Source organism: Myotis nattereri (genome assembly GCF_964212035.1).
Source record: "Myotis nattereri genome assembly, chromosome: 4".
Taxonomy (NCBI): Eukaryota; Metazoa; Chordata; class Mammalia; order Chiroptera; family Vespertilionidae; genus Myotis; species Myotis nattereri.
In genome coordinates, this window is record NC_138079.1 from 102,519,076 (window position 1) to 102,657,763 (window position 138,688).

At 59.9% G+C, this 138,688-nt stretch overlaps 4 protein-coding genes across 5 annotated transcripts in view; 2 read left to right on the top strand and 2 right to left on the bottom strand.

Annotated features, from left to right (window-relative positions):
• Window positions 1–22,173: 22,173 nt before the first annotated feature.
• Window positions 22,174–24,763, bottom strand: LOC308518647 (tryptase beta-2-like). The gene is made up of 6 exons (XM_081090370.1): window positions 24,650–24,763; window positions 24,292–24,352; window positions 23,963–24,134; window positions 23,584–23,849; window positions 22,573–22,736; window positions 22,174–22,498 (listed from the first exon to the last, which is right to left on the bottom strand). Exons 2-6 carry the CDS (start codon window positions 24,350–24,352, stop codon window positions 22,334–22,336), a joined length of 828 nt encoding a protein of 275 aa, XP_080946496.1. The 5' UTR covers window positions 24,650–24,763; the 3' UTR covers window positions 22,174–22,333.
• Window positions 24,764–32,450: 7,687 nt separating this feature from the next.
• LOC308518734 (tryptase beta-2-like) lies at window positions 32,451–33,931 on the top strand (the record flags this gene model as incomplete). The annotated part of the gene is made up of 5 exons (XM_081090487.1): window positions 32,451–32,511; window positions 32,669–32,840; window positions 32,950–33,215; window positions 33,370–33,533; window positions 33,608–33,931. 5 exons carry the CDS (start codon window positions 32,451–32,453, stop codon window positions 33,770–33,772), a joined length of 828 nt encoding a protein of 275 aa, XP_080946613.1. The 3' UTR covers window positions 33,773–33,931.
• A 3,258-nt stretch (window positions 33,932–37,189) lies between these two features.
• CACNA1H (calcium voltage-gated channel subunit alpha1 H) lies at window positions 37,190–101,202 on the bottom strand (the record flags this gene model as incomplete). Of its 2 annotated transcripts, XM_081090068.1 has the most annotated exons (34): window positions 37,190–38,875; window positions 39,458–39,618; window positions 39,741–40,167; window positions 40,240–40,361; window positions 41,781–41,859; window positions 43,017–43,087; window positions 43,244–43,377; window positions 43,699–43,808; window positions 44,721–44,872; window positions 46,090–46,107; window positions 46,690–46,882; window positions 47,102–47,191; window positions 47,438–47,563; window positions 47,751–47,877; window positions 48,046–48,230; window positions 48,372–48,440; window positions 48,537–48,660; window positions 48,807–48,907; window positions 49,408–49,818; window positions 51,054–51,262; window positions 51,406–51,496; window positions 51,689–51,844; window positions 52,166–52,283; window positions 52,890–53,075; window positions 53,800–53,951; window positions 55,458–55,900; window positions 57,084–57,873; window positions 59,078–59,170; window positions 59,376–59,694; window positions 60,052–60,211; window positions 61,544–61,641; window positions 62,026–62,159; window positions 62,277–62,401; window positions 100,911–101,202. In XM_081090068.1, 34 exons carry the CDS (start codon window positions 101,200–101,202, stop codon window positions 37,904–37,906), a joined length of 7,038 nt encoding a protein of 2,345 aa, XP_080946194.1. In that variant the 3' UTR covers window positions 37,190–37,903. The 2 variants fall into 2 exon arrangements, with proteins under 2 accessions (XP_080946194.1, XP_080946193.1); XM_081090067.1 differs by lacking the exon at window positions 46,090–46,107.
• A 33,259-nt stretch (window positions 101,203–134,461) lies between these two features.
• TEKT4 (tektin 4) overlaps window positions 134,462–138,688 on the top strand; it is a 5,880-nt gene continuing 1,653 nt past the window's right edge. The window contains exons 1-4 of the mRNA XM_081090099.1: window positions 134,462–135,075; window positions 136,990–137,060; window positions 137,454–137,597; window positions 138,203–138,425. Of these exons, the coding sequence (XP_080946225.1) occupies window positions 134,542–135,075; window positions 136,990–137,060; window positions 137,454–137,597; window positions 138,203–138,425 (972 nt within the window). The 5' untranslated portion in view covers window positions 134,462–134,541. The remainder of the gene's footprint in view (window positions 135,076–136,989; window positions 137,061–137,453; window positions 137,598–138,202; window positions 138,426–138,688) is intronic.

Below are 138,688 nucleotides of genomic sequence, written 5' to 3' on the forward strand. Positions count from 1 at the left end.
AAACAGAAACAGACCCAGAGGTACAGAGAACAAGTGGGTGGTGGCCCAAGGGGAGGGGGTGGAAGGGTGGGGATAAAATTAATAAGGAAAAAAACAAAGCTCTCATGATCTCTGTATTTATGACGTGGTGTGGATCTGCAAATAAATTTAAAAAGAAGAAGAGGGGGCCCTGGCTGGTTTGGCTCAGTGGTTGAGGTGTCGGACCGCAGAGCGAAGAGGCCTGGGTTTGATTCCCAGGCAAGGGCATGTGCTTGGGTTGCAGGTTTGATCCCCAGCCCCGAGTTGGGGTGCCTGCAGGAGGTAACCAATATATATGCCTCTCACACTGATGCTTTTCTCTCTCCTCTCTCTCCACTTCCCTTCCACTCTCTCTAAAAATCAATGGAAAAAATACCCTCTGGTGAGGATTAACAAAAAGGATAAGAAGAGGGGATGCTGAGATAAGGTGCATGTGGGCATTCAGGCCAGCAGCTGTGTGTGGGAGGGAGTGGGGCAGTGCCCTGCACTGCTGCTCTGAGCAGGAGTCCTTCTGTCCTCAGGCCGCCATTGGGGGTCCCAGGGTGGGGGGTCTGAGTGACAGGAACGGATGCACAGAGTGAGGGTGGGGCTGCGTGGGCATCAGGCTCAGGATCAAAGCCGGGGCTGTGATGAGGATGTCTGAGCCCTGATAGGGGAGGGCTGAGGGCAGGTGGGCAAAGGGCACAGCTTCTGTTACCTAACAGCCCCATTTTGCAACACTGCAGTGGAGGCTGGGCCAGCGAGGGCGGGTTGGGTGCTGAGGGGGCAGCAATGTGCCAGCGTCCACGGGTCCTCACGGGTCACAATGGAGGTGTTGGACCCGGGGCAGGGATGGCTCCTGGAGGCCCTCATTCATGGCACTGGCTGTCCCATTCGGGCCCCACCAACCACGGGACACCTGTGACCACACTGACAATGACACTGACCTCACTCACTCTGCCCGATGGCTCAGAGGGACACAGGCCAGAGCGCAGCTTTGTGTCCATAGGACGGCCTTGCTCCTCACCGAGGGCAGCGCCTGTAACCGGCTTCCAGGCAGCACCCAGCTCTGCAGTTTCTGCCGGGGCTCTGACGGAGGCCCCCGAGTTCTGTGCGCCGCTCCTGGCACCTCTCCTGGTGGCTGTCCTCCCACAGCCAGGCCCTCTTCCTAGACCCAGGGTGCCAGCCTGTGACACTCAGGCTGTCGGGGCTCCACCTGCACCGTCCCCTCCTGCCTCCTGCTTGCTCTCCACTGTCCACACTCCCTCCCCCAGGAGACACAGGCCCCCTGGTCCCCACCGTGTTCTAATGGGTAGGCATCTTGACTGGCACCACCTGGGCTCCCTAGGCTTTGCCTGCTGGGCTCCTACTGCACAAGCCCCGCAGGTGGAGGTGCAGCCGCCTCCCTGTGGGACATTCCCAGCGTCCTGGTTGGTAGTTGGATTGTTCTCCCCTGAGGAGATCAGTTTTGCCAGGAGCAGCGCCAGGTGTGTCGCCTTGCTTCTCCCCCTGGCTCCACGGCAGGCTGGTGAAGAAGCTGGAAGCCCAGGGTCCCGCAGGCACACTGCCTCCCAGGACTGAGTTTTCAGCCCCAGGCTGGTCTCCCGGCCCCGTAGCCTCCTAGGGCCTCCCTCCATGGGTGCCCATGCATCATCTTCTGCGTGTGTGTGTGTGTGTGTGTGTGTGTGTGTGTGTGTTCTGTTGCATGGATTGGGAAGGGCCGAATACTTGCAGTTACATGGTCACAATTGACTTTGATAGACGTTGAACAGGAGCAGGTCACAGCTGAACACCATGCGACAAGGCCACTTGCCCACAAGTTCACTGTCTGAGTTTATGAGGGGCGTCCTGTGAACCATCTTTTGTTACTGACGCTGGACGTTTTATTTCTCTGCCTTTGTTTACATCCTCGGTAAATACTGAGCCTTAATTTCTGTTCTCAGAGGTCTCTTACGGTTGCCTGGTATTAGAAAACAACAGGCTACATTGTTATTTTAACCTTTCCCACACTTATATCAAAAATGGGCAGAAGCCCTCCTACATTTGGAAAGAATGCAAATTAAATGTATATATAACTCACAATGGTGAAAATCCCACCTACTACTATTCACAGGGAGATGGGGACTTGTACCTGGAGGGAAATGACCAGTCCTTTCTGGATTTAGTACAAATAGGACAGAGAATGTTAAGTTTAAGTCAAGAAGTGAGAAAAATTATGTCAGAGGAGACCGAACAAGAGCATAAAGAATAGAATAAAAGACAGGCTAACCAACGGAAGAAAGTCAGGGGTAATTTAAAACAAATATAAGAAGCCCCTGGACTAGATAATAAAGAAATTACAGGGTTGCAAAGTCAAAAGTCAGTTCCTTAAATCTAATGAAATTGGCAAACCTGTGGCAAGATCCATCAGGCAGGAAACATGATGCACAAATAACATTAGTAATAAAGAGGAGACCAGACACATGGGCAGGGCAGAGATTTTTAACACTCGGAAGAGGTTCGTATGAACAACCACATTAAACAAAGTTGCCATCAGGTGAAATGGACCATTTTTAGGCGAGTATCACTCCTGGGAACTGACTTTAGGAGAAAGGGAAGCGGGACCAGATTTATAATCATGAAAGGCCGGCTTCTGGGAGGGGAACATCCACCCAGAACTAACATATAAAGTACAACCCGGGGAGTTACCCACAGCCTGGCTTCCTGGAGAATCACACTCAGACTTCAAGGCCCAGCGATCTTCCAGGGACAGCAAGTGAGGCAGCTCCCGGGCACACTTTCTGGGGAAAAAAACTAGGCCCATAGAATAAAGGACAATTTCAGGCCAATTTCCATTATGAACATAGATTGAAAAAACCCAAAGTAAAACATTATCAACCCAACTCCCATTGTGTAAAATAATCACCAAATAACCCAGGAAGGTCAAAACCACCGTGGTTGAACACCAATTAGTGCAATTTACCACATTAACGGAGCAGAAATAGATGATAAAAACCATGTGATAATCTCAATAGATATGGAAAAATACTCTTTTTTTTTTGGTTGATAAATTCAACTATAGTTTGTGATAAAACTCTTAGCAAACTTGGGCCAAAGGCGACTTCCTAATTCGATAAGGGTGGCTTTCCCAGAAGCCACAGCAAACGTCCCGCTTACCTGGGGCACAGTGGCAGCCCCGCCCCTGAATGAGGGATGATGGACAGGGAGGCCCAGACAGGGCAGGTGACTCCAGGCAGCACACAGCCATCAGAAATACACAAAAGGTGTGAGGACCAGGGAGGAGGAGAGGAGACCACCAGGAGTAACACGGCGCTCTTCATGGAACACCCAAGCCATCTGCTCTCAATGTTAGAACTAGTCTGAGTGGGGCGAGGCAGCTTTGCCCACCATCTACGCAGGTCCCGCGCTGAAATCCCACAGGCCTTCTAGACACGGCCCATGGCCACTGAGCAGAGGAATCAGGAAGATGGCATTTCCAGTGACTACTACAAACCACCTGGGAAGAAATCTAACAAAATATGTGCAAGATTTCAGAGAGGACATTGTCCAGTTGAGCTGAAGGACATAAGGTCCAAATAACATGGACAGATATGTGCTGACCATGGGTGGGAGACGCAGCTTCCTCAAGCTGTAAGCTCTTATCAGTGTACAGCCCTTCCCCCAGAGTCCCCCTCACCGGATTTCTCAGGGCACATGGCAAGCCAACTTTCAGGTTTTGATGACAGGTTTGTGGGATTAAAAAGTTATCATTAAACTCTTTTGCTTTGATTGAAAAGAGAACTAACCTTGGATTACAAGGCACAATTTTATTTGACAAGAAAATTCTTGAGTGAAATTTCTTTTTTCTTTTGTTAATCCTCATCCAGGATTCTTTTTTTTAGCTTTTTAAAAATATATATATTTTATTGATTTTTTAAAGAGAGGAAGGGAGAGGGATCGAGAGTCAGAAACATCGATGAGAGAGAAACATCGATCAGCTGCCTCCCGCACACTCCCCACTGGGGATGTGCCCGCAACCAAGGTACATGCCCTAGACCGGAATCGAACCCAGGACCCTTGAGTTCGCAGGCCGAAGCTCCATCCTCTGAGCCAAACCGGTTAGGGCTAGCTTTTTTTTTTTTTTTTTTTGCCTTTTTTTTTTATTGTCTAAAGTTTGACATATGTCTCCTTTTTCCCCGATTGACCCCTCCCTCCCCACCCCCCCACCTCCAGCCATTCCTACCCTGGGCATGCACTCACTGCCCAGTGTCCGTGTCCATTGGTTATGCTGATATGCATGCGTACAAGCCCTTTGGTTGCTCTCTAACCCCCACCTTCCCTGCCATTTGTCTCTGGTTCTATTTTTGTTCATCAGTTTATGTATTTCCGCCCCCCGCCCCCCCCCCCCAATTGATTTTTAGAGAGAGTGGAAGGGAGGGGGAGAGACAGAGAGAAACATGGCGGTGAGAGCGACACATTGATTGGTTGCCTCTCCCACACGCCCCCACCAGGGCCAGGGATCCAGCCTGCAACCGAGGTAGGTGCCCTTGACTGGAATCCAACCTGAGACCCTTCGGTCTGAGGGCTGACACTCTAACCATTGAAGAAACCAGCCCCTAGCCTCTCTCCCAGCTTCTGAGGCTGCTGGAACCCCTGGGGTTCCTTGGCTTCATGGCTGACTAATGCTCCATTGCATGGATGGACTACATTCTACCTCCCTACTCATCTGTCATGGACACTTGAGTTGTTTCTGCCTTTTGACTGTGAGGGATAATGCTGCTGTAGACAGCAGTGCACACAAAAGCAGAAAAGAGAAGAGCAAAATGCCCTTTGACGATAGAGTGCAACCTCGGTTCTCCAGCTTAATTCATTGTGGAAGGCGGTTCGAGAAGTGACTGTTCAAAAACCCAATCATTTTCCCATTAGAAAGAACGTGAATGGCCCCTGGCCAGGGTTTCTTAGTGGTTAGAGTGTTGGTCCCTGCACCAGAGTCATGGGTTTGATTCCTGGTCAAGGGCATGTCCCTGGGCTGTAGGTTTGTTCCTCAGCCCTGGTCAGGATGCCTGCGGGAGCCATCAATCGCTGTGTCTCTCACACATGGATGTTTCTCTCTCTCTATCCTCTTCCCCTCCCTTGCACTCTCTCTAAAAAACCAGTAAAAAAAAAAAATAAAAAAAAAAAATCCTTGGGTGAGGATTAACAACAACAAAAATACTACATTGTAAACTGAATCGATTCATTCCAGACCCCCAACTGATTTCGTGTTAACCTTTCTTATATTCAGTCCATGTCTACTGTACGGTTTAATCTATAAACAAACACTTCTTTTCTTAAATTTATCGAACCACCCCCACCAGCCTTAAAGGAGTCTCTGTTAGCACTCATTCCAGGGCGTCTTCAGGAAGTCAGTGTGCAGCTGCTTTGCTTTCTCACCTATCACTGCCTCTGAAATGCTGTCACCGGTAAGTGCTTTGCGTTTATCCAAATCAATCCATTTTTGTTCCTCTTCAATTGTCTCTGATCAGAGCTTCTTTCACACCCTCAGCAACATTAGCACGCTTTGATAGCTTCTTTATTTTTACTTCATCAGCACCCAATAGATTCTTTAAAATTGTGTTCATTGTCCATTTCACCTGCAACCAAAGGGAAAAAAAACAGACCACAAAAATATTCGCAGCAGTTTCCTGAGATGTTAACAAAGTAAGGTTTGGTGGTAAATGAACTCTTACTCTCTCCTTTGTTTGTGGCCTGGGAGATGCTTTTTGTCTTGCTGGGGGGTCAGCACGAAAGGGTTGTCCAGTTGAAAACTTAAGTTTTGTTTGACAACCGATAGACTTTTTTCTGTGAACAACTTGGTTGAGAACTAAATTGCTCCAGATGGGAGACATTCGAGAACTGAGGTTTGACTGTATTTGAGAATTAAAAACAAAACAAAACCATCATCAAGCCATAAGGTGGTGAATTCCACACAAATTCTGTCAAGGACGGTCACGCTCAAAGCTGAACTACATGCAGTGTCAGCTTGCCTTGTAGGTGCAATAATCACTATACAGTGAGTGGCCAGATTATTATGACCACCCCCATCAGTGCAATGAAGTGAATTAGTTATGCAAATAATAATAATAATAATAAAACCTTGAGCATATTTGCTTAGGAAGTTTTCAATATTCAGTATTTTTGGAAGTGTTAATGAAGTACTGATGGGGTGGTCATAATAATCTGGCCGGTCAAATCTGGCCACTCAGTGTATAACCAGCCGGTCCCAAGTGTCAGCTGGGGTAAATAGCTTTCCCTGATTTGGTTGGTGCCAGAACCCCGTCTGGAATGGTCTGGGTGGACTAAGTTCTGGAAATAATGGTGAACAGTTGCTGGGGCCTCCTACAGGCATGTATTGTTCCAAACACACTCTGCGGGTCATATTTTGCTCATGACGACCTCCTGCTGTAGGTTGGTACTATCACTCCCACTTTCCCGATGGGGAAACCGAGGCATAGAGAGCTGAGTAAGTTGCCTCAGGCTGTATAATGAGCAAGTGGCAGATGTGGGATGTGCACCCAGGTAGTGTGGGTCCCTCCGCTGCCCAGGGAGCCTAGCCCTAAGAGCAGGGGCATCAGAATAGGAACAGTCGGCTGGAGCCCTGGGTCACCGCAACAAAGGCAAAGCACAGGGCGTTCGGCAGAGACCCGCTTCCGGAGGGACTCAGAAAACTCTGGGACCACGAATCTCCTGACTCAGCCATGCTTTCGCGCACTTCCTCTCTCTGCAGGGGACACCTTTCTGTCTCCGCTCCCAGGTCGCTTTCCTATACTGTGGAGAGGGCTTCCCGATGTGCTCCAGGTACCCCACAGCTCCCCATACCCAGCTTCCTGGCTGACACCCCTCCACCCCCCATCTTCATAGAGGCCGCCCTGTCCACCCTAGTTACCCACCTCTCCAGCGCAGGCCCCACTTGGCTGCCCACCGCTGGCCTTGCCCTTTCAATCTTGGCACTGTCTCCCTGGCTGTCCATCTGGCCAGAAAGAGTAGGGCCGAGTCCACTCCAACCCCCACCCGCACAGGCCCTGCTGCTGGAAGGCGCCTAGTGAAACTGAGACAGGCAGCTGAACAAACTGGCAGCAATTGACAGCAGATGCAGAAGGCCTCCTCCCCAGAAATGGCACCTAGGCCTCAACTGTAGTCCAGCTCCAGACCCAGGAAAGCGGCAGAACCGGGTGGGCGACACCAGGACCAGCTGTGATGACTGACCAATCGGTGGAGACCACAGGCCTGGAGGAGCACCCCTAGACACTGATGAATATTCTGCTAAAACCTCCCCTGTGACCTCCCCTACGATTCCCGCCTGAGAAAGAGATAAAGCCTCAGACCAAGGCCCCCGCTCCTGCTCTCCCTCTGGGAGCAGCCCCCACCATTCCCTTTCCCTTCTTCTTCCCCCACTTCTTCTCCCCACCCCCCAGGCATGCATCTCCCAAATCCTAAGGACCCCATCAGGCTTGCAACCAGGGGAGCAATGGGCAGCAGCAGCTTGTCCTGAACCTGATCCCCGCGCCCCATTTCCTCTGACTTCCCACGAGCGAGGCAGCCCAGCCTGGGCTCTCCTGTTGCTTCTACGCTAAGCCCTGTGTCTCACTGTCCCCACTTTAATAAGTGTCCCCCACAGTCACCTAGACTCGTGTTGTGAAATGTTTCCTGCACGAAGTCAGGAACCCACATGCTACCAGCCGTCCTGGGCAGACTCGCCAACTGCCAAGGTCCCCTTCCCAGTAACGAAAGGATGAAGCATCTTATCACAAAGAGCTGGATATTTAAAAAAATATATTTATATTGATTTCAGAGAGTAAGGGAGAGGGAGAGAGAGATAGAAACATCAATGATGAGAGGGAATCACTGATTGGGTGCCTGCTGTACGCCCCCCACTGGGGACCAAGCCCACAACCCAGGCATGTGCCCTTGACTGGAATCGAACCTTCAGTCCGCAGGCCGACACTTTATTCACCGAGCCAAACCAGCTAGGGCCAGAGCTGGATTTTTACACTCAATCGGGCCGGGGAGGAAGTGTAAAAAGTGTGAAAATGCCTGGGTCTGACTAGTGGGCCAGGGCTGAGCAGAGGGTCCTTGTGGGACTGAATGAAGCACCCAATCCCACTGCCCTTCTCCCAAGAGCCCACACCACCAGCCTCACTGTCCTCACAGCCTGTCATGTCCCCTCCTGCTTCTTGCACAGCTCCGTGTCCATCCTGCACACCAATCCCTGGGACCCCCTCGCTGTGGCCGTGGCAGGCGTCAGCCGGCACCCTCCTCCAATGGAATGCACTGCAGGGTGGAGACGTGGCCCTGCTGAAGCTGGCACGCCCCGCGCCTGTCTCCTGCACCGTCAGGCTGCCCCTCTGGCCTGGCTCAGCTCCTGCTCCCCTGAGGGCAGCCTCTGCTGGGTGACTGGCTACAGGGACATCAGGCCGAATGGTGGGTGAGTCACTGGGGTCTAGAGCTAGAGGCAGCTGCCCAAGGAGGAGCAGAAGGCACTGCAGGGTGCATGAGGCACCCCTTTTCTCTGCCTCTGACCCATCCCCGCAGGCCTGGTCCAGGCCTCATCCTGCCCACCCTGGCCTGCTTTGGACAGGCATCTGCCTTGTTGCCCACACAGATGAGCTGCCCTGCCCGGGGGCCGGAACCGGTCAGGCCCTGCGGCTCCTGGCTGTTTCCCAGAGAACGGGCACGGCCGCACCTGCTGCCTAGCGGCCTCTGAGGGCCCCAAAGCCACCTTCCCTTCTCCCACCCTCGCCGTCCACTCTGCCTGCAGTGGCCCTGCCTGAGCCACAAAGGCTGTCACAGGCTCTAGGACCCGGAGCCCATCACCGAGGAGACTCTGTGCGCTGGGTACTTCCAGGGCCAAACGGGCTTCTGCAACGTCAGTCTCCCCTGGCCCGCGCTCGGGCCCCGATGCCCTGGGGGAGCTGGGAGAGTCACCAGACTGACTCCTCTGGGCCTCAGTTCCCCATTCAGTATGTGGGTGAGGAAGCAGCGCCCCCATTCACAGGGGATCTGTGGTGTGCCTCCTCCGTGCTTAGCAAAAGGCCCCCTAAGTCACCCCTCTAATCCTAAGTGACCCCATTAGGAAGGCTGGGTCCTGGGCTGGGAGCACCTCATGGTCCAGCTCCATGAGGCTGGGGACTCGGTCTCATCCCAGGCAACACCATGTGCACAGTGAGTGGCTCAGGGCTGGCTGTCCCAGGGGTGTGAGCAGGTCCACAGGGGCAGCGGGACAGGGTCCAGGTGCAGAAATGCATGTGGGTTATAAGGGAGGCAGCAGGGCTCAGAGGAAGCACTCAGACTTGGAATAATAATAAAGTGATTGGATCTGAGCTCTGCGCTGTAGGAGGCTCCGCCCCATGCCTCCCTGGGTGGGGCCAAGCTCCTGGCCCCAAGTTCCGCAGCCACAGAGACACGGAGCTGGGCGCCGCAGGAGGGCGCTGTGCTCTGTCCCCAGCCCCGCCGTGGGCGCGGGGAGTGCCCAGGACCCCAGACACACACAGCCCGTTGACCCCACAGGCCAGGCTGCCAAAGGCGGGGGAGTCTGGACTCCGTGCATCTGGGGGTGCAGGCACCCTTCCTCTGGGGATCCCGCTGCGGTGGCCCAAGGGTCCCGCTGGCGCTCCGTCGCCTCTCCCCTTCTTCCCTCTCCTCCGCCAGGCGCGGACTAGGAGGAGTCGGAGGAGCCGGTCACTGGGCCGGCTCAGGGCTGGGGCCGGCCCTGCCCCGGAAGCGGCTGGGGCCTCAGACCTTAGCCGCAGGCCGGGAAGAATTCAAGAAACAGTCCGAGTGAGAGGGAGGCGGGTTTTGTTCAGGAGGAGACAGGCTGGGACGCGGCTCCTGGGGATGGTCCGGGGCTGGGCGCGGCTGGCCTCGGGGCTGGCTCTGCGGGAAAGCAGCGAAGGGAGTGCGCACAGGCCCAGCTCCAGGCTGCGACCAGTCCGCGCCTGGGGTTTTCCGAGTTCCCAGTCTTTGAACTTGAGGTGCCAAGAGTGTGTGTGTGTGTGTGTGTGTGTGGGGGGGGGGGGGTGTTGGGGGTTGGGAGGGGCTCTGATGGGAGGACCTGGGGGCTTATTGGCCTGCGATGTCTGCTCCTATGTCCCCATTCCACTTGTAGGGAGTTTTCCGAACTATCCTCATTCCCTCCTGACACTTCCATCCCTGGATGCTTTCAGGGGTGCTGAGGGAGGAGGGGCTGAGAAGGGGCCACGTACTAAACCTACAAGCTCAGGGGAGGCCTGTGTGGCAGCCCCGCAGACTCAGAGACCTAAAGTAACCGCCTAGGATGGTCTGAAATGAAAACTTTTTTTTTGGTTAATTCTCACCTGAGGATATTTTTTCCATCATTTTTCTTAGAGAGAGTGGAAGGGAAGGGGGAGGGGGGGCGGGGAGAAACTTTGATATGAGAAAGACACATCCATAGGATGCCTCCCGCATGAGCCCCCAGTCGGGGCAGGGATCCTGCAACCCCGGAATCAAACCCGTGACTCCTTGGTCCATGGGCCGATATGCTAACCACTGAGCGTCCGGCAAGGGCTGAAATGAAAGCTTGTTAATTAAAAGCAGTCCGTGGTGGGTAGTCACTTTCTAATGTTATGGCCATAACTCGCTAATATCGGAATTGTATCCTAGAAGTGACAGATCTGACAGGAGGGTTAAAAAGGCATGGACCCAAAATGAGAATGGTGGCAACTAAAGATCTGAGGCGAGGCAAGGACCAGCTGGTAGAGGAAAGGACCAACCTTACGGCGTCTCAGATTAAGTTGGCGGAGGGTTTCCCTGGGCGAAGGGGTGTAGCCATGTTGCCTGATCATAAATCTTTCTCATCCTCTTCAGCCGCTCCAGGGGTGATACTGTAGGTGCAACAGGTTTCATCAATGACAGCACAGACCCCCTCTGGTGGCCGCTGGGGGTACTGCTGCTACCTCCCCGCAGTGTTAGGGCGCCCAGGAGTCCCCAAATCTCCTCATGGGGTGTTACGGAGGAATGTTTAGCTGTTCAGAGCTCTCTTGTTCCCGTGGATCTAAGGGGACCCTAAGATCTCCTTCCCGAAGCAGGTCTCTCTGGCTTTCTTAGGCAGGAAGGGGAAAGGGTCAAAGGTTCCCTCTGAGTCTTATTTCCTAATAAACAGTCCCAATCAGTATCCCCAGAAAGCAGCTTCAGGGTGGCAGAAGTTTGGTCCCTTCCGTCCCACCTTGGAGACTTTAAATAATAATAAAGTTTCACATTCTAGAAGGTAAACTAGTAGATTGCTACATGTTTCATTGACTCAATCATTCCGTTCGAATAAGTCATTTCAGTTCAATTGATGAATCTCATGTCAGGAGGCGGTGATGCAGCTGGGCTCCCCACGTGAGGCCTGTATTGTGTAAGCAAGCAATCGGGCATTAATAAGGGGCGTGTCTATGAAAACAGAAGGAAAAGGGGTTAATGATGAGAGCAAATTATAAACCAGTTTCTGAGTCTGGAAGGCTGCCAGTCAGGAAGATTTCTAGATGTACTAGTAAGGCTCCAAGTTTATTTTCTGGAATGAAGGCAGGCAGTGACCACCCGATAGCCTGTCCTGGTTGCAGTTTAAATGTCTCTAGTGATGTCCTCGGGTGCTCAGGACGATTCTGCACGGCTTGCACAGCAGCAGCCACTGAGACTGTTTAAGTGTGAGCTGCAGTGGTGATTTCTCAGGGTTACGCCGTGTCCTTTAGCTTAGTCTGCGATTGCAAGGCTCAAGTTTTAGTTCTCAGTAATTTCAAGTCAAAGGATGGGAGGAAAAAATAAAACAATTCTTGTTTATCCTGGTTATTTGCAAGTATTTCATGGATCCAGTTAAATTCCTTAGAGTTCTATAAGTCTTCATCCAGTTCAAAGGTATGATATGAAAATTTATTCTCAGAAACCTATATTTTAGAATAAGTCTGTTAAAATGTAAATCCTTTCCAGGGATCTTCTGATGAGATAACATTTGCAAAAGCATCAGAGTAAAACCATGACAAAAACAAACAAAACAACAACTTAAAATGTCATGGCTATAGATCTGATTGTAATGCAACTGAAAAAGGAAATCGCTTCTCTGTAACATTTTAAAATAACAATTAGACTTACAAATGCAGTTATATCAGAACTTGGTAGGCTTTTGGAGATTTTAATATAATCTCTAGAATATCCACTTTAATAATAAAAACATATGTATAATGGCCCTGGCCAGGTAGCTCCGTTGGCTAGAGCATTGTCCCAATACACCAAGGTTGCGGGTTTGATCTCTGGTCAGGGTACATGCAAGAAGCAACCAATGATGCATAAATAAGTGGAACAACAAGTCGATGTCTGTTTCTCTCTCTCTCAAAAGCAATAAATAAAAATTCAAAAATATATGTATACAAATAGAGCATAGTTATTAGTTATGTATTTAAAGCTTCCCATGAACTTTAAGCATATCAAACAGACCTAATAAGTTTTAAATTTCTTTTTTATAAGGAGAGAGAACAAATCCTTGAGGTATTCCACGGGCCCATAGGAATCATCCAAAGCCATTTCTAGGTAAAGAAAAAGTCTCTTAAAATTTAAACCCTGGAAAGGTTATCAAACATACTTGACCAAAAGATCATGTTTCATTATGAAATATTATTCAATTATTTATTCCCCCAAAGTGACAATAAAAGAGATCAAACATAAATACAGGCTAGCAAAACTTTAGTTCTTAGGATTGAAAGGATGAATTTCTTAAGTAATCAAATAGCTGATTAACACAATAGAACTCTTTTAATAAAACAGAATCTTTCTTTCTAGGCAGATACAGGAAAAACTTTTTCCCCTTAAAAGACTGAAAAAGAACTAAACCAATTCTGTATTAGCTTACTTTTTATATTTAAACTAGAGGCCCAGTGCACAAATTCATGCACCATTGGGGTCCCTTGGCCTGGCCTGTGGGATCAGGCTGAAACCAGCTCTCCGACATCCCCCAAGAGGTCCCAGATTGTGAGAGGGAGCAGGCCAGGCCGAGGGACGCCACTGGTGCACGATCAGGGCTGGGGAGGGACATGGGAGATTGGCCAGCTGGGGAGGGACTCGGGGAGGTCTCCAGGGCATGTCCAGCTCCTCTTGCTCAGTCCCGATTGGCTGGACCCCAGCAGCAAGCTAACCTACTGGTTGGAGCATCTGCCCCCCTGGTGGTCAGTGCATGTCATAGCAAGCAGTTGAGCAGCCTTAGCATATCATTAGCATATTACGCTTTGATTGATTGAACAGACGACCAGACACTTATCATATTAAGCTTTTATTATATAGGATTCATTTACTTAGTTAAATTTATTCCAATATTATTTAGTTTAACCATATACAATTTCCTTTCAAGATTTCTCTTCACAAACCTACAACTTTCCTAGTCCCTTTTCGTTTGCCTTTTCTCAACTTATTCAGAAATAACCAACTTTAGAACAAGCCATTTTCTTCCTAGTTCCTTAAAAGGTACCTTTTATTACCAAAACCATACATTTTCTTTCCAATTTAATGCGAATTCTTAACTCTTAGAAACCTTAATCTCTAGCGACAACTAAATAGTAAGTATTCTTTAGATTGGCAACTTTATGAATACATTTCATAACTTATAGAAAGAAACAGGTTCTTTTATTGGCAAATACATTCACATTTTCAAGAGACATACTTTTTTTTTTTTATATTTTATTGATTTTTTTACAGAGAGGAAGGGAGAGAGATAGAGAGAGTTAGAAACATCGATGAGAGAGAAACACCGATCAGCTGCCTCCTGCACATCTCCCACTGGGGATGTGCCCGCAACCCAGGCACATGCCCCTGACCGGAATCAAACCCGGGACCCTTCAGTCCGCAGGCCAACGCTCTATCCACTGAGCCAAACCGGTTTTGGCATCAAGAGACATACTTTAAACAAATTATAATACATTCATTAACATCCAAATCCATTTTCTAGTTTCTGTGTAATAAGAAGCCCACAGTAGGTAAACATAGATCAATCAATGTTTTAGTATCCCATGTTATCTCAAAATGTCCAGATATTCATTAATTTTTGTCATTTAACTTAACTTAGTAAAACTCTAAAGTTTCAAGTTACCAAAGACTGGAAAACTGCGCTTAGTAATATATAATTATTACTGAACAGCTTTATAAAAAAACTCTTTACTTTAGTTATAACTATTTATTAGTTCTTAGCAATTCTATGATATTTCAAAGTCAATTATTACCCAAGACATTTTCTTGACAAATTTGTAACAGAGATAAATAACATGAACTTAGTTTTGTAAACCCAGGAAAAGCAAACAATTATTTCATGTTAATAACTCTAAAAGAATTAGACTTAAGCCAGCTTTAATATAAAATATTTTCCCAGATCATATGATCCTGAAAAACATTTGGGATCGTTTCTATTTCTTTCTTTCTTTCTTTTTTTTAAAATATATTTTATTGAGTTTTTACAGAGAGGAAGGGAGAGGGATAGAGAGTTAGAAACATCGATGAGAGAGAAACATCGACCAGCTGCCTCCTGCACACTCCCTACTGGGGATGTGCCCGCAACCAAGGTACATGCCCTTGACCGGAATCGAACCTGGGACCCTTGAGTCCCCAGGCTGATGCTCTATTCACTGAGCCAAACTGGTTAGGGCTCGTTTCTATTTCTTAATTTATAAAAGCATTTAATTCATTTAATCCAATAAAATATTACAATCTAGTGATTGCAATCCAGAGGCAGAAAACACATCAGACACAATATACGAACACAGACATCACAAATTAAGACATAAAGAGAATCAATCCCTAATAAGTAGAGAAGACACAGATTTTTCGTTTGCCCTTGACAACTTTTAGGGCAGCTGAAGAAGAGGGAGGGAAGATCTCAGGAGGGGCAACTTTAGCTGTTCCTGCTTTTTATTTTATTTTATTTTTAAACAATTGCCTTTTTCTTTTTTAAAAATATATTTCTATTTATTTTAGAGAGGAAGAGAGAGAGAGAGAGAGAGAGATCAATGAAAGAGAATTAATGATCAGCTGCTTCCTGTACTGGGGATTGAGCCCACAACTCGGGCATGTGCCCAACTGGGAATTGAACAATGACCTCCTGGTTTCTAGGTGGACACTCAACCACTGAGCCACACCGGCTGGACTGCTCGTGGTTTTTTGTTTTTTAATATATTTTTATTGATTTCAGAGGAAGAGAGAGGAGAGAGAGATAGAAACATCAATGATGAGAGAAAATCATCGATCGGCTGCCTCCTGCACCCCCACCCCCTCCTGGGGTCTGAGCCTGCAACTCAGGCATGTCCCCTTGACAGGAATCGAACCCAGGACCCTTCAGCCCACAGGCCAATGCTCTATCCACTGAGGCAAACCTGCTAGGGTTGCTCATACTTTTTAATAGAGCCAGTTATTGCCCTAACCGGTTTGGCTCAGTGGATAGAGCGTCGGCCAGAGGACCGAAGGGTCCCAGGTTCGTTTCCGGTCAAGGGCACGTACCTCGGTTGCAGGCTCCTCCCCAGCCCGGGCCCTGGTCAGGGCATGTACTGGAGGCAACCAATCGATGTGTTTCTCTCACATCGATATTTCTCTCTGCCTTTCCTTCTCTCTTCCTCTCTCTGTAAAAATCAATGGGAAAATATCCTCTGGTGAGGTTTAAAAATAAATAAAAGTGCCAGTTGTTTTCTTCAATTATTTCAGCCTCATAGAACATTGGGCTGCGAGAGAGTGATCAGTTGGTGACCAGGTAAGACTGAGATGCCGGGGTCCTCCGAGGGTCAGGAAGACACAAACGCAGTGACAAGAGGCAAGATGTGGAAAATGAGAATGAAAATTTCGAAGGCTGTGAATGAGGGGTGGAAACAAAGAAAGTCTCTGCGACAACTCAAGGAATTACACACGCAACATCCCCAAGAGTTGTTCAAACAGGAGGCCAAGCGCTGAACACGGTCAAGAAGATCCAGTCCCCAAAAGAAGAGAGCGAAGCCAAAACAGAAGGTGTGCTGTAGAAAGCAGAAGCGAACGGTGGGTCCATTTGGTGGCTAGGGGCTCAGTCCCAGCTCCCGTGGAACCCTGTCACCTGGGAGCCACCCGGGGACGGTCATGTGGATGCGCTTACCCCACGGCCTGAGGGCAGACCTACCAGGCTGTGGCAGTGGCTAGCTGCTCCGATGGACTTACTCTCTCAGGCAGGAGACTTACTCTCACCAACAAAAGTGACAGGAAAAGGGACCAACACAGAAAAAAGCGAAGGCTTCCTGGCTGGCTTGCCATGGAAGAATATCATCGAACTGGTTCAGGGCTGGGGGCTGGCCCTGGCCTGGCCTGGTCCCCCACCTCCAGGCTCTTGACTTGTGCAGGAAAGAATTCAGGAAGCAGTCTGAGTGAGAGCGAAAGCCAGTTTTATTCAGGTAGAGAAAAAAGGCGAGAACAGGGTTCCTGGAGACAGGCTCAGGGCTTGAGCGGCTGGATGCCACCCCTGGCTGCAGTTCTCACAGACAGCCACTGTGAAGGAAGTGAAAGCACACATCCTTGTGGGCGTGGGCTGACTCGCAAGTGAGTGGTTGCCGCGGTCAGTCAGTTCCCGGGATTTTACATGACCCCAGTTTTTGAACTTCGTAGCACCAGATTCTGTCTCTGACTTCAGGTTGGGTAGGAGTCTTGTTCCTAATATGGTCCCTTCCAGAAGTGTCATGGCATTTGTCCCCCCTTCTACACGTGGTGCATTTTCATGATTATGGTTTAACTAGAGGCCCGGTGCACAAATTCGTGCACGGGTGGGGTCCCTCGGCCTGGCTGATGATTGGGGCCGATTGATTGATCGATTGATCGGGATGGCTGGAGAGGGGGAGGGACTGAGGGAGGTTGGCTGTGGGAGTGCATTGGCCACCAGGGGGCAGAGGCTCAACGCAGGCTCTGAAGGGAGGGACTGTATGGATCCTGAGAACCCCCCACCCCCTGCTTCCCCCGTCATCTGTGTGGCCTCAGGAAGGTACCTTCCCCCCACCTCCACCCCAGCGCCCATTCATTTCCCATTAATGCAAACCACAGGGGCTCATCATGGGGTGTTCTCCTCAAGAAGGAGGCGTGGTTGAAGTTAGGTAGTTTTATTTGTTTGTAACAAGTAAAGGAGACAGGATTCACATTCACAGGCCCGCCTTCCCAAAGGGAGGCTTAGCCCTTGCTTATATACAATATGTGGTTAACTATACCTTGATTCCAACTTTGCAGTTGGCTACCCTTACCTAAGCATTACCTGGTTGGGTTCCTGTCAAGCTCATCCTTTTTATAGCAGGTAGGTCACCCCTCTCTACTGGGGTTCAGGGTAGGCACTGAATGGAGCCTTGGGGCACATGCGTTGTCTCCCGGGGTCTTAGCCACATCCTCCTTGGGAGCAAACTGCTATTATGAGCTGGGCAAGGGCCGGAAGGAAGGGGAGATGAGAAGGGCTGGTGGGGGTGGGGGTGGGGCTGGGAGAGACCCAGGAACAATCCAGAGGGAACAGGGACGATAGGGATGGCTTAGGCCCCTGGAGGATTTCTCCTGGGTGCAGCCACGGTTGCAGAAGGCCAGCCCAGGAGTAAAGGTCCAGAAATGAGGAAGGAGGAAGGGACACCCACCATGTGAAGGAGTCGCACCCCTCAGGCCCTATGTATGCAGACAGCCATCGGCCACACTCCCGAGGAGCAACCGTGTATAGATGCCACCTGCTGTGAGGTTTCGGGAGATTTCGCTCTCGGGCCTGGGATCGCTCAGCTGGGAATAATAACCGCAGGCTTCGTTAATACTCATTAGCTAAAGAGCTGTGTGCGCCAAAGCTTGGCCACAGTGAATTACTGTTTTTCTGGCAGGAAAATGAGTTGATGCTCAGATCTTTCAAGACAAGTGTCTTTAAGGAAAGACTTCTCGCCCTGGCCAGTGTGGCTCAGTTGGTTGGAGCATTGTCCAGTGTACCGAGAGGTTGCGGGTTCAATTCCTGTGCATGTACAGAAGGCAACCGATGTTCTCTCTCACATCGATGTCTCTCTCTTCCTCCCCCTCTCTCTAAAATCAACAAGCATTTCAATGGGTGAGGATTAAAAACAAAAAGGAAAAGACTCCCATGATGAAACATTTTAAATTCGCTTTATCTTGCATGCGCACATAATTAAATTGAGCCCGTTTTAAGCCCACAATTTGAGTTGGACCAATGCATACAGTCACATAACCACCACCATAGTCCAATGATACAACATTCCAGCATCCTTTGCAATCAGTCCCCACACGCCAGCTGGGGAGGGGGCAGGAAAGACCCAGGAGTGAGGGAGGATGGAGGAGGAGCTGAGGTCAGGCCCCAACTGCTCCTTGTTGCACACCCTGAAGTGAGGGCTTATCACCTCCACTTGCCCCACATGGACCCTACAGTCCAGGCAGCGAGTGGCTGTCTCAGGGGCTCACAGTCAGGCTGAAACCGGACACAATGGGTCCGAGGCCGCCTGTCACTACTTGAGCCAAATTCAGCAGAGACACGGTTGAATCATATATGAGTGTTTATTCCAATAATGCCGGCAGTGTGGGGAGAGCAGTCAGTCACCCTGGAAATTCTGCTCTGACGCCCTCGCCCGTTGGCTGGTTATATACACACGAGGGAGAAGCTAGCTACGTGCAGCTGCACGTGTAACAGGGAGAGGGGAGGGTCTGCAGTCCATCCTCCGGGAGCTCAAAGTCCCATAACAAGGAGGCCAACCTTCTATGATGTTACACACAGCTCAGCCCGTTCCTGGGACCGGAGGACGGTCAGCGTTCCTGAAGCAAACTCCGGAGGGGGTCAGGGTCCAGGCACAGCTACCAAATCAAAGCGTGTCCTGTCCATGGTCTGTTCTCAAAATGTATTTCTTTTCTGATTAACTGACCCACCGAGACATCTTATCTTTTTACAGCCTTGTTTCACCCTCCAGTTTCCCTGGTCTGTAAGGAAACTTCTTACCTATAGTAGGTGAATAATCACTAAAGAACTGTGGCTCTATTCTTCTTATGTACCATCGAGACCACAGCAGGCCTGGCTGGCGTGGCTCAAGGGTTGAGGGTCGACCTATGAACGAAGAGATCAGGGTTCAATTCCCTGTCAGGGCACATGCCGGGGTTGTGGACTCGATCTCCAGTGGGGAGCATGCAGAAGGCAGCCAATCCATTATTCTCTCTCATCATTGATGTTTCTATCTCTCTCTCCCTTCCTCTTTGAAATCAATAAAAAAAATATTTTTGGGGTGGGGGGCGGGGGGTGGGGGGAGACCACAGCAGGACCAATCATCACCCCAGACATCCTGGCTGCAAACCTGAGCCTTTCCTCCTCACCTGGACAAAGGTAGTGGTCAGTGCTGCCCCCTCCTGGAAGGTCCCCACAGTTCCCGTGGGCACACTGGCTCCTCTGTCCTCCAGGAGCCTGGTCTTGGGGTTCCGCACAAGGGTCCCAGCTCAAGGCCCAGCTTGAACCCACAGAGACAGCTCAGGCCCTGTGTCCAGACTCTTCCCCCTCTCCCTACCCTTCCCAGAGTCCCCATCCCCATCCCCATCCCCATCCTCAGGTCCTGTGAAATCCACCAAGATCAGCCGGGCACAGCACCCGCTGCCCAGGTACGGGCAGCCCTCCCAAACGGTCCCCTGTCTGGCCAGGGCCTGATGACCGAGCTGATTAGGGGCCTCTGGGAAGGGCTATGACTTTCCGGTCCCAACCCCAGCTCCCCGCCTAGCTCCAAGTCACAGTCCCGATGGGAGAGTCCTCTCTGAGATGCGCGGAAACTGAGGCACGGGGACAGGCTGCCTGATGACCGGCCAGGACCGAGCTGCTCCGGGACAGACTGGTCTCCTTCCCGCCGGCACCCGCCCAGCGCCTCAGCTCAGAAGTGCGTGAGCCACGTCTGCTCTGATGGACACGGATGCGAGTGGCACCACCTCTGGGTGCAGGGCCTGCGTGAACCGGTGACAGCCACACACACAGGAGGTGACGCTCGGGAAAGGGGAAACGGCCCTTTCTGTCCAGCTCAGAGGAGTGGGGCTGGAGCCCGGGCCGGCCCTCCCAGGCCCCGGGGGTGGGGCAGGTCAGGAGGGACCCAGTCCTCTGCCTCCTGGACCCCCAGGCCCTTCCCTGGACCCCATATGATGGGCCTTCAGGCCTTCACCTGTTTTAGCTCATTTGCCTGCAGCATTGAGACGCCACTCATTCCACCGGCTCCGTATACACGGTTTCCTGCAGGACGCCCCCCCTTCGCCCCCCCCCCCCCCCGCCGCACCCCGCCAGGACTCCAATCACCATGGGTGTGGTCCCTTCGATGACTGACAGGACTGCTCTCTGTGCCCATTTTCCAGGAGGGGTGGTGTACCCCAGAGTGCCACCCTCGCCTGGACCTGGGGTGCGGGGCACCAGCAGCCAGTGAACGTGGCCCTGCACGGGGCCCCCTCAGGAGGACCCATGTGGACACACAGGAGGCGCTGTCCCCCCCGCAGCCCCCCTGGCCCAACGGACGGCCCACTGGGCCCTCCCTGATAAGCCAACACTCTTATCTGTCACTGCCGCTGGCTGAGCTCCTCCAGATCCCAGGGCCAGATAAGGGAGGCGGGTGCCCGGCCTCCTCCCTGCTCCCCAGTGTGGGGTCTCAGCCCCAGGCCCCGCCATGTGCCCTTCCTTCCTCGCCCCCCCCCCCCCACCGGAGGAGCCCCTGTCCCTCAGTGTCCCCAGCACAGCCCGCACCGAGAAAAGTGTAAATGTGCTTGTGCAAGGTGCGCGATCCAGGCAGCGGCAGCCCCAAGAATGTGGGGCGGAGGGAGGGAGGGAGGGGGTGGCGGCCGGCCCATCTCTGCCTTCACACCCAGGAAGGACAGGATCTGGCTGCAATAAGATGATGAAGGATGAAAGGAAATGAGGGGGTGAATGCTCCCCACCACGGTGTCCACAGCGGGGAGGCTCAGGGTGAGTGGGCAGAGGCCCTCCCACGCGGACCGGCCAAGTCTGCGCTGTGGGCAGGGAGCTGGTCATGGGAGGCTGTGCCCAGGAGACCAGCTGAACACACAGCAGCCGGATGCACAAAACCAGCGGCCCCGGGGCCTGAGCGGTGACAGGAAGCTCGCTCGGTGGCCCCACATCCCAGAGGTAGAAGCACTGGCCGTGGGCCTGGGCCCGTCAGTGTTGCAGGCGGACACCCGCCGCCTCTCCTGCCGAGGGCGCGCCAATGTGAAAGGGGTTCCCACACCAAAACCATAAAATGCTGATTAAAACTCAGTGAGATGCACCCCCCCTAGAATGGGGCGTTGGAGGGTGACAGGCCTGGCCCCATGGCTGTGGGGGGGCATCTGGCTCCCAGGAAATGGAGGTGCTCCCGGCTCCCTCGCTGGCACGGGCACAGACATGCGGGATGTGCGCACAGGGACAGCCGCCCTGGTCCTGAGACCCTGACCAGGCTCCTCTGTCCCCTGCAGCAGCCTGGACGCAGGCTCCCTGGGAGCCAACACGCTGACAGTGAGAAACGGTGTCCTCCCCACACGCAGCCGCGGGAGGACGGCCCCGCGTGTGTTGGGTGTGACGGAGGCTCCAGCCTCACTCCATCGCCTGCCCCTGTGACGCTCAGGCAGCCGCACAGCGTCCACATGAGCGAGCTCAGTGCGGCCTGGGAGCTGAGGGCGGTGCTGGGAGGGCGGGCAGGGCACTGCGTGGTCGGAGGCCCCAGGGTGTGGGGCCAGGGGTCTATTGTGACCCCGTTGCTGGGCACCTGGGTGCCCCCAGAATTTTCTTTTTAAAAATGTTTTTATTGATTTCAGGGAGGAGAGAGAGAGACATCCATGACGAGAGAGAATCACCCATCGCTGCCTCCTGCACGCCTCCTGGGGACTGAACCCGCAACCTGGGCATGTGCCCTGACCAGGAATCAAACCGTGACCTCCTGGTTCATCGGTCTACACTCAACCACTGAGCCGCGCTGGCTGGGCAAGAATTACCTTTTCAATGTTCTGTGTTGCTTTCTGTGACCTGAATACACATGACCGCTCCCCAAGGAGACACAACCCCAGGCACCAGGGGCTGGGGAGGGGGGGTCCCCACAGCAATGCCAGTGCTCAGGGCCAGGGGTCCCCACAGTGACACAGTGGCTGGGTGGCTGCCCCTGGAACCCTCCCTCCCCTCAGTGCCGCCCACAGCTGGACACACGGCCACAACCACATGTGCTCTTCACACACTTTAATGAGGGGCAGTGCCCACCACCCACTCCCTGGGCTGGGGGAGCTCAGGGCAGGGGGCAGGGGAGGCGGAGAGGGCAGACACCTGGGCAGGAAGCAGTGGTCGGGGTCAGGAGGGCGCTGGGTGGCAGCCCGAGGGACGGACTCAGGGCTCCTTGGGGACGTACTGGTGGATCCAGTCCAGGTAGTAGGTGACGCGGGTGTAGATGCCGGGCCTGTGGGGCTGGGCACAGCCGTCACCCCAGCTGACCACACCCGCCTGCATCCAGGTGCCGTTGACCTTGCAGACCAGGGGCCCTCCAGAGTCGCCCTGGGGAGGAGAGGGGTCAGCAAGTGGCTGGAGAGGCGGATGGGGTGGGGACTCGGGGGAGGACACGGACCCACCTGGCAGGCGTCACTGCTCTCGTTCCCGGCACAGATCACGTTGTCCTTGACAATCCGGACGTTGTCCCCCGTGTACAGGCCCGTGTGGTATTCCGAGTCACAAAGGCTGTTTTCCACGATGGGGACCTCCACCTCCTTCAGGGGGAACGGCGGCGGGAGGTGTACTGTGCGGTGAAAGGAGAAGGACGAAGCAGGCTGGGCTGGGCGGCTCAGCCAGCCTGCCATGGGATGGCGGCGGGGCGGGGGCTGGCAGCAGGGGGTGCCGCTGCCTCCTTGGTGCCAGGGCTGACCACCGCCTTCTCCCCCAAGGCTGGGCCTGCGTCCTTGACCTCACTCACGCCCCTGTTGGGAAGGGGTGGGAGCCAGGCCCGGGTTCCTCCCTGCTCGGCCTCCAGGCCGGCCCTCACCCCAGGACTCAGTTTTTGGGACTGAGGTTGTGTCTCCACAGGGGCTTGGGCGATGACACAATCCGGTGCCCAGAGGACGTGCCTCCCACAGGGCACCTGCTCATGCTCAGTGTCCCTAAGGCTTTGCCCTGAATTGTGGATCAAGGGAGACAAGACGATGGTGCTGGAGGGGTCAGACCGAGCTCATCCAACTGCACCCCGGCTCCTGCTGCGGGCTCCTTGCGGGGGGCGCAGGGAGAAGATGCAGGCCAGCCTGCGGGAGCGGGCACGGGTCGCTTTCCCTGATTAATAAGGGCACCTATGTGTGTGCTTTCTCTCTTCCTATATCCCGTCCGTGAAATGCCAACGGTGACTGTGCCCTTTCGTGCCAGGGGAAGCTGAGGCACGGAGGCCCTGAGTGACTTCCTTGCCCAGGCACCAAGTCCCTGCTCTTGGTACACCCTGCCTCTGCCAGCTCTCCCCTGCCAGACTCACCGAACTCCCACTCCCTGAGCTGGCCCATCAGAACCAGCCCCAAAAGGGAACCCCAGAGCTGAGTCATGGGTGTGACTGGTCCCCCCGCCACCACCACCACCTACGCCCTCCAACTGTGCCTGACCCTCACCTCCATTGTCCACGTCACCCCAGCCTGTCACCCAGCAGGGGGTCCCCGGGGGGAAGGTCTCCGAGGCAGGGGGCAGAGCGACCAGCTGGACGTCGCAGGAGGTGTTCACAGGGTCCCGCAGCTCCATCAGGGCGATGTCAAACCCCTCCTGGACGACATAGTACTTGGGGTGCACGATGATCCGGTTGACGGGCAGCAGCTTGTCCCGGTAATAGAGGTGCTGCTCCCGCAGCTGCACCCTCAGGTCTGCGGGATCTTTCTTTTCCCTGGAGGGAGGGGCACCTACTCAGGGGACTGAGCAGCCTCCTGTTCACCCAGGAGGGAGTGCGGACGAAGCCCAGGCCCCCCCCCGCCCCCCATCAGCCCCATGGACACTCACGGTCCCAGGCAGTGCGCGGCGGTCAGCACCCACTGGGGGTGGATGAGGGAGCCGCCGCAGAAGTGCATCCAGTACTGCTCTTTGGTTCTCAGGCTCACCTGCCAGGGCCACTTGCTCCCAGGGGCCTCCTGCCCCCCCACGATGCCCACTCTCTCCAGGTCCTGGCTTGGGGCTGGGGCAGGAAACACCCTCAGGGCAGGACAGGACACAGCCCAGCCCCTGCGCCCACACAAACCTGGGCTTCTGTGAGCCCACCACCCGTGGTGGAGCCTGTGGGGTGAGGGGCGGGGGCAGGGACAGGGACAGGGCTGAGCAGGGTCAGGACTCACCAGGGGCCGCGTGGCCCAGGCTCCGCAGGAGGGCCAGTGCCAGCACCAGCAGACTCAGCATCTGGAAGGAGCCAGGAGGGGCTGCCTGACCCAGGGGGGCTGAGCCAGGCGGGGTCTGCAGGGTGTGGGTGCAGATGGAGTCGAGGACCCCGGGATGAGGGGCCTGCAGGGTGTGGGTGCAGATGGAGTCGAGGACCCCGGGATGAGGGGCCTGCAGGGTGTGGGTGCAGATGGAGTCGAGGACCCCGGGATGAGGGGTCAGTTCAGACCTGGAGTCTGAGGTCCTGCTGCTCCAGATGTGAGGCTCAGCTACTCAGTGCATGAACCCCAGATGGTGGGGTCTGGTGGGGGTGCTTACCTTGACCGGTCCCTGCTGCTATTGCCCAGTCCGCTCTCTCCTCCTCATTTATCCTTCCAGATTGGGGGTGTGTGGGGGGGTGGTCCGAGGAGCGTTTGCTCCATCCTCCAATCCAGAGTGGAGGAAATGGATGATTCAGACCCAGAGCCCTGCTCTCGCGCCCAGGTTATCTTGGATGTTCGGCAACATCCGTGCCTGGGTGTTATCTGAGCAGTTCTGCTGATCACCACGGTACCTTGTTATCTTGGGATCTGAGTATCATCAGTGAGGGACAGGCAGATGGAAGTGACAGTGAGATGACAAGCAGCTAGTGCCAGTTCCCCTTGGCCACTCCCCAACCAGGCCCTACTACCCCTGGCCCCCGACCTCCACAACCAGGGCTGACCGCTATCCCTGCCTGTTCATCCACCCAGCTCCTCAGTCCCCTGGGCTTGCTGGTTACTGGAAGCTCCAGCCCACCTCACCCCCACCCCCACCCCATAGTGTTCTGATCCTTTTGTGTCACCCTCTGCCATCCAGATAGCCCCTCCTTTGGCCTAGGGGAGCCTCAGCCTGCCCCCTACCCTGACCAGACACCAGCCTGGCTCTGGGACCCATCTGTCCCTGGCTGGCTCCTGCAGCATCTGTCCCAGGTGGCCAAGTGCTGGGTCTTGCTCCTCTCCAGATTTGGGGTCAGCTCTTTGCCCTGTGACCTCAGTTCTTTGATCGGGTCCAGAAATGCATTGATTTGCATTTGTGAGTGATGTTCTTCCCAGCCGTCTGCAACCTGAGCTGACCCAGGCCTTGGATATGATGTGGGGTCGGGCCTAGGCTCTGATTTTCCCAAAGAGGTGTAAGTCATTCCTGGAATGCAAAGTTAGTTTAACATGTGAGAATCAATCCATGTACTTCATCATATTAGCAAACTATAAAATAATAGCTATTGTCTTAAGCTTAGAGGCAGAATTTTTTTTTATACAATTCAACACCCATTTCAATTCAACAGAAATTCTCAGCAAACTAATCGAGACAGTGTGCTATAGTTAATTGTGTAAAAAACTTGTTTTCTGCCTCTAAGCATAGGACGATAGCTATTCTTTTAGAGTTTGTCAACATGATGACTTGTGTGGATTGATTTTCACATGTTCAACCGACTTTGCATTCCTGGGATGAATTACACTTGACCAGGATGTGTCAGCCTTTCCATATTTTGAGGAATTCAATTTGCCAAAATTGGATTAAGGATTTTGGTGGCTTTCTCTAGGAGAGACACTGGTCTCTAGTTTGCTTTTCTTATAATATCTTTGGTTTTCTTATCCAAACTTCTCTGGGTCATGATGTATTATCTAGATCCCATATATATAGATCTAGACTCAATTTGCTAATATTGTGTTGAGGATTCTTGCGTCTACGCTGATGAGGGATTTTGGTCTGTAGTTACCTTGCTATGTAATGGTTTTGAGTAATTTTGGTACCAGGGTAATCCTGATCCTATAAAAAGGAGTTGGGGATGAGAAACCAAGATGGCGGCATAGGTAAACACCGGAAATTGTTGCCTCGCACAACCACTTCAAAAATACAACTAAAAGACAAAACGGACATCATCCAGAACCACAGGAAGGCTGGCTGAGTGGAAATTCTACAACTAGAAGGAAAGAGAAAAGCACACTGAGACTCAGAGGAGGTGCGGAAGTAAAGTGCAGAGGTACGGAGGCGCACGCGGAAAGGGCTGGCAACTGAGGACACGGTTGTCTTTTTCAATTAGGTGGGAGTCTCAAGCTCCTGACTGCTCTGAACTCCAGTTCCAGGCGAGTCTCTGGGGACCCAGACTCATATGGGGAGAAACTGGACTGTCTGGCATCAGGCGGAACTCGAGGGCGGCTTTCTCTCAGAGGTGCTTGCAGCAATTACCGTGGGACACTGAGACCCGGGGCCTCTTAGGGTAGGACTGAGGATCAGCCATAGCTGTTTGCTCCGTCCTGTTGATTCCCTGAGACCCCACCCCACCCAAGCTGTGTGCAGAGGCTTTTGCTTATGAATGCCCTGGCCCTTTGCAACCTGAAAATTACCTAACAAACTGCAGCTGGGTCAGAGAGACCCAGAACTTCCAAAAGAAGGCCCAAGACCCACAGCAGCTTGCATTGCTTCAACAGCTGGGCCTCATCTGGGCACCTCCAAACCCCAAACAAAGAAGAGGAATGTGCAGATCTCTCCATAGCTCCTGCTGGGTAGCCTCAGGCAGAGGCTAAATTAACACCTCCTTAGAGATCCAAGAGCCAGTGTACCCAGGGGTCAGAGTGGGACCATCCAGATTACAACTCCTCAGATCCATAAGGGACACACTCAGGAAGCAGACTCAGTGAGCACCAAAGCCCCATTGAAGCAAGTCTTGCCCCAGAAGGGTGTCTCCAGCACAGAAGTTCTCCCACTGTAGATACAGTTGATTCTCACAGCCAGTTGGCCTGGAGGTCAATTCCTCCCAGTGATACCTACAACAACCAAGGCTTAACTACAACAAGACTGTGACAAAGCCCACAAAGGGGTGCACCAAGAGTGTCCACCTCAGGTAATTGGGAAGGCTGAGCCATTGGGCCCTATAGGACACCTAGCACACAAAGCCACTCTATCAACACAGGGAAGCAGCCAAAATGCGGAGACAAAGAAACAGGTCACAAATGACAGAAATGGAGGAAAGCAAATGACTGGATATAGAGTTCAAAACCAAACTTATAAGGTTTTTTAAGAATTTTCTAGAAACTGCTGATAAAATTAGTGAGACCCTCAAGAAATCTAGTGAGACCCTTGAGGATATGAACAAGGACCAACTAGAAATTAAGCATACACTGTCTGAAATAAAGAATATTATACAGAGATCCAACAGCAGACCAGAGGATCACAAGAATCAAGTCAAAGATTTGAAATATGAAGAAGCAAAAATCACCCAACTGGAAAAACAAAAAGAAAAAAGAACCCCAAAAATATGAAGATAGGGTAAGGAGGCTCTAGGACAACTTCAAGTGTACCAACATTCAAATTATGGGGGTTCCAGAAGAAGAGAGAGAGCAAGATATTGAAAACCTATTTGAAGAAATAATGACAGAAAACTTCCCCTACCTGGTGAAAGAAATAGACTTACAAGTCCAGGAAGCACAGAGAACCCCAAACAAAAGGAATCCGAAGAGGACCACACCAAGACACATCATAATTAAAATGCCAAGAGCAAAAGACAAAGAGAGAATCTTAAAAGCAGCAAGAGAAAGTCAGTTACCTACAAGGGAATACCCATACGACTGTCAGCTGATTTCTCAACAGAAACTATGCAGGCCAGAAGGGAGTGGCAAGAAATATTCAAAGTGACGAATAGCAAGAACCTACAACCAAGATTACTTTATCCAGCAAAGCTATCATTCAGAGTTGAAGGTCAGATAAAGAGTTTCACAGATAAGAAAAAGCTAAAGGTCATGTCGGTTTGGTATTATTTCTCTCTTATATGCTGGATAACTTTCCCAGGGAAATCACCTGGGTTTGGAATTACCACAAACTCGGTGCTGTCATGACACATTTATTTTCTCATGATTCTTAGGTCTGAGGTATGACCTGGGTCTCACGGGGCTAACGTCCGGGTGTGGGCAGGAGGCTCCAGGGGAGCATCCGTTCCTGGCCTTTTCCAGCTTCTAGAGGCCCCCCAAGTTCTGCAGCTCCTGGCCTGTCCTCCATCTCCAAAGGCAGCCAGGAGCCTTTCTCCGACGTCCTCACGTCTCTGCCCACAGCTGGGAAGATTCGGTGATTGTAAGGACTCATCTGAGGACACTGGTCCATTCGGATGGCGTAGGAAACTCTCCTATCTCGAGGCCACCCCCTTAGTCATGTACACAAAAGCCTCTGCCCCATGAGCCACAGTCACAGGCCCAGAGGTGAGGACGAGGACATCTTGGAAGGGCTATCCTTCTGCCTCCCAAGCAGAATGGGCTGCCAGTGGGGAGAGAGGGTCCCAGTGCTGGAGGCTAGTTGGGGTGGGACAGGTGAGGGCCCCCATCTCCCTTCCTGTGGGGACCTGGAGATGGCACTGGGTGGTCCAGGAGGCGGATGACCTGTGTTCCTGCAGACCCACCCCCACCCCCACCCCCTAAACTGGGCCACATCAGGCCCCCAGAGGCCTGGACGGGTGGTGCCATTGCCACCCTTATTCATCACCAAGGCCAATGTGGAACACCCACTTTTGAGCCGAAGCTCTTGGCAGGTGTTGGTGGGAAGGAGACAGCTCTGCGCCCCGAGAAGACTGGTCCTGGATCATCAGGCAAACCCCTCCTCATGTCTCAGTTCTCCCAGGTCTAAGAGGAGATCACTGACCTAGAGGGACCTCCCACTCAGCCTGTGATTGGCAGCTAGGGGGGCAGGAAAGGCCTGGCCCCTCCCAGGGCCCCCTAATCAGCTCAGCGATCAGGTCCTGCCAGGACAGCCAACAGTTAGGAAGGGCTGCCCCAGGCTGGGCAGCTGGTGATGTGCCTGTCTGATCTGTGGTGGAGACCATGGACCCGGGGGCGGCTGAGGCCACACTCCGCACAGGGCTTGTGCTGCCTCTGCCAGGCTCAGTTGGGCCTGGAACTCTCTGTCTGTATTTCTTTTTTAGAAATATACCTTTAAATTTTAGAACAGGTTTAGATTTATACCTTGCACCCAATTTCCTCTATTATTAACATCTTATAATGGTATGATTTATGTGTTATAACTGATGACCCGATAGGATACACTATACTAACTGTAATCCCTGGCTTATTCGGATGCCCTTCCTTTCCCCCAATGGCCTCTTTCTGTCCCAGGATTCCATCCAGGCCCCACATGACATCTAATCGTCTCGTCTCCTTAGGGTCCTCTGGGCTGTGACAGCTTCTCAGACACCTGGCTCATCTTGAACATTGGCTGCCTCAGCTCTAGGATCAGACATTTCTCCAAGGACCCTGGCTCCTTGTTTGGGAGATGCTGTTAGACACCCGAGTCTGAGCCCTGCTGTGCTGGTTGCCAGGGCGGGGGTCCTTGCCTCTAGGTCAGCGGTTCTCAACCTGTGGGTCGTGACCCCTTTGGGGGTCGAATGACCCTTTCACAGGGGTCACCTAAGACCATCAGAAAACACATATATCATTACATATTGTTTTTGTGATTAATCACTATGCTTTAGTTATGTTCAATTTGTAACAAGGAAATTGGGGGTCACCACAACATGAGGAACTATATTAAAGGGTCATGGCATTAGGAAGGTTGAGAACCACTGTTCTAGGCCCTCAGCTGAGAGAACAAGGAAATGTGTGTGCACTGACTGGTGTATAGACACATATGCATAACTATCTTCTTATGGATCTTTATTAAGCTAATTAAGACCTCAAACTTGTGTCTCCAGTTCTAACCCATCACCACAGAGATCAGTCTTGCCTCCTCCATGCTTGTCCCAACTTCCCACCCAGCTCCAAGCACCCTCCATCCATGCGCTTCACTGCTCACTGCCAGCGTAGCAGTACCGGATTGTCACCCTGCCCCTGTGGGGATTAACTTGTCAACCAAAGCACCGTGCTGCAGGCAGTCCCTGTGCTTTGAGTCTTACAGTCGCCACTCGTTCCCAAGTGGCTCAGGTTGGCCACACGCCCCGCCCCCCCACCCCACACACACACACCCGGTGAGCTTGTCTCATGCATTGGCAATGCAGGTGGATGTTCTGTCACCTTCTGCATGTGTGTTCCTTGTTACCGCCAGGTGGTATCCCACTGCAGGAATGTACCGCAGTGTGTTTCTCCTTTCAGCTGTTGCTGACCGTCTGCTTGCTTCCTGTCCGGGCTGTTACCGATAAAGATGTGGGCACATCCCTGTTGAAGTGTGTTTGTGGAGGTCCCTCTCCGTCTCTCCTTGAGTAAGTCCTTGCACAGGGTATCCCTGGCCCCTCTACGTTCCACCTCCCGTCACCTGTCCGGGTGGCCAAGCTCCTCTCAGGGGCAAATGGTACTCAGATCCAAGATGCTGCTGGTTGCTCTGGCGCCGAGCCAGAGAATGTGTGTATGTGCACACGTGTACTCACCCACGTGCATGCTATGCACACACTCACACACGTGCACATGCATTCGGCAGACACGAGCGCACATACATGTGCACACACGTACATGCCCCCACACCTTTATAGTTCTATAACTATACTGAAATTCGAGCCTTCCCCAACCCCAAACCAGTTTATTCCAGTTGTTTCCTCTTCATATTGGCCTGCCTTCTCTGGCATGTGAGACCTGGTTTCTGCCCTTAATGCATTGCCTTTTTTGGTCAATTCCCCCCAGTGGACTCTGACCCCACTTGGGCCAGCGCAGTCCCCAGCACCAACCCAACCAGACGCCTACCTGCCCTGCTCTCTGCCAGGCTTTGGGCTGCTCCATTCACAAGGAAAGGGAGGGAGAGGGAGAAGAGTGGGGAGAGCCTGAAACATGCCAGCCATTGCGGGTGTGTGTGTGCGTGTGTGTGTGTGTGTGTGTGTGTGTGTGTGTAACGGCGACCATCTAGACTGCAGTTTCCTGATTAGTTAGCAGGATGAGCCTCCTGTCATGTGCTTCTGGGTCATTTGAACAGCTTCTTTGATAAGCTATCAGCGCAAGCCTGTGCCCCTTTTTTAATGGGGTTGGGTGTCTTCTTAGTGAGCTGTAGGAGTTCCTTTTCTTTTTCTTCTCTCCCTCCATTCCTCCCTTCCTTCCTTCATAAATTTGGATACAAGTTCTTTGCCAGATGCATGTATTACAAATCTTTTTCTCCCGGTGGTGGATTATATTTTTATTATCTTAACAGTGTTAAGTGGGTAAGTTTTAAATTTTGATGAAGTCCTATTTATCAATTTTTTCTTTTTTGAGTCCCCTCTGCCTTCCTCCAGCTTGTGAGGATTTTCTGCTACGGCTTCTCCTAGATGTTTTATAATTTTAACTAGAGGCCCTGTAAACAAAATTCGTGCAGGGGGTGGTGTTCCTCTGGCTGGCCTGCACCCTCTCCAATCTGGGATCCCTCAGGGTATGTCTGGGGATCGGGCCTAAACCGGCAGTCAGACATCCCTCTTGCAATCCAGGACCACTGGCTCCTAACCACTCACCTGCCTGCCTGCCTAATGCTCTCAACTGCCCTCCCCTGCCAGCCTGCTCGCCCCCAACAGCCCTCCCCTGCTGATCTGGTTGCCCACACCCCCAACCCGAATCAGGCTGAACTAGGCATCTCAGCTGCCAGAGTCCAGGAGTCAGGAACCACTGGGGGTGGAGTGGTGGTGGCTTGTCCTCTATTTGGCTGCATGCCCTACCCATGTGACCTGTGGGCTCCCAGATGGGTGCCTGGTGGTGGGGGTATATGTCACATGGAAGCCTTTGTCTGAATCATCCACTTCCTCCACTCTGGATTGGAGGATCCAGCAACCCCTCCTCTGACCTCTGACCTCTGACCCCCCCACCCCCTGATCTGGAAGGATAAATGGGAAAGAGAGAGTGGGCTGGGCAATAGCAGCAGGGACTGGTCAAGGTAAGCACCCCCACCAGACCCCACCAGCTGGGGTTCATGCACTGAGTAGCTGAGCCTCACATCTGGAGCAGCAGGACCTCAGACTCCAGGTCTGAACTGACCCCTCATCCCGGGGTCTTCGACTCCATCTGCACCCACACCCTGCAGGCCCCTCATCCCGGGGTCCTCAACTCCATCTGCACCCACACCCTGCAGGCCCCTCATCCCGGGGTCCTCGACTCCATCTGCACCCACACCCTGCAGACCCCCGCCTGGCTCAGCCCCCCTGGGTCAGGCAGCCCCTCCTGGCTCCTTCCAGATGCTGAGTCTGCTGGTGCTGGCACTGGCCCTCCTGCGGAGCCTGGGCCACGCGGCCCCTGGTGAGTCCTGACCCTGCTCAGCCCTGTCCCTGCCCCTGCCCCTGCCCCTCACCCCACAGGCTCCACCACGGGTGGTGGGCTCACAGAAGCCCAGGTTTGTGTGGGCGCAGGGGCTGGGCTGTGTCCTGTCCTGCCCTGAGGGTGTTTCCTGCCCCAGCCCCAAGCCAGGGACTGGAGAGAGTGGGCATCGTGGGGGGGCAGGAGGCCCCTGAAGGCAAGTGGCCCTGGCAGGTGAGCCTGAGACTCAGACACCAGTACTGGATGCACTTCTGCGGCGGCTCCCTCATCCACCCCCAGTGGGTGCTGACCGCCGCGCACTGCCTGGGACCGTGAGTGCCCATGGGGCTGATGGGGGGGGGGGGGCTGGGCTTCGTCCGCACTCCCTCCTGGGTGAACAGGAGGCTGCTCAGTCCCCTGAGTAGGTGCCCCTCCCTCCAGGGACATCACAGATCCCTCAATCCTGAGGGTGCAGCTGCGGGAGCAGCACCTCTATTACCGGGACAAGCTGCTGCCCATCAACCGGGTCATCGTGCACCCCAACTACTTCTCATTTGCGAACGGGGCAGACATCGCGCTGCTGGAGCTGGAGGACCCCGTGAGCACTAAGCACACTGCCCAGCTGATTGCTCTGCCCCCTGCCTCGGAGACCTTCCCCCCGGGGACCCCGTGCTGGGTGACAGGCTGGGGTAATGTGAACGATGAAGGTGAGTGTCAGGCACAGTTGGAGGGCTTGGGGAGTGGGGACCAGTCACACCACCCACCCAACTCTGGGGTTCCGCTGGGGGAGGGATCCCGACTGTAGGCTCGGGCTGTGATGGCCTCGCCACTGGTGTCGAATGCTCTCCTCTCACCGCACAGTACCCCTCCCACCGCCGTACCCCCTGAAGCAGGTGAAGGTCCCCATCGTGGAAAACAGCCTTTGTGACGCGGAATACCACACCGGCCTCTACACGGGGGACAACGTGCAGATCGTCCGTGACGACATGATCTGTGCCGGGGCCAAGAAGAAGGACTCCTGCCAGGTGGGCCCGTGTCCTCCCCCGAGTCCCCACCCCATCCGCCTCTCCAGCCACTTGCTGACCCCTCTCCTCCCCAGGGAGACTCTGGAGGGCCCCTGGTCTGCAAGGTCAACGGCACCTGGATGCAGGCGGGTGTGGTCAGCTGGGGTGAGGGCTGCGGCCAACCCAACAAGCCCGGCATCTACACCCGCGTCACCTACTACCTGGACTGGATCCACCAGTACGTCCCCGAGGAGCCTTGAGCCCGTCCCTCGGGCTGCCACCCAGCGCCCTCCTGACCCCGACCACTGCTTCCTGCCCAGGTGTCTGCCCTCTCCGCCTCCCCTGCCCCCTACCCTGAGCTCCCCCAGCCCAGGGAGTGGGTGGTGGGCACTGCCCCTCATTAAAGTGTGTGATGAGCACATGTGGTTGTGGCCGTGTGTCCAGCTGTGGGCGGCACTGAGGGGGAGGGAGGGTTCCAGGGGCAGCCACACAGCCACTGTGTCACTGTGGGGACCCCTGGCCCTGAGCACGGGGCATTGCTGTGGGGACACCCACTCCCCAGCCCCTGGTGCCTGGGGTTGTGTCTCCTTGGGGAGCGGTCATGTGTATTCAGGTCACAGAAAGCAACACAGAACATTGAAAAGGTAATTCTTGCCCAGCCAGCGCGGCTCAGTGGTTGAGTGTAGACCGATGAACCAGGAGGTCACGGTTTGATTCCTGGTCAGGGCACATGCCCAGGTAGCGGGTTCAGTCCCCAGGAGGCGTGCAGGAGGCAGCGATGGGTGATTCTCTCTCGTCATGGATGTCTCTCTCTCTCTCCTCCCTGAAATCAATAAAAACATTTTTAAAAAGAAAATTCTGGGGGCACCCAGGTGCCCAGCAACGGGGTCACAATAGACCCCTGACCCCGCACCCTGGGGCCTCCGACCACGCAGTGCCCTGCCCGCCCTCCCAGCACCGCCCTCAGCCTCAGGCCGCACTGAGCTCGCTCATGTGGACGCTGTGCGGCTGCCTGAGCGTCACAGGGGCAGGCGATGGAGTGAGGCAGGAGCCTCCGTCACACCCACCACCACGCGGGGCTGTCCTCCTGCGGCTGCGTGTGGGGAGGACACCGTTTCTCACTGTCAGCGTGTTGGCTCCCAGGGAGCCTGCGTCCAGGCTGCTCAGGGGACAGAGGAGCCCGGTCAGGGTCTCAGGACCAGGGCGGCTGTCTCTGTGCGCACATCCCGCATGTCTGTGCCCGTGCCAGCGAGGGAGCCGGGAGCACCTCCATTTCCTGGGAGCCAGATGCCCCCCCACAGCCATGGGGCCAGGCCTGTCACCCTCCGACGCCCCATTCTGGGGGGGGGGGCATCTCACTGAGTTTTAATCAGCATTTTATGGGTTTGGTGTGGGAACCCCTTTCACATTGGCGCGCCCTCAGCAGGAGAGGGGACGGGTGTCCGCCTGCAACACTGACGGGCCCAGGCCCACGGCCAGTGCTTCTACCTCTGGGATGTGCGGCCACCGAGCGAGCTTCCTGTCACCGCTCAGGCCCCGGGGCCGCTGGTTTTGTGCATCCGGCTGCTGTGCGTTTGGCTGGTCTCCTGGGCACAGCGTCCCATGTCCAGCTCCCTGCCCACGGCGCAGACTTGGCCGGTCCGCGTGGGAGGGCCTCTGCCCGCTCACCCTGAGCCTCCCCGCCGTGGACACTGTAGTGGGGAGCGCTCACCCCCTCATTTCATCCTTCATCTTTTTGCAGCCAGATACTGTCCTTCCTGGGTGTGAAGGCAGAGATGGGCCGGCCGCCACCCCCTCCCTCCCTCCCTCCGCCCCACACTCTTGGGGCTGCCGCTGCCTGGATCGCGCGCCTTGCACAAGCGCATTTACACTTTTCTCGGTGCGGGCTGTGCTGGGGACACTGAGGACAGGGGCTCCTCCGGTGGGCGGGGGGGGGGGGGGCGAGGAAGGAAGGGCACATGGCGGGGCCTGGGGCTGAGACCCCACACTGGGGAGCAGGGAGGAGGCCGGGCACCCGCCTCCCTTATCTGGCCCTGGGATCTGGAGGAGCTCAGCCAGCGGCAGTGACAGATAAGAGTGTTGGCTTATCAGGGAGGGCCCAGTGGGCCGTCCGTTGGGCCAGGGGGGCTGCGGGGGGACAGCGCCTCCTGTGTGTCCACATGGGTCCTCCTGAGGGGGCCCCGTGCAGGGCCACGTTCACTGGCTGCTGGTGCCCCGCACCCCAGGTCCAGGCGAGGGTGGCACTCTGGGGTACGCCACCCCTCCTGGAAAATGGGCACAGAGAGTCCTGTCAGTCATTGAGGGGACCACACCCATGGTGATTGGAATTTTTTGCTGGAGAGCAGGCCTGGAGTCCTGGGGTGTGGGTGCTGCAGGCAACCATGCATGAGGTGCTGGTGGAATGAGCGGGGTCTCAATGCTGGAGGCAAATGACCGAAAATAGATGAATGCCCTGAAGGCGCATCCTGTGGGGACCAGGGAAGTCACTGGGGGTCCAAGAAGCACAGAGAACCTGGGGTCTTCTAGACCCGGCCCCCAACCCACACACTGGGTGACATCAGGCCCTCAGAGGCTGGGCGTGCAGGCCAGAGGGCCGTTCCCCCTTCCTCAAGGGCACCCTTCCAGGTCCGTTCCTGTGATGGGTTCAATGCAGTCGTCACTCAGAGATGGTGCCACGACCGTCCCTGTCCATCATCAGGGCAATGTGGCACGGGCACTTTCGAGCCACATCTCCAGGCCGGGTGCTGGAAGGAGGCAAGTCTGTGCCCCGAGAAGCCACGTCCTCACTCTCACCCTCCATGTACCTTGGTCCCCTCCCCCCGCCCCCGGCACACACACACCTAAAAGTGTATCAGTGACACAGAGGCACCTACTACCCAGGCCTGTGACTTGGAGCTGGGAGTGGGAGACTGCAGTCCCTCCCAGAGGCCCCCATCAGCTCAGTCATCAGGCCCTGGCCAGACAAGATGGTTAGATATGGGTGCCCCCATGCTGTGTCCGTTAGATCTGTGGTGGAGATCATGGGACTGCAAGACGGATGTGGGACAGGGACAGAGGGGAGGGTGGGTTGGCGAGACTCCAGTCCTGGGGTTTCAGACGTTTCTGGCCTTGAGCTGCAACTGTCCTGAGAAGATCCCCAAGATCAGGCTTTGAGAACAAGGGACCATGGGGCTGCAGACAAGCCCTGGTCGGAGAGGCCAGCAGGACATGGGGCAAGGTCAAGGGTCAGGGCTAGGGGGTCAAAGACTTTAGCGCAGGGAGATAGCGAGAGTGGGTGCCTTCTGCAGCCCTAAGCCGACTGCCCAGCTGGAAAGCTCTCCCCGTGGGGACCCCCCACAGCACCCACCCCCGTCAGAAGCTCTGGCAACAACTTTTCCCTACATTGTCAGATGCAGCTTCTCCAGCGTGTGAATGCGTGTGCTCGGCTGCTATGATCTCAGCTTTTCCTGACGAACTGCCCGAGTGGGGGAACCATGGGCCACCAGCCGCAGGTGCTCGGGGGGGGGGGGGGGGGGGAACCCTGCCACTCTGCTGGGGTGGCGGTCACCGTCCAGCCGCCCACCCTCGCGCGGGACTGAGATTCTGCCGGTCGCCCTCTTGTTCCTTAAATAAGTTAACGTTTATTCTGTTTTGCTCTGCCCCCCATTCCCTCAACTTCAGAAGCTGAATTTTCTGCATCGGATTATTGCAACTTTAACCTGAATTTATAAGAGAAACAAAATGAAACAAAGGGGCATCCGTGGGCACGGCTCTGCTCAGACCCCAGGGCGGCCATTGGAGGTGCTGGTCTCGGGGTCTTGGCTCCCATTCCCTGGCGATCCGGCGTTTCAGAGACCAGTCCACGGGTGTTTTCTGGACAGAATGGTGGGAGGGGTCCAAGAGGGGCAGGTGGAGAGACAGCGATGGCAGCGGTCGGGACAAACGGACAGGAGCTCAGACTGTGAGTGATGGTGAGGCACGGGGGCGGGGGCCCCGGTGACAGCTCCACCCGCGAGGGCACAATGGCCCCAAGCGTGAGTTCCCTCTAAAGTAAGTGGATGTGAGGACGGGACTCTGCCGGGCAGCCTCTACCTTTTCCTTCGGGTTGCTTTCTGGTCCTTGTCCCTGGTCCTCTCTCGTGAAGGGACTGCTGTCCAGGCCGCCAGCAGTCTGACCACTGCGGCCAAACGCGTAAAAACCAAACCTGAACCGACAGGCTCCCAGTCTGAGGAGCTAACCTTACTCCTTTCACCCAGAACAGCGTCTGCCTCCCCCTCCCCGGGCCGATGTCCTCCCGGCTCCTCTGCCCAGCGTAGGGCCCGAGCTGGGGTCCATGCATGGCCCTGCCTGGGGCCACCCCACCGGATACACCCCAACCCCAGTGCCAAGCCTGTGTGGCATCGTGTCCCCAGCTACACAGGCTCATCCGCACTGTCACCAGGTGTGGGACTGGCTGGGGGGGACCCTGCTTTCTTTGGAGGGCTCTCGGGGACGTTGAGGTACAGCCCCCAGCCCTTCTCTGGGGGGTCGCTGGAGGGCATGGGAGACTCTGTTTTGTGGGGTTCGGCAGGTGCTGTGACCCCTGAGGAAGCTCTGGGTTCTGGGGCCACCCTGTGACCACTGTCCGAGAACAGGTCCCCGCTGGGGCACCCCGCGTCCAACGGCTCGAAGGCAAAGCTGGGGATGGTCAGGTGCTCTGCACGGCAGGGAACCTGGCCCCAGCGCTCCCCCTTGCTGGTAGGGTCCACCCCCAAGCCCTCCATAGGCTCGCAGGACGGCGTTCTCCGCCGCAGGGTGGTACTGCCACCCTCTGCTGCAGGGGGCCAAGCTGCACCCTCGTCCTCCACGGGGGGGTCTATGGAGATGCACGGGGGGCTCATCTTCTTCTTCCTGCGTGACCCCAGTGCCGGCTCAGCCTCCAGGGCCGGGGCCTTCACCTCTCCAGGCTCAGAGCGGCTGTCCCCTCCACCCTGCTCCACCGAGGGTCGCCGGTGCTGGTCTGCCCGGCCGGGCTGGTCCAGAAGGCCCTGGGCGTCCACACCATAGAGCCTGCACAGGTCCGGCTTGCCAGCCACCACCCTGTGGGCTTCGGGCGAGGGGCTTCGGGCTGAGCTGGTGATGTGGCTGACCTCCTCGTCGGCTGGGTCTGGGGCCTCCGCCACCTCCCCGGCTGGGGCCTGCAGCTGGCTGGAGATGCAGCTCTGTCCGAAAGTGTGCTTTCGGGCTCGGACGCTGGCGGGCCTTGGGGAGCGGGGCGGGGACCGCAGGGAGTCCCCCAGGGACGCCTGTCTGGTGGGGGTCTTCCCGTCAGGCTCCCCCGAGTCCAGGCTGCAGTCCGCAGGGCCGTCAGCCTGGGCTTCCAGGGAGTTGGTGTGCAGGGCCTCCTGCAAGGGCATGGGGTTGGGTGAGACCAGGCAGAGCGCCGCCAGCAGCCAGGGGCCCAGACTCCTCCCCACCTGGGCAGAGTAGGCTCCGACACCCCTGAGGTGGGGATCCAGGGTAAGATGGGCCCGAGAGCTCCTGGCGTGTGTGTCACTGTCCTCCAGCCTCACCCATGCCACCCCGGAGACCACTCTGTATGCGGGTGCCAACCACCCATGCCTGTCACGAGGGGAGGGGCCGTGAGGAGCAGAGGGCTGTAGCCCGTAGGGAGAGCCTGTCATGGGCCCTGGAAACCCTGCTGGGCACAGAGCTGGGCCGAGGCAACCTTGTGCACCACCAGCCCAGCGTGGCACGCTGAGGCTTGGAAAGGTGGTCTGTGGGTCCCTGAGGCCCACAGGGACCACTGCGGGGTGGGGGGGCACTCAGGCTGCTGTCCAAGGAGAGGATGTGGTCTTGGTGCCTGGGAACTCTGTCATCAGGAGCTCTAGGGATAAAGCACCCCCTTCCCAGTGCCTGTCACTCATCCTTCAATGGGGAGAGGGACCCCCTCAGGCTGTGCAGGAGTTGGGGCGGGGGGGTCCTACCTGTCTGCTGAGTAGGCGGCTAAAGCTGGGGGAGCGGGCCGTGCCCCGAGGGGGCAGGGTGAGGAGGGCGCTGTTGCCCCTGGCAGGGGAGGACGCAGTTGGCAAGGCCTGGAGGGAGGCGCAGGACTCCACAGGTGGCACGTGCTCCACGGAGGTCAAGCCTGGGGCGGGAGGGTGTCTAAAGCAGGCAGCTGTCACCAGCCCTGAGCCCCCCGCCCCGCCCGAGTCCTGCTGCCTATGCCTCCCCCTGCCCAATTTCTCCAGCTGTCTCTGGGGGTCCTACCAGAGGTGGTGCCCACGTAGGTCTCCATTTCCACCTCCTGCAGCGGGTGGGGCTGAGGGGCTGAGGCGGGCGCTACGGGCCGGAACATGTAGCTGTCATTGGGCAGAGAGAGCATCCTGGACACAGACACCTTCCGAGCAACCAGGGGGTTGGGGGCATCGGGGCCGGTGCCCGGGCTCTGCGGGGCTGCGGGCCTGGGACCCGCGGGCGGCCCCTGCGCCATCTCCCGCTCGAGCTCCGCGTCCAGCTCGGCGTCCTCGCGGGCCTCTTTGTTGCTCTCCTCCAGGTGCTTCATGAGCACGGCCACCACCACGTTGACCAGCACGAACTGGGCCACCAGCACGAAGGTGACGAAGTAGATGGGCGAGATGGCGGGCAGGTAGGTGAGGCAGTGCTTGTCTTCCCGGACGCACTCGCGCAGCGTGTCCTGTGGGCGAAGGGCAGCTGCAGGCGGGCGCAGGCCGACCCCCCTCACCGCCGGCCTGGCTCGGGCTGGTACCTTCATGATCCCGTTCCAGTTGTCCCCCGTGGACACGCGGAACAGCGTGAGGAAGGCCATGCCGAAGTTGGAGAAGGTGGCGTGCCGGCTCAGGCCCTCGCAGGGGTTGTCCTCAGTGCACTCTGCAGGGTGAGACCCCGGTCACCACACGCTGGGGTCAGCCACTCGCTGGGTCAGCCACACGCTGGGTCAGCCACTCGCTGGGGTCAGGCACACACGCTGGGTCAGGCACACACGCTGGGTCAGCCACTCGCTGGGGTCAGCCACACACTGGGTCAGCCACACGCTGGGTCACTCGCTGGGTCAGCCACACGCTGAGGTCAGCCACACACTGGGTCAGCCACACGCTGGGGTCAGCCACACACTGGGTCAGCCACACACTGGGTCAGGCACACATGCTGGGGTCAGCCACACGCTGGGGTCAGCCACACGCTGGGTCAGCCACTCGCTGGGGTCAGCCACACGCTGGGGTCAGCCACACACTGGGGTCAGGCACACGCTGGGTCAGGCACACGCTGGGTCAGGCACACATGCTGGGGTCAGGCACATACGCTGGGGTCAGCCACACGCTGGCTGGGAGCCTGAGACCCGCCAGGAAGAAGGCGTGCTCCTCTGAGCACGGAGTGACTGCCTAGCTTGGGGGGTCCATGGCAGGTGGGCACCCAAAAGAGGCACCTGAAGGGCATGTCTCTTCACAATGGGGGGGCGGGGGCGCGACTCATTGGCCTGGGAACTGCCCGGAGCCCTGCTTGTTCTGGATCGAGGGCTTTCTGGGTGGATAAGCCTCGGCCTGGGGGCCAGCCCACTCTGGTCCAGGGGACGGCACTGCTTGCTTCCCAGGCCCCATCTCAGGTCAGGACACCCCCAGGCCTCAGTGGAGTAACAGGGCCACCCTGGAGCCTGAGGCAGGACCAGGGGCCAGGGGCCAGGAGTCAGGCCTGGGGTCTGGGGCATTAGCTGCGGGGTCCCAGGAGCTCCTGGGCAGAACCCAAACTGACAACCACCTCAGCCGCCTCAGCCAGGCCCCCTGTGGCTCCTGGAAGCCACTGCGTGTTCAGTCACCGACTGTTCAGAAGACCCCGGCAGGAAGGGGAGGAGCCCCTATAGGAAGTGGGCTTCCACAGAGGATCCCCCACTGCCCCTGCCCGGACTGGCCGGACGGGGTTTAAGAAAACCCTTGGTGACAGTGAAGGGCATGCTGCAGCGTTTGTCCCCTGGGACCAGTGCCGATCAGGGTGGCATGTGCGCGTCTGCATGTGGATGCGTGCTCGGGTTCACGTGTGGCTCTGCCTCCCTTGCTGGGCTGTAAGTACACTGGGTGTGTACGTGCACATGTGTGTGCCATGGGTCTGCGTGTGCGTAGATGCTCCTGCATGTGTCGCTGTCATGCTCGCCCTGTGCAGTGAAGAGCTGAGGGAGCAGGGGCCCCTGCCTTGGTCTGGCCAGTGCCCGAGCTACCTGCCGGACGTGTGTGTGTGTGTGTGTGTGTGTGTGTGTGTGTGTGTGTGTGTGAGGCTGCGCCTGCCTGGACCCCAACTCACCAAGCCTCCCGAACAGCTCCACTCCCAGGGCAGCATAGATAAAAAACAGGAGCATGAAAAGTAGGCCGAGGTTCCCTACCTACACAGGAGAGAAGCAGAGCCAGGTCAGGCCTCAACCCGCCTGCTGTGCAATCAGTGCCTGGCGCCCACCAGCCACCCTCACCCCCAGTTCTTGCCAGGCAGGAGGTCAAGTTCCCAGTGAGGTGTGAAGCCTCGTCCTTAACCCACCCCCCCTTGGCCCTGGCTCCCATGGTCCCTAGGGGCTCCCTGTCCTGCCTGGTGCTCAAGGCCCCTCCTTGGCCTTTCATGCCCACCCTGCACCCCGGACCACCCCTGCCTCCAGTACCTCTGCTCCCCAGGACCTAGGAGGTCCCCAAGGCTCTGGCAGACTCTACGTAGGGTCTGCCTCCAACCTTGGGGCCCCCCATAGGGAGGCCAAGGCCGAGGTTCTACCAGGAATCTCACCAACACACCCTCCCAGCACTTACGCTGCCCTCCAGGCAGGGTGCCCTGTCTTCACATACCTCCTGTGCCCCTGACACTGGGGCATGGCCAGGCCCAGGCTTCCCTCCCCTCCTGTCACTCCCACAGGCACAAAGGGCTGGAGGGCGCGTGGTGTGTGGACAGACAGGCATGTGGGTGAGTAGGTGACTGAGAGAGAAGGTGCTAGATGGACACGCAGCTGTGGGGTGAGTGGCTGGCTGGATAACAGACAGAGGGACACATGGGTGGTTAGGTGGACGGATGGCTGGCCGAAAGAGAGCCATGGACAGAGGGACACATGGCTGAACAGGCTGGGTTGGCGGAAGAACTGGACATTGCACAGATGGGGCAAAGGGATTCTTCCTGTTCAAGAGGTCACACAGGGTCAGCATGGGGACTGTGGACACAGGAAGTGTGGACACGGGGCCTGAGTTAGCTCCAGAGGAGGAGCGAGGCCTTCAGCCAACACCCGATCTTTGGGTTTCTCGGAACTCAGAAGACCACCTTGGCCATGTCCTCTGCCCTCATCCCACTGCGCCCAGTGCTGGACCGAGGCGGGCAGGCACTGGCTGTCCATCTTCCCCAGGGGGACTGGGGCCCAGCAGGCAGACAGCCATCTCCCTCCCAGCACAGCTACCGTTTCCTGCACATGTGGGGGTGATAAGTGTGGTTATCACAAGTGCAGATGCCTGACTGACGACTGAATGAATGACAACGAGCAGGGTCTTGTCTTCTTGGCAGCCGTGCGCTTACCTGGGGCAGGGCCTGAACCACCGTGTCCAGCAGGGCCCGCATGCCTGTGGCCATCTTGAGCAGCTTCAGCACTAGGGCCAAGAGCCGAGTGTCAGGGCCTGGTTGGGGCCGGGCCAGTCTGACCCTCCCCAGCTGGCCGGGCCCCAGGACCACCCATCCCTGACGTTCCTGTCACCAGCACCAGCCCCCCCGCTGAGGCCTTGGGGCACGGTGAGGAGGGTGCCTACCGCGGGCGATGCGGAGCACACGCATAATGCGGATGAGGGTGGGGTTGATGGGCAGTGCCGCGCTCATCTCGATCTCCTCCAGTGTGATGCCCATGATGGACAGCAGCACGATGGCCAGGTCCAGCTGGTTCCACCTGGGCGCCAACTGGGCTCAGTGTCATGCTGCTCCCCCACCCCCACCCCCCCGCAGCCCTTTAGAGCAGGAGGAGTCCCCTCCCTATCACCCTGGAAGTGTCCTGCTATCACTCTGGGGCTTACCCTGGTATCACTCTGGAGGTATCCTATTGTCACCCACAGGCATGCCGTGGTGTCACCCCGGGGTGCATCCCACATCCCGTCACCTTTGCAGACAGAAGGCTGGGACCACCCGAGGGGAGGGCCGTGGCTCCCACCTGCTCCCTCCCCCAAGAGCACCATGAGTCCTTCAGGGCACCAGGTGGCCCCGCCCCACACACCTGTCCTTGAAGAATCTCCGGAACCCAAACGCCACCAGTTTCAGCACAGCCTCGATGACGAAGACAATGGTGAACACGTAGTTGCAGTACTTGAGGGCCTCGTCCAGCGACTGTGGACAGAGTGTCAGGCTGTGGCGGTCACCCTGCCTGGGCTGCCCTTCCTCCTCCTCACCCACCAGCCCACCATGGCACGAGGCACCCAGTGCCTGGGCCCTGGCCACCCTGCCCCATCTCTCTCCTGTACCAACCTGGGTGCCTCCAGGCCGAGGACAGGTCTGAGGCCCAGCTACTGAGCGCTTACTATTGCGGCCTGTGCCAGGTCTGGGAGGCATCACCTGGACTGATCCTTCCAGCATTTTGAGGTCAACTCTCAGGTCGGGGGAACCTGCCCCGGTGAGCCCAGACTCTGGCCCTGCCTTGCCCAGGCCCCACCCACAGTCTGGGGCAGGGGCCAGCCCTTGCCAGCCAGAGCTCAGCTTCCGGAAGAGCTGAGTGGGTTCCGACTCCAAGGCTGTGATACCCTGAGACTCCTCTCATCCCGTGGAGGGGGCGGGCGAGGTGGTGCCCTTTCTTGAATGAAATGATGGCAATGCAGATGTAACTGGAGTGAAGCAACAAGCTGACCGTGTATGCCCACCTGTCTCCTGCCAGCTCTTTCTGTCCGGCTGTTTCCTGGACTGTGAAATCTACAGCCTGGGCAGCTGGACTCGGGGACATTTCAACAGCTAGAGTTACAAGGTGGAACCATTCATGGGTGGGGTGGGGAGGGCTCTCTAGGGCAGGTGGCCCTGAGAGTTTCAACTGATGTTAAAAGGAGAACCCTCTGTTCAAACCGCAATTCACAAACCCGAGTGAGGGCTCACCCAGGGCTGCAGACCTAAGACCTCCCCGTTCTTGGGGTAGCGCCTCCTGACCAGGCCACCCACTGGGGGCCGGACCCCCCTGCCCCCGTGGCACCCTGGGGCTCATCTCCCACACAGGTCCTGGGCAGGGTGGGCAGGGTCTGGCACCCTGAGCCCCACCTTGGGCTGGTCGTAGTGCTCCATGGACATGGTGATGACGTTGACCCCGATGATGAAGGTGATGAAAAGGTCGAGGTAGTGGCTGGTGCACAGCGAGTGGATGGAGCGGCGGGTGGGCGAGTAGTCAGCGTAGTAGGGCCGGCGCTGGGCCTCTGCAGGGAGAGGGCGCCTGTGACCAGGGCTAGATGGCGGGGGTGGGGTGGGGGAGGGCCCCGGGCTCAGATGTGGGGGGTTCGCAGGGGGGTGCGGGAGGGGTTTCTCTCAAGAAAGGGGGCCCGTTTAGGTAAAGGGTAGCTCCCTGTGAATCTGATGGACAACCCAGGGTGGGAGGTCTGGGCCTCAGGGGCAGGCCCCCCACCGACTCCCTTAGCTGTGTGGGGGGGGGGGGCACGGGGGAGCCTCAGGAGTGGCCCTGGAAGCTGAGACTCGACCTGGCCCTGTCTCGGGGCCCTGCCCAGACCCTGCCCTGCCAGGGGCTCCCATGTTGGGGCCTTCATGGTGAGCTCCTGGGCTGGCATTGGGTTCTGAGACACTCAGCAGATGGGAGCTTTCTTAGGGTGCAGGGTCACCTCCTCTCCCCCCACCCCCGCTGGGCATGAGCTGTCCTCTGGCCACCAGGCCCAGAGCCCCTCCCATCCTAGCCTTCCACGTGGCCAGTGGCCACTGCCTCTGGCCTGGGGCCGGCCTGGCTGCTGGTCCATCCGATGGCCATCACCTGGGGAGCCACGCATCCACCAGCTGGTCTGTCTGCACTAAATGCTCTCCCTGCAGTAACCCCCTCAGGGCATATCAGTGCCCCCTGAGCTCCCACTGGGCGAGGACACAGCTGCCACCACTGCACACGAGGACCTGCCTCAGCCACAGAACCACGCATGGATGGGGGCCAGGGGGCAACTGTCCCAGAGCCTGGGAGAGCAGGGCCTATGGACTGACCCCGACCTGGGACCCTCATGCTCCTAGGTCTGGCATGCGGTTACTGAAGAGGTCAGCTCAGCTCGAGCAGCCAAAGGGGCCAGCAGCCAGCAGCCAGCAGGGCCAGGCCAGCGCTGAAGACACAGAGCAGCCATGAGCCGGCAGGATCCCAGAGCACGGCAGGGAAGCAGCCAGCATGCAGGCCGGGCAGAGGGACACACACAAGCTCGCAGGCAGCGGCCTGGACACCAGGCAGGGAGTGGACGCCCCTCCCCCCACTGACGCCTGGCGCCCAACCCTGGCCGTCCCATGCCCACCCTGCAGCAGACCCCAGCAGGCCTGGCACCCGCCTGCGATGTCTGCCCTTCCACACGGGCGGAGGCCAGGCCAGCCTGCAGCCCCGTGCAGGGGCTGGCAGAAGCAAGGGGCTTAGGCATGCGGGGTGGGGGGCAGATACCTGGGTTGGGCAAAGTGCCTGGAAAGACAAGGAGATGGTCTGAGCTGGCTGCGGTGGGCGGGACACTCAGCGGCCCCCTCCTGCAGGAAGCCCTCCTTGCTTGCTCCCAAGCTGGGTAGGGCCTCCCTAAGACCCTCTCTCTCTCTCTCTCTCTCTGTCTTGGACAACTCTGCTAGTTTCCCCACCCTCGTGGCCTCACTCATGGGTGTGAACCCTTTTCGGTAGTGACGGTGGGTGAGAATTGGGGTCTCATTCCTCTCCTGTGCCACTTGGGTGGGGACCCCTGCCTGCTGCTGCAGCTGCCCTCCCCTGCCCGGCTCCCCCCGGAGGGCCCAGCCACCATGCAGGCCCAGGCAAGGCGGGCAGCGTGCAGAGCCATTTGGCGAGGCCGGGGCTGGGAGGCCGAGGGGCGCGGGGCCAGGCAGGGCGCTCCAGGTGCCCACGGCACTCAGGTGCCAGGGAGACCCAGCCTCAAAGCCCGTCCCTCGGCTCGTCCCTGCTGCCCCTGCGGCCACCACCCTCCCACGGGTGCACGGGCACGACCCGCCGCCGCCGCCGCCGCCGCTGCCGCCGCCGCCGCCGCCGCGGGGAGCGCCTTACGCCTGCGCTTCCGCTCCAGGCGCCTCTGCCGCTTCTCCTCGCGGCGCCGCGCCTCCTCGGCCTCCTGGTGCTGCCGGCACTTGTGGAAGTTCTCCACCACGACGCCCACGAACATGTTGAGCACGAAGAAGCTGACGATGAGCAGGAAGGAGATGAAGTAGAGCAGCATCCAGGGGTTGTGGTTGGGCACCGGCTGCAACACATGAGGATGCGTGGGCGCCCGCGGCCCGAGGGCCCTGCCCGGGGACAGCCACGCCCCGGGGCCCCCGCGGTGCGCAGCCCGCAGGGCCAGAGAAGGGGCCCCATGACACGGAACTCTCCGGAAGGTTTCAGAGGTGGTTCCCTGAGGCGACCCAGAGGATACCCAAAGGGTCCACGGGAAGGGCCAGGGCTGCCCACGGCCTGCCCGCACCTGCTGGTCTATGCCCACCGCGTCCAGCCCGTCATACATGATGTTCACCCAGCCGTCCTTGGAGGAGAGCACGAACAGGGACATCAGCGCCTGTGGGGCCACAGCAGGGCGGTCACTGCTTCCTGTCGGCCCTGCATCCGACCCCGGAGACCCCACAGGCCTCCCACACAGCAGACCCGCCCACAGCTCTGGCATCCTTTCTTCTTCCCGAAGACCAGGGCGAGGCCATCAAGGATCTCCTGGGTGTGGACCTCAGGGGACTCCAGGTCTGGCCCTGCCCCCAACCACCCCCTCCCCCTTCCCCTCCCCTCCCGGGCCCACCCTCACCCTGCCCACCTGGCCCAGGTTGTCGAAGTTGTACTTGCGCCGCACCCAGCGGTAGTGGGCAGCCCGGCACTCTGCCCTGGTGGATATGTTCCTGGTGTCAGTGCCCTCGCAGTAGTAGAACTTGCCCTTGAAGAGCTGACAGGGGGGGTGGTCACCTAGAGGGTCAACCCAGTGCCCCCCGGCCCGCCAGCCCCCTACAAGGGGCCTCCTGGGACAGCAGAGCGAGGGGCAAGGCTGAGCCTTCCTGGGGCTGTCCACTGGCTACCGACCACAAGACCGCCATCTCTCAGGCGGGACACCCACGGCAAGCGGGGCCGCCCACCTGCACCCCCAGAATGCCGAAGATGATGAAGAAGGCGCAGCAGATGAGGACGATGTTGCCGATGGGCCTGAGGGACGATATCAGGGTCTCCACCACCAGCTTGAGGCCAGGGGCACGGCTGATGACCCTGCACAGGGCAGAGGGGACCTGCTGCTGGGCATGCCGAGGGAGTGGCCACTGTGCAGAAGGCGCAGGTCATGCAAAGACCCCCCATCCATTCCGGCCCCACTCCCCCCTCATCTGTCCCATCCCCTCACCTGGCCATCCCCATCCCCCACCCACCCACCCCGCCCACCTCAGAGGCCGCAGTGTCCGCAGCAGGCGCAGCACACGCAGGATGCCCAGGATCTTGGCGCCACCAGCGGAGGCCAAGGCCACGATGATGTCGACCAGGGACACCAGGACCAGCAGCCCGTCCAGCACATTCCAGCTGCTCTGCAGGTAGGCGTGCTCGCCCGACACCAGGCCGAGGGCCACCACCTGTCCAGGCGCGGGGGAGGAGGGCTCAGGGCTGAGGTGCGGCCGCAGACGGGGTGGGGCAGGGGGGCAGCAGTGGGAGCTGCTGGGCAGGAGGGGGTGTGAGAACCAAGGACAGACCCCGGGGCTCTGAGGGGCAGGTACCTTCACCGTCATCTCAGCCACGAAGATCGCCGTGAAGATATAGTTGGAGACGCTGAGGAAGACACGCTCCTGCGGGAACAGGGTGGTGAGAGGGGCCGGCCGCACCCAGGAGACCCCCCCCCCCCCGCCCCAGGACCACCCCCCGCCCAGGAGAAGGGGCCTCACGGTGCTTCCTGGGTCGATGTCCGGTCTCTCCAGGGCGATGGTGATACAGTTGAGGAAGATGAAAACCAAGACGACGTGATCAAACATCTTGTGAGCAATGATTTTCTGGCAGGAGGCACGGAACCTGGGGGGCGGGGACGGGGGGGCGAGGGCGCTGGGTGAGGGGCCCGGGGAGAGCCCTGCGACCCTGAGGCCCAGGGAGCTCACTAACCTCTGGGAAACTTGGGGTCCCCAAAGGGCGATGTCTCTCCCACCCAGGGCCCCCTTTACCTGTTCTGCGGGGAGAACAGATACAGCGACCACGGCTCACGGCTCCGACACCACTCGGGCTTGTAGGGCTCCAGCACCTTGCGCAGGCGTGAGCAGCAGCTCTGGGGGAGGGTGCAGGTCCTCAGGAGAGTCCCGGCCCCTCCCGGCCGGCCCTCCACCCTGGGGTCCCAGCTCACCCTCCCACGCGGGCAGGTACAGGGTGAGTGACCCATGCTGGGAGCCCCCGGGGCCAGGTAAATAGACGTGCTCAGACCCCCCGCCCCATCCCAGCTGCCCCCTGCCTGTGGGCAATGGAGTGAATGCCTCACTGAGAAGGTGGCCCGTCCTCTCCTCCATGAAGGCCCAGCAGCAGCTGCTAACTCAGGGCTCAAAATGGCCCTCAGCTGGAGGTGGGGCTGACCCTGACCTGGCGCCAGTCCCGCTGCAGAGCTCTCGAGGATCAGCTGAGGCCCGTTAGCTGGGTCGGGTCCAGCTCAGCTTGCCCACATTCTCCCCTTTCTTCTGAGGACCCCCCCCTTCCCCCGCCACGAATGACGTTCGGGCTCTGCTCCGGGAACCAGCCCCCGGCAGGAGGGAGGCAGGTGCCCCGACGCCGACTCACATCCTCCATGTCGTCGTCAAACTCGGCTGGGTCCTCCTTGTGGCTGTCTATGCGCAGGAAGAACTCGCTGGGCAGGGCCAGCATCTGCCCGTTGCAGTCATGGAGCTTGGTGGGCAGCAGGGTGGCCGGCCGCAGGGGCTGCATGTCCAGCGTGCCGCGGGGGTCCAGGGACTCGGTGCGCCGCAGCGGGGTGGCGCGTGCGCAGGGCGAGGCGCCCACCCTGGGCCTGCCGTCCTCGGCCTCCTCGTCGGTGCTGCCCTTGCCCTCGCCCGACAGCAGGGACTCCCGCTCCCCACACTGGCTCCGGCGCTTGAGGCTGGGCGCGCGGCCCAGGCTGTTCCAGCTTGAGCGCCGGCTGCTCCAGGCGCTGTTGGGGCCCCAGGGGGCACAGGGCGAGCTGCGGAGGCTGGACTGCAGGGGAGGGGGGAGAAGGGAGGAGGGCCAGTCCTCAAGTACCCCTAAACAGCCCCGGCTTTAGGGCACCCAGACACAGGAGCCGTTCCCCACCGGGTTGCTCCATGGGTGGGATTTGTTCCTGAATCACCATCACTATTAACACCTGTGAGTGGGATGATACATGCCGACCATCCTGCCAGGGAGAGCCTAGCAACACCGCTATTCCAGGGCATGCCTGAGTGCAGAGCAGTTAGCAAAGAGCTGGAGATGCAGCCAGCAAGTGTTAGGGCTGAGCAGGCCTCCCCTGGGCTGGGCGGGCCGCTGTGCCTGCTGGAGGACGGACGGGCAGGTGCAGGTCATCAGTGGGCCTGGGACCAGCCCTTGACCATCCTCAGACAGCGTCCCAGCTGACCTTGATCTCTGCGATGGGACCCCAAATCAGTTACTAAGTGGCAGGCTCTGGCCTTGTAAAGAGAAGTTCGGCAGATGTCTTATGAGATAAACCAACCTCGACTCAGGGACTTACCTGCTGTGTCCATCCTCCATCCTCTCTGGCGGGACTCACGTCACCTCCTGGGTCTAGCATGGCTGAGACTGACTGCTGCTCAGCGCTCCCGCCCACCTCCCTCAGGGCTGCAGTGCTCCTGCAGCTGAATCGCCTGGCCCACCTGGGTTCTCGTCCTGTCACCCACGGAAGATTCCTCCGCCCATACCCCACGCCCCTTCTGTTGGCAGCTCGTCCTGCTCTGCCCTCCCCGCCCGGGCCTTCCGAAAAGCCATTCTGGCTGTGTCCCCGGGGACAGCATTTCCTGGTTTGTCTGAAAAGCCCCCATGGGCCGCTTGATTCTGACACACAGGACCCGCCCCCGGCCTCATCGTGTGCTGTGTGCTGTTTCATACGCTTCTGCAGCCTCTTTCCTGTTTTCCCTTCTGACCTAGGCTCTGCAGCTTTCCTTTTATTGCAATTTGGAAGATAAACTTCCTGCCTGACATTTTACCAGAGGAAAAGGATCAAACATGCATTTCCATGTCTGGTCTCTGTGCTCCTCCCATCAGCACAGCAACTCCTGCTTCGTTTACAGAAATCTAAGCACTTGGGGCCGGGGCTCGGAGGCAATAATGGGGGGTGGGGGAGGTTTGGAGGGGGGACAGGCATGTGGGACCCTCACTCATCTTAGGGGAAGGCCATGAGGAACTGGGTGCACGGAGCCTGAAGGTGCCCTGAGGCCAGGGCAGGGGGCAGTCCCTACCAGAGACTTCTGGTCCCCCAGCTGAGGGTCCACGGAGCTGCTGCTGCCACGCCGTGAGTCCAGGAGGCCATGGGCCGTGTCCAAGTTCGGGGAGCTCTTGGGGGTGGGCATGGGCGTGGCCGCCGTGCGCATGATGACTGGAGGGGGCAGGCTGCCCCGGCCCTCCAGGTGCCCGTTGGGGGTCACGGCCAGGGAGTACATCTTCATCTCTGGAGGGGAAGAGGCCACTGGTGCCTCAGGAAGGGGAAGCTGCCCACTGGGAGTCGCCCCCGGGAGCCCCATCTCTGCCAGGTCAGGACAGGCACTGCCTGCCCTGCCCCCTCCATCCCTGCCCCCATCACCCCCCACATACCTGTGGCCCTGAGGTCTCTGAACTTGTCGAAATCCTCTTCCAAGTGAGTGGACGTCTTGTCTTCGTCTGTGTCAGACCTGTTGGCGTCGCCCTGCGCCCCACAGAGCAGAGGCAGGTGTGAGGTTCCCCTCGGGCGGGAGCCACCTGTGCCAAGCACCCCCTTGGAGCGCCCCACGGGAGGTAGGGCTGGTGCGGCGGTGGGTGTGAGGAAGGCCCATGAGACAAGGACGGAGGCCTCCCGTGTCAGCCTGCCCCGGGCTCCCACCTCCTGGGAGCCCCTCACCTCCGCCTGGAAGCCCTCCACCAGGATGGCCACCAGCAGGTTAAAGAGCACGTAGTTGCCAAAGGTCATCAGGGCCACGAAGTAGAGGGCGGCCCAGGAGGAGGTGGAGGCCATGCCGTTGTAGAGGACGACGTTCCAGTCCTCCTGGGTGAGGATCTGGGGAGAAGGGCAGGGAGGCAGAGGGGGGGAGCAGGCCCGAGGAGGGGCTGACGCGGTGGGGAGAGAGGGGACACTGGGGGTGAACGCCACCCCCCCCACCCCCCCCCCGGACATGCTGGCAACTCCTCAGAACCAGGAGCTCTGCACCGGCGAGAACACAGGCCACCACCCAGGGGACGGCATCGCTGCCCCTGCTGTTCACAGCTCAGCGGCTCCGGCCTCACGCAGGCCACGCACGCACGCACTGGGCTGCTGTGAGCAGGGCTGCGGCTCCCCTGGGGCTGCGCTGACACCAGGGGGCACCCCGCCAGGCTGTACCTGGAACACGGTGACGATGGCCCACAGCAGGGAGTCAAAGTTCTTCCTGTCGGGGACCGTGTCTCCCGTGTCCGTCTTCAGGCTGAACTTGCAGCCGAAGAGGTGCATACCCAGGATGCTGAGGGTGGGAGGCAGGAGTGAGGTGGGTGGGGAGAGGAGGGGCGGAGGGGGTGAGGCCACTCTGCCTGCTCACCTTCAAACCCAGCAGTTGCTCCTCTAGGCCTCCCTCCACTGGGGCCCCTGCTTCCTGGTTTTTGGGGATGTTCGTGGTGGGAAGACCAAAGCCAGGGGAGGGAAGGACAACCAGAGACCGCTCTGGCTCCAGGCAGGGGCGGGGACCTGGGTTGCCTGCCTCACCCGGCCTGCCGGGGCCGCTCTCCGCCCCAGCCTCTCCCCGAGTCCCGGCCAGGCTGGCACAGCAGGTGCTCAACAAATGATGAACTCCAGCCTGGCTGGCCCCACCCCTTCTCCGGTCCCCTTGTTCTCAGTCCCCAATCTATCCATCCGGCGGTCCGTCCTGTCCCCACATTCAGCTGTGAGCCCACGAGAGCAGAGCCCAGCCCGGTCTCACGTGACTCACACCTGCACATGGAAGGCATCCAGCTACTGGGCTTCTAGAGAACCTTTGAGGCTCCCGCTGCCCCCACCCCACAGCCCCAAAGCCAGGAGCACAAGGCCAGTGCCGCCGGGAGGGGTCCCCCTCCGTGGGGAGGGGAGGGCTCACCTGAAGATGAAGATGAAGAGCATGAGCAGCATGCAGAAGGTGGCCACGTTGTCCATGGTCTTCATGAGCACCACCAGCTGGCGCCGCAGCGCGGGCATGAAGCGCACCAGCTTCAGCACCCGCAGCAGCCGGAAGGTCCGCAGCACCGACAGCCCGCCGTCCGCCTGCCCGATGATCTCCCAGACGCTGTGGGCCAGGCCCAGGGTCAGGAGGTGCCATCCTCTGACTGCAGCTCCCTGCACTACCCTGCCTCCCAACTTCCTCTTCCTGGAAGCAGGAATGCCTGGGAGCCACCGTGGCCTGCACTCAACCCCGGGTTGAACAGCAGGTCTGGCTGCATCAAGGTGCCCAGAGGGGCTGAGGGGCTGTGGGGCAACGTCTCTGAAGACAACGAACTAGCTGCCATTCCTGGCTCTGGCCCGGACAGACGCTTCTCAACCGGGGGCTTTCCCATCCTGCACCTTCCACAGCCATGCCTGGCTCAACACCCCTCCTCCCCCCGGCTGGGGTGGGGGCCCCTTGACTCCCAAGGGCCTCACTTCCTCCTGGGGAGAAACTTTCCCCAGAGTCTCCTGCTTCTTTCTGTGTGGCCTTTGCTGCAGCAGCCACTGCAGAGGAGGCTGGCTTTCTCGCAAGCTGAGCCCTAACAGAGGCCAGGCAGGAGGCAGGAGGACCCTGAACACTCACTCTATTCCTGAAAGGAACAGCTCCAGTCGATTCTAGAAACGTACGCCTGACAGGCAGCTGACCTAAGTGTGTGTGCCCTGCAGTGCCTGCGGGAAGGGACTCCACTGAGCGTCTCCGTAGCCGCCAGAGCACACTGCCAGCGGTGCCGCTCCCTTTGGCTGGGCTCTGCTCTGACACTGGAGCCTCCAGGAACCCCGTGGCCGGGCGGGAAGCGGGGACCCACCTGATGACCACGATGACGCCGTCGAAGATGTTGTAGGGGTTCTGGATGTAGCCCAGCGGGCCGCAGGCCAGCAGCTTCAGCAGCATCTCCAGGGCGAACATGCTGGTGAACACGATGTTGCTGATCTCCAGGGCGTTGGTCAGCTCGTCCGGCTGTGGGCAGCAGCAGGACCATCAGGGGAGGGCCACTGCCCCCACAGACGGGGAGCAGGGAAGGCTGCACCAAGGGGCCACAGGCCCAGAGGCCACAGCAGGCGCCGTAGGAGCCTATCGGCGGCCGTCTGAAGGAGGCAGCTGGGCCCCAGGGGTAGCCTCTCCAGCTGGCCCCTGGCCCATCCGGCCTTCCCTCTGTCACTCCCTCTGGCGGGGCCCCCTGGTCCTTCCTGACCTCCCCACCAGAATGTCAGTGCCTTAGGGCTCTGAAGACTCCCAGGGAACAGGGCCTGGAGTACCTGTCCGGGGTTCAGGGTGGGCATGGGGGTGTAGACAGTAAAAGTAAGGGTGCTTCCGAAAGCTGGCCCAGTCTCTGGAGTCCTTACACACCCTTCCTTGTTGGCAGAAGGCCCCAGAGGCCCACCGTACTGGGAACATTCTATCCTGCCTGTGTGTGTGTGCAGATGTGTATACCTGTGTTAGTGTAAATGCTTGCATGTGTGTGCGTGTATCTGTACATGTGCCTGGGCCTGTACCAGTGGCCTGCTTGTGTGTGAATGCCTGAAAACATGCTACACATGTAGTAGAGGTGCACATGGTTACAGGTCTGTACACATGTTCACATCTGTATGGGTAAGCCTTGCATGTGTACATCTGTGGACACGTATGATTGTGTACCGGTGTATGCACTGTGTGCCCGGGTGGCGGAGGCTCCTCCGTGCAGGGGTCCCTCGAAGCCCACTGCTACCCCTGGCCTGGATCGCACCCTCACAACAAGCACCTCCCGCCTGGGCCTACTTACGGCGGACACCGCTAGGATTTCCCCTAAATTGCTCCAGGATGAAAGGAAATGGTTTACGTGGCCTGAGAGGACCAATAGGCGGGAGATGAGGAAGTCGATTTGGTCGTTACAAGTGAACGGACCTAGGTCCTGAGAGGACACTGTCTCCTGCCAAATCCGCCTGCTGCCCTCCCTGGTGTGGCCTTGTCCTGGCCAGTGTGCAGGGTCAACTGGGGGGCTGGGCACCCCACAATTCCTCCTGGGGCCAGTCCACATCCCCACCTATTCTGGTCACCAAGAGGCACCCCATCGGGTGCTGCCGGTGGGTCTGGCTCAGGTAAGGGGGGGCCTCTTTGCAAGAACTGGGCCGGGTACCTTCCTGAGAAGAGCCACCAGATGACCTGTAACCACCCTCAGCCCCCACTGCCTCTGGGTCTGGGTGGTCTCCACCCCCCACCCCCCACCCCAGAGGAGAGCGACTCCAGGCCAGAGCCACGGTGTCTGTGTGCACCACTCAGCAGAGACCCGGCCCAAGGAGGAGGAGGAGCATTTGCTGAGTAACTGATAAACATCATCTGGCTCCAACGCCCCCTGTCCCCCAACCTCCACAAGCCCAATGTGGGTCCCCAAGAGGCTAAAATCTGGAGGCACACAAGGAACATGCTCCCCAGGGGTCATGACAACAGTCACGACTCCCAGGGGCAGGTACCCCCGCGCCCACCCACCTGCTCGTGGTACTCGATGCCCATGCTCAGGGTGTTGGTGAGGATGGCCATCATGATGCCGCGGTTGAAGTACTTGCTGTCCACGATCCGGCGCAGTTTGCCACTGACGGTAGCCCACACGTGGCCGAGCCCACCAGGCTTGCCAGAGGCCACCCGCTGCTGTGCCCGCCTCCGCACAGCGCCCTGGGCTGGTGTGCCGGCCACCGGGGTCGGCCGCATGGGGTCACGGTGGTCCCCGTGCCGCACATCCTGTGTGAACTCGTAGACCACGTTGCCATCCGAGTCTCCACTCTCCGAGTCGCTGAACTCAAACTCAGGGTCTCCCAGGGCACTAGCGCAGTACGGACAGTCCTTCAGCTCGCAGGTCAGCGTGCCCGCCTGGGGGCTGGGCAGGGGGCAGGGCACACTCAGGCCTGACAGGCGGCTGGCGGCCTGGCCCAGTCCTGAGGGGTGAAGGGTACAGCAGGGTCAGGGCACTGACAGCTGGGGTGGGCCCACGCCCACACAGAGGCTGCTGTCGGGTGAACGTGCACACCTGGGCATACTCATACTCAGGAACACACGCTTCCCTGGAACACTCATGTGCACACCTAGGAACACACACATACACCTGGGCACACTCATGCACACCCTGGACAGGACAGGGGTGCTCTGTGCACACACACAGGGGCAGGGACACAGAGGGGCAGAGAAGCTCAGCTGTGCTACGGCCACATCATCCAGAAATGTAACACGAGCTACTTTTTAGCAGCCATGTGAAAGGTGAGATGAACACATCAACCATCTTCGCTCCAACGTGGACCAGATGTGAGAGTGACTGAAGAGAACTGCGCACCCCTTCCTCACTGAGGGCGGTGGGGGCTCAGTTTCTGGGACCCAGGTACACTCTGCACCCAAAGCTGTGGCCTGCACTCGTTACCGCTCAGGGGCCCACGAGGCCGGGGCCGTCCAATGGGTAGTGCAGGGCTAGGAGCACGTGGGCCGCAGCATGCTGGCTCTCACAGCCCGGGCACACACAATGACCCCACCCACGCCCCTACCGGCTCCAGGTGCACCGTGTCTACACACCTGCACACACCACTGGGAGGGCCTTATAATCTGTACGGGGCCCGGTGTCTCTCCTTCGACCACCCATCCGAGGTGGGGAGGTGGGTGAAGCAGAGGTGCCAGGTGGGAAAAAACCCTTCGTGGCACTGGAACCTGCACTCTCCCCACCCCCCTGCCTCAGCCTCCCAACCCAGACGTGGGGCTGACCACGCCTCAGCAGTTGCCAGGCTGTGAACATGGGCAGACGGTCCCTCCTGGGGCGAGGTGGGGGCAATACTCTGCCACCTTCAGAATTCTCATCCATGTGGTAAACGCTCATGGTCCACTGAGCCACTGGCTGCTTGGGGATACCCCGGGTGGACAAAGGGGGTGCCCTCTCTCCCCTCCTGGCCATGTCAGGGTGTGAGGTGCCAAAGCCCCTCCCCTCTTCCAGGGCACACGCGCACACACACACATGCAGACATGCACACACACGCACACGCGCACACACAGGCACGCGCGCACGCACACACAGGCACACGCACACACAGGCACACGCACACACGCACGCACACACACAGGCGAGGGTGAGGTCCTTACCATGTTCCCCAACCAAATGCTGGATCTTCTCATAGGGGTCGTGGCTGCTCAGGCTGAGGGAGCTGTGCCCTCCAGCCCCTGGTGGCCGACTGGCCCGCTTCCCCTTGGACCTGGGGCTGGTGCCTCCTTTGCCGCTACCAGGTGCTGAGGGCAGGATGGTGGGGTAATTCATGGTGCCCAGCCCCATGGCCAGCTTGAGGCTGGCGGCGGTGGCCGCAGCCTGTACCACCTGAGCCCGCTCCTGCGGCCCTTCCACGTGGCAGTCCGCATGGTACACGCTGTGCACTGACTCGGCATCCAGCGGCCCGGGGCTGGGCGAGGGTGGTGAGGGCAGCGCTCTAGCCCGGACCAGACTGGAGTCTCTGGTGCCTTGCTCGGGGCTGGGCCGGCGTGGGCTGCTGTGGCTAAAGTGGTAGTGGTGGTGGTGGTGGTGGTGGTGGTGGTAGACCAGGTGGTGAATGGAGGCGGCACGCCTGCTCGCCCGCCGCGGCTGGTGCCCGAGGCCCGGGCCGTGCGGGGGGCTGCCGGGGTCCACCTTCTGGCACCAGCGGCTCTGCCAGCGCGCATAGAGGCGCAGGCTGCGCCGCTTGACCTTGCGGCAGATGTGGCCCACGTACTTGAGCAGCTCCTCGTAGCAGCTGCCTGGCTCCGAGAAGCTGGCCAGCGTGCTGTCGTCGGACAGGTAGCGGGCGCGCTGCTCCCGCATCAGCTGGTTCTCCCGCTGCTTCGTCTCGGAGAACTGCGTGGCGATCACCACCAGGCACAGGTTGATCATGAAGAAGGAGCCCACCTGTGGCGGGCGGGCGGGCGGTGTTGAGCCTTCCGGCAGCCCGTCCAGAGCCTCGCTCACCAGGCCGTGTGCCCCAGGGAACTGGGGAAGAGGGGACACGGAGACCCATCTGCCCCGGAGGCCAGGCAGTGGCCGTGCTTTCTATTCAACAGTGAGTCCCCGATGAGAGAAATGCTGAGGCCTACTGTGTGCCGCCCATTCCCGGGGCCGGGAGTGTGGCCCTGAGTGTGGCCAGCGGGGCGCCCCATGATGGGTGCGGTCCCTTCCGACTCGATGCTGCGCCAGCATCTGGGACAGGCGGTTCACAGCAGGTGCTTCTCATCTACTTGTGGACAGAGGGAGGACACGTGGGGGACCCTCTAGACCAGCGGTTCTCAACCTTCTGGCCCTTTAAATACAGTTCCTCATGTTGTGACCCAACCATAAAATTATTTTCGTTGCTACTTCATAACTGTCATGTTGCTACTGTTATGAATCATCATGTAAATATCTGATATGCAGGGTGGTCTTGGCCGACCCCTGTGAAAGGGTCGTTCGACCGCCAAAGGGGCCACGACCCACACCTTGAGAACCGCTGCTAGACTACGGCCACCCTGCCCTTTCCGCCGGCCTTCCTCTGTGACATGGTCACCGTGGGACACTCTCTCTGGCTCACGGCAATTATCTGAGACATCTGCCTACTGTGTTCACGCCTGGGCCCTCGCAGAGCTGCCCGGATCAAGCGAGGGCCACACGCGGGGCCACGCGCACTGTGGAAGGCCCTGCCTGGGAGCTCGTGTACACGTGCGGAGTCCTGATGCTTCTGCAACCTTCAGACAGAACCTGGCTGTGCAGAGCCTGGGGCGCCGCCTGAGGGCTCCTGGAGGTGGGCTCCCCCTCCCGCCCACACTGGCTTCTGTCCTCCCGCACCTCCAGCACCTCCACTTCCTCCCACTGGGGGCTGCACAGAAGCCCTGGGTCTCTGCTGCCCGACCTCATAGCTCCGCCAATGCCAGGACCCACGAGGGACAGCAAAGGCTGGGAGGGTGCACGTTGGCGGCATAAGGAGGCTCATGAATGGACCCTGGGGCCAGAATGACATCCACTAAGGAGCTGTGGGTCTGAGATCAGCTGTCACGACTCAGAGGCACCTCCACCCTCCAACAGCCATGGCTGTGAAAGTCCTGCCCAGCCAACCGGGACACGTCCCGCGCCCTGTACTCACGATGATGAGCAGAATGAAGTAGATAAAGTTGTAGAAGGAGTGGGCGTCCATGACGTAGTACATGATGTCCACCCAGCCCTCCAGCGTGATCACCTGGGGAAGGGGGCAGGTGGCTGGACACACAGCTGGCCCCGGGAGGGTGGCACTGGGAGGGCGGCAGGCTGTGTTCCCTTAGGGTTCGGCTGAGGGGCTGGTAGGGCAAGCAAACCCTGCCTGGGCACCCCCTCCCCAGGGCATGCTCAGCACCCAGCATGGTGGGCAAAGGCCACAGGCCACGCAGTCTAGAGCCAGTGCCCACCTGGAAGATGGCGATCCAGGCATAGCCGATGTTGTCGAAGTTGATGGCGCCGTTGTGGGGGTTGGAGTCGCCGGAGCGGCAGACGTTGTAGTACTGGTTCCAGTTGATGCAGGCGTTGTGGCTGGTGCTGCCCATGCCCTCGGCCTGCAGCTGCCCGTAGGCCTCCCAGCCCAGCGTGCACTCCACGCGCAGCTCACGGCGGCTGGGGATGTGCGAGCACTTCTGCATGCCGTTGTCTCGGCGCGAGGAGCAGATGAAGGGGTTCTCGTCACCCTCCTCCGTCTGGTAGTACGGCCGCAGGAAGGTGAGGTTGTTGTTCCTGGGGGCAGGCGGCCCGGTGAAGGGCACGGGGAGGGAGAGAGGGAAATGGAGGCGGGGAGGGGTAGACAGCGGGAAATACAAAGAAACAATGAGAGAAGGGGGACAAGCAAACAGATCAGAGACAGAGAAAGACAGACAATGAGAGACAGTAACAGACGTAAAAACAAAGATAAGAGATCCAGAGACCCAGAACCAGAACCCAGGTCCCAGCTGGGGGTCCTCCAGGAAGGGTGTGCCCCTGGGGCCGGTGCCAAGGCACCTGCTGGTGGCAGGGCTGGGGAGGCGCCTCTGTGGGCAGGTGGCTCAGAAGAGCCTGCTGGGGCCCGACTTGCTGGGGGGTGGAGAGGGCTCGCACCTGACGAAGGCGCTGTCCAGGAAGCAGCGGTTGCGCAGCAGGCCGGCCCAGAGCTGGACGCCCACGATGCCGAAGATGAAGAAGACGAAGAAGCAGAGCAGGAGCACGTTCCCCAGCATGGGCAGCGTGTCCAGCAGCAGCGTGACCAGGATGCGCATGCCTGCGGGGGGTGGGGGGGGCGCGAGCAGGCATGGGCACAGGGACCTGTGGAGAGGCCCCCGAGCCCGGCCCCTCTGAGGCGTCCCACTGTTCACATGGGTAGTGGGCTCTGCCGGACTGCACCTGGCCCCCACATCCAACGGGCCCCAAGACACAGTGACGCCTCGGGTCAGGCCCACATCGAAGGGAGCAAGGCTGCCGGCCAGGACCAGACCCCATGCAGGCCCCAGGACCGGCCATGAGTCCAACGGCCCCAGCTGCGTCACAGGAACAGCAGCCTTGGGGACCCCCAGCAACTGGGGCTTGGTCTGCCTAAGGCGTACCACAAAATACCACGTGCGGGCGCGCACGTACAGTGCGATTGAAACTTCGTGGCCCATGCTTTGAAGTCGGTATTTTGTGGAAGAGCCACACTCAAGGGGCCAAAGAGCTGCATGTGGCTCACGAGCCGCGGTTTGCCGACCACTGGCCTATGCGCTTGGGAGCCTAGGGGTCTGGCAGCTGGTATAGGGTTGGAGAGCGGTCTTTCCATCCCTCTGGGAATCAGGATGGGCAGAGCACTGCACTGCGAAGAGGTGGGTGGGTGGGGCTTTCCCACAGCACAACCCTGACCCACCTGCCCTTGGGTGGAGTGGACATCCTGGGGGGAGGGAGCCCCTACCCTGGGGGGTGTGGCTTCCTAGGAAGGGCTGCAGGACAAGTCCTAACAACCAGGGCTTGGGTGCTGAGGCCACCGGGTAGCCAGCGAGGCTGTGTACACAGCTACATGGTACACACAGACCCCCCCTCCCCAACATGCACACACACAACCTTACAGTCACATGGGCCCTGCCCCCCAAATTCAGCCACAGCACTGAACACTCCGAAGACAGAAAAATCCCCACTTAGGCAGGTGACAGGGTGAGGACATGCCATCGTCCCAGCACACAGCCGCGGAGCTTCCCAGCAGCTTCTCCACGCGCCCCTGAAGGACCACGGGCCTCTGGCAGAGCTCGGCCATGAGAACCATGGAAATGGGCCAGAAAACGAAGCCACCAGGCCTGCGGCCGCCTCCCCAGCATCACCCTCAATGCTGTGCAGACGAGGAGTCAGGACCCCCACAGCCGGCCACCACCCCCGATGTGGCCCAGGGCCGCCCTGCCCTTCCCAGAACAACCGTGGCAAATGCTCAGGGCCCAGAGGCCCTCCTCCCCCAGCGCCTGGGCCAGCACGTCCAGAACCCGCACCGGCACCGCGGGATCTGGTCCCGTGTCCCAGGGGGCCCCGCAGAGCTCTCAGCAGAGCGGGCAAGACACAAAGGCCGGCCCCAGGTCGGGGAGGGGCCGTCACTTACTGGGCACGCGGTTGATGGCGCGGAGAGGCCGCAGCACCCGTACTGTTCGGATGGCGGAGAGGCTCACGTTGTGTCCATCCAGGGAGTACTCCATCATGCTGGGGGAGGGCAGAGGGAGGGAGGTTCAGGTGGGGAGCAGGGGGCCACACGCTGGAGAGCTGGTCCCCAAGCCGTGCACCCAGCCAGGATGGACCCTGAGGCAGGAGGAGCATGACTCTGAATCACCACTGGGCACCCCTAGCACAGGGATCCCCAGGACAAGTGCCCAGCCCTGGCAGAGGCCCCACTGGCTTCGCACTTCCGACCCGGCTGCACCCGGACCCCTCAGGAGTCACCTGCTGCACCCCTCTTCCTGGGGGGCCGGAGGACCCGGGGAGTCTGAGGGGTGGGGTTCCCGGCCAGGTGGGGTCAGGCAAGGGGCCACTTCAGGTGCGTCAGCCCCCCAGCTTAACAGAGCTGGGTGTGGGCAGATGGCGCCGTACCCCGCCATGACGATGAAGAAGTCCAGCCTGTTCCACGTGTCGCCCAGGTAGCACTTCTGCCCGAACAGCCCCAGGGCGACCATCTTGATGACCATCTCCACCGCGAAGAAGGCGAAGATGAAGTCGTCGAAGGCCTGGTGGGAGGAGGGTCTGAGAGCGGGACCTGCGCTCTCCACACCCAGGGACGGGGTGTCCCTAAGGGTCATTCATGGCCAGTGGGTCAGCCCAGCCCCCGCCTGCCCGGGCCCCACCTCCAGGATGCTGCAGCGCTCCGAGCGGCACTTGACGTCCTCACAAGGCCGGAACATGCCCAGGGTGACGCAGTTGAGCATGATGACCAGCATGCTGACGTGCTCGAACCACGTGGGGCAGGCAGCTGGGTTAAGGGTCAATGAAGGAGGCTGGTGGATAGCCACGGGGAAGCGGGGGGGTGGGAGGGGGAGCTAGACACCAGGACCTGCCCCAACCCCCCACCACTGCCAGGGTGCCAAGCCCTCCACACCCTGCACCCGCCCCATCATCTGTGTGTTAAGGGACAGAGCCCTGACACCAGTCTCAAATACCGCTGTCAACCCCCATGCACAGAGGAGAAACTGAGGCACAGGCTAGGACTCTAGATGGAAGCTGGAGACCACCTGCTGCCCCTCCACCAGGTTTCTCCCAACTAAACAGGTCACACACACAGGTGGGCATCTCACAGGCAGCCTGGACTCCAGCAGGTGCTGCAGGTGCCCTCAGATTGAGGGGGGCCTCAGAGCCCCCTCTCCATGGCCCTGCACCGCCCCCCCCCCCGCCCCATGTGACTCCAGCAGATGGAGGAGGAGGAGGGGAGCTTTGGGTCAGTGCAGTGACTGGGCCCAGAGGATCTGCAGCCCTACTGAGTGCTTGGATAAAGGGTGACGGGACGTGGGTTAAGGCCAAAGGAGGGAGAACACCCCCTATATCCTCCTGACCCCCACCAGCCAGTCGGGCCTGAGAGCAAAAGCTGCCTTGGAGGGCCACGTCCAGGAGCACCTTCCTGCTGGCAGGAGAGCACCCAGCCAGGGCAGGGCCTGAGGGTGCTAAGCCAGCAGCAGGTGCTGCATCCCAGGTACTGTGCATACCCAGCACGCGTGCCTCAGCCACCCTGTGGGGTGCTGGCCCTGGGTACAAGAACAAGAGCCCACCCAGGACCTCCCGCCCATTCAGGGAGTGGCCACCAGATGGCACTGTGGCTTCATGCAGGCCTGGGTGTGGGGCGGTCCCCTCGGTGGCTGCCTAGGGCAGGACTGCACCCCACACCTGCACCAGTTGGTTCATCAGGAAATTGGGGAGCCCTGTGGCAGGCCAGCCATGTCAGGTGTGAGGGAAGGGCCACGAGGATGGGGGGCCAGGGCTATGTGTGGGGTCCGTAGCTGGATGGCTGAGGTTCACCTGAACTCTGCGGACACAGGCAGCTACCCTTTACGGCTGGGAGGGCCCCAGGGCTTTGGGGGAATTCATGTATCCCCCACACCACCCCCAGGTCGGGGTCCCCTCCCACCAGAAACCACGCCCACTCCAAGGTGGCCTTGCCCGTCTGCCCTGCTCAGGCGAGAGAGCAAGAGCCCGGCCTACAGTGAAGCTGGGCACGATGCTCGGGGAAACACCACTTGTCCGCAGGCAGCTCTGGGCCCCCACCCTGCCCGGCCTGTGGGCGCTGAACTGGGGTGGCAGCTGCAGCACGGCCTTCAGATCGGTGCCTTTCTGTCCCCCTCCCCACGTTCCCTTGGTGGTACGTTTCATGCGTCAAGGAGGTGACCAAGGCAGCAGGACCCCTGCCTGGCACGAACGAAGCTGTGCTCCATAAGGTAGCCCTGAGCACCCGCCCTGTGCCTAGCTATGGGGTGGCACTAGGGCCGGGGCTCCATGCACCCCCACCTTTGAGGGGCTCCAATCCCATGGGTGACAAACTGGTGAGGGCTGTGCTGTGATGGGATCATGGAGGGGTCAGGGCCTGTGGAAGCCCTGGGCCACTACATTTACAGGTGGACGGGCTCAGCGATGGGAAGCAGGTCACACCCTGTGTACCCATCCTCTGTGGGACTCTGGAAGCCAGTCTCGACCCTTCTCCCCGCAGCCTCCGGGACAGGGGCGGGGGTAGGGCAACAGTTGATGTTGGCAGCCCCTGGCCCACAGCGTGATGTGCAGCATGGCACAGAGCCACCAATGTAATTACACGTTCCCACCGAGAGTGCCATAATTACACTTAATGGGTTCAGCAGTAACAAGTGCCTTTGCTGTGATTCGGCTGCGGAGAAGCAGAAATTGGTGTCCTGCTAGGGTAGCACGGAGGGCCCGGTGGGAACTGGCTGAGGTCTAGCAGGGTGACGGCACAGTCGGGGGCTGGGGGGCCTGCAGACTAGCCCAGGAGGCCAGCCCGCCGCCGTGTGTGTCTCTGGGGTGGGGGTGGGGAAGAGGAGAGCGCTGCAGCTAAAACCTGCACCAAATACCCATGCCGCCCCTACTGTGCGCCAAAACGGCTCTATCTCGAATCCTGATGAACCCATGAGGCCGACACTGTCCAGTTCCACAGCACAGACTGGGGGCTTGGGTGACTCACCTGAGGGACCCAAGGGAGCTGGTCCTGGGCACCGGACATGGATGGAAGGGGCCGATACAAGAATTTACTGATCTGGGGGGTTCTTGCGGGGATCAGGTCGGGACCCGGGAGCTGGCGTTGGGTAGAGCTGAGGACCTCAGTCCTCAACGGTGGAGTGGATGTGTCCGGAGCTGGTCTGGGCCAGGGCCCATGAGAGGCTACTCAGGTCAGGGGGTAGGAAGCCCCACTCCCCAGCAGGAACTACAGCCCAGGACCCCAGCAACTTGCAAAGACAGCCAGCTTGGCGTCCCTGGGTCTACATCTTCACAAACCTCTGACAAGCAAAGCTCCCACTGTACCTCCCTGCCCCCGAGGAACACCCTGAGAGCGCAGGACACCAGCCATGGCTACAGTGACCCAGGACCCAGCAGGGAGGCCATGAACACAGGCTCACCTGAGAAGTGGAGACACCACCACAGTAGCTGGAATAACCAACCCGTCAGCACACCCCAGGCACCCAGAATGTTCTCCACCCATCCCTACAAGCACGCACCCTTTGGGGGCTACTATCCTTAAGATACACCCCTACCCCTCTCCCCACATCACGCCAAACCCATGCCTGGGAGGGGTAAGACCCCAGGGTCCTGCTCTTGGGCCCTGAGACCCTGCCTGGGTCTGTGTGAAGGTGCACACGCCTGTGCTTGGCTCCTGAGAGAAACACCATGGAGCCAGCCTGCCCTTCCTGCCTTGGGGACAACCAGCCCAGGGAGGGAGGGCCCAGTCAGCCCCCTGTGTGCACCCGAGGCCAACCTCCACCCGTCACAGCCGTCCCCTCGTCACGCCTTGGTGGGTGGCTGAGGACATGCAGTGCCAACTGGACACTCATAACACGCAGCCCTGTGACTTCCGGGAGCTTAATTACACAGATGGATTTTCTGGGTCTTAATTAAAATATCCGTTAGGTTTTGAACCAAGTTTTGCAAATTAGAGTCAATTTGTACTGCGGGTCCAAAAAAGCCAGGCTGCCGCAGGGTCAGGAGGCAGAGGCCGTGCTGGCCTGAGGAGGGGGTCCTCCAGCTGCCTGGGGCCTGGCTGCAGAGGGGCCGCGGCCCTGGATCTGCAGCTGAGTGAGACAATCTCTCCCAGGGACTGTGCCGCCAGGGAGGCTCTTCCCCAGCCTGGAAGCCTCAACGATGGCAGTGAGGCCCTGATCCAAGTTCCCTGTCTACCCTGGGCCCGACCTCTTAGACCCAGGGAGCTCGATGATAATCCCCTTTTCAAACAGAGGTGAGGGAGACTGCAGGGACCTCCCCCAGCCAAACAGGCCCCTGGTGTACAGCTTGGCAGGGAGGGGCCTGGAGTGACTCTCCCCAGGGGAAGTGCTACCTATTAAACCATGGCTCCAAAGAACCCCAAATACACACCCCCCACCCCCACCCGGGCCCCCTCAGCCAAGAGGATGTTGCTCAGGGGGCAGTTCGGGCAGCGGTCGCTGTCCGTGGTGCTGAAGTGGCCCTGTGCTGGGCATGCTCTGGGTTGGGGAGGGGCACTGCTCACCCAGGCTTTAATGGAAACCACCCCATCAATAGCCCTTTCTCATTCCTGGACTGCCAGCTGGCTAAGAAAAGCACGCCAAAGGCCTCTCTGAAGATGGCGCTGGCTCACGAATGCCTTCTTGAGCACGTGCAGGAGGAGGTCCTAGGGCTGCCTTGTTGCGTGCAAAGCCCACACGGTCATTACCCGGTGGAAATGTCCACTTCCTGGGGCTGCTGGGAGCGTGCGTGGAAGCCAGGAGAAGGGGCTTGTGGCCGCTCAGTGCATGTTAGGGGCTGTCAGCCCCCCACCAACAACAGCAGGGGACCCTGACATGGGCTCTCACCAATGACAGTGGCCTCCAGGGTCCTGGAACAGGGCAGGGGTGCCCAGGGCGGCCTGCATGGTGCAGGATAGTGTGGACCAAAGGGTGGCCCTGGCCCCTGAATCAAATCCTCACTGTTAACAGGCAGCATCCCCCGGCCTGCCCAGAACAGTGGTTTCTCACACTACTCGGCTCTCAGTTGGGGAAGAGAGACACTAAGGAATCCATCCAAATTCTCTTCTCTAAAGTGTCCAGTGGGCTCCAAGCCCCCCTCATCCTGACGAATACCACCCTGCCCCTCCACGATGGCCCCAGACACACGGAAGGAGGCGACATGGCATTTCCCCCACACCAAGGGCACTGGGCGGCAGGCTGGCTGTTTGCAGGACAAAGGTCAGGACAGGGAGATCCTTCCCTCTGGGGGACACAGACGGGTAAGCGGGCATCCCTCACTACGATGCGGTTCCAACCCCAGGGCCACAGACAAAACAGGGAGCACATTGGTGCACGGGCTGTGGTCCCCAGGCAGGGCTGCTGCCTGGCCCCCCACGGTAAGAGCAGGCTGTGTAGGTACAAGGCCCACAGGCCGGCTCCCTGCCAGGCTGTCATGAGATCACGCAGACACTCTGGGTCAGGGAGGAGGAGAAGGTATCAGCTGCCCAATCCTGCCCTACACTGCCTGCCGCTACCCCCCAGAGCAATCTGCTCAGCCAGCTAAGCTCCATTAGGCAGAATCTACAGCAGCCTGATGTGAGCTCCCTGAGCCCCTATGGGCACCAGGCATGCAATAGGAAGGGGGAGCGCAGGGAGGGGCAGCCCAGAGCCTGCCACTCAGGACACCCAACCAGGCCACACTGGCTCCTGCCAGGACCACTGAGGTCGTCCCGACTCCCTGTACCCACAGCAGCCCCCTACCCTCCCTCACTCCACTGCCAGAGCCTCCTGGCTGGGCACCGCCCCCGCCCCCCGGGCAAGAGAGGTGGCTCTAGGACAGGGGTTCCCAACATGGGCACATGCCCCACAGGGGGGCAATGTGAGAATGAGTTATTAACAGTGAATATTTTGCATTTCTTATGGTTCTAGCAGCCATATACAGTCTATAAATATCTACTGTGACATATTTATGCATTTCAGTTCTCTATTATGTTTTGAAACTTTATTTTCTATTTTTTCATATCACTTCACATATTATTTTTTTTAACAATTTCTTAGTGATTTCTCCCTCAGTACCTCAACTGTCCTTTCGTTCTTTTGTTTTTCTCTTTCATGGATGCCATGTTCTTTGGAAGCTTGTTTAGGCCAAGTTAATGGCCTTTTAGGCTTCCTCCACGTGAATAGTTCACTTTTTGAATAATAAGAATTCTATGTCACGGGCGGGGGGCGGGGGGTGGCAATCAGGATTTTAGAGATGCTTAGGTGGGGTGTGGCCAAGAAAAGGTTGGGAACCTCTGCTCTGGGCCATCTCTACCAGCAGACAGAGGGCCTCGGCTGGTGAGCGCAGGGACACTGACCATGTGTGGGGCTACAATGAGAGAGACTACCTCCAACCCTGATCAGACTCGGGATCTCAGGTCTTCCCATGTGTGGACAAGTGGCCTGGCCAGCAGAGAGGTGTAAGGACAAGCTGAAAGGATGGACGTCCAGTAGGTCCGGGGCACCCATACTCATGCATGCCTGCTCCCAGACATACTGTGGGGGCCTGAGGCCCAGCACCTAGGCCAAATGCTCCCCGCTTAGTGTGGGCAAAACCCTCCTTGCCCCCCTGCTTGCATGGGGGGGCCTGCCACCCCCCTAGCCTGCATGCCCATGCCTGCCAGCATTTCCCCCACCCCCTTCATTCTCAGGGGCATTCAACCTTGCTTTTCCAATTTGCTTGAGAGGAAAAACATGTTTCCTCGTGGGAGAAAGCCCATCCTGCAGAAATAAATGACCCTGGGCCACTGGAGAGGGAACATGAACTGAGCGCACACAGGTGAGAGGGTCAGCAGGGCTGGAGCGAGAAGGGCAGCTCCAGGGCCCAAAAAAGTACCCCACACGAGGCCAAGGTGGTCGCGGACTCAGGGGCTCAGTGGGCAACACTCAGTGGAGAGACTCGGAGAACTAGCCCCTTCTCAGAAAGCAGCACAGCTTCCTGAGCCCCAACCCTGCCGGCCCCGTCTACACGTCCCCTGAGAACTAGGGCAGCTCCAGGGAATTGTCGAGGCTCCAGGACCAGCCACCTAAGTCCCCCTGGCCGGGGCGCAGGCCCAGCGAGCCAGGCAGCACCGTCTATCTTGTAAGGTTAAAAAATGTCAGAATGTGCCCTGACCGGTTTGGTTCAGTGGATAGAGCGTCGGCCTGCGGACTGAAGGGTCTCAGGTTTGATTCCGGTCAAGGGCATGTACCTTGGTTGTGGGCACATACCCAGTAGGGGGTGTGCAGGAGGCAGCTGATCGATGTTTCTAACTCTCTATTCCTCTCCCTTCCTCTCTGTAAAAAATCAATAAAAATATTTTTTAAAAAACCCTGTTAGAATGTGTCTACTGCCAGGTGCGTGAGGCCACAGAACGCAGGCAGCTAAAAAGGAGGCAGCAGCGCTGCCTGTATCAGCACAGAAACACATCCTGGAAGGAGGAAGTGGAAAGGCCAGTGGTGGGAGAACAGGTGACCCCATCGATGCAAAAGCCTCAGTTCGGAACAACGTCTCTGCAGAACATGTTAACACACGCGAGCACCAGGCATAGGGAGTTCTGGAAGAGCCCCCTCCAACAGGAAGAACCATGGCTCGTTGTGGGGAGGGGGTGAGATAGGGGCATAGGCAGGGAGTGGACTCGGGAGGAGTCAAGAGGCCACTTTTGCTCCCCCCACCTCTGCTGTCTGGGCCTCCCCACAGTGTGGCTGCGCGTTGCTTGTGCAGTTACAGAAGTGAGGGGTCAGAAAGCCCAGCTGTGTGGTCTGCGGAACTGGTGGCATAAGTGGGGTGGGGGAAGGGTCCCCTGCCTAATGGGCTCCCCCAGCACGCGGGGGCTCCCTACCCACCCAGAGCAGGCACAGCGCCTCAGCTGGTGACCCAGAGCTTCCAAGTTGCCACGGCAACAGACTCCTATCAGCCTCTTCCCTCGGTCGGCCGGGCATCTGAACAGGGAGCTGAGACACACACACTGACGAGGGGGTTCCCCCGGACCAGCCTCACACCCGCAGGGATCCTGGAAGAGGCCTGGCGGTGCACGCCGCAGACCCGGAACTGTGGCCCTGCGACGGTTCCCGCCTTCTGCTCCCATGCGCCACACGCGGGCTTTTCTGAGCACCTCCAGGGAGCCTCAGGAAGGCAGACAGGATGGGTGACATCTGAGCGGGGCAGCAGGGCCCTCTGTGAATGGTCATTTCTCCACGGACCTCAGATGGCTCCTGGCAGGACCCAGCGACACCGTCTGAGTGCAGATCCCACGCAAAGGCTTGTCCGAGATGCCGCCTCAACACAGCTGGAAGCTCATCATAAAACCTAGGGCTCACATGTGACCCAGCAATGCCACGTGTGGGTACACACCCAAAGGAACCGAAAACGGTGCTCCGACGGGTGCCCGCACACACGTGCTCACAGCAGCACGATTCACTGCGGCCAAAAGGTAAAAACAAGCCAAATGCCCATGAATGCACAAGTGGCTAAACAAATTGTGGTAGATCCACTCAGTGGACTGTTACTCAGCCACGAAATGGAACGAAGCACTGACGCACGCTAGACACGGATGAACCTTGAAAATGTTATGCTCAGTGGGATAAGCCAAACAAAAGGACACGCACTATATGATGCCATAGACATGAAATGTCCAGACAGGGGCATCCACAGAGGGAGCGGATTCGTGGCCTCCTGAGGTTGGGGGGGATGGGATTCCCTTTGGGTGGCGGCAATGTTCTGGAGCCAGTCAGAGGTGGTGATTACAGGACATTGTGACTGTGCTAAAAGCCACTGGACTGCTCATTTTAAAATGGCTAACTGCGTGGTATATGAATTTCATCTGAATAATCGTCAGACTTGGTGTATCTGGAATTCTCTTTTCAACAACTCTGTCTTGCCTGTACCCCAGGCCTGCAGTCGCCTCACTCAAACCCCCGTTAGGATGGAGACACAGAGCCAGCACCTGGGCAGCACAGTGAGGGCTCGCCCTGGCTCTTCTGCCATGCGGTCTCCGCACAGGGTGCAGCAGCCCCCTAACCTGGATGCATGCCACCTTCTAGGTGATGTGCTCCCCAGCATGCCCTGGGAGCCCCCAGCACCCCGGAACCCTCCTGGTGGCCTCTCGCCCACCAGCCTTGGGTGATGGTGATGCTGTTTGAGATCTGCCTCCTACGAGTGGGTCCAGATGCCCAGGGAGGGTGGGGTCCTGCAGCAGAGTCCAGTGACGCCCCCCAGACCTCCATGGCCACCAGCCAGGGTGAGGGGCTCGGGAGTGTGACAAGCAGCTGGGCTGCAGCAAATTCTCAGCAGGCAGGGCTGAGTCTAACCAACGGGGGGCCAGGCCCTCTGCGCCTTCAAAGGTGAAGCCGTAGCTGCAGGCAGGGTGCCGAGGTCACGCCGCTTGGCATCCACCCTCTGACCCCAGAGTCAGGTGTGGTCCCCCAGCCCCAGCAGGTCCCAGGCTCCAGCCCTGCACTCCAGGCCCTCGCAGGCCTCACCGCTCCTGCAAGTGATGCCCAAAGACTTCGGGACTCAGCCCTGGCCAGAGCCTCAGGCAGGGTTCTGCTCCTGGTCTCAGGGACCCAGCCTGTGTGGCAACCTTGGGGGGAGGTTCCCATCCTTGAGACACTGAAAACCCCCTTTGGGCAGAGGGTGTAGACCCTGCCTACACCCCGTGGGGTGGGTTATCACCCATTCCCCACTGCCCGCCTCCATCTTGTCACCAGTGGGTCCAGGAAGAGCCCCCTGAGGCCTTAACACTTCTGCCCCCGTCTGGGGGAGCTGGCCACCCCTGAAGCACTAGCCCCAGGTTCGATGGGCCTTCCCCAGTGGCTGGGGACAATTATTCCATAGAGCTCTTGGTTAATCAGTGAGGTAATTAATTAATTACACTCCAACTGCATTGATGGGGCCCAGCCCAGGTCAGGATGTTCAGATGCAGATCTTGGGGCCGCTGGCAGCGGCATAAAACATCCTCACCCACCTTCTAGGCTCCAGGGTTCCCGTTAGGTGGAAATGACCCACAGCCTCAGCCGCCCCCTCACAGGCCCGCAGACGGCTGGCGATGATGCCTGTGTAGCCGGGACCAGGAGGGTGAAACAAAGGGGTCCTGTGTGGCGGAGGAAACCCCAATGTAACTGTGCCAGGCCCACGGGGACCCCCTGGAGCTGGAAGGGGCCACACAAGGGGGCACTGTCATTTCTGCAGCTACACCCCTCGGCAGCAGCCCAGCTGTCTCATTTGGGGTATGGAGATAGGCCACTGCCAGCAGGAACATGGGAGAGAGCCCCTGCCTCCAGATGGCCACCTCAACCCCCCTCTAACACAGGGGGCCCGATCCAGGGCCCTGGGGGAAAGCAGACATCTGTCTCCCGAGGCCTCAGGACAAAGCCAGCCACCGGGACCCTCAGCCCACTGTGCCACTCAAGATCTGCCATGGCCCCAGGGAGCCCCCGCCTCCTGAGTGACAGAAACCTCATCCAACAGCTTGTGGGAGTGGACAGTGCCCTCAGAGCTCCCGGAGCGGGCCCTGGGCGCAGCCTCAATCCCGATGGCCAGATGGCACTGTCAGGTCTCCCAAGCAAGCCTCTGAGGCCAGGGGCAGGAGGCCACTATTGAAGGAAGTTTCTCTTCTTCCCTGAAGCTGTTGCCATGACGACAAGATGCTGACTACTGAGGAGGACCTGGCGCAGCCCGCAGCCTCGGAGCACAGAAGAGGGGCTCTGGGAGGGGGATCCCCTAGCCCACCCTCCTCACTCCGCACTGAGAGCTCACAGGCAGAGAATCCCCGAGGCTCAGCCCCCTGCCAGCCTGCCCTTGGGGAAGCCATCACCACAGGGCTTTAACTAAGGGAGAGGGCGGGGTCAGAGGATTACCTTAGTGTTTGAGAAAGAAGGGGGCCAGAGAGAGGGGGGTGCAGAGACTAGAGGAGGGCGGGTGTTGGTTGGTCGGGCTGCAAGCAGTTTACTTTGAGGTTAGAAATTAAATGGGGGTCACTAGGAGCCCCACCACACACACACACACATACGGGCTCTGCACAGGGAAATCCCTGGTCTCTGAGGGCAGCTCCATGCGGCCTCTTTATCCGTACGCGTGGGGACAGATGACTGCCAGGCCCCGCTGATCCACAGGCCTACCGCCTGTTCTAGGATGCCCTGACACTGTGGGGTGCAGCAGGGCCGCGGCCTACCCATGGTCATGAGGATGGGGGCAGCTGAGTGGGGTCCCCACCTGCAGGCTCTCAGCACCCTGAGCAGTGTACACCCCACTGGCCTTTACCAGAATGTTCCCTCTGCTGTGAGCCCCAACTCCCTCCCAGCTTTCCCTCTGGCTGAACTCCTGCGGTGGGGAGCCCGTCTCCCCATTCAGCCCGACCCACCATGGCCTGGGCCTGCGTGACTCACATTCCCTCTCATACTCGCTCAGCTGGCCAGGGTGGGGAGCCAGCCTGCCAAACATGGAGCTGTTTGTTCTCCCTGGTGGCTCAGGGTCACGTGGGAGGAGTTGGGGGGGGGGGGGGCTGGGCTGCCCCTGGGAGAGCACCTCCCCTGGGAAGCTGAGGGGCCGAGAGTCCACATACCACAGAGACACCCAGCTCATCGCCCCACCAGTGGATGACTCCATTGCCAGAACAGCCTTTCTCCTGGACCCAAGTGTGTTCTGAGAGCTTCTCCCTGTGCCTGAGCGAGGCCTACACTGAACCCCTCCCTGGACCCCACGTGGGAGTCCAGGCCCTCAGAACAGAGGGGCACTGCGAACCTCTGCGTGGGCAGGACCTGGGTCTCTGGCTTCCCACAGCTTGGGGCTAGGCCCGGGGGCTGAGGCCTGCCTCTGGCCCAGCAGAGCCCGACACCTGGAAACTGCCACTGCGCTCTGAGCAGCTTGATGCCCCCTCCGCCTATGCAATGACTGAGCTAGCTGGGGAGTGCATTGTTCTCAGCCTGACGGTGTGTCTGTGCCCATCTGCCTCAGGAGGGAGGGGACGAGGCAGGCAGCCCCCTTGGCTCAAGCCAGGTAGGGCCCAGTGGTGGCCGGCGTGTAGCACACGGAATCCAGAGCAAGCCTGTGTCCACGGCAAGCATGTGCACTGGGCACCAGAGACTGGCGTCTGGGTGAGTGTGCTCCGCCTGTCCCGGCATGTCTTGCACACCCCACACACATGCAACTGAGCAGGACTGTCTGTGCGTGTGCACACCCTCACCCGTGTACAACAAACACAATCGCACGGCGCGCTATCACACATGCGCATACACGAGCTCACACACACTAAGGTGAGCACCTTCAAAGCGTTGACCTCAGGAAGCGCTGGAGGTCAGCTTTACTCAGGAAGGAGATCCCCACCCCCAGGACTTAACGAAATACTCACACAGACACCATGGAGCCGAGCGTATGCCCACAGCTCCCGTAACTGCGCCGTTTTAAAGACCACGCTAATTAGGAAGAGTGCTAATGCCTCTGCTTGGCTCTTAATAAAGATCTTGATTGGAGATTTTTTTTCAAGGCACAACTGAGTGGGAAAGTGCCCTGTCTCTACCTCCAGTCACCATGCCTACACAGTCTGGCTCTGCAGCCCACAGAGCCTCCTGGAGCCCTCGCCAGCCACTTGGTGGTGGCACACACAAGTGCTCTGGGAGGCCCTCCTCCCAGGAGTGTTCTGGCCTGAAAGGGGGGCCGGCCCCCAGCGCTGTATCCCTCCCCTATTCCAGGCTCCCCTTATGCAGCTCCGTGTCATGGCTCTGGCTCGGTTCCTGCTGGGGGCGGAGGGCTGAGGGCTCGGAGGGCAGGGTCTGGGAGAGGAAAGCTCAGAAGGAACTGGCTTTACCAGGTGAGGCCCTCCTTCCCAGCCACACCCCTGCCCATCTCGGATCCCCTCGGGGGGCTCTGCACACCCCCACCAGACCCTAGAAGGGAAAGGCGTGGGCAGAGGGCCCTGAGCCAGGAGGGGCCCCTGGGGAAGATGACCGCCTGCCCATGGGGACAGGCTTGCAGGGCCTGCTGCAGGCAGGAATTCCTCAGGCCAGAAATAACTGCCTCAGAGCCACTGCACAGCTGCCCGGGGCCTGAATTAGCGACCCCAGGGGACTGGACGCTCCTTCCATGGGAACGAGGCTTGTCGCGCCCCACCGTTGGCCCGACCCCAGAAAAGGGGGCCCAGGGCCTGCAAGGGGCGGGCTGAAGGAGGCTCCTACCTGCACGAGAACAGGGTGACCACCTGGCAGGGAGCGGGGACGTGGAGGCAGGGCATCTGCAGGCCTTGGGTACAGCACCTGGGGCATGTCCTCCTTGTCCTGGGGCCGGGAGCCTGCCTGGCCAGGCCTGGCCTCCCTGACTCTGCTCCCCAAGAGGGAGACCGAGGCAGCCGAGTCCCTCGCTCCTGCCTCTGCTGGGGACCCTCGTGGTCTCGTCCTTTGTGTTAAGACCCAGCGCACAGCCGGGATGCACAGCGACTGCGGTGGAGACACGCACCCCGTGTGGACATACACACACCTCTGCACACACGGGAGCACGGCTTACGCCGGCATGCAGGTACACGCGGCCCTCAGCCCACACCGGCCGCTCCCCGCAGATCCTGGCTTCCCCACAAGCCCTGCCTGTCAACCAGGTGTTTGTTAAAAAGGAAGGACAGCCCTAGCCGGTTTGGCTCGGTGGACAGAGCGTCGGCCCTCGGACTGAGGGGTCCCAGGTTCGATTCCGGTCAAGGGCATGTACCTTGGTTGCGGGCACATCCCCAGTAGTGGGTGTGCAGGAGGCAACTGATCGATGTTTCTCTCTCATCGATGTTTCTAACTCTCTATATCTCTCTCCCTTCCTCTCTGTAAAAAAATCAATAAAGTATATTTTAAAAAAAATAAAAAGGAAGGACAGGCCCCCTCTTGGCCGGCCTGCTCTCCCGCGGCACAAGGGCACTGCCTTCAGCTCCCACCCCGAGGGCTGGGTCAGCCAGGGCCTCCTTCTGTGGAGGAGGACAGGGGAATGGCCCCAGAGCCTCGAGGCCAAGGTCAGAGGCCTCAGAATTCAGCCCCTACCCACAGATGGGACCAGACACCCTCCCCACTGGCCCCCAGGCGCCTTCCCTGACATTCTGGTGCTCAGGAATCCCTAGGGTATTGGATAGAAATACAGCCCCCTCGCCCTGTGGCGGGGACAGCGGCCGGGGGCACAGGGCATGGTGTTTTATATCCCAGGCAGGTTTGGGGAGCAGTGTGCCAGAGGAGGGCTGAACCTCTCTCCAGCCTTGGGAGGGGGTGGGGGGGTCAAGGGTCCTCCAGAGCTGGGCCCACTTGGTCATCCGCTTGCCATCACTAATCAGGCATCATTGTCACACCAGGCCCCACACATAGCAGTGGCCTCACTGGACAGGGAGGGCACCCTCTGCGGATGCTCCAGCAGGGCCCAAGCTGGGCAGAGGCCCCACCCCTGTGGGCAGCACCCAAAACCTTCCAGACGAGTCCCATCACTGGGAGTGAAGGTGGTCCCTGTCCTACAGACCAGCCCCAGTGGCTGCTGAAGGACAAATGCCTGGACAATGAACACAGGTGCTGCCCGACAAGATCCCCACCAGGGCAGTGAGCTGCCCCCAACCCCTTGATTATAAAATCTTCCCCGTGGGACTTGGCCTGAGTGGAGCCATGGAGCCCGGCACTGCTGACCAGAGACCACAGCATCCTGGGGTGACATGACGGGGGTGGCGCATGGGGGCTGGTGGGGAACCAGGCAGGGCACCAAGAAATCGCAGCCAGGAGGTAACTTCAGCGCAAAATCACCCCCCACAGGACCTGGGGGTTGGGGGAGGCTTGTGGTGGGAAAGGCCATGGGAGGAAGTACGGGGCTTTCAGCTGGGACTTGGGGGTACCCAGCCGTGTGCTCTGAGGCCCGGGGCGGAGGAGGGGTGGGGGTTGGCAGGAGGAGCCAGGAAAGGCTCGGCTGTGGGTGGGGGGTTTTATAGATGGACGCACAGAAGCCCAGGGAGAAGAAAGCTCCTGATCACGTGCAGTAAGTTCAAGGCTCAGTGGAGTCTCCTATTGCACTGGGGCACCTCTTCCCAGCCCCCGAGGACCCCACTGCACCCGAGCACACCCCACACCCATGCTGCTGCCTCTGGGGAGGCCTGGGCAGCCTGCTCATTCTGCACCGGGAGCTGCTCCCCCAGCCCCATCACCACCCCCTGGCCTTGGAGGCCGGGACACCAGGCGTCTGCCCTCGGCCCTCCCTCCGCCAGCGGTGTTATTAATAGCAGTGACATTTAAAAAAGGCAGCCAGACCCTCAGAATGTCAACTTCAAAGCGAAAGGAGCCAGATTTGGGTTCAGTGTCCCACCCGGCACTGCTGCCCCCACAGCTCCAGCCACCACCCTCCAGGGCCTGGTCCCCACCACCCCAGCCCCGCCCCCAGACTGGACACTGACACAATGCCACTGCTGGTGTCCTCAGATCCTACCCAAAAGTAAGGGCGGACGGCCCTCTGCACAGAGGGCGAAGATTCCCACAGCTCAGGGCCACATTCCCGCCTGGGCCACAGCGGGCAGCACACGCCCGACGTGAGGAATCCCGAAGCCAAGATGCGAAGGGCCCTGGAGCCAGGCCCAGGGGACACTGGTTCCCTGCACCCTTCTGCCCAGGCCACGGTCACCTGCCCTGCTTGGCCACCCTGACAGGCCATTCCCTCCCTCTCTCTAGGTCCCTCCTATCCTGTCTCCCATTCTTGTTATGGGCTAAGCTGTGTCCCTTCCAAATTCATACCTTAGAGTCCTAACCCCCAAGACCTCAGAATGGGACTGTATTTGGGGAAAGGGCCTTTGAAGAGATGATTAAGGTAAAGTGGGGCCACATGGATGGGCCCCAATTCAACACGACTGCCGTCCTTATAAGAGGAGATTGGGACAGATAGACCTACCAACCACATGAGGACACGGGGGGAGGGGGAGAGGGTTGGCATTTACACTAAAGGGAGAGGCCTCAGGAGCCAGCCTTGCCCAAGCTGATACCAGCTTCCCCGCCTCCAGGCCTGGGAGAAAGAAACGTGTGTTGAACTTCCTGGCCCCTGGCGCTTTGTTCCGGCAAACACACTCCCCAAGGGTCACGCCTCCCCGGGAGACCTTCCTGTCTGCTGGTCGGCTCTGGCTTGGCCCCTGGCTGGAGCTCCCTGGGGAAGGGGGGCGGGGAGGGGGGAGAGTGGATGGCCACGATGCTCCATCCCCACAGACTTCCAGAAGTTGGGGTGTGGCCAAGGGTGTCTGGCTGCCCAGAAAGGCAAACAACTAGACAATGGCAACTCTCCAGTCAGGGTGGTTTCTCCCTGGTCTCCTTCCAGCACTTCCGTTTTCCTGGCGGATAAACTGAGGCTAAGGACTTGTCACCTGCCAGGTCACAGAGACCCGAGCCTGGCCAGCCCCAGGACCCCAGCGGACATCCCACGTGGGACCCTTGCCCCCTGAACCCGCTGGGAATCCTCCCCAGACAGGCAGACTCAGCCCCCGCCGGCCCCCAAGGGGCCCTGCCCTGCCACAAAGGACGCTCTTGGCCTCCCCAGCAGCAGCTGGGGCCCTCTCTCTACTGTGTTGCAAAGTCCCTCCGCCCACCCGGGTGCCAAGGCTGTCTTTGCCACTTCCCAGAGAGAGACCCAGCAGCTTGGGCCACACAGAGGCAGGCTCCCTGTGCCCCCTGAGGCTGGCCACCAATCCTGCAGGTAAAGGCCCCTGGGCCCAAGCCCCTGACCCAGGTGGCCGTGCACAGCTGGGCTTCCGGAAGCTGCCAGTGCAGGCGGGCGGGGGCCGGTGCCATGCTTTCCCACAGGCCAGGTTCCTGGTGTTTCATCAGCAGTCATGTTCAGTCTGAGAGCCCCATGCCCTGAGACAAAAGAGGGGAGTCCTTCAGACGGGGGACACCGGCCCCCCTCGGCGCTAATTAGAGCTCCGAGCAGCAGCATGCTCAACACCAACCGTCAGGGCGGCCCTGGCACAAACATTCCAAAAGACATAGTATTTACGTTTAATGGGCTGAAATTCTTTAAGCTGAGAACCCAGCTGAGCCATTCTGCCAGCCAATTTGCAGAGAAGTCGAAAGCACTGCGTGCAGAGGCCACTGAACGAAGCACACGTGACTGGAAACGGGGCAGTGGCCACAGGAACGCCAGCCCCTGGGTGGCCACCAGGATGTCCCTGAATGTTGCAGCCCCAGGCCAGGTGTAGACAGAGGATCTGGGAGCAGAGCCCATGGGTGATCATCGCTGGAAACCTGACTCTGCCTGATAAAATCACTGCAGCACACACCGGCTGACGTGACCTCCCAAGTCCCGTCCCGATGAGCCTGCAACACCATTTACCTTCCTGCCGGGGACACTCCTATTCATCCCTCAAAACCCGTTCTAAGGACTCTTCCTCCAAGAAGTTTCCTGAACTAGCCCAGGAGTTCCTCTGCTCACTCAGTCACTTACTGAGCAACTACTATGCATCAGGGACCACTCGAGGTCCCTTGGACACACATGAGTCAGCCTGCACAGAGCTGGGCAGAGGACAGTAAAGAACAGGTGATGAGGCCCTGGCCTGAGCAGTGGTTAGCGTGTTGGCTAGAGTGTTGGCCTTCGCACCAAAGGGTGTAGGTTCGATTCCCAGTCAAGGGCATATACCTGGGTTGCAGATTCAATCCCTGGCCCCGGTCCGGGCATGTGTGTGGGGCAACCAATTGATGTGTGTGTCTCTCACACTGATGTTCCTCTCTCTCTCTCCCTCCCTCTCTCTAAAAATCATTGGGAAAAACACACTCCGGTGAGGCTTAGCAAAAACAAGCAAGCAAAGGTGACGGGCCCAGCAGTTACACGTGCTCGCAAGGACGTCAGTGCAGTGAGAGTTCTCTCAGGCCTGAAAGGAAAGGGGCCAGCCTCCTGGCTGCTGGGCAGCCAGCCTATGGCCAGGCCCTGCCATGAAAGCAGGTGGGGGATGACAGAGCAGCAGGGACGGGGGTCCCGTGAATGGCAGTCTCCCCAGTCATTGAGGCAATTCCTAGTCCCGGCTCCTCAGGCCCTCACAGCGTTGGACAATGAAGAGCAAGGGTCCTGTGGCCACCCCCTCCCAGCATAGCCGGGGCTTCATGGTGCAACACAGAATGGCTCACGAGGGGCAGGCACAGACCTAATGGAGGATGAGGTGCCCTCCTGGGGCTCCTCAGCGCACTCCCTATTCACCCCTACACAGAAGGATAGACCCTCCAGGGAACACTCCACAGCCAGCTTTGCTTGGTTGGTACACAGTATGACCTCACTCCCAAATGGATCACGAAGGCAGCAGGGTTGCACATTATGTAGGGCTGTGCACTTGGGTTGCTGCACACAGTAGGGCCTTAATGAAATCACTCAGCCGGACCTCAAATTATGTAGGGCTTGGGTTCAGTCCTGTGCACACAGTAGGACCTCACATCAGATGGGGGCTGTGGATGAAGGACTCTGCACAGTGGGGCCTCACCCTCTGAGTCATGAACCATGACGAGCCTCACTGAAGCAGATGCACACACACAGGCTATACACACAGTAGGCTCTTGGTCCCCACCTCTCACCACATGGCTGGTGGCCCAGCCTGGCTGATGAGGGTGGGTACCTCCCACTGGCTGCCTGCCTCTCCCCAGGCTGCCTGCAGGCCTGGCCCCAGGGAGTCTCCCAGCCATGCAGCACGGATTGGCCCGTCCTGGCTCCCTCCCAGCCACCTGCACCTGAATCGATCCCCTAATAACTCAATCCATTAATGTTTGAGTGAAATTCTTGGAAACCAACAGGAAAAGAATGGCTTCTGTAAATCGTCTGAGTCATTTTTTTAAACTAACAATGGGGAGCCCCTCCCCTCCCCAGCACAGCAGCTGTCCATGCTCACTGCACCCAGGAAGGCACCAGGTGCACCTGCTGGGGTTGGGGGTGGGGAGGCCGCAGCACGCTGAACCCCACAGCCTGGCAGGGCCCTATCTTCCCTCCAAGCGCCATGGAGCAACATCCCTAATACCTGCAACCTGGCTACATAACGGCCTTTCCCCCTCAAGCCCACCCAGTCTGGTCGGGGCTCGGGCTCCCCACCACAGGGGGAATCTGCGTGCCTACGTGACTCCTCCAGGAGGGACCTATGCCTTCGGAGGGTCTGGTCCCAACCAAGGGTGGGCTCTGGGAGGGCACCGAGGCCACAGGAGGAAGAGGGGCCTGATGGGTGAGCCAAAAGGGCTCAGGGTGAGCCTGCTAGACTGTTGTGCCCAACCGTCCATTGCAGTGGTGAGCAAGCTGAGGCTACCAACTGCCTGGGTCAGGGTAGGTGGTCAGGACCCCAGGAGTCCTGCACTTCTCTCAAGTGCTGAAGACATCACCTCATCTGGAAAATGGGGCCCTGGACCTCACAGTCACCCCAGGAGAAGCCGTTTCGGAAGGAGCCTGTAGGCTTCTCAGCGTGGGCTGAGGGCTCAGCCCCTCCCGGGTGCCTGAGGGGACTGCCTCCCGCACCTGCACCCGCTAGGCACCCGGTTCTCCAGAGGCCTCCTGCCCGGACCGGATGCGGCAGGAGGAGCGTGTCACCCCCTCTGGGCTCCCAGCAGGCCAGGCAGCCAGACTCGCAAACCTGCGAAATGCCCTCTTCTTGCTACATTTTTGTCGTGGAAAATGTACTCCTTCATACCAGAAAAATGCTGTTCATACGTAAGAGGTTTACCACTGCTCTAAGTGAATTACTAAACAGCAATTTCTAAATTTCTCAGTTTTAAATTCCAAGAAGGTGGATACTGAGGCAGTTCTGTGAGAGCCCCTGTGAGGGGGTCCCTAGAGCCTAGAGCAGTGATGGCGAACCTATGACACGCGTGTCAGAGGTGACACGCGAACTCATTTTTTTGGTTGATTTTTCTTTGTTAAATGGCATTTCAATATATAAAATAAATATCAAAAACGTAAGTCTTTGTTTTACTATGGTTGCAAATATCAAAAAATTTCTATATGTGACACGGCACCAGAGTTCAGTTAGGGTTTTTCAAAATGCCGACACGCCGAGCTCAAAAGGTTCGCCATCACTGGCCTAGAGCTTGGGGACCTCTGTTGTATCGGGCTGGAGAACAGGGCGGCCAGCTGTCGACAGCAAATGCTCCTTGCTCCCACACTCCAAAGGAGGTCTCCCACCCCCCAGAGGCTCAGACCCACCCCGAAGCCTGCTGGCCCCCAAAGCCCTTCCCACACCAGCAGGGCCCACAGCCCCCACGCTCCATGGATGTCTTTCTGGGCCCCCACGGTCCCGCGGACGCCCAGGTCCTGAACCTGCGCATCTAAGGGACCCCAAAGGCGCCCAGCCCACCCAAAGACAGCCCCTGGGTTCCGATGGACCCCAGTAACAACCACACCTCAACACACTCCTTAGCACTCACGGGGCTTGAAAGTGCTTCCAGGCCCTTCGGCCACACAGATGCCACTCCTGCATGAACAGCGCCCCATGCCCCCTCCCATGCCCCCCCCCAAACCCCCTCCCTGCATCTGCCAGAGACCTGAGCACATCACCACGAAGCTGGCCCCTGCCCTCCGGGGCCTCACTGCCCAGGAGGCTGCTTGCTGGACTGAGGGCTGTCTCCACGGTTGTAGGCAAGCAGCTCTGGGGAAGCTGGGCGCTTTAATAATAAATCCTTTAATTAGGGAATCCCGCTCCAAGGACAGGCACGTGGGTTACCTACTGTTCCCACGTCTTGGGGTTCCTGCGGCAGGCCTGTGCGGCGTGCTGCCGGGGGCGGAAGGGGGGGAGCCTGGGGCACGGAGCTCTGGAGGAAGCCAGCGGAGAGCAGAGCGCCTGTGCCTGCCTGAGGGCGTGTCCTTCACACAAGAGCAGGGAAGGCACGTTTTAAAGCGTGTGTCCCCCTCCCTGCCCCACACACATTTCCGGAAGCTTCTGTGAGGCCAAGGTTCAGGGCTATGAGGGTTTGCAATTTGGTTTCTGGCTCCGGATGGGATGGGAGCAACAGGGAGGCTGGACCTCAGGTCTGGGGTCATCAGGTGGACGAAGGGGTGCTCACCATCCCGAAGGGGCAGCGGCGGGGCCTGGAAAGCTCCCAGCAGGCCGGAGACCAGCTGCCACAGCCCAGGAGGCTTCTCCAAGGAGAGCCCGTCACCACCCGCCGTTCTGGCCTCACCCTCATACCCCCACGATGACTTACTGCACAGCAGCTGCCCAAGCAGCCCAGGTCCCCTGTCGGCCTCCAAACTCTTACGGGCTCCAGCCCAAAACAGCGGGGATACCTGGGATGCATCCATAAGGAGGCTGCTAGGTAACCAGGGTTTCCCCAGTCTGCACCCCAGGAGGATGGGGCACCCACTGTTCAGCATGGACAGAGGCCTGTGTGGGACCAAAATGGGGCGTGGTCGGCCCAGTCAAGGGTGTGTACAGGAAGAGGGTGAATAGCACTGGCGTTGGGGGGGGGGGGGTCACAGAGCCAGGGGAGGCTTGGGCAAGGTGTGAGGGGCAGAGCTGGGTGTGGGGGCCTGGCCCTGGAGCACCTGCACTGGCGGCACCAAGGTCCCCGGCGACTCCCCATGGCCAGTGCTGGGCAGCTGCTCAATGAGGTACTGGACAGTCCAGTCCCAAGAGCTGCGGACCCTCAGCGAGTCCCCCCACCCTCTGAAATGCAGGTTCCCACCCAGGTGTAATAGTGAGCGCCCTCCAGATGGTGCGTTACCTCGAATGGCAAGCACGACACAGGTGTCCCAGAGACAAGGGGATGTACAGAATGAAGATAAAATGCACACAGCACACGGGGGATGAGAGCCAGTGTCCACCCCAGGCCCCCACCAGAGGAGGGGTCCCCGCCTCTCCCTGCCACATACCTGCCGAACCCCCCCTCTGCAGGGGATGTGCCAGGAGGGACAATCAGAAGGGGCACAAACCTGGTTGGCATGGCAACCAGGAAGCCAGCCCAGACCTCAACCAGATCATTGTGCTGGAGAAAGATACTTTTCTAATTAAAATCAGAGAGACAACATCGATCCTCAGCAGTCATGAGGGATGTCAGGAGTGTGTGTGTGTGGGGGGGGGGGAGCGGGGGGGGCGCCTCTGCCCAGGCCGGGGGAGCAGGTCAGACTCTCTTTTCACTGGCCTAGTTGCCCCTCCCATGTTCCCCTGTTTCTCTTGTTCTCCTTTACGGCAAAACTCTGACCAGAGGCCACAGCTGAGTCTGCGGGCCTTGCCCCAGATTCCTCAGAATTCCCAAGGCCCGCAGCCCTGCCCCACCCTGCTGGTGGGCTTGCTGGTCCAGAGAAAGGACCAGAATGCTGGGGAGGGGGCTGCCCCTCTTGGAGGTTAGGTGTTGCTCAGCTGCCTGCACAGATGTCCCCCGGGGCTGACTGCACTGGGGTCCAGAGGCAAGACCCCACCTCTGTGCCCACCAGCCGCTCAAGTGTCAGAGGCGGGAGGCACCCTGGGAAGGGTGGGAGGGTGTATGTCGGGGGGAACACTGTCTCTTTCTGCCCGGCCTCCAGAGCTCTGCAGATAAACAGTCTAAATTAGGAATTAAAACATCCCTTGCTCCCACCAGCCAGCAGGCTGTATTTCAAACGTGCAGGAAACACCCCAGCCACCGTAGCCCCAGAACCTCCTCACATGATGCTAAGGCAGCAGTTCTCAACCTGTGGGTCGCGACCACTTTGGCCGTCGAACGACCCTTTCACAGACCACCCTGCATATCAGATATTTACATTTCGATTCGTAACAGTAGCAACATGACAGTTATGAAGTAGCAACAAAAATAATTTTATAGTTGGGTCACAACATGAGGAACTGTATTTAAAGGCCAGAAGGTTGAGAACCACTGGTCTAAGGGGTCTGGCTGCACCGAGGGGAGAGTCTTGCTGGGCACAGCCCACCTACCCTGGGGCTGGCCTCCCCGAGCCAGTGGGCCCAGGGCTGGAGTCTGGGACTCCGTGCTGCCCTGCCCAGCCACCCACCAGCCCCCAAGAAGGGCGAGGATAGAGGGGCACAGAGCCCCATGGCTGTGACTGAGGGGAGTAAACACCCTCCGGGCTGCCCTGGCCTCCCACCCAGGGAGAGGCCTCTGTGGTGCTGGGCGAGAATGTCCACCCTCGGGCACTCCATGCGGTTCTCGGAGGGCAGGGCCACAGGGACTCCCCTCCCTGAGCTCCAGGGTTCACCCAACCAGGCTTCCTGCCCACCCACTCTCAGTGGGACGGGGGGAGGGGGGAGGGGGGAGGGGGGGAGGTGCTGCCTGGAACAGGGTGCATCTGGGACAGAGGGAGCTCTGTGCTGGAATTTCAGGCATCAAACATCAACAGAACTCGGGCTCCCTTTGAATTCCAGACACCCGGCCCAGTGCCGGGCTGGTCCAGAGGATCCCACCTCATTGGGCAGGGGAGGGGGTCTGGGTAGAAGACTTGGGGTCAAGGTCAAGCTGGGAGAAGGCAGCGTGTCAAGAGCTGAGAGTTGGGAGGGCCATATCGGCACAGGGAGAAGGCGCCGGAGTGAGGGCCCCCTGAGAGCACAGTACCCCCAACATGGACACCACCCGCGACTGCCCCCTGGCCAGAGAGAGGAGATACTTCCTGGGCTGTCTTTTGGGCACCTGTCTGGTGACGGGGGCCCTGAGACTCCAGACCCGCCCACTCTGGCTATGCACAGCGGACGATGGCCGGGCAGGGGGCACCACGGGTCCCTGTCCATCTCGGCTCTCCCCCTCCCCCCATACACACAGCCACGAATCCCAGCCCCACACCCAGCCACCAAGAACCAGCAGTCAAAGCTCCCTCTCCAGGGGCACATGCTGGTCACGGGGACTGCAAGAGGGGCAGAGAGGGCCGGGGGCTGGCCCACAGAACCCAGACGGCCAGAAGGAATGCCAGGGATCCGGCCCCAGGCACCACCGAGCCTGCCTAGGCTTGTCCCGCCTCCGACTGTGAGGGCCTGCAGAGCCCCTGGAGACACCCCGACACAGGGTCACCTGCCCAAGGCCTCTGCACGGACGCCGCTGGCACTGCCCAACCCAATGCCTCCGCCAGCGAGTTCACGACGACACTCCTTCAGGAAGGAGCCCTGACTGTCCCCGCGCAGCTGGGCTAACATCACAGCGGCCACGAAGAGAAATGAGTCATACAGACGCCCGTGGGGACCCCGCAGGCCTGGGCACGGCCAAGTAGCAGACGCTGATGACCCAAGGCTCCTGGCTCCTAGAAATTTCTATGTTGAAGTCCTCACCCCCAGGACTTCAGAATGTGACTGCATTTGGAGACACGGTCCTTAAAGCGGTGATCCGGGTAAAAGGGAGCCACGTGGGTAGGACCACGCCCTAGGTGACAAGTGTCCTTACCAGGAGAGGAGACCGGCACACAGACACCCTCAGAGCAATGACCAGGGGAGCACACAGGGCGCCGGCAGCGAGGCCTCAGAAGGCACCGGCCCTGCTGGGACCATCTCGGCCCTCCAGCCTCCAAGCCTGGGAGGAACCCGAGGTCTGTGGTGTAAGTCATCTGCCTGTGGCTTTGTCACGGCGACCAAGGAGGCTAATTAAGGAGGCCAGGTCTGACGTGTCCTGATCACCCCAGGACAAGGAACCCCCAGAGCGAAGAGGTCCAGGGGATGCTGTGCCGCCAGCAGATCCCCGAGCTGGGTTCAGGGATCATCCTGAGTGAGGGAGGGGCTTTCAGGGTCCATAAGACAAAATGGGCTTCGCCCTCAGAGACCCCCCTTCCCGCCAGGTTCTTATCAGAGCTACGCTGAACCACTTCCTCCAGGAAGCCCTCCCGCTCTGCAGCACGGCCTCGTCCCAGCCATGGGGGGCCACCTGCCTCCCACCCAGGAGCTACTCAGGCAACTGGAGGGCGTCCCAGAGTGGCCAGAGAGTGTGAGCCAAAATCCCAAGTCCGGCAGCCTCCCAGCCAGTCAGTCCGGCAGCCCCGTGGCACCTCCCAGCATGCCTGGCCCTGTCCGACAGCCGGGCCTGGGGCAGACTGCTGGGCCTCTGAGAGTGGGATGCACCTGCTTCAGATCCCCACGCCGGGGCCTGCCACCCAGGAAGGCCTCCAACACTTCAGCCAAAGGAACCAAGGGGGAGGCTCCGGCAATGCCTGTGGCAGGTGCCCACCAAGTGCGGACCAGTGTGTCAGGCTGGCATCAGAACAGACTGGACCATGTGGGTTCTTGGAGGGAGTCAAGAGCATGGACAGTCATCGTGGGGAAATGATGCAGCCCCCTCCCATCACAGGATGGTTGAGGGCCACTGAATCCACCCTCGCCGCCCTCCCGCAAAGCCAACGCTTCTGGTCCATTTCTTGATTCTGGTCCACTCCCCAGGGTCAGGTGCCCTCACTCCTTCTAGAAAGTTCTCAAAATGCTGGGCGTGGGGCAGAGGCATGGGTGCGGGCCCTGGGCATAAGCAGCCACCCGGGAACACACCAGCCCCCACAGACCTGAGTGCTCCCCCTGCTCATCCACAAAGAGTCCACTGCGCGCTCACTACATGCCAGCACCCTGACGCCACCAGCTCTTAGTGCCTCATTTGCTGTGTCTGAGGAACCCACATGTGGCCCTGGGAGGTGGAAGGGAGGGAGGCTGAGAGGTCTAATCCGGAAGCAGCCCTGAACTCCATAAAGTGCTTTATGTAACTTGGGCCAGGCCGGTAAACCAGGAGCCTGGCTGGGGATTAGTGGCAGGCGTTGCCACGGCAACCTGATTAGTGGGAAACTTGCGTCTCAGCTCAAGCCTTGGCGTCTCAGCTCAAGCCTTGGCGCAGCTAGGCAAAGGTAAGAGGAAGCCCAAGAGATTCATTAGCAACAGGTTCCCATGGCAACCGCGCCAAGCTCATTAATAATTTTTTTTATGCCAAGTGTGGGTGTTGAAATTCTCCGGAGGGCTGACAGAGGGATGGATGCCGAGCAAACACACACGCCAGCTACTCCCACCCGCAGCCTGGCACCACCCCGCCAGGGCTCCCTGCGACACATGCCCCGCCCACCCATGTGCCCACTGTATGCCAGGACGTGGCACCCAGCAGGCCTCGTGGTTCCTACGACCGTGCCCTGCAGGATGGACTTTCGAAAGGAGATCGAGATCAGAAGGGCAGCTCACACCAACCCAGGAGGCCTCCAAGATCCCTCTTCTAAAGTAGCAGGGCTGCCCACCTCCCAGGGGTTACCCGAAGTGTCTGCTGAGGGGAAATGGGGAGTGTCCTGCTCGCACAGGTTGGTTCAGCTGTGGGCTCGGGCCGAGTGTGCTGTCTCGTGCCCACTGGCTACCTCCTCTGGGACCACCGCCAAGGCCGTTGCAGTGGCTCAGAAAAACAAGCCCGATGGGTGAGGGGTTAAAAAGCAGGCACTGCTCCCGGCGGGTGTGGCTCAGCTGCTTGGAGCATCATCCCGTACACCGTAAGTGTTCGACTGCTGGGCAGGGCACACACCCAGGTTTCGATCCCCGGTTGGGGCGCGTGTGAGAGGCAACTAATTGATGTTTCTCTGTCTCTCCCTTCCTCTCTGAAATCAATAAAATAATTATTTTTTTTAAAAAAGTAGGCGTTGCACCTCAAATGACTCAATACGGTTCCCCTCAAATCCAGTGACTCTGCTCCTGGGAGAACTGAAGACGGGGGTTCAAACAAAACTTGTACACAACTGTCATGGCAGCAGAGTTCACAGCAGCCAGAAAGTGGGACAACTGGGCGTCTACTGCAGATGAATGAATGAACATCATGTATCCATCCATCCAACAGGGCATTATTCCGCCATGAAAGGAGCGAGGCGCTGCCATATGGCACCATAAATATGGATGAACCTTGAGAACATGGTGCTCAGTGAGAAGAGCCAGACACAGAGGCCACGCAGTGCGATTCCCTTCACACGGGATGTCAAGAACAGGCAGGTTCAGAGATAGCGAATTAGTGGGTGCCAGGGGCTGAGGGGTGGGGTCTCCTTTTGGGGCAATAAAAACGTTCCAAAACTGATTGCAGTCACGCTTGCACAACTCTTGTGACGACAGCAAAAACCACTGAGCTGTGTTTTGTTGTTGCTACTCGTATAACCCGAGGGTATTCTTCCACTGGTTCCTAGAGAGAGTGGAAGGGAAGGGTCGAGACAGAGAGAAACGTCGTTGGGAGAGAGACACATCAATTGGCTGCCTCCTGCACGCACCCTGACCAGGGCTGGGGGGCAAGCCTGCAACTGAGGTATGTGCCCTTGACCAGAATCGAGCCCAAGACCCTTCAGTCCACCGGCTGACACTCTATCCACGGAGCCAAACCGGCCCGGGCTGCCTTGTGCATTTTCTGTGAGTTGTGCGGTGTGTGCACGTCACTGAGAGAACCAGTGAGTGCCTGAGTCAGCCTGCCTGGGCTCCAGTCCTGGGGGCCGCACGGGGACCCACTCTGAGCCTCCGTTTCCTCATCAATAGACAGACTGGGGTGCTGAGGCGTCCCTCCAGGGCTGAGACAGAAGGAGAGGCTCCCCCTGGCAAATCGGGTGAGGCTTGCCCTCATGGTTACCTGGCTCCAGGGTCAGTGGTGGCCGGTGCCTGACCCATAGGGCATCCCCATCTGCCGCGGGCAAGAATGTGGCCCAGAGCCCAGCATGACCTTCTAGAGCAGGGGTCCTCAAACTGCGGCCCGCGGGCCACGTGCGGCCCGCCGAAAACATTTATCCGGCCCGCCGGGTGTTTTTGCTGCCACTGCCTGTCCTGCTTAGCAGCTGACTCGTCCCGGGCCCTCAGTGCGCACGTGTGGAATGTCTGAGGGACAGGGAACTGGCCCCGTTTACAAAGTTTGAGGACCTCTGTTCTAGAGTGAGGGACACCTCCCTCCCAGGAAGAACCTGGCCACCACCAACCCCATCTGGTCACCTGGGGTGGCCTGCTCCCATCTTCCAGTCCCGGGGATGTCCCAGCAGGAGAATACGCGAAGGCAAGGCTCCCCGCCACCAAGCTGTGGTCGCTCGGTATGAAGGTGCGGACAGTACAGTGGCGTCTGTGAGGAGGCCGAGGAGCGGTCACAGCAAAGGACTGTGGGATTTGTCATTAGAGGACACACAGGTCTGTTCCGAGCCCAAGTGGGTGACAAGCCAATTACCCACTTAGGAGCCACACACCCAGGGCTGCCCTTCCATGCTGAGTGGAAGGAACGGTCCAACCCCTAAACCCCAGGAAGGAAGAGAAATGTCGGCAGGGCAAGGCAGGACGGGAGCGTGGGATGCTGGACACCACGCAGACCTCGGAGCGAGGTGTGAGATGGTGGCTCTCCCGCACGCTCTCAGGGGCAGCCAGGGCTCCCCGAACCCCCAAGGCCCATACGCCTTTTTTCTCTGCCCTGGCACCCCTCCCCAGAAACAACACCCAGAAACTCCACTGGGCAGGGGCCAGACCAGACCCCTTCCTGGAGCCCGCCCACCTGGCCGAAGGCTCCCTGAGACAGTGCTGCCTGCTCCTCCTTACTCAGTTGGTCCAGATTTCTAATGTAGATTGGTGGGGGGGAGGGGGGGTGCGGGCGGGGAGGAAGCCCAGCTTCTAACACATCATTTCTCTGACATTGCTGCTGGCTTCTGGGACATTCTTCCGGATGATGTCATGTGCCTCCTGCCCCATCCCTCCCAGCAATCGCAGCACCCAGGTCAGCTAAGGGGGGACTAGGTGGGCCCCCCATCCCGTGTCCTAATACTCAGCCAGCCTCCTTCCTGCCTCAGTCTCACCTCAGATGCTGCACCTGCGGAGACGTTCTCATCTCCCAGCACCACTGGGAGATGCCCCCCTGAATCCCCTGCCCTCCTCCCGATGGTGGGGGGCGAGGGGGGGCTCCATAACCTATGCTCCCATGTGGGACACCTTCCATGTCCTCGAGTGCCCACGAACCAATAGCCAACCCCAAGGGCAGCCGATAAAGGTGCTCCTGCCATACGGCACTTCAGGACTGCCCAGCCGGCCACACCCGAGGCGCAAAACACACTCACAAACACGCGGTCCCATCGCGCGGTCATGAAAGCAGCAGGCCTGTTCTGTGGCCAGAGCTAGGAGGCTGCCCTGCCGGCAGCCCACGACCCGAGATGTGTCCTCATCCATTCCGATGAGGTGCTAATGCAGGCTGACTCATCAGACTGCGGCCATGGCTGGTCACGGATTGCAAAGACAAAGGGACGCGGCCGGACGATGGGTATCCTCTACCTAGCCCTGAAGAGGCTGGCACCGCCCTCCGCAACTTCCTGGCAGGTGACAGCCAGCTGTGCTCTGGGTTCCTGTCCCTGTGGCAGGCTGAGCTGCATGGGGCTGGGGCTGGGGAGAGCGGTGGGCACAGGCCAGCTGCTCAGGAGATCCTCCCAGGTCACACCACACCAGGCACCTCCCCCTTCTAAGGAAAAGGCCTAAGATGTTTCCAGGACCTGAGACTCCCAGCCCACTGTCAGATGCCCCCATGCCAGGTCCCTGACCCCCACCACCCTCGAGACCCAGGGGCTTACCCAACGCCTGCCCACCCACCTGGCCGGGCCATCCCCAACAGCCTGAAAGTCCCCTATGCTCTGCTCACAGCCACATCCTGGCCCCGGCAGATCCACCTCCCACCCCCCCCCCCCCGAACACTGTCCACAGGGAGCAGCAGGTGCTGGCCTTGGCCGTCTCAGGGTCTCATCCTCTTATCCACCTTGTCCCCTGCCCCCACCACACAGCCAAGCGCTGCCCACATTCTCTTCAGGACTCCAATAAGCCCAGTCACCAGGCAGGAGCCTGTGGCCTGGAGATACCCCAGACCCTCCCCAGTTGGGCTGGGGCCACGGGGGCTCCGGAAAGCCTGGGCCTGAGCATCCTCATCACCCAAGAAAGCCCGAGCCAGGCTCTGGGATGGGAGGTCCTTAAGGGGAGCCCAGCTCTGGACTCAAACCTGTCTCCTCTCTGGTCACCTGTGGGCGGTGCCCCTCCACAGCTGCTCAGAGGACGTGGCAGCAGCTGGAGCCCAGACGCCACCCAGAGCCTTTGCTGCCAGAGGGTTCCCCAGCTGGGAATCCAGCCTGCCCAGCCCCGCTGGCCGCCCACACAGTACCCTGCAGGAAGTCCTCAGCCTGGCCGAGGGCCTCAGGAAAGAGCCCGGTGGGGCTCAAAATGAGGCTCCCTTTCTGCCCTTGCACCCAGCGGTACCCTCCGGGCAGCAGGGAGGCCCTGGCAGCCCCCGGAGCACTTGCTGAGGGAGGGTCCAGACTCCCAGTGGCCTCTCTCCTGCGCTTCTGTCCCGGGGAAGAGGCCAGTCCAGAGGGACGATACCTGAAGACCCAGCATCACGGACAGACACCAGTGGGCACCGCCTGAGGGAAGCCCCCCGGGTGGCACAGAGACAGCACTGGGCGAGCCCACGGCACCCGGAAGACGAGCAGAGAGACACACGCTTGGGGGCTGACGAGGCCTCCCCTCTAGGAGGCTCAGAAGAACCGATTCTCAGTCGGCTTCCCCTCCCAGGTGGCTCCGCTCCTTGTCAGAGAGCCTGGCCTGGCGGTGACTTAGCCCAGAAGGCACTGCCTCCCATTAACGGCATCGCCTGCATTTCCCTCTGGGGACTGCGAGGGCGTGCGGGCTGGGACGGGGCTGCCTGAGTAACGCACCACCGTGGGGGCTTGGACCACAGGAGCCCTCTCACCGTGTGGAGGCTGGGGGCCGTGATCACCGCATCACAGGCCGGACCCCGCTGGGGGCCATGATCAAGGCATCACAGGCCGGACCCCGCTGGGGGCCGTGATCAAGGCATCACAGGCCGGACCCCGCTGGGGGCCGTGATCAAGGCATCACAGGCCGGACCCCGCTGGGGGCTGTGATCAAGGCATCACAGGCTGGACCCCGCTGGGGGCCATGATCACGGCATCACAGGCTGGACCCCGCTGGGGGCCGTGATCACCGCATCACAGGCCGGACCCCGCTGGGGGCCGTGATCAAGGCATCACAGGCCGGACCCCGCTGGGGGCCGTGATCACCGCATCACAGGCCGGACCCCGCTGGGGGCCGTGATCACCGCATCACAGGCCGGACCCCGCTGGGGGCCGTGATCACCGCATCACAGGCCGGACCCCGCTGGGGGCCGTGATCACCGCATCACAGGCCGGACCCCGCTGGGGGCCGTGATCACCGCATCACAGGCCGGACCCCGCTGGGGGCCGTGATCAAGGCATCACAGGCCGGACCCCGCTGGGGGCCGTGATCAAGGCATCACAGGCCGGACCCCGCTGGGGGCCATGATCAAGGCATCACAGGCCGGACCCCGCTGGGGGCCGTGATCACGGCATCACAGGCTGGACCCCGCTGCGGGAAACCTTTGGTGCCCCTGGGTTTGTGGACACGTCACTCCCATGTCTGCCCCATCTTCATGAGCTGCTATGTGTCTGTGTCTCCTCCTCGTATGAGGGCACAGGTCATCGGATTCAGGGCCCTATTTCCCTCTAAATTCACATTCAGAGGTTCCAGGTGGACATGAATTTGGGGGACATTCTTCAAGCCAGGACACTGGTCTACACATGTTCACCGCCCACAGCCGCGCCCCTGAACACAGCGTTCCACCCCCAGGGGTGGTGCTCCTGCCACTCTGTCCACCGGCCCATCCCGGCAGCTCCTGGCGCGCCTGCCCAGCCTGGCTGCTCTCCCAGGGCCCTGCAGTGCTGCCCCCAGCAGAAGGCGGGGATTCCGCCACACCCCAACACTGCCACCCCTTATGTTTCTGTTTTTCTCTGTCGCTTTTGTCAGTCCCTGGGGTCAAAGGATAGGCAGCCAGGACACAGCTGGCCCCACACCTCCTGGGGTTCCTTGGAGGCAAAAGGGGTTCAAAAGTCACCCCCAGGGCAACAAGTGGGTGGCCCAGGACTTGGCTTCAGGCCTGGCACCAGGAATGCCCCTCCCATGCCTGAGAACATGAAGGGGGCTTGCTCCTATCGACACTCCGTCCTCCAAATGCCACTGGGGAAGCTTGTTGGCAGCGGAAGGAAGCTAGAAAGTCGCCCCCTGGGGGGCCTTCCAGGGGGGGTGGGCACTTAGCCTTCGGTCCAGCAGATGGTCCCGGCCTCCCCTTGAGCGAGACCCTGTGCCACTGCTCCAACCAGGGGAGCAAGTGGGCATGGGGCACCTGGCTGGCACCCCAGCGGTCCTCAGACAGCCACAGCGAGAGGTCTCGAGGGGCATAAGTCTGTTCGGTTCGGAAAACCAAGAGCCAGGACACGACCAAGCCACCAAGGCCCTGAAGCGTTGGGGTGTCTTCCTTGGCAGTAGGGCCCCAGCCTCTGACACCCAGTCAGGGCCCAAAGCGGGGGTGGGGGGACCCCAGGTTCAGAGCCCACCCTGCCTTGCCACCTGGGACCTCAGGGACACAAATTCTGTCCAAAGAATCTGCTGCCTTCTGGAAAACTCTCCCCCAGCCTCTCCTTCCCCTGATGAATGCGTCGGATGCCCCACACCCTCCATGCAAGCCAGAGCTGGAGGACCTCAAAATCTCCCGTGTGTGGCCCTCTCCCCGGCTGGCCGCGAGCTGGACTGGGCCCTTTACCAGCCGAATCAGAGGAAGTGCCACGCTGTCAGCGATGAGGAAGGGCAGTCAGAGGTGATGTGAGGGAGAGAACACTAGGTTACAGGAGGTGGCCGACAGCCCCACTCCCAGTGGCCAGGGAGATCCCAGGAATCCCAGGAGGCCCCAGCGCTGGCTCCCTGGGGGGTCTCCACTGACTTCCGGCCATATCCCCTGGGGAGACATAACGGTGTCCCTACTGCAGTCCTCTGAGCAGTGAGGGGCAAGAGACAACCACCTCCTGCCAGGGACTCTGCCAGCCAGGTGTAGACAGGTAGGGAGAAGGGAGAGAGAAAGGAACAGAACAAGTGGGGGAGAGGGGGGAAGACGTGGGGCTCCCGCTGGAGGCCACTGCAGCCCAGAAGGGCACTGAGCCCCTCCTTCGCCTTCGCAGGCCAGGGTACCACCACGCCAGCACTCTGACCTCACCTGGGGGCCGGCCTGGGGTGGGGGTGGGGGTGCACTGGCAGAGCCCAGAACAGAAAGGACATCGTGACCAAGCGTGGCCCGCGCTGCTTGCCAAACACATCTGCACGGGTGCCAGGGCCAGGCTTTGCCCAGCTCCAGGTGGGGGCAGGAGTTGTGCCCCCCCGGGAGGTCTGCCTATTGTGTGCCCCACCCCTCGAAGGTTAGGGGGCTCCCACGGGCTCCCAGCACGGCAACCCAGCTCTGTACGCCCCCACTGCCTTCTGGGTCCTTTGTACCTGTGAGCTCCCTATCTTACACCAGGCAGGGCTGGGGGCTGGGGCCGGTTTCACCCTGGGCCATCCCTGACTTTCGGGAACTGGGGGAGGGCGGTTCCAGGTTCCCCTGTCAGCCCTGCCTCCAACTTTGCAAAGAGAGAAAGAAACGCTGGTTGAGGCCAGGGTGGGGGGCTGCTCTGGGACACGACCTTGACCTTGTCTGCATCACAGGTTAGCAGGGGGTGCTCCTGGTGCCCCTGAAATCCTCCCACATCCAAGAAAGGTGCTGGGGCCCAGAGAGGCAGCTCCTCACAGCACAAGGCTCCCTGCTCCCCACTGATCCGGGGGAGCCAGAGGCGGCGGCAAACCCACCGGAGCCCTAATTTAGCACACTCATCAACTGTCCCCACGAGTCAGAGCTCCAGGCTGACGGCACGCCAACACCCCACTCCTCGCTGCAGCAAAGGGACAAGTGCCCGGGAGGCGAGGACTCGGGTGTCCACGGTCCCACCTGCCATCAGGGCCAGTGGGATGGCACCACCCCCCACCCCCGGCCGCCCTGGGAAGGCGTGTGTCTCGGATGCAGGGCCCCTTCTGAGAAAACCACGAGCTGCTACTCGCTTTGTGAAGGCGGCGAAGCTCTTGGGCGAGCAAAGCGCTCTGCCTCTGGGGACGGGGCTGAGCCCGCTGCCAACTCGCAAGGGCTGGACTGCTTTCTCCGCTGCCTCTGACCGGGGCTCCAGTCCCCCGTCAGACTGTGAGCCGACAGCCCTACTTCCCTCCCCCCGTCTACCCAGGGCGGGCGCCCACATTGAACTGTCCGCCTGGAAATTCAATTGAGGCCCACGTGACTTACAGTTGTTCCCAGTTGTGTCAAAATTAACCGCTGAGGGGAGGAGACAGTAATTGGTCTTTTGTGCCACTGAGTTAAATACCCACTTGCAAAAAAGGAAAAAGAAAAGGAATATTCCTAATGCAGCTTCAAGGGCTGCCACCCCCACTCCCTGGGCGGGTTCTGAGGGGCAGGGCAGAGCGAACACAGTGTGACACCAGTAAATAAAGGTGACATATCTCCTGCCTGACCTTGACTGCGCAGAGCTGCTCCGCGGACTCATCCCCAGGACGTAGGACCGGCCGGCCCATCCCCCACATTCCTCCACATCCGGACCCAGGGACAGGGACCCTGGCCAGCAGCTTGGGGAAGTGGGCTGCCTTATCCCCTTCACCTCGTGGGGCACCCTGGACTACCTCTGGGCACTCCATTGTACAAGGGAGGATGCCCACAGCCCTCCTTGCTCAGGGTGGATTTGGGCGGTCCGAATATGATGCCCCCCAAGTCCAAAGGCTCCATTTACTCGCCTTGTCCGCATCTGGGGGCTCAAAGGTGTGGGGGTGAGGGCAGCACCAGCACCTTCCCCCCTTTGCTCCTTCAGTGCCCTCCACCTGTCCTTGCACCCCTACCTCTCCCCCGTTTCTCCCTGAGCCTGGTCCCAATACTGCTTCCCCCGTGAGGAACCAGCCCCAAACCAGCTGGAGGCAGGCCCGCTCCCTGAGCCCCATGGCTAGCACACTACCCACCCGTCATGCTCACAGGCCTTTCCTGGCCTCTCCCCCCACGGCCCACCTTGCCCCTCCTCACCTTCACCTCACAGCACACACCCCACCCCAACTGCATGCACACATTCCCGCTGCCTCAGGACCTCTGCACATGCCATTCCTGTCTGGGACACTCCTGCTCCATGTCCAACCTCACGTCACCCTGACCACAGGTCCTTGTGCCCATCTAGCTGATGCAGTCTCCCTGGCTCCCAGCTGCCAAAAGCCTCCATCTAGTCCATCCTATCCGCCTAAGTGCCCTCACCGAGATCAGGCCAGCCTCACTCTATTGCAAAACAGCCAACAGCTGGACACGCTGGGCACACAGCGGGAACTCTCGGAGTCCTGGTGCGTGCCACTCAGGGGGACCCACGGTGGGCCCTACCTGGGGGCCAGCACGGAGCTCAGGCCAGCATAGGTTTGCTGAATGACGCTGCCTCGCAGTAAGAGAGCGCTCACAGAAGCTTCTGCACCGCTTGTCCGAGTGCCCCCCAAAACACACACACACACGCACGCACATGCACATACACGCGCTCGCACATGCACATACACGCGCTCGCACATGCAGAGCCTCTCCAGGGTCCTGCTGGGCAGCAGATGTGGGGGCAGGTACCTCACTTGGCCTCACGGCGGCGCCACACACACAGGGCACTTAGTGCTTCCAGGTCCAGGGGGCCCCTCCACCAGCCCCTCCAAGAGCAGCCATGCAGGAAGGTGGTTCCCCCAACCCCAACTCCTACAGGTGCACAGAGATCCACCTCCCAGCTGTCACCCGCCCCAGCTCTCAGGGGCAATGCCCCCTTCCCATGACTCTCCGGTCTTAGCTAAGGTGTCTTTACTCCCCACTCTCTCCCCTTCCCCCCGCCCCCAAGCCTCAGAGGCTGGAAACACATTTGTCCCTGCCAGACACACAGCCAGTGCTCAGCGCAGACAACGTAAGCCCTCAGAGCACAAGGTGACAGTGGGGGCCCCAGAGGCACAGGGACACGTCCTGTAACTCCTTCCTTCTTCAGTCAGAGGACGTCCGGGCAGCGCCATGAGCATCAGGCACAGAGCCCAGGCCCCCGAATCCCCGCTGACGGCCTTCCCACCTGCCCAGTCCCAGGCCTCCCAGTGCCTGCCTGTGAGCACCCCAGCGCCTCCAAGTGCAGGGAAACTGACACACCTCAGGTGCTCAGCCCTGTTCCTACCAAAAGAAAGGGCTTGAGGGTCAGGGCCACGAGGTCAGGAAGGTGAGGACCTGAGACTGTCCCTCTCAACAGAGGGAGCTCAGGGGGGGCCTTCTCTTTTCCAGATCACCACCCCACATGTCCTTGCGGGATGCCCAAGCCTGCTGTGAGCCTCGGGCGACTGGCGGCAGCCACAGAGAGGTGTGACAGCTCAGAGCGTCAGCTCTAAGGACAGACTCGTCCAGCCTCACCTGCTGGCAGGCAGGGCCCTGCCAAGCACGTGGACTTGCGAGTCAGGCTGGGCCCACCCAGCTCTGCCCTCTGCGGTCGCATGACCACGGCCTGTCCTTTGCCTTCTCCAAGCCCGAAGCCACGGGGCACTGGGTGCGCCTGGAGGTGCCCACCATCCCTGAACCCCCAAGCATCCCCTCGATCACCTCCTGACCCCTAAACACCCTGGCTGGGCTGCAGCTGGCCTCCCTCTCTCACAGGGGCGCCTCGGGGCCTCCCTCCCAGCTGCCAGCATCCCTCGAGGGCCCTGCTCGGCCTGGGCGCAGGGACACGGCAGCTGTGACACAGGCAAGCACCTCGTCAGGAACCCCGGGGAGCCCGGGCAAAACATAACCCAGCCACACAGGCTACAACACAGATCCCACCCACCTCCCGCTATAAATAAACCTGTGTAGGAGAAACAGCACTTGCCCCAAAACTTCCAGCACAATTATATTTTCAAACAGCAAAGTAAATCAATAAAGACAGGGGCCGTCCTTGGAGGCTCCTTCACCTTGGGCTGGAGTTTCCCTAAAGGCAAAAACAGAACACGCGTGTGTACGTGTGCGGGAGGGCGCCGGCCACTCGGAGGTTCCAGGCAGAAGGTGCAGGACTTACGGCCCTTCCTGCGTTCCAACTGCCAATGGCATCTCTGCTGGGGGACATCGGCTAGGACTCTGCCAGGCTCTTGGGAGCAAGGAGTTGTTTTACGCAGTGTAGGTCCCCAGAGCAAACCCCACTATCCTTCCCCTCCTCCCCAAGTTTACCCTCTGCAGCAGGGGAGACTCCAGGGAAGGACAGTGAGCGCCCTGGCAAAACAGCGACCAGCAGGCAGGGCGACAGACCTGGAAGCACCCTGCGGCTACAGGACACTCCACGGTCCCTGGAAATCCTCACCACACGGACGGCCGCCATGCCGCCTGCCTCGCACCAGGCACCACCGCCACCGCTCCCAGGAATGCGAAGCCTGTGGAGGCCCCACGGGTTTTCCTGGAGCGGATTCAATCCCCACCTGTCCGGGCACACCAGCTTATTTTAGGTTCTCCTGTGGCCCACACACCCCACGCCAGGACCTGGCGTTTGCTGGGTCAGCAGCCATCCCCCACATGGGGTAGGGGCCCTGATGAGCCCACCCCAAGACAGATATGGGGTTTCTACAGGACCCGGAGTAAAACGATCTAGGACGCGGGCTCCTCGACCGCCTGCCATGAAGAAGGGACAGCTCTCATCCCTGGGTGACAGCCCTCAGCACCTTCTTGCTCCTGGGGCCACAGGGCATCCTCAGGTCACAGAAGAGCCCAGGTCAAGGACATAGCATGGGGTCCTGCCAGCCCATCCCCCACCCCCTCTGGGCCTCACCTCACCTGGGGAAAGGCACCCCTCCACCTCCCTTCCACTGAGTAACACAAACAACCCTGTTAGACATCCTCAGGGACACAGCCGGGCCTGGAACACCCAGAGCACCGGGGCCAGGCTCGAAGGATCAGCTGCGAGGCGACTAAGCAGCCAGACCCAGGGGCTGTCAGGAGAGAGAAAGTGCAGGCCCTGCAGGGCTCTTTCCCTGTCTGGTCTCTGTGCTTGGAAATGACTGACATGCACGGAAGACCAACCTCCTGCCCCATCTGTCCCAGGGCTTCAGGCACCCCAACGCGGCCCAACACCACACCAAGCCACGCCGCCTTCCTGCCAACGCCAGGCTGGGTTCTGGGGCGAAGACACACCTACAATGGCCCCGCAAGGTTAGGTTGGCTGCTGCTCAGGGCCCCAAGCCCCAACAGCCTCGGACGCCCATCACGGCTGCAGGGACAGCATCAGGCACTGGTGCCTGCGGCCATGCTCGCCGAGGGCCCCCTGGCCACGCCAAGGCCCAGCCCGCCATCCTGGGCCGCGATGACCTCCTGCACAACCAGAAGGTGATTCTAACTCAGCCGATGTTTGGACTTGAGAAAAGAGAAACACAGGTTTTATTCCTTTCTTTGGTACAAATTCCTCTTTGTATTTAATATTTATACAGTTAAACACACAAGGCAGGAAAAATATACACACGCATTGCTCATGCTGCCTTTGTCTGTCTCCTCAACTCTGACAGGGAAAGTTTATGTCCAGGGTCCCACTTCTGTCAGCCTCCTGTCTCCTCAACTGCCCCTCCTACCCAGCAGCCCGTCCAGGACGGCCAGTCCTTCCAGGTCCAGGGGTAGGAAGGCTCAGCACCCACAGCCTGCCCTCCTGGCAATCAGCTCTGAGAGGGAACTGGTGGCAAGAAGCAGCCAGGAGGCGGGGTGAACCAAAACTGACAGTCCCCAAAGGCCACCTACTTGGAGGGGGGGGCGGGGGGCTGCCTGCATCCCAGAAATGCCTCCTGGCAGGATTCAGCTCTGCTCCTCTGGAACCTTTTCCCAAGTCTGTGCCACTCTGGCCAAGAACAGAAAGGGTGGTCCCCCTCTCTCTCCAGCCAGAGATAGTACTGGGAGAAGGGACTCCAGGGTGCAGTGCCAGCTGCCTCCCTGCCCCCACCCCAGCTGCGCATGACTTAAATCGGCCCCAGTACTGAGTTCAGCCTGGAAAGGCGAGTTCACAACCAACGTCACCGCCTCTCTCCGTGGAAAAGGACCCGAGAACGCGCATTGCTTCCCGGCCCCCACGGGTCTCCCGCAGCGCTCCGAGGCACAAGGCACAGGTTGAAAACTTTACTACCCTTATTCTAGTTCCTTTTGGCTTTCCCCTCCCCAGCGAGGGTCCTGCCTCAGGGCAGGCATTCTGCAAGCCTAGGAAGCATTCTTCTGCTCACAACCCACTGGTGTTCAGGGAGCTCCGCCCTCCCTTTCCTGGCGACCCCTCTCCCCTCCAAGCCTTCGGTAGCCTGGCTGCTGCTCTCACTCACCGCCGTCCCAAGTGGCTCCGGACCTCCGGACCGGGCACACCCCATTCGAGCCGGGAGAGACGCCCCGCTGTCCCCCCAAAGCGCGCCCCTGCCCAGCGCCCCCCGCATGCCCGGCCCGAGCCGGGTCCAACAAATGCGGGCGCGCGTGGTCGCACGCGGGGAGAGTCCCGCGCCCCGGATCCCCGCAACCCGGCGGCTAGGGAAGGATATGGGTTACAGACCAGCCGGAGACACCAGCTGCGCGGCCGCGTGGTCTGCCCAAGGCAGAAGAAGACAGTGGCCGCCAGTGCCGGGTACGGGACCGGCTGCTCCTCATCGGCGCCCAGCTCCGCGCTGCGCTCAGCCGCCGGACTCTCGGGGGGCGACGCACTGGGCCCGGACTCCCGATCCACCTCTCGCCCCAGCGCCCCAGGGCTCGCCGGGGACGCCCCCGCTGTCGCCGCAGGGCCGGGAGCCGGCGCGCCCAGGGTCACTCGGACCTCATCAGCCGCCAGCGCGCCCTCGGTCATGGTGGCAGCGGGCAGCACCTGCGGGGGACAAGCGGTGACCGGGCCCCAGGAACGACAGCCTCGGCCGCCTCCGGCGGCGCGGAGCTGCGGGAACAGCCGCGGCCGCCGGGATGTCTTTGTCTTTTCTTATTAGAGACAAATGCGCCCCCCGCCCGCCCCCTGCCTCCAGCGAGGGCTGGGCGGCCCCTCCCCCACCAGTGGGGCCCAGGCGGGTTCTCGAGGGGCTCCTCGGCCGCTGCGCTCAAGTTGAAGGGGTCCCGGCGCGCAGTGGGGCGCGCGTCCTCACCGCGTCTCACCTCGCTCCGGCGGCCGGCGGTGTCCCCACCGGCATTGCCCGGGCGGCGCGATCACTGCGGACCCGGCACGGCGTTCGGCCCCGACTGGAGCACCGCCGCCCCCGGCCCGCGCCCCCAGCCCACCAGCTCCCGGCCGCGGCCCCGGCGCCTGCTCCCGCTACGGCTCCGGTTGGCCAGGCGACGGCAGCAGCCCGGGCGCGGAGGGAACCGCTGGGCCGATGGGCGCGGGCCGGGGGCGCGGGGAGGGGGGGCGGTGCAGGCTGGAGGTAGCGGCAGCGAGCGAGCCCGGAGCGTGTCCGCGCGCGGCGCAGGAAACTTCGGAGTGAGCCGCCGGAGGGGCGGGGGCGGGAGGGGCGGGGCCCGCGCGGGGGGCGGGGCCGGGAGGGAGGGAGGGAGAGAGCGCGGGCTTGGGGGTGCCCCTCCACTCCCCCCGGGGAGGTCGGGGGGCGCGGAGAGGGGCGGTTCCCGCCCTGGGGCGCGCGCAGGAGCGATCCCTCTCAATCTGCGGAGGACGACCCGCCCCTTTAAGGTCCGAGAGGTCGGAGTTGGACCCCACCCGCCCCCTCACTGAGCCCCACTCTCTCTCCCGGGTGAGCGGAGCACCAGGGGGCGCTCGCGGAGAGGCTTGGCGGGGGTGGGGGGGTGGGGGGGCGGGGGGAGCGGCGACAATGTCCTCCCCGCCCCCAACGGCGGGGGCGGACGGAGCCGCGGAGGCGGGACCTCCCCTCCCCCTCCCGCTCCGGCGAGCGGTCCCTGCCCCCGCGGCGCCGCGGGCGGGGGTCTGCAGGGGGCGGGCGTGGGCGGCGCGCTCCGGCCGAGACCGGGAGCTGCGTGCCCCTCCCCCTCCGCGTGTGTGTCCCGGGCGTGACCGTGCGCGGCTGATGTGCTGCTGTATCCGCGGGTGGGATTCTGGGTGTTCCTGCGTCCGCACCTCCCCCAACGCGCACACACTTAGCGCGCGGCCGATTCTGTGAACTTGTCGGGTGCCCAGCCGCTCGTGGGTGGGTACCTGTGGACCCCGCCGAAGAGACCAGCACCCCACTCACACGAAGCACGCGAGGGACAGATCAGAGAAACTCCTGTGCCCCAGGGGTCCCTCCCTGGTGGAGTCTGGTGGGGCCCACTCCCGCAGGGCCCGGGCCAGACCAGAAAGGTCCCCACCAGGCCCACAGAGGGATCCCCCACCCTGAGACACCCCCCTTCAGACACCAGGAATAGCAAGGCATGCCCCAAGGACAGGGCCACCGCGCCTTGGATGTCAGCAGAGGGGAGTTGGGGCCTGACTCCTGACTCCTCCCCACCCCAGTGTCCCCATTGGGCACCACAGCCCCTGAGGCTCTGACCAGCTTTTCACTTCCCCAGGATCCCTGATCTGTCTGCCTTCGCCCCCTCTCCCCCCATCGGTCTGCCTTTACGGTGGAACTGCACCCGGTGCATGACTTCCCCATACCCCAGGCAGCCCAGGGGGCCCAGTCCCTCCTTCTCAGCCCGCCCCCACCTCCTCTGGACAAAGAGATGGGTGCTGGTCATCACATGCTGGCTCCAGCGGCCTCTGTCCTCACCAGCAGCCGGAGGGGGCAGAGAGGAAGGGCGCACCCGGAGACCCACAATCTAAGAGGCTCTGGCCAGGGCACCGCCAGCACGGGCTTTCCCACCTTCAGAGCTGCACTGCAGAGCGTGAGGCCGTGATGCAATGGGTCTGCTGTCCAGGGGGACAGGGAAGGCCCAGGAGGCAGGCAGCTGGGCCCTGTCCTGGCCCCCTGGCCCCTGAGAAGGGCACACTGGCCCCTGGGGTGAGGCAGGCACGAGAGCTGCAAGGCCCCGTGACAGCTTGGGTGCAGGTCCCAGGCGGTGCCCTGCCCAGGCCACCACGGCTGAGCAGCACTTCCACTTGTATATGTGAACTTTTCAAGAAGTTCAAGAAAAGGAAAACATTTACTCTATTTTAATGCTACTACTTAATGGTGGAGGGCCACGGCTGGTAATTAAGGTTCTCAAAGAGCAATTAGGGCCCTCTCTATGAAGGGGAGGGACCTGGGAGAGCCCAAGGCCTGGAAGGCAGCCCTGCTGGAAAGCTTGCAAGGGCCAGTAAGACTGCAGCAGATTCCGGCCAGGGGTCACCTGGGCCCCCTGATCCTTTTCACACTGCCTGCCTCATTAAAAGTTAAGATGAGACTCAAAACTGGTTAGCGATTTGCTGGACAAAAATTACTGGGAGGTGGACAGTGTGCTAGGCCCTGGGGGGAACTGGGGTTACAGCAGTGGCTCCCAGCAGAGGCCCTGACCCTGCTCCCTGGAGCTTCATTCCAGCAAGGAGGCATCCACAAACCAGTCCTTGGCTGGAGGGAGAAAGCATGCACAAGCTGGGTTACGTGTCCCGGAGAGCCTAGGGAGACGGGCAGGGGTTCTCTAGCACAGTGGTTCTCAACCTTCCTGATGCTGCGACCCTTTCATACAGTTCCTCATGTTGTGGTGACCCCCAACCATAAAATTATTTTCGTTGCTACTTCATAACTGTAATGTTGCTACTCTTATGAATCGTCATGTAAATATCTGATATGCAGGATGTATTTTCATTGTTACAAATTGAACATAATGAAAGCATAGTAATGAATCACAAAAACAATACATAATTATATATGTGTTTTCCGATGGTCTTAGGCGACCCCTGTGAAAGGGTCGTTCGACCCCCAAAGGGGTCGCGACCCACAGGTTGAGAACCGCTGTCCTAGCAGGTAGGGCAGCCTGTGCAGTGGCTCTGAGGCAGGCGGGGGAGAGCTGCGGAGTGAGGAGAACCAGAGAGAGCCTGGGATCCATGAGGCGGGCAGGCCACCAAGTGGGGTGTCGAGAGTGGGAGCTCCCACAGGGCCCTGGGGCACAGGGAGGAAGCAGCGTGTCATTCTAAAGATGACAGATTGTCACCCTCCCCTGTCAGGCTCTGTCCTCCAGATGTCCCTCCAGAGACCAGGCCATGGATTTTTAAAACAGACGTTATTTTTTACAGGCAGCATCTATAACCTGACGAAGCCGGTGGCCTTCGGGCACCCCGTGGCCCATTTACAGACGGCTGGGGCCACGCAGTCACCGGGAGGGGCATTTTCCACCTCAAGGTCTTGGACGGAGGCCTCCTCCCACCATCTTCTGCTTCACTTGACCGAGCCGAAAACCTGCCGGAATTATCCTCACAGGGCTTTGCATCCGCTGGGCAGATGCGCCAGTGGGGCTGCCCCCCCCCCACGCCCCCACACTGAAGCTCTGACTCTGACATGCTGTGGCGGCAGGCGGGCGCCGGGGCCTCCGTTGGTCTCCCTGTCCTGCAGCTGAGGCCTGAGCTCATTTCAGCTGGAGGGGGGACCGCTCCGAAGTGCAGAATGGCCTCACCCTCAAGAAGGGAAATGAAAAGCAGATCATAAAGTGATATGAGATGAGAAAATGGCGTAAAAACAATGAAATTGTGATGCATTCATCTGACTGGAAAGGAATGTTAGAGAGATGAAGCATCATAGGACAGTTTGGAAATTGGCATTAAAATTGTTTAAACTGTACAGAGTGTTCAGATGTGTGTTTTGTTTTTTTTTAATCCTCCAGTCCCCTAGAATATTTGGTTCTGTTTTTTTTTTTTTTTGCTATTTCCTCTTCTTTTTTTCTTTTTTCTTTTTTAGGGCAAAACTTTTCCTTGACAAAGATCTGGTGGTGGCAGGGGTGGGGGTGGGGGTGGTGGCGGGGGGCGGGGGGGAGACAAAAGTCCCATTAGCTCAGCTAGTAGGCAGTGGAAATAAGATCCCTTCCCAGGAGAAGGATTCCGACCCTTAGGGCTTGGGCTGTGGTCACGGGGTTCAGGCGGCCGCAGGGAGGACCCCTTCACCTCAGCATGCTGGGCCGTGAGGCAGTGGCCAGCACAGTCCCCTCTGCCAGGGCATGTGGGAAGCTGCCCACGCTCAGGGTCCTGGGGGGCACATCCATTACCTGCCCTCGCCCAGCCACACTAATCTGTGTCCAGGGCACCCTTGCCCACCCTCTGGCTGGAAAAATGGTCCCCCAACTCTGTGTTGGTCTCCTCCTGCCATTACATGGTCTCCTCCTTCCTTCTCCAACTGCCCCCCTCCCCTCCACGCACCCTCTTCCTTCCTAAAGCTCCCCCTGGCTCTGGGCACTGGGGCAAGCCTCCTTGAACCAGTGGGGACCTGCTTCCAAGAACCGTCCCCAGTCCGTCCTCCCCACTGTCCCATTCAGACCACAGACCTACCAGCCCAGCGGCCCCTCCAGACCACCAGCACTGGCCATGCACTGCCACCGCAGGACGGCTCCCACCCGGCCCCGAAGGTGGCACGTCCACGCAGGGGAATAGCATGCAGCCATACAAAGGAGTGGAGCACTGACACCCTACCACGTGGATGAACCTTGAAACCGTGATGCTCAGCGAAAGAAGCCAGACACAAGGGGCCACATATTGTATGCTTCCAGAAATACCAGACGCCCAGAATAGGCAAATCCACAGAGACAGGAAGTACATAGATTGCCATGGGGTCGGGGCGGGGAGGGGGGGGGGTGCGGGGGGGGGGGGCGGCGGGGGGGGTGGAGGTGTTGGAGATGGAGTATCCTTTTGTGGTGATGAAAATGTTCTAAAATTGCCCTGGCCAGTGTTTCCCAGTGGTTAGAGTGTGGGCTCTCATACTGAAAAGTCACGGGTTCAATTCCTAGTCAAGGGCACATTCCCGAGTTGCAGGTTCAATTCCCAGCCCTGGATGGGAGGCATGTGGGAGTCAACCAATCGATGTGTCTCCTCTCTCTCTCTCTCTCTCTCTCTCTCTCTCTCTCTCTCTCTCTCGTCCTCCTTCCTTTCCACTCTCTTTTAAATCAATGGAGGCAAAAAATCCTTGGGTGAGGATTAACAACAACAAAGTTCTAAAACTGAGGTGACGGCATAACCCTATGAATATCGTGAAAGCCGCTTCCAGGCTCTCAGTGTTGAACTGCGTGATGTGTGACTCAGATCTCAAGGAAGCTGTGACGTGCCGGTGAAGGCAGCACTAGTGAATGTGGCGGTGGGAGGCCCACGACCCCTGTGGGGGCTGGAGCTGGGCAGGCCTCGAGGGGCTGCTGCCGGGGATGGGCTGGGCCCAGGGAGGACAGAGCCTGCAGCCTCAGGGTGCTCACCCCACCTCGGGGGCCTTTGGGCCTCCAGGGCCCTGGGGCCCACCTTGTAACAGCGCCTGCCTGGGCTGAGGTCTCTTTGCTGACCAGACGGGATGGACGGGTGGGAAGGCAGCCTCCGGGGGGGTTGGGCAGGACCTCCTCTGAGGAGGGAGGGTCTCTGCTTTGAATCTGGGGTGCAGCCCATCCTGCCTGAGCCACTGAATGCCTCCCAACAAGAATCCTCCCAAGGTGGGGGGTGGGGGGATGGCTCGGCTGACCCGGGTAAGGAAGTGGGCCTGTGAGCCCTGGCTGGTCACTCCCAGAAGACTTCGAGGCGGCTGTGGGAAAGCCGGCGACCGGAGGCAGAGGTCAGGCGCGTCTCCTCTCCCTCAGACTCCAAGTCCTTTATCAGACAACGGGCCTTGGAAGGTCGTGCTGCCGCCCCTCGGATCCCAGCCGCCTCCTCTCTGGCCAGGCTTTCCCGGAGCCCAGCAAAGGCAGCTCCTATCCAGTGCGGAGTGAGGACCCTCAATACGATGGGCTGCATGCTGGCCTCCTCCCCACGTGCAGGGCAAACAGGACCCAACTCCGGGAGGTGCCACTGGCTGCCTGGTGACATCTGAAGGATGAGCAGCCAGCCTGGGCGAGGCTGGGCGTCAGAGGGAACGGCCTGTGCAAAGCCAGGACGCCCCCTGAGTGGCGGCGCGGCAGGTGGGGGGCTGGGCGCCAATGGTCAGCGGGACACAGGGCTGCAGGGACTGTGGTGACTCAGGGGGCGGGGGAGGGGGGGTGCAGGGGGCGCAGTGCAAGGTCAGCGGATTGCTGTCCCTCTTATACACTCACTCCTGGAGCACAGTTTAAATTTTTACAGTAAGTGGGCTGAGCCGCCAACTGCCACGTATTTCAACAGTCCTTCCCAAGGGAGGCCGCTCCCAGCTGTGGTGAAGGTGGGGATCCTCCCTCAGGGGACCGGGGTGGCAGATGTGGCACAAAGAGCCGGGCCAGGCAGAGACCAAGGCTCCAATGGCATTCCCATAAATTTATTGTAAATTGTTCCTGGTTGGTTTAATGTTCCATGAATGCTCTCATTACCAGCTTCCCTGGCGTCCACTGGCCAGGATGTGCAGGGAAGTTCACATTTTCAGCAAAGGGGAGCCGCTCTCAACAAGGGGACCCTTTCTCAATGCCAGGGCCACCAACCTGCGCATGTGGGGTCCGTGCCTGGCTCACCCGCCCGCCTGCGTCCCTGCCCTGCCTGGCCAGCCCGGGGAGGATTTCAGATGGCCATGGGCTCCCAAACCTAAGCCCAGACCCCGTGTCTGGCCCCATGTTTGGCCCAAGAGCTCTGGGGAGCCACGGCTGGCACCGGGGCCAGGGCCAGCTGTGGGCTAGCACCGCAGAGGTGAGGCCCAGAGCACGTGGAGCTGAGAAAACACAGGCACCCCCTTCATTCCTGCCCAGAAGTGGGGGCAGGAGAGGCATCACCCCACAGGCCAGCCTCCTGCTTCCCAGAAACAGCCTGACCCCTGACCCTGCCAAAGCTGGCAATGGTCCCTATGGGCCTGGGGCATCTCCAGAGTCGAGCAAGACGCACGGATCTCACACCCCCCAGCAGCCAACCTGTTCCCGAAAGTTGCACCCTTGAAGCAGAAGTGAGTCTGTGGGTGGGCCGGCAGCCAGAAGGATTACAACTTAAAGTGACAACTTCGGGTACCTTCCAGCTCCCAGACTGTCCAGGCCAGTGCCAACTCCTGCTGATTCCTGGACTGAGTCTGCAGCCTCCTTGACTTGTCCGGGACCCTGCTGCTGTGGGCTTAGTCAGAACTGTACTGACCACGGGGAGAGACGGAGTCCAGCAGGACGGGCCTCTTGGCAGGCCAGCCTGTCCCAGAGGCAGGGGAAGGACACTGGGTGTAGGGTGGCCAAAAGCCTCAGGGCACGAGGGTGAGAGACCAGCGGAGACAGTTTTAACAGGAGCGCCCTGGGCCCAGGGGGCAGGACCTCCTCTCTTTGCTCAGGTCTGTCCTTGGTAGTGCCAGCCCCTTTCTTGCTACTGGGCTCAGCGGGGGCCCTGGGTGCCCACACTCTGGAGCCGGGTCCCAGCATTCCCTGGGAAGCACCTGCTTCTCAGCCAGTCAGGCAGGCATCCAGGGAAGAGGGGCCTGTCCCTAGAGCAGGGAGGGGCTTCTCACACCATCAGTCACTGAGGTTGCCCCCCTCACCCATGTAGACATAAGCCATCCTCCCCCAGCTGTCTCAGAACCTGCCCGCAGCTGTGCCAGCCTCTGAGGATAGCCAGGGAGAACCCCACCCAGAGCCCACTCACAGCCTGTCCAGCCATTCTGAGGGTCTCACCCCGCAGGGTGGGCTGCCAGCTGCAGTGTCTATTCCCAACAGAAATGGGCACTCTGGGCGCTGTCCCGCCCCCAGGGAAGCCAGCACCAATGGTCAGTCATCAACACTGTCTTGTGATTAGTGTGTCAGGCCTTAAAGTCATGGCTCCAAGGGTGGGATGGGGAAAGCGTTCTGGAGAAACTGACCTGGTTGAGGGCACAGGGCGAGGAGGGGGCTATCGGTGGGTCCAAGACCCAGGGTCAAACAACCATGTGCTCCATCCGTATGTACCCAGGACCTTCCGTGAGGGACTGAGCGGGGGGGTGGGGTGGGGATGTCTCCAGGTGTCTGGCTGGGGTGGGTGAGGAGACAATGGCTGGGGCAGAAGGGGCATGTTGAGTGGATGAGGGAGCCTCAGAGGTTCGAAGGGCCTGAGAATCAACGTATAAATGGATAGGTTCTGCCTTAGGTTGACTTCCCCAGAAGGCGACTCTGAGAGAGGGGCTTTCTCCTGGGCAGCTGGAGTTTCTGTGGGCAGCAGAGGCTCTGTCCTGCTGGGGACCCCATAGGACCATGTAGATCACAGCACAGAGTCATCCACTGAGGGGTGAGAATGGGTGGCATCGCCCTCTGCTCCTCTCAGCACTGGATGGGTCCCTGGGGGCTCCTAGCTCCCCGCCCTAAAGAGCTGGATGCAGGGGTGGGGAACCTTTTTCCTGCCAAGGGCCATTTGAATATTTATAACACCACTCTCAGGCCATACCACATTACCAACTTAAAAATTAGCCTGATATTTGACCTAACATTTAATTAACTCACTCCCAATGCCTTGGCAGGGCCAGACCAAATGATTTTGCGGATCTTACACGGCCCACAGGCCAGACGTTCCCCACCCCTGAGCTAGAATCTGCCTTTACTCAGCCAAAGCCTCCCCGGCTTTGTGCACCTACTGTGCTGCAGGTGAGATTCTCTCTGTGCTGGATGCAGCTGAGTCCGGACATATCCCTCAATGCCGTTAAACTCTGTGCTACAGTCCCCTCCGTGCCTTGGGCGTTGGGGCTGGTACTGGACCCCTTCCCCCTCCCCCCACCCTGTAGATTATCAGCTGGGAGCTCCACGAACCCAGGGCAAGGGAGGGATGGAAGTGCTGCTGCTTGTCCTTGGCCCTTGACAGAGAGCAACAAACTGGCCCCATTAACCGCGATGTAACTGCCCCCTTCCCTCGCCCTCCGGCTTCAGACTGCAAGGAGAGACTTGAGGCTCTTTTCTTCGCATTTTTTATTAGTAACTCATCCTCTAGCTGTTGGCAGATAAGGTGAGAGTAAAGAAAATGGCGTCTTTTTGCTGCTATAACAAGTGTGTCTCTGGCAGCAGCTGTGATAAAGTACATCTGTCATTGAGGTGGCATGGTCCCTGGCTCAGGGGGCCTGCGGCTGCTGGGGTACATGCACACCCCCTTTATCTCGTCCACACCTCTGCCTGCCACCGAGCTGCCTGCGGGAGCCAGGGTTGTCCTGGCTAAATCAATCAACCCGACCACCACAGAGGCTCCAGCCTGCAGCCCCTGGAGGACTGATGCGTTTTTCATCCCCCACCTGGAGGGCAGGACCACGACGCATGTGCGGCGTGTCAGAGCCTTCCCTCCCCCCAGGAGCCTTTGCCTGAAACCCCACCATCAGCACATTTCTTTGTTCGTGCCCTCCTTGGGCTCGTCTTCGCAGAGGCCACATCCTCCTGGGAAGGGCTGTGTATCGAGTTATAGTAACCACTGGCATTTTAGTATGAATTAATTTCTCAAGTCCTTTCCGCTTTGCCAACAGCAGAGAGCAGAAAGTTTAGGCGATGACAGTGGGGAAGGACAGCAAGGGCTGCTGGGATGAGCAGAGAGAGTGGGGTGCTCTAGGCTGGAGTCTGCAGATCTCAGCTGCCCCAGCCCCAGAAAAGATCCCCCCACCCCTGGTCCCTCAGCTTGGAGGCAGAGTCTGTCTCAGAGACACAGATCTGGGCGAGCTGGGCAGGATCAGCCCTCCCAGGAATGCTTTCAGGGGATGAGGACTGGGGGGCACCAGGCATGAGCCGGGTCACACAGAGGGTCCCGCTGAAGTCAGGAGCAAGGGGCTCCTGGAAGAGAAGCTCCGGGGAGACCTTACAAAGTCAGGGGAAATGCCCCTGAGCCAAGAGCGTGCCGCTCAGGCCTTGGGGAGGGGGAGGCACCTGTGCACCTGGGCTGTGGTGGAGGGTGGTGTTGAGCCTGGAACTTGTCCTGGGAGCTCAGCCCCTCACGGTCTCTCTTTGGCCCTCAAGGCCCGAAGCAAGGCCACCCTTTCCATAGGATGGGCCCTTGGGGACCAGGCAGGGCCTTCAGGGCCCCTGGGCACAGGAGATCCCCAGGCCAGTCCAGGAGGGTCCGTGTGGGGGCCAGGGAGGCAACACCAGGGCGGCCTCTCCCAGAGCCCCCCCCCCCCCCAAAACTGACAGGAACCTGGTCAGGCCCTGCCCCTCATCTGGCCAGCAAGCAGCTGCAGGAGGCACAGGGATTTCTGTCCTGCTGATGCCGACGCTTTAATTTCCCTGGATTTATGACCTTTTCTGTGGCTTTATTACCGAGATAAGGACGAAGCCCATCACTGTCAGACTGCGCTCGGAAGTGCAGCCTGCCCTGCAGATAAACACCGATGCCATTTGTTCCTGTGCAGGGCGGCAGGAGCGGCCCTGGGGAACCCCTGGCCAGTGGCCAGGGTGCTGGTCACCCCAGTAGGCAGTCTCTCAAGGGGCCAGGTGTCCCACCAGGGACACAACGGCAGGGACTTCCTCGAACTGATGCAGGCGTCTGTGAAACCCCCACAGCAACAGCCATCATGCTCGATGGCCAAGGGCTGAAGTCCCCCCCCCCCAAAATTCAGGGGCAAGTCGAGGGCGCTGCTCTTGCCACTGCTACTCACTCTTGCCCTGGAGGGCGAGTCTGTTCATTAGGCCCCAACTGGAAACCACCAGGGTCCCTCACCAGTGAACGGACAGCCCGTGGACACCCACACCAGGTAGCAGCAGTCAGAGTGCAAAGGAATGGGGGAGCTCTAGGGGCAGAGACAGGGCTGTAGCTCAGAGCTCATGCTGCCCGAGAGCGGCCAATGAAGAGTGTACACTGTGATCGCCCTTCTGTGTAATTCCGCTATCGCAAGTTCGCCTCTAGGGACAGAAGGCAGGTCAGTGGCTGCCTGGGGCTGGGGGACGGAGGGATGACACCCTTAGGAGCTACTGCTACTTTTTTATTTTGATTGTGGTGACTTCACAGGTCTGTACACATGTTGAACTTTCGATGTGTACAGTTTATTGCATGTGGATCGCACCTCTCACTAAAGCTGTTTGAGAACATAGATGCTCAGAAATAATAACCCTCAAAATTCAACGTGTTGTACACTTTATATCTGTGCTCCTCACTGTATGTCAACTCTTCCTCAGTAATGAAGCAATAGAGCCGGAGGGAGAGCATTGCCTGTGCAGGAACCTGAGGGTGGGGGGCGGGGGTCTGGCGGGGGTGTGTGTGGCTGAACCCCTCGCATGGAAGCAGCACCCCCGGACTCGCCCCCTCCGCTGGGGCCCCGAGGCCTGAGCACCAAGGCCGCAGTGACCCTGGCCTGATATGGCCAAGGCTCTGGATTAGCACAAGGATTAACACAGTGCGTTCTGCGATGTTTTCATTTCAGACCACAGGCATCCTCCCTCTTCACACTCGCTCTTCTTCGCAGCTTGATCCTCCCTCCGCCTGCAGGCAGAGAGGGGGCAAAGGCAGAGGCATGGGCAATTCTGGGGGGGGGGGAACTGCCGGGCCCTCTGGGTGCCCTTGGGACAAGTTTGTGACCTGAGTTACTTGTGGCTTTTACCCAGCTTTCAGTGAGTCCCCCTCCTCACCTCCTCCCAGCCTGGAGGAGGGTGGGTTTCCATGGCCTGAGGAGGGGGAGGGTTTGGCCTCCCAGAAGTTCCCATACCCCAGAGGAGGTGAGGGGTGGGCAGGAGTCCCAGGGGTGCCCTTGGGTAGGAGCCACACTGTGCCGAGAGCCCACCCTCTGCGGCCAGTGGGTCTCCTCCTCCGCAGACGGGGAAATCCTAGAGAGGCGCTGCCTGTGGGGCGGGGTCCCTGCCCAGCCCCCACCTCCCCAGAGGCTCTCCCTCTGGCCACCCCATCCAGCGAGCCCCTGGTCTGTCTCGGCAGGCTGACCTTGCCTCCAGGAGCTGCACCCCCCTGACCTGGAATCCAGTGAACAAGTCCCCACGCCACTGCTGATGGACTGCGGGGCCTGCCTGCTCCGTGGGGGGAGGAAGCCTCCAGCGGACTCGGTGCCCGGGGGCCGTGTGACCAGGGGCAGGGTGCTGCCCTCTGAGTGCCTGCGTTTCCCACTCTGTAAAATGGGGGACCAGTCACTGCCCCAAGGGCCGGCAGGAACAATGCCGGATCTGAGCAGGGAAGCATGGGGGGCACGGTGAGCACCCCAGACAGCGCTCACTGAGGTGGCCTCTGCATGAATAGCACCCTGGGAGCGAGCGTGTCAGGGGCCGCAGGAAAAGCCATCACAAACCAGGAACTTAAAACAATGAAAACCCACCCCCCTTGTTCTGGAGGCTGGAGATCCAAAATCGGGGGTCCCAGGGCCACGCTCCCTCCACATCTGGAGAGGGGGCCCTTCTGCCTCTTGCAGCTTCCGGTGCTGCCGGCCTCCTGGTGTCCCTGGGCTTGTGGCTGCAGGACTCAGTCTCTGCCTGCCTTCCACGACCTCGGCCCTGTGTGTCCTGTCTTCTCCCCTTCTTTCCTCTTAAGACACTGTCACTGGGTTTAAGGTCCCTGGGTAATCCAGGATGATCTCATCTCAAATTCCTTAATTAATCGGCCAAGACCTTTGCCCAAATAAGGTCCGATGGCAGGTTATGGGGATCAGGATGTGGGCATGCCTTTTGGGGGGCCACCATGCAGCCCACCACACAACCTGGGCGGGGGCGTTCACAGGGTTCTTTCCGAGGCCCCTGTCCAGGTGGCAGAGTGTCGCCTGGCCACGGAAAGCCTCCTCCGTTGCTGGCCATCGGGGAGAGCTGGCCCCATTCCCATGGAGCCTCGCGTGGCCTCGGGCAAGGCCTGGGGCTGCCTCAGGCTCCCGGGAAATGCCTTCCACTGATGTTGGGTCTCCTTTGTTGTGACTTCCCTGCGGCTTTATCCAGCGGCTGGGGCGGCCTGGCAAGTGACCTGCTTGCTCTGCCAGGACTGGTGTCTACGCTCTCTTTTCTTCCGCCCCAGCTGGAAGGCAGACAGCACTCCCGTTAGTGTTTAACAGCTCCACAGGGACAAGGACAGGGCTGGCTCGGAATCCCCGGGGCCCACATGGCATCGGGGTGCCCAGCGACGTTTGAAGTTGTGGGCTTTCAGTGGGAACCAGGGTCGGCAGGGGCATGCAGAATGGAAGTGGGGGATCCCAGGCAGCAGCAGTGAGGGGAAAATACCAACCGATAACCCCTGAAAATGCTGGGTACACTGCAGTAAGCATCACCGTAAGTGCTTAGCAGTGTCACCAGAAAGGAAAGGAAATCGTCAGTGAAGAGCTGGTCTCCTCCGTTTGAGCTGCTGTGACAGACCAGGGCTCATAAGAAACAGACATTTACCTCTCACAGTTGTAGAGGCTGGAAGTTCAAGATCAGGGAGCCGGCCTGGTGGGGTTCTGGGGGTGACCCTCCTACAGTCCTGCTGTACCTGGACCCAAGTGCTCGTCTCCTCATATGAGTCAATACCCTAAATCCCTGGCTACGAGATGGGGGCTCCCACTGTTCCAACGCCCTAAGGCAGTGGTTCTCAACCTTCTGGCCCTTTAAATACAGTTCCTCATGTTGTGACCCAACCATAAAATTATTCTCGTTGCTACTTCATAACTGTAATGTTGCTACTGTTATGAATCGTAATGTAAATATCTGATATGCAGGGTGGTCTTAGGTGACCCCTGTGAAAAGGTCGTTCGACCGCCAAAGGGGTCGCGACCCACAGGTTGAGAACCGCTGACCTAGACAGAAGGGTTTTCCACTCCCGGCTTCTGCGGAAAGAACCATATTCAGGGAGAAGGAACTGCACTGAGAAGGACGATGCACATGACAATTATAAGAAAAATAATTTTTAAAAATGTTTTCAAAGATCTAACGATCTAAGTAAATGGAAAACTATGATGTTCATGGATGGGAAGACTCACTGTGGCAGAGATCACAATTCTCCTAAAATTAATCTATAAGTGTAATGCAATTTCCGTCATTAGCCCAACAAATGTTTCTCGGATCTTGACGAGGTGACCCTAAAATGTACCTGGATGAAAAGGCCAAGAGTTGCCAAGCCGATTTAAAAAAAGAATTAGGGAGGGTTCCTGCCCTGGCCGGTGGCTCAGCTGGTTGGAGTGTTGCCCCGAACACCAGAAAGTCAAGGGTTGATTCCCAGTCAGGGCACATACCTGCATTGCTAGAGGCAACGGATCTCTCTCTCTCTCTCTCTCTCTCTCTCTCTCTCTCTCTCCCTCCCTCCTTCTCTAAAAATAAATAAATAAACAAGAGAGGGATATCTTGATACCAGATATCAAGATTTATCATCAAATTAAAGCCACTAGAAAATTAGGGGACAGACAGAAGAAGAGGGGGCAGAACAGACAGCTAGAAAGAAGTCCCACATACCTGACCTCACAGCCTTTGTGGGAACCAGCGGTGACCAGGAAAGTGGGAGGGCGGATCTGCAGGCGTCTGAGGTGTCTGTAGGGCTGGAGCAGCCTCAGGCCCACTCATGTGGCCAATGGTTAAAATTCTGAGAGGAGGAAGCCCCATTCTGAAGGCAACAAAGCAAGTCTTCCCCTTGTGGTAGGTCCCAAATCAGCGACTTAAGAGTCTTAACCTCCTCCTTTTGTCAGAAGGCTGCTTTCCTTCATCGACGTGTGTACAAATAAATCTGGTTTTGCATTATGAAAAACTGAAAAATTTTTTGAGAATGTGGTTAACGGCTTGTTAAACACAACCTCCACGAAACGTTAAATTATGTAGACTTCCAGCTAGTGCTGGAATGAGAGTAGCTTCAGTTTAACGAGCATAACTTGAGAAATAGATGAACAGTGGGTCGCATGGCAACAGGCTGGGTGGATGGGGGTGCAGCTCTGCCACCTCCAGTCGGCTCTGGACACTAAAGCAGAAGTCAGCAGAGGAGATCCACCAGAATGGACTGGCCACGTGGGGTTTATAATAGAGAGAGTCATGTATTTTATCACTATTGCTGTGGGCTACATTTTATCTCCATGATAGTTATAATAAGCTGCTGCTGGACATATATAAACACAGCCCCCTATATGCCGCTGGCAACTCGCACACACAGGGAAATGGTAACTTGCAACGTATGCACAAAGGACGCCCCACTGTGCGGATGTAAAACCGCCTAAGGCCGCGTGGTACCTGCATGTATTCAACCTCAGAGAAGATCTACCGTTAGCGTTGCTATTTTCTGTCCTCTTCGGCATAATTTGAAAACTGGTTAGCTCCCAGAATCCCCTCTCCCAGTGGGATGCCCACACTCCCACCTCGAGGGAGTGTTTCCATCCACTTCCCACTGTGGCCAGGAAAGCAAGAATGCAGCCTGGGCTCAGGTGATCCCAGGTCCTGGAGTTCAGGACAGACTCTTGCTTAGGGCTGTAGAGAAACATCTCTCCTATTCCCGGCCATGCCTGGGGGCAGGGGGTGGGGGCACAGGCCGCCTGCTTGCTGCCTAGCCAACTGGGTGCTAGGCGCCCGCCCGCCTTCTCCACCTCCAGGCCGACTCCTTCTACCCCCACGCTGACCTACACTTTGTAAAGTCAGAGCGCCAGGTTGGCAGCACAGCCCAGACGAGAATCGATCTGATTGTAATTGGGACTTGGAAGAGGTTTAATATTTAACTGGATTAAATATTTAAACAGGACAAGTTGACAGGGAGCATGGAGACACAGGGAGATGGAGAGACAGGCCCTGAAGATGGGGGGTAGGCTCCATCCACCGGGGAAGAAGAGACTCAGACACCAGGCCCACCCTCCAGGGATACAGCGGACGCTCAAGAAGGTCATTTCAGAGGGATGATTGCGTTCCAATGATCAGGGCTGACTGGAGGGGTGTCCAGCTCTCTGCTGGCTGGGCATGCAGAGGACGTCTCCAGCACCCTTCGTGGGACCCTGTTTATTGAGTTCCAACTATGTGCCAAGTAGGGCTGGGGGATGGGACTACCTTGCATATGCTCCTGTAAGGCTTTGAGGTGCTGCCTCCTCCAGGAAGCCTGCCGGGACTGGGCCAATTCCCTGTTACACACACTGTCACCCTCCTGCTTGTCCCTGTACCCAGGTCATTTGTGAGGATCTTTGAGAGGCTGTCTTGATGTAGCTAGTAACCTGCTTGCAATTGGTGCTCCTTGCCTGCCCTCTCCCGGCTGGGGCACACAGCAGACAGCAGAGGGGGCCTGGCCTGGGGACATGAGGCTGCAGGAAAGGAAAGCCCTGACCCCAGCTCCCCACAGGCGGGTCCACAGTTAGGACCGCCAGGCTCGAGGCCCTGTGATCCCCTAGCTTCTGAGACTCTGGGGTGACGGGGCCAGACTTGGCTCAGTGCCGTCTTAGTCGGGGAGGCGGGGAGGCTGCCTGGGGGCAGATGGCTGGTGGGACAGTCACAGGGAGCTGGGGGAGGACAGGGCTGTTGAGTTCCCGGGGACTGCGGGGTGCCTGAAACCATGGAGCTTCATCCTCTCAGTCCAGAGGCTCCCGGACTGTCCTTCCTGTCCGCCCAGTTCCTGGTGTTGCCAGCAATCCTTGGGTTACGGCCTCACCACCCCAGCCTCTGCTGTGTGTCTGCCTCTTTAAGTCTCTTCTTATAAGGACACTAGCCATCGGATCAGGGCCACCCAAATGATCTCGTCTCAAGTTGATAATGTACAGACCCTTTTTTCCAAATGTCCCATTCACAAATACCGGGGATTCAGATATACACTGTATCTTTTAGGGGGACAAAATTCAATCCACTGTCCAGGGGTCACCTCCATCAAGGTGGGGGCTGAGGGGTGGCTCAGGGAGGTGGGGAGCAAACTCAGGGGCTCACCAATGCTCTGGGCTGATGGCTGCAGCCCAGGCCCCTGGAGAGTCTGCGTCTGGTTCCTTGATGTCTATGGGCAGATGGGGCTGAGCCTGTGGTCAGGGTTCCTGACAGAGTCCACGGTGGGGCTGATACCACAGGAGTGAGGACAGAGTGTGGGCCTTGACCAGGGGAGAGAAGAGACCCTCCTCAGATGACCCAAGACATGGTTCTGTGACCGCCTGGCCCCCAACAGGCTAAGAACCACTGATCTCCCCTTTACCTCTCTCCCCATCAGTCTTCCAAACGTTGGAACCGTTTGGTCTCTGCTCCCCACCCCACGATAGCACCAGTGGAGTGGGAGGGGCTGTTCTAGGATTTCCAGGCCTAATTACTGCCCTCCTTCCCCCACCCCACAAGTGCCCCAAAGGGCGCTGTTCCCAAGTTGAGCACTTGGTAGGATGGGGCAGTGGGTGGGGCTGTCCAGTCACAAGGCCCAGCAACTGCACAGGGTTCTCAGCAAATCCCCTCTCCTCCCAGGGCCTCCATCAACTCTGTGGGCCAGCAAGACCTCTGGCCTGGGCGCCCTTGAATCTGACATCCTCTGTGGCCCACACCGTGGGCCTGCTGACAGCTATGGCTTCTGGCCAGTGTGCAGAAGACGGCCAGACAGCCTCCCTGTGCGGCGATGAGGAGGGAGGGGCACTTGGTGTCCCAGGCCCCTGTCCCCCAACTGCCCAGGGCAGGGCCCCATGACCATGGGGGCGGGTTCCCACACACGGCACCCACGTGGCCAGGCTGAGCTGGGTCTGCAGAATGTCAGCTCGGAGCAAGAGGAAGTGAGCAGGGTGGCTGGTCCCTCTGATGTCTTACAGACCCCGGGGAACCGGGAGAGACAGCCCACACCCAGGCCAGGCGAATGGCTGCCTTCCAGGTGGACCGGGGCTTCCTGAGGCAGGTCAGGTCTGGACTGGACCTGAGGGTGTGACCAGAGCTGAAGGAGAAACAGAACAGGGAGGGAGAGGCCATGATGGAGCCCGACTCCCACGGGGGACACTGGAGAGGACAGCTGTGCCGACCACCCAAGACTCAGGCAAACTGGGCTCAGTCCTTCTCTGGCCACTGGGGAGCTGATGTGGGCTCTGAGGCCAGAAGACTGGCAGAGACACGCGCCTGGCCACTCTGCCCCCTGGCTGTCTGACTTACCCCTCTGAGCCTCGATTTCCTCACCTGTGAAATGGCTCAGTAATCATACTTGCTGCGGGGTGGTCATGGTCAGGGGCGGGGCGGGGCTGTTTACACCCCACTGTGGTCTCTGGTGAAGGATGGTCCCCTGTGTGTGGGGGTGGTGTGACCCCGTGAGGGGCCAGGGTGGGCCCGGGAAAGGCCACAGGGCATCAGGATGAGTGTGTCAACCCTTGGCCTCTGGGGTGGGTGCACGGGGTGACGAGGGCCCCTGACTTAGCCCTCACTCACCTCCTCCCCCAAACAGGCAGGGTCGGGGTGTCTGATCAGGTCTGCGAGTCTGCTCTTTGTGGCTCCAGGCCTGATCCCAAAAGAAAATATTTGGTTTCCAGGGCTGATGGCCTTGAAATGCAAATATTGCTTCTCTGTTTCCAGCAAATAGCCAAATTTGGGTCTCTCCCAGCCGTCAGCTCCCTGCTGAGAGCTCCCTCAGAGATAACCAGAGGGGAGCCAGGCAGGGCTCTTTCTGCCTCGAGACCCCCCTCTCTCCTCCAGGGCCCACAGGTCAGCCCAGGGCCCAATCACAAACACAAGCCTGTGGAGGGCAAGGGCAGCCCTGGGCAGCAGGGTGGGAAGGGGGTGCAGAGGTCTGGAGCCTGCAAGGTCCCACTTTCTCCCCTTCCCACCAGTCCCGTTCTCTGCCCAGCATCGCCTCTCTCTGAAGCGCACCCTGACCTGTGGTGGGTTGTGTTGTCCGGCCCTCTCCCCACCAGACGGGGCAGCTCCGGGAGGGGCTGTGTGTGGACGAATGCCCAGATGATCCGGCACGCGGGCTCCGCTACTTAGGTGACGTGGAGCTTCCCAGGCAAAACCTATAGGGTTTCCCCTAAAGGAGGCAGGAGGTTCCCAGGCAAGTGCAAGCACCCACCCGGTGGGGCCTGTCATGGGGGTGGGGGACCTGCCTCATCAGGCAGATCCATGATGCCTGGCTGCATGGACCAAGTGAGGGACTCCTGGCAGCTCCCCAGGCCCACTCAGGGGTTCTCTGTGCCCCAGCCCACCTGAGGTAGCTCCCACGGCTAAGCCGACGTAGCTCATTGGCCCCATTCACAGAGCTGCACGCAGAAGGAGCGAGACACAGGGAGCAATATACTCCTGCCCCTCAGCCTAAGGACACTTGGGGGCACGTGTTTCCAACATGGTGGGGTGGGGGGTCCCGGGGTCGTGGAGCAGCCCAGGTCTGGTCTCCCTCCAGCCCATCATCCTACAGAACAGCCAGTGTGGTCTCAGGGAAGAGGGCCGTGCCAGCTCCTCCTTGCTGGGGGGACACAAGGCTGAAGCCTTAGGCCCCTTCACCAGCTTTGGGACAGGGAGGGAGAGTGGGGGCTGCAGGGAGGGGGAGCCCCAGGCCCTGGGGTAGAGACAGAGGACAGGCTGCCCAGTGGCCTGCAGTCCGCCACCTCAGGGCAGCGGAGCTGGAGGTGCTGAGTGGAGGCAGGACAGACCTGCACCGGCACAGGGGCTCTGGTGGCGCAGGCAAGGGGTTGCCAGGCAACCGCCAAACGCATCTGGCTGCTGTCTCTGCTCCCCGGGGTGGAGGAGCCCCAGGATTCAATATTTACCCGTTGCCACTTGCGAAGGCGCTTTTGTTCTGGGCGGCAGGAAGGGAGCGTGTCCTTCATGGAGCATCGGGAGCCCCGTGCCCGGGGGTGACGGGGCCACGGCCGTGGGTCCCTGGATGGGGAAAGCACTGCGCCCCATGCCCCCGGGCCCTGGGCTGTCTGCTCTCAGGAGGGGCCGGCCAAGTTCTCCCAGTGGCTTAGAGCTGGAGGCCCGGATGCTGTGATGGTGAAACTCCAGGCCCCGGGCCTCCTGCTGGGCCCTAAACAGCTCAAGGGGCTGCCTATGTTCTCTGCCAGCCTGGGCCCACCTTCTCCAAGCCTTCCTCGGCGGCAAGCGTCCCCAGGCAGAGCCTCCCTGCATGGTGCTCCGAGTCACCCCTGGGCCCGAGGTCCATCTCCCTAAGCCTCAGTTTCCCTATAAGTGCCCAGGCATCTTGGGTGCCTGGCTGTCCCCTGAGATGCTGGGTGACGCAGGGCTCTGGGCCCCTGGTGATGCAGGGGAATCCCTGTGGGTTCCAGGAGAGATGCTGGTTGTGGGGGAGGCAGAGCCGGAGACGTCCTCTCCCGGGAGGCCCAGCACTACCCTGGGCATTGACCCTGCCAGGCTTCCTCAGGGCGAGGGCTGAGGGCAGGGGCGTCTCCAACCAGGCATTGGGACAGCGGGAGGTGGACACTGCCTGCCAAGGGTCCAGCCTGGTCCCACTCACCCCACCCCTCATCTGGCCAGACCTGGATGGCCCAGCCAGGCTCACTCAGGGCCCTGCTGAGCAGCCAGGATTTCCAGCACCTTCTGGGTCCTGTTTGCTCTCCCATGGGGCCTTCTCCCCAATCCGGGTGGGGCTGGGGTGCTTGCCGGGAAGTGTCAGGGGCTGGGCAGCGGCCACTTGTGTGGGAAGGAGCTGACCCTGTCCTTCGTGGAGACCAGCAGGCAGACGGAGCCTCGGTCCTCCCACCCATCATGCGGGCCTAGCCCTTCTCAGCTTCCCCCGCCCGGCCCTGGGCTGTCTGTGCCTTGGCCACACACCTGGGCCCCCCTGCCCACCCCTCTTCCCTCTGCTTCTACGTCCTCATGCAAACTAGGGCATCCCTGGTCTGAGGGTGTCCCCCGGGCAGGCGCTGGGTGCCCAGGGAGTTGAGCTGGCCATCTCTCCCTCCAAGGTTACTGAGGCACAGCCTCTCCCCCTCAGGTCAGGGCAGCTGGGCACTGGGGCACCTGGACACCCCAGGCCTTAGTCCGCCTAGAGGCTGGCAACCCCAAGGAGTCTAGGGGTTCCCCAGGCTGGAGAACTCAGGTCTCCTGGGAGAAGGACCCTGCCAAACCCGTGGAATTGCAGATGGATGTGCTCAGCCACAAAAAGGAATTATGGCCACTGCAAATGTGTAAATTTCCACACGCGAGTCAAACAGATTCGGGATTTCCCTATGATTGAGGATAAAATGCGTGAGATTTCTAAGTGCGAAATGTGCTTTCGGTGTATCCCCGTGCTGGCAGCTGACGGATGCCCTTCTGAGCTGGGGCTGGTAGATGGAGTGGAGGCCCCAGCCCACCCCCGCCCCACGCAGCCCGGGGCCTGGCCTCAAGGTCCCCATCCCAGCCACCCGTCCTGCAGCCAGGACTCCCCACATACCTGCTGGGACGGTGCTGCCCACCCCTGGCCCACCTGCATCCGGGACAGTTCCGCTCTGCTGTGCCCTGGGCTGAGGGACACCCTCCCCCGCCGATCCCCCGGCTCTGGGCTGCTGTGGGGTTTCATTCATTCACATGAGCACATTCTGGGCCTGTCCGTGGCCCAGGGAGGGTCTGGTGGCAGAGGCTGTGCAGTGATGAATCTCGAGGCAGGGGATAGGGGACCCTCCCTCTCCTAGGGACCCTGTGACCCCAGGGGCCTCACCGGCCACGGACGGCCTTCTGTGGGTGTGCTGAGGTCTTTGATGCCTCCAGGAGGATCCGAGTGGCCACGTAGACAGGCCGGGTGGGGCTACGTGCCCAGAGTGTTCAGCCCCCCAGTCCTCATGGGGACCCGGGGACACAGCCGAGCACCCCCTGCTCCTAATCCCCACAGCTCTGTCCTTTCAGACATGATTTCCAGGGCCTCCGAGTCTCAGGAACCTTCCGGGTGTCCCAGGCTGAGCTGGGGGAGCAGACGGTGGGGCCTGAGGTGGGGGCTGGGCTGGTGATGGCCCCACGAACCCTGACTCTCCCTGTTGGTCGTGGTCAATTAGCTGAGGGCAAACCCCATTAGTCCTCACGCGTCACTAGAGACTTTAAAAGTCGCAGTTGATCTCTAATACCACAGGAGGGCCAACGTGCAGGGCAGGGTGCCGTGTGTCTGACTGTGGAAAGGTGTCCGCCACCTTTGACGTGGGGCAGGGTGCTGTCGCCATGTGCAGGGCACCTTGTCTCCAGGGCTGTCTGGGGGGGGCAGGCTCTCCCCCTGGGAGCTTGAGTCCACTTTGGAGTCCAGGACGTTTTGCCTCACGGGCCCCAGGCACCAGGGTACCCAGTGAGCGGGCGTGCCCAGTGGGAATCCTGCCCCTTGCTAGGAGGTAGAGGCCCAACTCACCCCCACCCCCTCGTCCCAGACCTGATGAGCAATTCTCCACCAAGATTAGGAGGCCCGGTCGTCATAGAAACGACCACGTTCCCAGAGTAAACCACAGCCATCTGTGTCCCTCCCTGGCCAGAGCTGGGAGTGCGTGGGGACAGGTGGCCTCTGCTCCCTGGATCTGTGAATGGGACACATAAGGTCAGGTCCCTGCTCGCGCCCCACCTGTGCCAGCTTCCCACCACACAGGGATCAAATCCTGGGGTCCCCTGCATTGCTCCGACCCGGCTTCCCCTGCCCTCTCATGCACCACACGGGCCCCCACCCTCAGCTGTCCAGCGGGCAGGCCAAGCCTGAGCCCATCCCAGACTCGACGTCCATATTAGTCACAAACCAGGGGCCCCGGGAGCTGCCAGGAGCTGGATGAGCCAGAGGATCCTCCTAGGAGAGTCAGACAGACAGACAGCGCCTCCGCAAGACGCCTTGACTTAGAACTTCCGACCTCCGGACGGTGAGAGTACGACTTTCTGTGTTGAGCCAGCAGTTTTCGTCTTTTGTCACATCAGCCCTGGGAAGCTGATATACTACCTCCGTCATGGCTGTCATGGCGATCTCTAATATGGACAGTTAATGTCTTATGTAAAGTGCATATAAGCGAGTCTTTAAATCTTTCGCTGCTTTTCTTGATTGTGATATACGAAGGGAGCACTCTTTCCTGAAGACAGCCCCCTCACCGTGTTTTCCAACCAGGTAAGTCCTTCTACCCACGGCCCATGTTCCTCCAGGACTTCTGGGTGCCTCGGACGGGTCTCATTCGAGAATGGCCGTCAGCTGGCCCTGGGGTGGCAGGGGCTTTGCCAGCCCCAACGTGCCAGACACCTCCTCGTCCACTTCAGGGGAGAGCTTCTGCCAGCAGCGGCCCCTTCGGGACTCTGGCAGTGGTCACGATTCACCTGAAAGGGGGATGCTGGCTTAGCACAGTGGGGACCGCAGCTCCTGGCCCCCCAGGTCCCGCAGGCCCCGCTGCGTGGTCAGGCCCATGTGCTCATGGGGCCACTCACCATGGGAGGCAGAGGGGTGGGCAGCCCAGAGGCCCATCTAAGGGCTCAGCGGGAGAGCCTCCTGAAGAAAGGGGTCCCAGGCGAGTCCTGAGGACGATGAGAGATGGGAGGAAGGGAAGGGGATTCCAGAGGGAGGATGACCTGGGGTTCTCAGGGCCCCTGAGGTCAGCATGAACAGACAAGGGGCCCTCCGGGGAGCGGGTACGTGGCAGGTGGAACAGCACATTCAGGGGGCTGGCAGGGGCCGTGGGGCACGCAGAGCCCTCCGGGAAGGAATTTCCTGGAAATCTGAGCAAATGGTGTTTGTGAGGACAAGGCGCCTGCTCCCTTACAGAGGCGGGTCCCCAGAGCACCCTCTCTCTCTTCTCACGGAAAGCAAGATTTACAATAATGCAGTGCATTAGCGCCAAGTGGGGAGGGCGGTCTGATCCCACCCCAGGGCGATCGATGCCTCTGCTGACTGACAGCCCTTTAGAGCTGCCCAGGGGACGGAGGGGGGCTGTGCTAATGGGCACTGGGAGCAAGGCAGAGGCCCCTCCAGCCTGAGCTCCCCTCTCCCTCACCTGCCCTCTGCATATTGTGGGGGCACCTTTCCTCCCCAGCAGAGACAATGTCAGCCTCCCTTCTCTGCCCACAAAGAAGGCCCCCATCTCCACACACCTCCCTGCCACCTGGGATCCCAGAGGGAGGACGTTAGCCAGAGCCATGGCCAATAGCTCAGCTCCGAAGTGCACTGGCGGGCAGAAAACGGCTCTCTGATGGGCCAGCGGGGCCAGGCCCAGTCCAATCCCGTTAATTCCTGCGCCCAACAGAGCGGCGGCACACACTAGGCACTTCATATGATTTAGAAAACTGGCTGAATTACCGTCATTGGCATCTGTCTTGAACCCAAGTGCTAGCAAGTGCTGGGGAGCTGCCCACCTTGATTCCACCCTCCCCCTCCCCCTCCCAGGGGTGGGGACACAGGCCAGGTGGGGATGGGCCTGCCTGTTGCCCAGCAACGCCATCCTCCATGCCTGGCCTTGTGATGGTCAGTTCCCAGTGGTGCCTGGGCTGTGCAGGCTCCTGTCTGGGGTGAGACCTGGGAGCTGAGGTCCCTGGCCTGGGCCTGTCCCCACTTCAGAGTCTTCCCTGGGCCTCTGATAAGCTCAGGATCTGGGACTGGGGTCTCCCTGTGCCCCCCATGGCCCTGCTCCATGGACTCCAGGACCATTCCCCGATGTTGGACCCAGCTCTGGGTGCTCCTGGAGGTCAGAGGCAGCAGCTCAGCCCTGCCTCCTGGGTCCCCGTCCCTCTTTGCTTTCAGCTGTACAAGCTCTGGAGCTCCCCTCTGCCCCCTGGCCAGGCGGGGGTGGAGGTAGGGGGGTTGTCCACTGGCTCAGAGGGCCAGCAACCCAGGTGTCCCAGCTCATGGGTGAGAGACACCAACACCCAGGGGCTAAATTCACATCTGAGGCCAATTCCAACAGCCAACCCGAAGCCGGGGAACTGAGACAGGGCACTGCTCCCCCTCTGTCCTGGGAGCTCAGACACCCAGGCTGGGCGGGGTGGAGGGTGCAGGGGCTGAGGGGGCTGAGGGCCAGGCCTGGCTCCTGGGAAGGACGGGTGGGTGATGAGGGTAAGCGGTTGGGCTGAGGCCGGTGGGTGGGTAGGGGCCTGCAGCTGCTCACGTGTGGCCCCGGGCCCGCCTGGTGACCTTGCCCGTCTCCTCCAGGCACTTAGCTGGCTGCTCGCTCCCTCTTGGTGGAGACAGAGCAGCCCCGGTTCCATCAGCTAAGTGGCTCCGCCAGCCTCCACCGCTCCCATGAGGATGTCCGGGCGAGGGGTGCCGTCCGGCTCGGCCTATTTTCAGGCCTCTCTGGGCTAAGTGCTGTGTGGAGCCCGCCCCTCAGCCGCGGGCCCTCGAGGGGCTGGCGTTCTCTGACCACAGGGCACATGGGGGCTGGCATGGGCACCCCGTGCACACACTGGCCTGGCAATTCTAGGAAAGACATCCTTTCCTGCTGCCGAAGTGTTGTCTGCGAGACTGTCTGCACGCAGACCCTCCCAGACCTCCAGCAGGAAGGAGCCGCACCGCCTCCCCTGGGGCAGGTGTTGGCGCCCTGGCGCTGCCACATGGCTGACCGGATGCTGAGGGTGCAGGAGCACCTCTTCCCCCGCAGTGTGACACCCACATGCCTGCAGACATTGCCAAAGTCACCCCAGGAAGGAGAATAAGGGGGGTGGTAGTCCCACAGGCCTTGGGGTGCCCACAGCAAGCTGATGTGAGGGGCCCCTGTGTATGGGGGGTTGGGGCCTGGGGACCCCAGTCACACTGCAGGTGGGACCCTGACTCCTCTTGTAAGGCAGGGGATCGTAGGAGCAGCCCAGCCCCAATGGGCATCAGGCCACGACCCACCCCCCCAGAAGGAAGGCCACACATCCCAGGTCCCTGCAGGCCCAGACCCCACTTTTGCTTGCTGGGGCTCTAGGGGTGGGGGTGGGGGGCGTATCAGACTTCATCCATCTGCCAAGTGGGCTCCAGGAGTCCCTGGAAACAAGAGGTCAGAGGCAGGAAGACTGGAGCCTGCAGCCCAACAGGCCAGGGCTGGACACTCCACAGCCAGGCGGGCGGACCATGGCTCACAGCTTGCAGCAAGGACACAGAGAGGTTAGGGGGTTGCCAGAAGTCACACAGTGTGCAAGCGGGTGGGAGGGGTGTCAGTTTCAGGGCAGCTCTGTGTCCTTGATCGGCGCCTCCAGAGGGGCAGGATGGGGTGGGGCGGGGGGGGGGGCAGGCAGGAGGCAGGGGTGGCTGAGAACACCTTCTCCACTGTCCTCTGTACCTGCCTCTGGGCTCTTATCTGCAGCCTGCACACCCCTAATCAGCTGACAGAAGCGTTTGCGGATGATGTTGCTGCGGCCTTTTAGCATCAGAGCGGCTGCTCGAACCCCAGCACCTTTGCTGGGACTGTCCAAGGTTGTCTGGGCTACGACTCACCCAGAACCTGAGACTGGGGGCAGAGGGGCCACCGGAGGCCAGACAGGAGGGCCCAAAGCCTGCTACAGACCCGGGCACCCCCGGGGCAGTGGGGGTGAGAGGACACCTTCTGAGGTCACTTCCAGGCCCTGAATCCCCCGGTCTGCAGCTCAGGGCTGGCCTGGGTTTGGCTTATTGCTGTGTGGGGGCTGGGACAGCCATGTGCCCCACAGGCCGCACAAGGACCCCTCTCATCTTTGGGCCAGCCTCCTCCAAGCTCTTCTTCCCGGGGTCACACAGGCAGTGGGGTCCGGAAGGGACATGAGACGGGGGGGGGGGGGGGCGGGGGCGGGGGGGTGAGCGAGCACCCTCTGAGACCTGCTGGACTGGATCCCAGCATCAGGGCTGCTAGGACGGCCAGTGCCGAGGCTGAGAACCGGAGAGGCAGGCGACCACATCAACAGGGTCAAGATGGTCCCTCTGTCCCACCGACGGGGCCTGACCTGCCACAGTCATCAACCCCCCTGAACGCCCCCTAAAAATAACCCCAGCCCAGCCCTGCACTGCCCCGCCCCGCACCTTCCCTGGGCCTGGCCCCGCCTGGCCCCCAGGAAAGGGCCTGTGTATCCCGTTACGCAAGTGTGGCAGGATGGCACCAAGGCAGCAGGAGGCTCCTGTAAAGTCCCCTAGAGCAGCGGTTTCCAACCTTTCCCACCTCACGGCGCACAGAACCTAGTTACTAAAATTCTGCGGCACACCAAAACATATATTATGTTTCTGCTGATTTGACAGAAGAAATAGGTATAATTTTAATCCATTCATGCCAGACGGCTATTGTGGTGTTGGCTGTTGTCATTTTTTTGTTTGACACTCTAAGGCAGCGGTTCTCAACCTGTGGGTCGCAACCCCTTTGGAGGTCGAATGACCCTTTCACAGGGGTCACCTAAGACCGTCGGAAATCCCATATATAATTACATATTGTTTTTGTGATTAATCACTAGGCTTTAATTATGTTCAATTTGTAACAATGAAAATACACCCTGCATATCAGATATTTACATGACGATTCGTAACAGTAGCAACATTACAGTTATGAAGTAGAAACGAAAATAAGTTTATGGTTGGGGGTCACCACAACATGAGGAACTGTATGAAAGGGTCGAGACCCACAGGTTGAGAACCGCTGCTCTAAGAGAAAAGAGGTCAGTGCCCTGACTGAATAGTCGGGTTGCATGTTTTAAAAATTCTTGTGGCACAGCAGCTGACAATCACTGGCCTAGAGGGTTGGGGGCCGGGTGGACACCCCCCCCCCACCCCCGCACTCAGCCCAGCAACCCTGCCGTCTACACCCCGACCCCCGGGATCTGCCAACCGGGACAAGGGCTTCCAGGATGTGGGTGTGGCCACTGGCTGGGGTTGGCCCCTCCGTCCAGGCATTTCCACGGGGCCTGCTGGGCCCACCTGGCTGAGGGGGGAGGGGTGAAGGTGCCAAAGCCGGACGGGCTCTTCTGGGCCCACCCGGTGGCGGGACACAGGCCGGGAGAAGAGGTACGTGGCCACGGGCAGGCAGCACGGGCGGTGGCGGCCAGGCCCGGCGTGGGGGGGGGAGGGGCTGGGGAGGGACTGGGCCTGGGGAACTGTCCCGGGGACCACCCTCACTTCTGACACAGACTTCAGGCCCAGGGCCCCGCAGAGCCTCTCTGAGCCCGAGCAGCTGGGCGTCCTGTGGGTCCTTCCGGATGGAGGCCACAGGGCCTGGGTCTCGGTGTCGGCAGCTCTGGGCAGCGACCTGCCTCCTCTGGACGCCGGACAAGAGGCGCTCTGCCAGCCCCCAGTGCCAGCCGGCTCCTGCTCCGCACGGCTTCTTCCCCTGGGTCGCCCATGACTCTCGCTGCTGGGAGTTTCCTGAGGTGCTTTCCAAAGGCTCTGCCCTTCTCCTGGTCCAGAGCCGGAGCCATCTCGGAGCAGGGTACCACCCTGGCCTCAGAGCCTCCTGCAGGGCTGGGGGGTCATTAAAGCAACCCCTCTAACCCCCCGACTCCAGAGATGACTGGGGCAGGCTGCTGAGGGGAGCCTGCGCCTCCCTGCCCAGGCCGGCTGTCTGCCACTTTGGGTCCAAATCCCCGGCCTGGACCACGGATGGTGCTGCCTCTGAGGCCACATCCGATCCGCCCATTGCCTGCCTGGGTCATAAAATGGCCTCAGTCCCCTCATCTGTGAAAGGACTGGTTGGGAGGCAGGTGAGCTCCTGCCCTGCCCACGGTGACGGAGCCTCCGTGGGCTCTGAAAGGCTCGCCACAAAGGACAGATGTGGTGCAGGGGGCTGGTAACCCCCACACGTGGCCTGTCGGCAGGCTGTCCTTGCTCCTGGCTGTTGAGCTCCAGGCGGGGTGGGGGTGGGTTGGGTGCCTTCTACCCATCCGCCCACCCAGGCCCAGGCGTCAGCGGCCTTATCATGTCAGCCTGTTCCTGGCCCTGCTCAGGCAGACGCAAAATCTCTCCGAAATCCTGTATTTAATTTTGTTCTCTGGGAAACTGTAGGAGGTTTTGGAGATAAAGCTGAGCTGATAAGTCGGGGATTTGGCTGTTCTACCCCAAACTCCTGGGCTGGGAGGCCGGTGGCAGCCCAGGATGCCGAGTCAGCTGGGCAGGGCTTAGGAGCCCCCCTCGCTCCACCCGCATCTACAGTGTTCAAGGTCAGGAGGCTCCCAGGGTGACAAGCGTGAAGGACACCAGGGTGAGCATGACATGCATGGGGGTCAGACCCCAAGGGCTGCCAAGGCCTGCCAAGGCGCTGGGGGCAGTGGGTCCGTGCATTGCAGGAGCTTGGGGGGCTACATTGCATGGCGGCGGGGTGCTAATGCTCAGCTGCCCCGGGGCCTTCCCTTGGGGGTATGGTATCAGTCCCTGCCCTCGCTGGATGCTCTGCCCCACTTAGCAAACACCCCCACCTTCTGGAACATTTTCCGAGTCCCTAGTTTGATGGGGTGTGGCAGGCAGTCCTGCAGATTTTATTATTTTATTATTTTCAAGACCCCTGGAAGGCGGAGCTGGAAGCCCCTCGCTGCACTGCCATGTTTTCAGAGTCATGGTTCTTGGGACTTTTCAAGTGGCATCTGGGTGATAAGAAGAACAGGCCCCAAAGAACCGAACACAGTGTCTGAGCACACAGAGCTGGGTGTGTCCGTGTCCACAGTAGGTCTGTTTTCAGCAGCCCACACCCGGAAACGACACAGGTGTCCATTACCGGGCGAGTGGGTGAACTCAACGGGGCCCATCCACACACGGAATAGCATGCAGCCGCGAGAAGGAGTGCGGCCCTGCTGGCCTACAGCACGGGTGGACCTCGGAAACACTCCAAGTGACGGAATCCAGACGCAAAGGGCCCGCCTTGTGTGGCTCCATGGACATGAAATGTCCGGGACAGGCAAATGCACAGAGACGGAGAGCAGGCTGATGATGGCCAGGGGCTGGGGGCGGGGAGCGTGGGGAGCATGGGGAGCCAGGGCTTCTGTCTGGGGCGATAGAAAGTTCTGGAACTAAATACAGATGGTGGTTTCACAACCTCGTGAATGTACGAAAGGCCGCCCAACCGCACACTTTAAAATGATAAAAATGACTAATTTTCTGTTGTGTGTGCTCTACCACAATAAAAGAAAGTAGTGATAATGAAAACAAATGTGTCTGCGGGGCTCGCTACAGGCTGGGCACTGTCCGAGGTGCTGTCTCTCTGACCTGTCTTGGTGGCCTCACCTTTGCAGACGGGCAGACGGGCAGACGGGCAGACGGGCAGACGGGCAGACGGGCAGACGGGCAGACGGGCGCAGGCAGGGGCCCGCTCCCAGGCCACCTGCGAAAACACCGGGCGCTGAGTCTCCACCTCGGTCCTGCTCCGTGTCATCGGCCAGAGCTCTCCTTGTAAAGCTGACTTTTTATCTCCACGCCCATCCATCCTGTGTCCAGCGCCCCCTTTTTCATCGACAGCCTGACCTTCATCTGCCTCCTGCAGCTGGGACCTTCACATTGTTTCCTTTTGGACTTTTATAGCTTCTTCTAAAAACTGCTTCGCTTGGACATGTCTGGAGTTAGTTCGGAGGGAGGGGGTTCGGGGGGGGTGGGGGGTGAAGGTCAAAGCCCCTCCTCGTTGGCCTCTCTGGGTCGGTGAACAGGATGGGGAGCCTGGCAGGTGCGCCCGCTCACCTGTTTCTGGACCCTCCCAGCCTTCTCTCCCACCTGCTCCGGCCTCTCCACCCAGACGGCCTTGGGCATTGCCCAGAAAGGACATCGTGCCGGGGGCTGGCACTACGATATCCTCCGGTAGGAACGGGGCCAGGGTAGAGGCTCCCAGACAAGGAGCGGGCCACGCCAGGAGCTGCACACACGGAAGGCTCCACGCCACACAGCCCCCGGTGTTGTTGTCCGGATCTGCTGTCCTTGTCACAGGCCTCAGAGCCCAGCCACAGGGTTGGGGACATCTTGAGAGAGCGGATCAAGGCGTTGGCAGCTGCCTGGGGCTGGGCAGAGCCCCCTGCCCCTCACCGAGTCCTGGAGGAGGGCATAGCTGCCCGGAGCCACACAGAGTACCCACTTCCTGGCAGATGAACTGAGTGAGTCACACGTGTGATGCCCTCCCTGGGTGAGGGGTGGACAGGAGAGCGTCAGTGGTCCTTAGTCCCCACCTTCTGCCCACTGCCTGGGGCATAGGCTCGGGAGCTGTGAGCGAGTCCTCAGGCCCCCCCCAGCTTCCCTCCCACCTGGGCTGGGGGCCAGGCCTCTGACTGCTTCCTCACGCCCTGCCTAGCCTTCCTGCCCACACTCACATCCTCTGTCTCCCCCACTGGCCCTCCCACGCCTGACACCTCCCCAGGGGAGGGGGCCTCCACAGCTGTCTTGGGACCAGGAGCTGCATACACCTCCCCTCCTCCCCACGGTCTTGAAGGTGCTCCACCCCCAGGATGGACTGTGCTCTTCAAGCTTCGGTGGAGGGGACCCTTCCTCCAGGAAGCCCTCCTGAGCACCCCTCAGCTGAGCCTGTGCCCCTGCCTCCTGTCCCTGGTCTGGGCTCCTGCATGTGGGGGCAGCCCCTGCCCTTCCTGCTGCTTGGCTTCTCAGACACCCAGCATCTGCTGTGACCATGCCCAGCTCAGAGCTGTCTGAGCCACTTCCAATCCTCCTGTTACTAAAATGTTCCGCGGGCCCCGAGGGAGGCAGCCAGGGACGTGCTCGGCCCGGCCTCGGCAGGTGCATCTGTGCAGAGACCGGAGAGCTCCTTGAGTTTTCATTCCAGCTGGGACATCGGGGAGGCACAGCTGGGGGTCAGAAGGCCAGATGGCCAGGTCGCTGCTCCAGTGCCTTGGGGTCCCGCGGGGCCCTTCCACCTTCCCACCTGTGACCTGGGGCCCGTGATGCCCACTGGGACGGCGGGCGAGTGCTGGAGGCTGTGATGCTGAGAAGGGACAAGCTCCTGTCTCCCCATCTCGCAACTTCTGGGCCAGGGATAGAGCAAGGCGGGATCAGGGGGGCTGGGCTGACCCACAGGCCCGCCACGATGGCTGCAGGAGCCTCAGAGCCGGCTGGGGGCAGGGCCACCACCATCCCCCCGTGTGGCAGCCCTGCTCCAGGGCTGGGGTCCCTGGCCCTGCAGCCACTCCCCAACTGGCACTGGGCCGGGTCTGCAAGACGCCCTCCGAAGCTCAGGGTGGAGGCCGGAGCAGCCTCTGGCCGGTCCTTCGGGCCCTGGTGGGTGCTCCTGTCCTCAGGCCTGGCCACAGCCGGCTTCCGTACAGCCAAGTACCTGGTGGACGAATGGTTCCAGGACTACTATCGCTCCCGCCTGCCGACCCAGGGTCCTTCCAAAGGCGCTGAGCTCCGCTCCAGCCCATGTGTAATAGAGGTTCCTAGAGGGCTCCCAGGGGAAAGGGTCTGTGTGAAAAGCAGGTTCTAGATAAGAGGTGGCCAGTGGTCCCACCCTGAGTGGGCCCCTGGGGAAACCGAGTGTGTCTGCTGCCCCTGGGGAAACCGAGGCACAGAGAAGCTTGAAGGCATTCCTCAGGCCGCACCAGCCCTGAGGGCCCCTGACCTGTCCACGAGGGCAGAGTGGCTCAGGGGTGTTGGGAGACTCTCAGGCTCCGGTCCCCCAAGCCCACATGTATGAAGCAGCTACTCTCCGCCGCGAGGTTCAAAGGCCATGAGCACCGCGAGATTCAAAGGCCATGAGCACCGCGAGGTTCAAAGGCCATGAGCACCGCGAGGGGTGCCCGGGCCGAGGGCAGGGCCTGGGGAGGAGGCACCTCCAAGCGAAGCCGAAGCCGCAGGAGCCAGGCTGGTGTGTCTGAGGAGGTCCTGGGGCTCCTGGGGCCCTAGTGGGGGTGGGACAGGGGCAGGATGGCGGAGGGGCAGGGCTTCTGCAGGTTATGCTGGGAGTGGGATGTCCGGAGAAGAGGGGGGGGGGGTCCCTTGGGAGGAGCCACAGGGTGGAGGGGTGAGGGGCCACCCAGGCCAGAGTGTTGTTGGGCTGGCAGAGGTGAACCCAAGAGGCACGGGCTGCCCCTCACATGGCATTTTAAGCCAATGGCGCCCTCTGCTGTCCATGTGGGGCATCACCCCCGCATTGGAACTCTCCGCCCAGCATGGGGATTAGGGGTGTATGTGCCCCATATTGGGCATACAGCTTGCCCCCCTCCCAGGCCTCAATCATAAGCCTTTCCCTGGGCGGCCTGGGTGTACTGTCTCCAGGGCAGGACCTGTGGGTAGATGTGGGAATCTGATTCCAGGCACCATGGAGGCTGAATTCAATTCCCCATCGAAGATACTTACCCAGAGGGAGATCCCACGGGGACAGGTGAGACAAGCAGGAGCTGACAGGCCTGGCCCCAGGCACAATGCCTCCCCTGACAGATGCCAGCCCGGACGGGTGGGGTTAGGATCTGCCTGGCCCTTTAAGAGGGCAGTTGGGGGTGGGTCCCTGTTGCCCAGCAACAGGAAGGCTTGGCATTTACCTGTCGCCAGGAGACCTGTAGACTTCCTGCTCTGGGGACAGAGTGGGTGCCAGAGCTGCTCTGCTGACCGTGCCAAGTGCCCTGCCCACCCACCTGTGCCCAGGCCAGGGGCACCATGGCTCAGACGGACGTGCTGCTGACCAAGCAGCCCGCCCCGCAGGCAGTGCCGGCGTGTGAGCTGCCCCCCAAGCTGTACGATGTGGCCCGCAACACAGGTGCCCACACGTCCGCAGGCCTGGCCACTGCTGGCTTCCGCACCGCCAAGTATCTGGTGGACGAGTGGTTCCAGAACAGCTATGCCAGTTACCACCAGGCCTTTGCCGACCGCGACCAGTCGGAGCGGCAGCGCCATGAGAGCAGGCAGCTGGCTGCGGAGACGGGGGCTCTGGCGCAGCGCACGCAGGAGGACTCCACCCGGAAGGTGGGCGAGCGCCTGCAGGACATGCACTGCTGGAAGTCGGAGCTGCAGCGGGAGGTGGGCGAGCTGGTGGCAGAGACCGACCTGATGCTGGCCCAGAAGCAGCGGCTGGAGCGTGCCCTGGACGCCACAGAGGTGCCCTTCTCCATCGCCACCGACAACCTGCAGTGCCGCGAGCGCCGCCAGCACCCCGACCTCGTTCGCGACTATGTGGAGATGGAGCTGCTGAAGGTGTGAACCCCTTGGGCTCTCGGGGGCCCGCACCTGGGCCATCCTCACCTTTCTGCCAGAAGGACCTGCATAGAGCCTGAGGGTGGATACAGGTGTATCCCCATCACACGGGCTGGCAGAGGCCTTGGTGCCCGTGCCCCTCTGCACACACAGGCACAGAGAAGCTGGGACAAGGTCGGGACTAGAACTGACTGGGTGCTGGGGCAGCCTGGGCTGGGGGCGGGTCAGGGTGCAGCCCCGGAGAGAGGCATTGTCCCTCCCACCAGGTGTGTGTCTGGACTGACCTTCCCACGGTAGGCTTGGGGCACCACAGCCCAGACATGCTGGGTTGGGGGCACTGTGGCCTGGGAGCCCCAGTGTCGGGGGCTCAAACACATCCAAGGGCTGGGGCTGAAGCTTGGCACTTGCCCACTTGTCCCAATCTCGTGTCCAGCGCCCCTGCAGTTCCGCCCCCAATTATTGGTCATACTGGGGGGTAGACAGGACCCACACTGTGGCAGGATTTATACCTAAGATACGTGCTGGGGTCGTGTTGACCTGTGGGTGGCATAGGCAGAGGCTGCAGAGGCAGGGAGAGGCCCAGCCAGCCCACCCCACCAGCCCTGACACCCCTCTGCATACCATACACCCTGAGTATGGGGAGGGGCCTGGGCTGAGTCCTGGGGGCAGCCATCTGAGATTGGAGAATGCAAACCACTGAATGAGCCCTTGGTTACCTCAACTTCTGGTACCTGCTGGGCAGCCCCTTGGATCACCCTGGTCATGCAAATGAAGCCTGACCCTGAGCCCCAGGAGGCTGAGCGCCCTCCCCCAGGACACGTGTGGTGGGAACCCAGGCACCAGCCAGGAGTGTGTTGTGATGGAGCGAGAAAAGGGGGGGAGGCTACATTTATTCCGCAAGGATCCCCACCCTCAACCCGGCAGGACCTGTTCTAGGGCGGCCCCATAAGAAGAATCAGTCCAGGAGTCTGATCCTGGGGGGCAGTTCCCACACCTCTCCACCTGGGGCCTCACCTATGAACAAGATGTGGGCATGTGTGAGGGATTCAGAGACACACAGCTGCCCCAGAGGCTCAAGGCATCCCCTGCACCATCCCCCCAAGCTCAGGCCAGAACCTGAGTCCCTTCCGTCACCTTCCTGCCTTCCCCCAGGTTGCCAACCCCCTTCTCTGCCCCCCACAACTGACCCCCACACTCAAGAACCTCCCAAGTCTCAGGACGTGGCCCCTCTGTCTTGAGCCAAGGCCACTGGCCAGTGGTGCGTGGACCTACTAGCGTGGCACAAAGGGGGACACAGACCAGGGGACAGACCCAGACACACGTGGGTTAAGAGCACGAATGGAGGCGAAACTTCAAATGAGGGGAAAGGGCTGTTTGTCTATAGAAAATGAAGCAGTGGAGGCAGCACAAAGAGAGGCAGGGAACCCCCTGTGTTCTCAGTGTGGGGAGGCCTCTCCGTGCCGTGGCCCCAAGGGGAGTCCCCACTCAGGAGGGCCCCTCGTCCCCAGGGGCCTGCGTCTGAAGAGGCTGTAGGCCTGGCTGTCCAGGGGCTGCTGCCCTCAGTGCCCTGGGCAGGCTGCAGGGACAGCCCCCAGAGCCTAGAGGTGCTGGTGCCCCCAGAAGAAAAGACCCCACACAGTGTACCACCTAGAATGGTCAACAGCCCAGAATAAACCTTACGAGGAATTGTGGGGTTCATGCCCCACTTTCCAGAAAAGAGAGCGGGGGTCAACAAGGCCCAAGGCCAAGGCCGCTCAGCTAGCGGTCAAGTGCCAGCTGAGCCCCCAGCTCCCCTGGGTGTCCCCCCAAATCTCAGCCCCTCCTGGGCCTCTAAGAGGTTGGCTGTGGGCCCACAGCAGCCCTGCAGCCCTACGGTCAGCAGATCTTCACCAGGGGTGGGGTCTTCTCCCCCAGGAGGCTGAGCTCATCCGGAACATCCAGGAGCTGCTGAAAAGGACCATCATGCAGGCTGTGAACCAGATCAGGTGGGTCTCCAGCCCCCGGGGTGACCCCTGGCCCCCCGCCCCTCAGGCTGGCTTTGGGCAGGAAGTCAGGGTCACCAGGCCCCGAGGCTCAGAGAGGCAGGCCTTGTCCCTGGTCACAGCCAGGAGTGCAGGCTGGCAGGGGCACCAGGTGATGGGGGAGTAGCAGATTCCTGCACGGCCCGGGGAACCTGGATGTCCATGTGGCCCCGGCCAGCATCCTGGGGAGGAGGGGCAGCTGCTCTGGGACACAGCTGGTTCGGTGGCCTCGGTGGCCTGAGGACCCTACGCTGGGCAGATGAGGTGTGCCTGCTGTTTGGGAGGTGCCCTGCCCAGTGCCCCCGTAGGCCCAGCTCCCCGCTCTGCGCATATTCAAGCCCTGCCCGCTGCCCCCAGGATGAACCGGGAGCACAAGGAGCTGTGCGAGATGAACTGGTCTGACAAGGTGGAGGCCTACAACATCGACGAGACCTGTGCCCGATACAACAACCAGAGCACGGAGGTGCAATTCCACCCGCACTCCACTAAGTTCGAGGAGAGGTGGGCCCCCAGCCCCCCTCGCACAACACCCTGTCCCCACACCCTTGTCCTCCCTGCTCCCCTCATCCCGTCTGGCTCCTGGGGGTCCTCCCAGCCCCCTCCCTCCCCCCCTCGCCCTGCCCTGAGGCCCTCACCATAGAGCCTGCAGCTCTGCTTCTGGGGATGGGCTTCCATCAGGTCTCCTGCCCAAGTGCTCAGCATCACACAGGCACCAGAGGGGCCGAGGGGCTGCGGAGGGAGACGGGACCAGGGGTGGAGTGGGGTCGGGGGGCCGAGGCACAAGGGTGGGAGGTGGGGGGTCAGGGGAAGCCCTGGAAACTCAAGGACAAGGACAAGTGGCCTGCAGCTCCGAGAGCGGCCAGTAGGGAGCGCGAGACCACCGCCTATCCTAGCCCAGCCCGTGGGGAGGCGTTGGGGTGGGAGGTGGGGGGGAGGCACAAGGCGCTGGGTGCAGCAGAGGGCGCCTGGCAGAGCTGGGGTAGTGGTCGCTGGAGGCGCAGGATGGTATGGGGCGCGGGAGCCCGGGCGCGAGGAGAGCCTGGTGGGACCCAGAGCGCTGGCAGGTGCGCCCCCCGACCCCTGCTCCACCCGCTCCCCGCCCACAGCGCCTCCACGCCAGAGTCCTGGGCCAGGTTCACACAGGAAAGCCTGCAGCGCGCCGAGCGCGAGCGCCTGGCCTCCCTCAACCTTCGCGGCCTCATCGACTGCGTCCTGCGGGACGCCTCCGAGGACCTGCGGCTGCAGTGCGACTCGGTGAACCTGGCCTTCGGGCGCCGCCTGGAGGAGCTGGAGGACGCGCGCCACAAGCTGGAGCATCACCTGAACAAGGTGGGCCGGTGCGCCCCAGCCACACCCAGGCCGGTCCAGGCCAGCCCTGGGGTCTGGGTGCCCATAGCCAGAGAGAGACCAGGCTCCTGGGCCCCACCTCTTCCGCCACCCCTGGCCACTACGCCCTGGTCAGAACCCGGCCTGGCCCCTGGCTCTCCGCTGCCCCTCCTCTGCCCCTCCTCTGCCCCTCCTCTGCCCCTCCATCCTGAGGGACCCCAGAGGCGGGGCCTCCCCCCTTCCTGCACCCTCACTAAAGCCAATGG

Bases quoted from the DNA above. Each gene is read 5' to 3' on its own strand.
- LOC308518647 (XM_081090370.1), bottom strand. From the start codon at position 24,352: ATGCTGAGTCTGCTGGTGCTGGCACTGGCCCTCCTGCGGAGCCTGGGC. The intron at 23,850-23,962 runs GTGAGTGTCCAT...CCCTCCCTCCAG, and splicing joins GCCGCGCACTGCCTGGGACC to GGAAAAGAAAGATCCCGCAG. The intron at 22,737-23,583 runs GTGAGGGTCAGG...TTCACCGCACAG, and splicing joins GGGTGACGTGGACAATGGAG to TACACCTCCCGCCGCCGTTC.